This window comes from Lathyrus oleraceus, chromosome 3, assembly GCF_024323335.1.
Source record: "Lathyrus oleraceus cultivar Zhongwan6 chromosome 3, CAAS_Psat_ZW6_1.0, whole genome shotgun sequence".
NCBI lineage: Eukaryota > Viridiplantae > Streptophyta > Magnoliopsida > Fabales > Fabaceae > Lathyrus > Lathyrus oleraceus.
In genome coordinates, this window is record NC_066581.1 from 413,470,994 (window position 1) to 413,615,172 (window position 144,179).

Here is a 144,179-nt window from a genome sequence, read left to right on the forward strand (position 1 = left end):
CTTAATTTATAGGAATCTTGAGCGTGATTCAAGGTTATAGGGGTGATGTACATCACCCCAGCTTCATTTTGGTATAAAGATCGTGTACTTTGGTTGCCTTTTGAATTTCTGCAATTTGGCTGGAAAATCCAAGCTCACCGGAGAAGACGGTGGCTCCGGTGGCTTCATCATCTCCAGATCGATTCCTGGCCGTGTGATCTATTTTCCAGATTCAATCAGGATCCTTACTTGTTATGACTTTTATTTGTTTTCCATGTGAGTGCATTGACCGTGGATCACAATGAGCGTGCACCACTAGATCCTTGGATCTTCCAGCTCAATTAATGAGCTCAGATCCAAGGGCTCTAGTTTTTTGCATTTTCTATTTTCTGGTTTTAATTTCTTTAATTCCAATTATTTTCAAAAATCAATATCTCTTTCATTTTTAATCCAAAAATTATGGGACCAATTGCATTATTTCCCAAATAATTTCTAGTTTCTATTTGTGATTTTTAATAATTTTTATTTTGTCATTTGATATTTTTTTTCTGAATTTTCTCTTTTCTGGTTATTTTTAATTCATTTTAAATAGTTTTTGATATTCAAAAAATGCAAAAATATTTTCCTAACCTATTTGAATGATGATGGATCCATGAAAAATATTCTCATCAATTTTTGAATTGATTTGAGATTTTAGTTCAATTAGGTTATTTTTATTCATTTTTAATTGATAAAAAATAGTTTCTGACATTTAAATATGCTGAAATTTTTTGTCAAACTTTGTTTGACCTTGTTGAACTTGGGATAAATTACTTGGACCTTCCAAGGTTGATTTGAAGTAATTTTGAAGTTTGACCTTTCCATTTATTTTTTAATTCAAGTTTATTTTAAATATTAAAAAATGCCAAAAATAGTTTATTCATTTCTTGACTTCCAATCTTCATCTCACTTCTGTTTTTGATTGTTTGACCTTGACCTTCAATGTTATTGGTCAACATATGAGGATTGCTACATTGTATTTTATTTAATGCACTTTAATTTTGCCATTTCCATTTCTCTTATCCATCTTCTTCTTCATCTTCTTCTTCTTTTCTCCTTGATCAATGAGTTGAAGGTTGATAAGTTAGCATTGGTTAGGGAGATTTAATCTTCCTTGATTCAAATCTATTTCATCTTGATCAATTGATCAACTGACTGGCTTTGCATTAAGGATAGGTTGTCTTCTAAATCATGCAAAAGGCTTAAACTAATACAAGATCAATTCTCATTTTCTTTTTGGCATGGCAAGTTATTGGAACTTGGTTCTCTAATCAAGACTTCTAACATGTGTTGTTGCCTACATTATTATTGACCGGCCTCAGATAGTTGTGACTTCTACATAAGTCCAATTACGATTGCTTAACATAACGCTAAATTTGCCTTATGGCACACTAACCACTAACACTAACTATTGACAATTAACATTTACTTTATGCAATTTACTATTCTTGCACATATTATCCATTTGCGTTTCTCTTTGCTCACTTGAGCACATGTTTATGTTAATGCCATTTGCCTTTTGCTCACTTGAGCACATAATTGTGTATATATTATTGTGCTTGTGTTTTGTTTTGAATGTTGTAGACCAAAATGCAAAGAAATGGACTTAGTTTCTAGGACTTTCCCTATGCAAAGAAATGGAGAATTGAACTTAGATTCTAGGACCTCCCTTATGCAAAATTGGAGTAAAAGGATCTTAATGATGAAGATGGGTTAGAAGAACGAAATCTCTAAACTCACTCTTGTCCATTCTTGATTTACTTCATGAAACTTTTTATGTGTGTGCTTTTGTGCTAGGGAATTCTATGATAGCTTAAATTGGAGGACCATTGCCATGTTCATCCAAGTGGAAGATACAAGACACATTGAGGATCTTTTAAGAGACTTGTTTGATTGCTTATGCTTTGTGGTTGCTTATTCCAAAGGATGAGAGCTACTTGGATCATCAATATGATCTCAAGAGAGGGACTCCATTGTGGTTTTGATTCTTCATCCCTTCTCTTTTTGTTTTACTTAGGACTTAGCCCTTCTTCTTCTTCCCTCCATTCTAACCCAGGCCAAAAATTTTGTGCAAACATCTAACTCTTGTTTTCAACATTAGAAACCTAAGCCTTATGCTTTTGATTTTCAAACTTTCTTTTCATAACACTTATTTTGAATTGAATCTTTAAGTCAACTTTGACCATTTTTATATATACTTCCAATTGGTAAATGTAATCCATTCAAGTATCCTCTTTGTGGTTCCAATGGCCACTTCTTTAATCAAACTTTTTCATAACCTTTAGTTATTAGGTTTGAGTTATCTTCGTGGTAGATGTAATGCTCACTTATATCCTTAGTGATGGACAATGATTCTTCCATGCTTATTATAGGGTTAACCCCTCACTAGCATGTTGAAGCTATCCTCACATGGTGGATTTGTGGTTTGGTTGAGTTATCTCCCTTTGATAGCAAAAGACCTTAAGGCTTTTGGACCCATCAATTCACCAACTTGTTTTGAGATTTTTACCCCGAACTACGAGGTTTTGATCCTAATCTTTAATAAGATGGTACGTAGGCAATGGGTTTATCCATCCAAACAAAATGTAAATGAACTTGTATATTCTCTTCTCATCTCTTCAATCATGTTTGCACAAACAAATTTTTCACAAAACAACAACCTTTGCAACAAGTATGAAAAGGGCTCCCTAGGAGTACCTAGGATGTTTTGGGTGCCTAACACCTTCCCATTGCATAACCAAACCCCTTACCCAAATCCCTGTTTCTTTTACTAGTTTTTGTTAAAACTATTAGGTTTTCGTTCGCTTTCTAACCATTCCTTTGGATAAATAGAAGTGCGGTGGCGACTCGACTTGTATGATTTACCTTGGATTTAGTCAATATCTCTAATGGTAACGAATACCCCGCTACAGAAAAGTGGCGACTCTGCTGGGGATAAATTTGCCTAGTGGGTTTTACCAACTTTTCATGCTTGTTATATTGTATTGTCTTGTGACATATTTTTGTGCGATTTGGGATTACTGTATTGTATGTAATGATTGATTTGCTTGATATTAATTCCTTGTATGCTTGGTGATCTTTGTGAGATGAGTTCTATACCCGGACTCGAGTGTACTTAGGATAGGAGAATGGTGGAGACTTGTTGACTTGTGTGGTGTTATTCCTTAGCTAGTTGACTTGCAAGTCCATTCACTTGGTGGAGGTCATGTTGGGATCAATAATGTCACACAAGTAAGTTGTGGTTAGACATTACTCTTTCCAATATAGACCTTAGAAGCCAAGGACCTTAGTTTACCAAGCCCATCTTGGCCTATTCTTAGGATGTAGTGCGAAAGTCGTTCAAGTGTAAGATTTGATACGATTGTTACGCGATACTACACTCATAAGAGTCTCTGTTGAGAATATTTTTGGAATACGAGTAGTCGTTTCTCCGATAATATCCGAAAGATGGGATGATGACTATGGGAACCTCTTGTAGAACATGTTTGGCAGGTTTAAACCCTAGTACACTCCCTTTGGGTGGTTCTTAACCGAAACTCCATGCTCGTGACTTGCAACAATGATTCATGGTTGATCCGTTCATGTATCCTTAATATCAATGGAACTTGGGTGTTGATAAGGTGTAAACCATAATCCACCAAAATGGATGATTGATGTTAAGGATAACATGATCCATCCCATGACCTTTGTTTGGTGTGCTTTGCTTGATCCTTGAGTGTGATTGTTGCAGTCATGCACCCATTTGCATCCATATCATCAATAATGAAGAAAATTTTCAAGGAACTTAAGGGGTTTATTTGCAAAAATTTCAGACATGGAAAGACAAAGAAGGAATACAAAGAAGTACAGCTTCAGACAACCATATTTGAAAGAGTTGAGGAATCTGACATCCTATGTATTAGATCCTTTGGGTTTCAAAGCTCGTTTTGGGAAGCTTCTTCCTCTTCTAACTACTCAGGTGGATGAAGGGTTGATGAGCGTATTGGTGCAGTTCTATGATCCCTTGTACCGTTGCTTCACGTTTCTGGATTTCCAACTTTTACCTACGCTTGAGGAGTATGCCTATCTTGTGGGTATACCTATTCTAGACCAGTTGTCGTTCAGTGGCTTAGAGAGTATTCCTACTTCTCAAGAGATAGCAGACATGTTGCACATAGATGAATCTCTGGTTGGTGCTCATATGACTACTAAAGGTGGAATTCAAGGTCTCCCTTCTGAGTTCCTCATTGCTCAAGCCACTATCTATGGGAAGGCCATGAGTGAGGATGCCTTTGAAGCCATATTTGTACTTCTCATCTATGGATTGGTATTGTTCCCCAACATCGACAAGTTTGTGGATGTGAACTCTATTAAGATCTTTTCTACTCTTAATCCCGTTCCGACTCTGTTAGGTGATACCTATTTCTCTTTGCAAATGAGGAATGCAAAGGGTGGTGGCGCCATTATGTGCTCTTTGCCTCTGTTGTATAAGTGGTTTATTTCTCACTTACCACAGACGGTCACCTTCAAGGAGAACAAGGGATGTCTACGGTGGCCCACGAGACTTATGTCTCTCACTAATGACGATATCTCTTGGTACAACCGTGTGTATGATGGTGTGCAGATTATCGACTCTTGTGGTGAATTCTCCAATGTACCTCTTCTCGGCACATGTGGTGGGATTAACTACAACCCTGTTTTGGCACGTCGTCAGCTTGGGTTCCCCCTAAAGGATAAGCCTAATAACATTCTGTTAGAGGGTGTGTTCTTTCAGGAGGGTAAAGGTCCCCAAGGCTTGAAGGGCAGAATGGTCCGTGTTTGGCGCAAGATTCATAGGAAAAGAAGGAAAGAGTTGGGTCCTAAGAATTGTGTTGCTATGGAGCCTTACACTGCTTGGGTTAGGAAGAGAGCTTCTGAGTATCTCATGCCTTACGAGTATCCGAGACCTACACCTTTGGTTATGGTTGGGCCTTCAACCCTCCCTAACCAAGGAGTAGAGGAGTTGAGAGACAAAGACCTATCACGCGCCTGGATCCGTGAAAGGGAAGAGTTACTTCAGCAGATTAAGGAGAAGGATGCTTTGATTGAGTTCCTCGAGCATCAAGTTATTGATGATCCTGATGATGCATGGATTTCTCTACTTCCTCAGTCTTCCAAGTTTTGGAAGAGGAAGTATGATCGACTCGCCAAAGAGAAGGCGGATATGGAGGCAGCTGTAACACCTCAAAATTTGCCCTCCTCTCTTGGGACTAGCTTAGCATATTGCATTTCATTTTTGTAGGACATTAAGCATTTGCATTATTGCATATCATGTGAAAATAAACAAGTCATCCTCCTAAGTCTTTCTCAGAAGATAGAGAGGTTAAGAGGTTCAAGCCTGAGGGTCTCCATAAATTGATCACCAACCATCTGAGGGTTTGGGCTTCAATTAGGGTTTTCTTGGTTCTTTAAGGAGGTTGAGCATTATCTTGATTTCAAGGGTACATCATCATCATCATGGTTATGTCATCCTCAAAGGTTTCAGAATTCATGCTCAGGTTCCTTGGGATTAGGGTTTTGACCTCTGGTCAATCCTAATCAGTTGCATTCTTTCAGTCAGGGATCTTTAAGGAGATGAGGTATTTGGTGATGGTGTGGATCAAATGATCATTTTGAAGAGCTTATTAGAGCTAGGGGTTCATTGTGGAGCCAATTCCTCAAGTGGTTGAGGCTTAAGCTGATCAGAGTACTTCTAAGTCATTTGTCAACCAAAAAGTCAACAGAAAGTCAACTGAGGGCTAGGAGGTGGAGAAATGACTTTCAACATCTCATTCATGTTCAAGACAGGCTTATTCATCATGTCAAATGCATATCTTGAAGAATTTGAGGTCAGATCAAAAGTTTCCAAAAATGGAAAGTGACCTGTAATTGAAAGTTTCCAAAAATGGAAAGTTTTTGGTTCAAATTCAACTTGATTGTAAATCATCAAAGAGGCTTCAAATGAATTTTTGTCCAACATGAAAGTTGAAGATCTCTCTCTCCCATTTGCAAAAAGTCTAAGATCATGAATTTATGATGAATGGTTGAGGAGATATGGTCAAATCATTGCCAAGTGTGCTTGAAACTTCAAAATGCCATATCTTTTGACTCATAACTCCAAATTGAGTGCTCATTTTTGACAAATTCTTCTCATGACATGAACTTTCCAAATCATTCATCACATTGCATGAATATCCATCATATGATCATTTGCTATTCCATGCCCATTTTGGAGGGAATTTTGAAAATTTAAAATTGGTGCATCATGGGAAGTTTTTACCATTGCCATTATGTTGGAAAAATGATTTTAAGTGAATTAGATCATGCTTTGGTTACTGTTCACGTTCATTTACTCCATGCACCATGCAATTTTAATTTTTTGGCCAAACACCTTATTTTTGCTAATTCCTAATTAACCTTGATTAATTTTGGTTAGAAGGTGATTAGGACATGATATATATACATAATTGTAACATAATTTGGGAGAATGCTAGATCTAGATCTCAAAATTCTTCTTCCCTCCAATTTTTTCTCTCTACCAAAATTCAAATTTCTTCCACATAGCACATTGATTTTCTTCCATATTCTTGTTCACTGACCCTCATTTAGTGTAGATCAAGCATTGGTTTGGAAGATTCAAGCAGAATTTGTGCATAATTCAAGGAAGAACATGAAGATGGAAAGTGCTATTTGAGCAAGATTTAAGCTTCTCCAAGTCTCAATTTCAACTTCAAACTTCATAACAGTGATATAGGAGTGGATTTACACGCTTGCCAAGCCTTGGATCTGCCACTGCCATTGTTGGATCTTCAAGAGGTCAAAAATTCGAACCTCTTAATTCATGCTTTTATGTGCATATTATTGTAGATCTTTCCACGCTGAAAATTCTGATCTAAATTTCATAAAAAACGGATGATTATTGAGTGAGATATGCTTGATTAAAGTTTGACATGTTAAAATGTTTTTGATCGATTCTCACGATTCATGATGAATTAGCTTTAGATTTTGGTTGATCTGTAACCTACATTGCATGACCTTTCTGATGATATAAAAATTTTAAAATTCTGGAAAAAAAAATCGTGTACTGTTCACCACCGTCTTCATGAAGAAGACGGTGGTTTCCGCCGCTAGCGTCCGCTAGTGGCCGTCGCTGGTCCGTCGCTAGTTTTTGACTAGGGCTTTGAATGAAACAACGTAGTTTTGGCCAGCTAAGTTCCCCTCTCTTCGATTCCGGCTGGGAGCATTTTCCATTTTATTCAATTCTTTTCATTATTTCATGTTCTTTTTCAATTTTTATTTCATTTTTTTCATGATCTTCAAAAAATCATAACTAATTGTATAATGATCCAAATAATTCCAGGTTTTTTTGCTACTTGATCCTTGAAATGTCTAGATTTTTATGATGTTAATTTCTGGAATTGTGCCTGGCTGGATTTTGAATTGTGTTAGACTATGTAAACATGTATACTTTTGTGACATTGCCTTGTTCTTTCCATTGTGAAATGCTTGATATTGATCCAATGGCCATGAAATTTTGCATGATTGTTCCTAACATGTTGATGGATGTTTGAGGCTTGATTGTGCATTTTTCTCATTTGCCATTTCTGTTTTTTGCACATGTTTGTATGGTGTGACAATGTGTGTCACACAATTGGATGTTCAACTTGTGCATTTTCATTTCCATATCAAATGAGCTTCTCTGTTTATGGTTTTTGGTATGATGATTGTATTGGACATGTTGTATGCTCATGAAAATTTCCAGTATTGTTTGAGCCATTTCTGATTTAATGTGCATTTTCTCATCTTGTATGTCCATTTGAATGCATTGAATTTGCCTTTGACTTCCCTTGCTTATTACATGCCCTTGCTTAGTGATTTTGATTTGGTCCTTTTTAGGACATATTCATGAATTTTTAAATATGATTCATGTTGAGTTTTAGATTCTGTTTTGAATTTTTTCTTCACTTTTGACCCTAGGCTTTGCCTTAGGGGTTTGTTCTCACGATTTGAGTTGTGCATTTCAGGTTTCAAAGCAATTAGCCACATTGGTTGATATGAACTCATCACTTGAGATATAAGTTATTTTGGTTGACTAACCTTGCTGTTTTGTAGGTCTTGTGGATGGTGAATCAATTTAGTTTGCTTGCACCTTAGGCCTTGCACCATTGTTGTCTGATGTTTGGTTGTTTGACTGTTATTGATTGCTTGATTTGTCTGAATGTAAATATTGACTGGTTTAGCTTTTCTTACAGGTACTTTAGCCGCTTTAACTCATTATTTGAGTTGCTTTGCTTAGCTTGTGGTTGGCATACCACTTAGGTAACTTCCTTGATCTTCATGTAGTCTGGAAGACCTGTCATGTTATTTTGGCAGGCACCTGTCTGAAGCCCTCCTTAAGAGGCAATGTTTGTGGTTGTTTATCTTTGTGCCCTGTACATTTAAAGACCTCCTAAGTGAAGAGGCATTGGCAGATAAAAGGGATGTGCAATCCATCCCCTGCTACTCGGTTGTGTCATTCATCTTGCTCACACCCTGTGTTGATGCACTTTGAATAAAAACCCAAAATCTTGTTGTGTCAACTCATATGGAATAGAGTTCCACATTCTGGACTCCCACACATTCTTTGATTCAAGCTCACCCAGGCCTGGGTTAAGAGCTAAGAGGCATAACCCTCATCTCCATTTCATCTGCTCACCCTAACTCTCAATGTTAGAGGTTAAGAGCCTGACCATCCTTCCAGTATTTGGCTTGTTTGTCAAGGTCGATATGACCCCTTGACTAAAGCCCAACCTTGCTTGAGCCCCCTTAGTCGTGTATAGTGTGTGATATTTGCTTTTGATGTTTATCTGCTTAGCTTCTCATCTCCTTTCTGTAGGAGTCGTATGACCAACTTTTGAGGAAGTTGACGTACGTAGAGATAGACTTGAGTTGACTCACTGCCTGTGTGAGTCAAACTCTTGTTAGAAACCTCAACCTAGGACTATTGTGGATTACATGATAACTATTAGGCTCGAGTCAGTCTCCCTTTTAGTTTGTCATTCCCCAGTCTCTGGTTAGGATAGAAATTTCTCCCCTGTTAAGGGGAACTACGTCGCCCTGATCCTCATACCAGATGAGGTACGTAGGCAGGAGATCGTGCGAGATCTCTCCGGGCACCCTTTTCTTTTTTGAGTGTGTTTTGATTGACAGCTATTAGGTCCGAGTTCCCGACTCCCTTCTAGTCTGTGTGTTCACCCTTTTTCTTTTTCAACTCTTTTGCTTTGTGTGTGTGTTTGGAGTCTAATGTAAGCCCAGCGATTGGCATTCGGTTTCCCGTTTGTGTGTGTGTTTGGAGTCTGATGTAAGCCCAGCGATTGGCATTCGGTTTCCCATTTGTGTGTGTGTTTGGAGTCTGATGTAAGCCCAGCTATTGGCATTCGGTTTCCCGTTTGTGTGTGTGTTTGGAGTCTGATGTAAGACCAGCCATTGGCAGTCGGTTTCCGTTTGTGAGTTTCTTTTGACGTCTCAGCGTCTTTGCGTGTGTTTTATTTCGGCGTGCGTTAGCTGAACTACGGCAGCTCTGATTCTCATTCCAGATGAGATACGTAGGCATAGGATGCGATATCCTAGCGAGCCCTTTTCCCATTTCCCCGAACTACGTCGACTCTATGATTGTTTCTCACAAACTACGTAGGCCCAAGATGCGATATCCTGCCGAGTCCGCTTCCGTCTTCTTCCATCTGTGTTTTATTCCAGTGTGTGTGCATTCTATTTGAGCAGTTATTCAACAACCTTATTCTATTCTTTTGAGCGTGGATCCCGTCGAGTACGACGAACGTGAGGGGGTGCTAATACCTTCCCCTTGCGTAACCGACTCCCGATCCTTGTAATCTCTGGTCGTAAGACCATTTCCTTTCCAGGTTTACTTCGAGCGTTTCCTTTCCCTTCTTTGGGATAAATAACGCACGGTGGCGGTTCTGTTTGTTTGTCTTTTCCCGCCGGTTGTTTTTCGCGGATGCGACAGCTGGCGACTCTGCTGGGGACTAAAGAGAAGTTGACCTCTTGCTGGTCCATCTTCCCTAAGCGAGTCAATCCTAGCGCTCTCTAGGGTAGTTTTGGTTGCTTTTGCTACTCTATTTATTACATTTATGATTATTACACTGTGATTATTTGCATATATGTTCGCATGCATCATATTATCATTGTGCTGATTCTGTACAGGTTGGTTCCTCTGAGTTGGGGCGGGTGTTCTGAGTGGGGCTAAAACCCAGGCCCGAGTATACACCTAGGATTAGTGTGGTCTCACGTTCCTCACATGTTGGTTGGGCATTTTGTTGCGACATGACATACCACAAGCCGGACGAGGTTCATCTGAGAGAGTCCTTCCGGGTGGAGTATTCCACTTTGGTTGGGTTACCTCTTTTGAGCTATAGACTTCGGTGACCGTTCTTTCCCGGATTTTTGGTTTAGACGATCTTATGAGAGCTGCAGCGGCACACCCAAAAGGGCAAACCCGTTGAGTATCTTGTCCGATTGTCGAGACCATTATCCGCCTTAGGATGACCTAATTAGAATTCACCTGTGAGGGGAGGGTTTGATCTTACAGATGCATATTCTGATGGTGACTTTGATGGTGAATAATGGTTCAGTTATTGATCAGAGTTCTATTTATAAGTCGGATTTATGGATTTATTTCTGAGACGCCGGAGTTCTGTCTGTGGTATTTATCAGTGGGGATCCGTTTATTTCAAGATTCCTTGGGTTGATTCAGATGCTTTTGTTGTTATCCGATCAGTGACTTCCCAGTGATGATGGTGGTATATCCTTCAGTTCCGTTTATTCCGGAACCCCCGAGTTGGATTTGTGATTACTCGTTCCCTCAGATGGTTGTGATCAGTTCAGAGACTGGGAATTCAGTACAGTTGATTTTCAGATGACTTGGAGGATGGCACAGTGCATTGCATTCATGCATCAGCATCATCCACATTTCGCATTCATCTGTATCTAACTCATGTCTATCCATACTCAGGGTACATTCTCGATTGAGATCCCGGTTGAGAGACATCCTGATGTCAGAATATTGTTGTCAAATTATTATCCGTCTCGATGAAACCAGGATCAAAGGACAGAATGTTCCTCATACGGATAAACATTGCATTCATGCGTGAGTCATATTAACCTGTCTTCTGTTTTGCAGGTGTCAGTATTTAACGTGTTTGATTGATACAGGAATCATTGCTCGCGCACGCCGAATCATTCCCTAGCACGTAGCACGTCCACACAGATACCCTACCAGGCGCAACAGACCCCAACTGATGGATACATCCAACGCAGACATTCTCGAACTGAAAGAGAAGATGGGTGAGCTGATCAATGTTATGCAAGGGTTCACCTTGGGGCAAAAGGCGTTGGTTGAGAAAGTGGAGAAGCTTGAGCGGGCTTCTGCTGCCAACAGTGGTAATAATCAGGAGGGTGTTTCCAACCATGGTCTTGGTGGTTCTAGGGACGGTGGTGACCCCGGAAGGAAGACTACGACCGGTGTAGTGATCAACAATGGGGGAGGTTTTGGTTTCACTGTAGGCGGTATACCAGGTCTTATGGGCAATAATCTGAAGGATGATCAGTTTCCTCCTTTCTTTGGGGCTGAGGAGGATAGAGAGGAAGATCAGTTCTCTGTGCTAAACGAACAGTTTGGTCAGTACGGTGTTCCGCCGCCAAACAAGGAAATTCATGTGCTAGCAGAGAAGGTCAAGGCTCTGGAAAGCCATGCTACTCCTGGGGCTATCAATATGGCAAACATGGGGCTGGTTGAGGGGATTGTGATCCCGCAAAAGTTTAAAGTGCCCACGTTTGACAAGTATAATGGGAGTTCTTGCCCGGAAACTCATCTCTAGGCTTTTGTCCGGAAAATATCTGCCTATACAATGGATCAGAAGCTATGGATGTATTTCTTCCTGGACAACTTGTCTGGCGGGTCTCTGGAATTGTATACCAAGCTGAGATCATCGGATATCAAAAGCTGGCAGGATTTGGGGGATGCCTTCTTTAAACAATATCAATTCAATGCTGACATGGCTCCTAGCCGTACCCAATTGTAGGGTATGTCTCAGAAGCCTAATGAGGGGTTTAAAGAATACGCACAAAGGTGGAGGGAGTTGGCTGCCAGAGTTCAACCTCCGCTGGTGGATCGGGAAATGTCTGATCTGTTCATGGGTACCCTGGAGGGGATTTTTGCTGAAAGAATGGTGGGTTGTCCCGTCACTGGCTTTGCAGACATAGCAGTGGCTGGTGAGAGAATCGAAAGTTGGCTGAGAATGGGGAAAATACAGGGAAATGCTCCGTCATCTGGAGTAAAGAAGCCATTTGGGAACGCCAAGTGTGAATTCCATTCTGGTACACCAGGGCATAATATTGAGGGTTGTAGAGCCTTTAAGCATGTTGTCCAAGACTTGGTAGACTCCAAGGCCATCAATTTTGCACCATCTCCGAATGTTAATGCTAATCCCATGCCGGCGCATGGTCAGGTGATGGTGGGTGTAATTGCTGAAGATTCAGGTCACGTCTGTGCGGTGGGTGAAGAGACTGACAGTGACTGCGAGCTCGATGGTTGGATAAAACCATGCGTACCAGGGATGGAAGTCCAAAACTGGAAGGCCGAAAAGATCATCACTGTCACTCATCGTGAAGAGTAATATTTCTGTTTTTCAATTCTGTTTGCATGAAAGCCATACGTTTTGCCCGAAACGTAATGGTCCATTGTAAGGGCCACCTCATGTGTTTCATTTTGCAACATTTTGCATCATTAATGAATGGATGTTTTTGTAGTAAAAGCGGTGCTCCCTGTTTTTCATTTATTTTTGCAGTTTAAAAAAAGAAAAATGGCAATGTTTATTTTCATTTTTCTTCCTTTTGATTTGTCTTGTCCCAACCTCAAAAGCAACGCATGAATCAATATTCATGTAGATGCGACTATTCTTCTGATCTCATTGATAACAATTCGGTTACACCTCTGTATGACTTCGACAATCCGATCTATCATGCCGAAGAAGAAGGCGAAGAAGATTATGATCTGTTGGAAGATTAGCTAGGCTGTTGAGACAAGAGGAGAAGGTGATTCAACCGCACGAGGAGAGAGTGAAATTGTTGATCTGGGCACCGACGAGGTTTGAAAGGAAGTAAAGGTTGGGGCCGCTTCGGAGGCGATTGTCAAGAGCGGAGGTGATGCCATTCGGTCTCAAGAACGCCGATGCCACGCATCAAAGAGCTATGGTGACTTTGTTTCATGATATGATTCATCATGAAATTGAATGCTTTGTTGATAACATGATAGCAAAGTCCCAAACGGAGGAGGGGCATTTGGTGGACCTCGCCAAGTTGTTTGACCGGCTGAGACAATTCAGACTGAGGTTGAATCCGAATAAGTGCGCTTTTGGAGTGCGGTCCGGTAAGTTTGTGAGGCTTATTGTGAATGAAAGAGGAATCGAGGTCGATCCTGCTAAAAAAAAAAAAGAGAAAAGAAGCAATACAAGAAATGCCTGAACCAAGAACAGAAAAATGAGGTTCGTGGTCTCTTAGGTAGATTGAACTGCATTTCACGGTTCATATCTCATCTAACAGCCACGTGGAAACCCACTCAAGCTGTTGAGAAAGAAAAGATCAAACGGTCAGGTGGAATGACGATTGCCATGGGGCATTGAAAAATAAAAGATATTTGCAGGAGTCTCCGATTCTGATGCCTCCTGTGGAGGGATGACCATTAATTCTGTACTTGACGGTCCTCGAGGGGTCTATGGGGTGTGTACCGGGGCAGCATGACGAGTCTGGTCGAAAAGAGCATGCAATTTACCTTAGCAAAAAGTTTACCGACTGTGAAACAAAATATTCACTGCTCCAGAAAACTTGTTGTACTTTGGCATAGGCTGCTCGCCGACTGAGACAGTGTATGCTGGTTCATACCACTTTATGGATTTCCAAGATGGATCTGATCAAGTTCATATTTGAGAAGCCAACATTGACCGGACGGGTTGCGAGATGGCAGAGGATTTTGAATGATTTTGATATACAGTATACCTCTTAAAAAGCAATCAAGGGGAGTGTATTGTCCGAGTACTTCGCCTAGCAACCCATTGAGGATTATCAACCGATGAAGTTTGAATTCCCTGATGAGGACATCATGGTTCTCAAATCAAAGATTGTGAGGAACCGATCCCGGAGGAGGGGCATGGCCCTGAATCCGAACGGATTCTGATGTTTGATGGGGCCGTTGATGAGAATGATAGTGGAGTTGGTGGTGTTTTCGTTATGCCAAAGGCATCCCCACATTCCTTGTGCTGCTAAGCTGACATTTGAATGCACCAACAATGGGGCTGAGTGCGAAGCTTGTGGCCTGGGTATAGAACCTCGGTGCGTCTATTGGGGCAATGCTGTTCTCACTCGTATAGGATGGAAACCGTGCTACCAGTCGAGGTCCAGATTCCGTCAGTGAGAGGATGTAAAATTGGAAAAGGCTGAGTGGATAAGGACTCAGTATGAAGAGTTAAGCCTGATTGAGGAAAAGAGGCTGGTGGCCATTTGTCATGGGCAGTTGCGCCAACAGCGAATGAAGCGGGCTTTTGACCGGAAGGTACGACCTCGGGTATATCATGCAGGCGATATGGAGTTGAAAAAGATACTTCCTCCTCAGAACGATCGTAGGGGCAAGTGGACACCCAATTATGAAGGTCCATTCGTGGTCAAGAAGGTTTTCTCTGGCGGAGCCTTGTTGTTGACGACCATGGATGGCGAAGACTGTCCATCCCCGGTGAACGCGGACGCAGTTAAAAAATACTTCGTATAAAGAGACCCGCTGGACGAAAAGAATACAATAGTCCAGGCAAAAATGGGCATCCCGGCGAACCGAGAAAAAAGGAAAAAGGTTCGGGCAAAAATTAGGGATAAAAATAGAAAAATTGTACACCCGGCAAGTCGAAAACCCCACAAGGGCGGCTTGGGCAAAAAAGGGTATCCCGGTGGACTGAAAACCCAAAAGGGCGGTCCAGGCAAAAGAGGGATTGAAACGAACAACTGCATCCAGCATGATCGTTTACACTTTGGTTATAACACCTGGATAATCCCCGGCAGAGATCGGTCGGAAGCGTCTTGTTCAGAAGGCAGAAAGTGCGGAGAGTCTTGAGGACATATGGGATGTAACCGAGTTGGAACTCGATGAGATCACGGTTTCTCATTGCCATTAGGATAGATTTTTCCTTTTGTGCGCAATTACCTCTTTTCAGGAATTGCTTCCTTTGTATTGCTCAGTTATGAGCCACACTTTTTCAATCAATAAAATGCATATTCAGTCAAATGATTTTGTTTTTGTTTTTCATTACCGCTTTGATTGCAAAAAACATCCAGTTATTTTTTATAAAGAATATTTTCATTTTGAGACATACAGGTCCCTTCCAATGCATGTTTATAAGATTGAAAACTTGAGATCTTATTCGGAAGGTGGAGTGACCCAAGTGTTGAAATTTTGGCACGCTTGGGGCACGTTTTTATCTAACGATCTCTTTTCCAGGTGCTGTTAGATATTCTCACTTACTTGCAGGTTGTGATGTGAAGCCTTTTTGACAAAGGATTCCCGTGGAGTCCAATCAGGGACAAGGGATTGAAGAACGGTAAAAAGACAACGAGAGGCGTGCGACGATCCTGGAGGATTAATCAAGAAGACTCTTCAAAGTTTGAGGACTGGAAAGTTTGTATGAATCCAGGGAGTTCGATCTCCGTGGAGTACGGAGAAGGCGAGAATACAAGGTGATGAATCAGAAAAGTCCAGACGAGTCTGGGAGCTCTCAAAAGTGGAAAGCTGGCATTGGAGTTAGATGGTGAATACCAGGGTTCGACGAGTCGATGGGTGCTCTGTGCCAGACTTTCCTTATTTCCCCAAGAAGAGTCGGGATTGTTACCTCCCCAGCAGATTCAAGGTCTTTGTCTTCCCTAGTAGGGTCGGGATGGTTATCTCGCCAGCAGTTTCGAGATTGTTATTTCCTCAGCAGCCAGGCCTGAAGGTTGCTATTTCCCCAATAGAGGTGTCTGTTGGTAGCTGTTTCCCCCAGCAAGTCGAAGCTTGTTATTTCCCCAGCATGTCGAAGATTTTTGTTTTCCCCGCAGAGTGGTTGGTAGATTCTTCCCCAGCGAAGTCCCCAAACGGATCAGGGTTCAGCGGAGGTCATCCCCGGTGAGGGTGGTCCTTTCCCCAACAGCGGTGCTATTCCCCAGCAGGGTGGAGATCGGAGCGGTATCGAGTTCCTCAATAGAGTGCCTCGAGCTCCCCAGAAGAGTCCCTTTAGGGGATATTTTTTATGCATTCATCATTTAGGAAAGCATAGCATATTGCATACCTAATTGCGTAGCATTTCCATAGTTATGGAGCATTACGCTGAAAACAAAATCATGCATCATCATTGCAAGCATAAGCTAGTCTCAAGCTGTGGTTACCGTTTGAGAATCGGTTTATTTGGTTGGAAGATCAGCCTCAGCATTGCAAGCATCAGCTAGCCTCAAGCCGTGGTTATCGTTTGAGAGTTGGTTTCGCCGGAAGTTTGAAGATGTTACTCTGAGGAGCTTAGCATCGTGACGTTGGGTCAACGGTATTCCCCCCGGTAGTGCGATATTGGAGGAAGATTTCTGTCGTGCGAGATGGAAGTTTGAAGATGTTACTCTGAGGAGTTTAGCATCGTGACGTTGGGTCAACGATATTCCCCAGTAGTGCGATATTGGAGGAAGAATTTCTGTCGTGCGAGATGGAAGTTGGAAGGTGTTACTCTGAGGAGTTCAGCATCGTGATTTTGGATCAACAGCATTCCCCAGTTAGTCCCCGACAAGCGTCTTCCTGGTTTTGACATATGTAGATGTCATCCCTGCGATACCGGTAAGTGTCGTGTCGATCCCCGTAATGTCTCTTTTCTTTGGTGTCAGTAAACATCATTGTTCGATGTCAGTAAACGTCGAATTTCTTCCCAGTCATGGGTAAATGTTTGGTCGAATATCCTCTGATATGTCGCCATTAGAGTGGTGGTTGGTGTTATTTCCGGCATTGCCAACGGAATTATCACAAGAAAATGGAGAACGAGGTCCATTGTTTGTCAACAAGAATACTATGAAGTTGTCGGGGTTCAAATGCGGTGATCCGGGATCATCCGCGCGAAAGAAAATATTTGTTCGGGGTTCAAGAAAAAAAGAAAAAAATCAATCAGAAAGTTTTGGGGTTCAAGAAAAAGCAAAATAAATAAATAATAATAATCCCCAGCGGATGCGGCGTTCAGGCCATGGGTATTCCTGGGTTACCATTTATTTTAGTATCCAGGTCAACATTCTGTTTTGGTGATCAGGCCGACTGTCTCCGTACCAGACGGATTTTTCTTTTGAGATCACATCTTTGCCGATACTGACAGACATTGTTAAATATAATAATCCCCAGCGGAGCGCAAATTGTTCGTCTGTTCTTGGTATTCAATCACTCTTCACCCTGATCATCTGAAAGCCGAGGTTGTTCATATCGACAGGTTCACAGTGGATTGAATAGGGGCAGCTGTAACACCTCAAAATTTGCCCTCCTCTCTTGGGACTAGCTTAGCATATTGCATTTCATTTTTGTAGGACATTAAGCATTTGCATTATTGCATATCATGTGAAAATAAACAAGTCATCCTCCTAAGTGTTGATTCCTTAGGATTGGCAGTAATTTTAGAAAACAAATAATGTAATCATCTCTGTTGTTTTAATATGTTGGGTTGAAGAAATTCAACATCTGGACCAACATGTCATGTACGATGTCACGACATCAGGTCTGTGACATCGCACATGTGTAGGAAACTGAATTAATTAATTCAGTATATTTCATGGGATCAGCAAGGATATCTGGTGAATATCCTAACTCCCTTGTGGAGGTCTTGAAGACTAAATCAGAATATATATAGGCTCTAAATATGGAGATATATATGGAGAGAGTTTAGGAACTTGAAGACCTTGTTTGTAGCAGAATTTTTCTGCTGAAGTTGCAACAGCAAAGAACAAGTCTGCTGCAATTTTCTGAAGGCCCAAATCCAGTTGGGTGATTAGGTTATAAATAGCTGATTGTAATCTAGTCTTTGTAAGCCTCTTAGAATGAATTTTTAGGGGTGTGTGTAAGGTAAGCCTCCCAATCTGTGGGAAGGTTACCATGTGTTTCTCAGTGGTAAACCTGAGAGTGTTTGTTACTCAAAGCCTGTAGGCAAGAGTGATTATGTTCTTGAATGAAGCTGTGAAGCAAGTTCAAGGTGTTTGCACATTACATTGTATTTGTAGTGATAGGAATGGAAACTAGAGGTTTCTATCTAGGAGTTCCTAGGTATAGATTGCATTGGGTAGGGATTAAGTGATGAGTTGTAAACGGGTGAGTTTAACTCTGAATTGATACTACTAATAGTGGATCTTCTTCCTGGCTTGGTAGCCCCCAGATGTAGGTCATGTTGGACTGAACTGGGTTAACAACTTCCTGTGTTTGTTTTCCTTCTGTATGATATAATCATGTCTGCCATAACTAAGCTAGTATTCCAGTCTATTCATCAAGATAATAGCAGACCTGATACATAGCCTTCTGTTGGAATGTCAATCAGAATGTTTTGACATTCATCAACAACAACACATACTGTTTAATAAGCTGTTGATTTCAGTTCAGTATGTAGTGAAGTCTGGAGTTCAAAAGCATAACAGACCTGGCCAAAAGATCATTGTGAAACTGTCAAACTGGATGTCTTGACAGTTCTTCCAGTAAGCTGATACTGAAGTAGAGACTGGTTGGTCTTTTACAGTATAGCAAATTTAGCACAGTCTGTTTTCAGGAACCAAGCAGACTTAGCATATGGTTCTGGACTTGGATGTCAAACGGAATGTTGTGACATTCACTCCTGACTGCGTATGCTACATTGTTGGATGGTTAGTTTTTCTGTTTCAGGATTTTTCTCAGGCTATTCTTCAGGAATCCACCAGCTGATCTAAAATCTAGGAAACTAACAACTAAGCTACAATTAATGAACCTGGCAAATTATCTATTTGTTAGCTCCTTAATAAGTGGAGATTAGTTTAACTTGTTACAACCTTTAATTTAGGAAATACAAGTACATGACCAACAAACTGGAACAATGTAACAGATAATGTCCAAAACAGGATTGAGACATCTTGCTGATATCTGTGTAGGAAAACAACAGAAGTGAATGATAAGGTGCACATAACTAGGTGTCCCTCCATTCTAGGATGACATAGAAGGAGAGGTTATGACACTGTGAAAAGGTGCACATTAGTACAGAGGGTAATAACTGTCTTGCTGTAATAGGTACAATGTTAGATCAGATGTCATGACTTGAAGTAGAACATCTGAATACTGACTACACCAGAATTTCAATTGGTATCAGAGCAGGCATCCTGTTCTGTCTCTGGATGAGATCCATGGGTGATACTTTCTGGTAGCTGGCAAGGAGTTATGTTAGTACTGATGCTGGAACCTGTGTAAGGTTCTGTAATTCCCTGAATGGTCCCTTGAAGTAGGTGGATGGACTGTTCATGACAGGAATGGTGTGTACCTGTCTCTGGAGGTTGGCTATTGGCCTGTGTGTGGGACAGCTGTGCCAGTACTAAATCACATTCAAACCTGGTATGGTCTTGGAGGCCAATCTGGTGAAGTGTGTGTTCATAGGTTGAGTTGTATTATGATTTCCGCTGCATAATACATGGCAAAACTCAAACTCTGATGTAGTTTCCCTTCAAGTGGATGAAAGGCTGCTGTGTTCAAGATCTCATCAGAATCTACTGAAGATGTCAAAGATACTTGAGTCTCCTCAAGTCCACTCATCATGACGTTCTCACTTCAGGATGGTAAGAGTCACTTAATCACAGATTCTCTTACTCTCTTGAGTAGTGTATATGAAGACCTTGAAGACCTTCAAGGAAGGGTTGTTCCAAGGAGGTGGAACCAATGTTCTATGTGATGTTAGAACATGTTGTTCAACAAGTATGCAGCTACTGGTTGAAGAGCAGATGTTTGTAGGGTTCAAACAAAGGGATAATTCTGTTTGGAACCTACTCCTAACCTGGAAGAGGAGACATCTGTGTGTGCTAAGTTGACAAGAGCAGGGTCAACTGGGTGTGTGCTCAAGAAGGTCATCCCTAGATGTTGAGCTGGTTGAGATGTGACTTTGTGCAATCTCCTGCTGTTAGGCATCTTCCTACAGTGTGATCAGGATTGGATAGTTGTTCCCTGAAGTACTATGGTGTGTTGGAAGACAAGTCTCCTGGATGTTAGCAGTCAATAATGGGGTAACCTGATTGTGATATCATTTAAGGGGGTTGGAACCATGAATCTTGGTATTCAAACACCACGTTCAGAAGTGGCAGTTCTTACTAGGAGTGAGAATAAGAAGATTCAGATGTTGGTCGAGGTAATATACTCTGGCAATGCATATCTACTATTGACAGGTGTGGTGTATCTCACTAGTACTTATGGTCAGCTGAAGTCTGATTGGTGTGATTGGAGGAGTTAGTTGCCTCTGGTAAGGGATGGTGGATGTCATATTGAGACATTTGTGTATAATGCATGGATATTGGTGTGGAGTTTCCATGATTGTTAAGCTGAGGGGGAGTTTTGGTTAACCTCCTCACGTTTGGTCAGCCTAGGGTCTGGTTGGCTGTTGACCTGTGTCACATGGGTTCTGGTTGTTGTGTGACACATTTGCAAGGAAGGATTCATCTCTCTCATTCCTAAGGGTGAATCTAATCTGGAAAGAGTCTCAAGACTACTAAGGTGCTTGCAAGCAGAAGATGTTGACACTAGAAGAGTAGTTTCATAGTATTCTTATGGTGGAAGTATCTGAAAGGATAATTGGGAAAGGATTTAAGATCAATGTCTACTTGTGTCAAGTACAAGTATTTAATTGATTATCCTTGGAGCTCAAGATAACGGATGTTCTTAGAGATGTTGGAACATCACTTCTTCAAGACCCTGTGCAGAATCACAGGAAGGATAGCACATTGGCGTATGATCTATCTCTTTGGTGGCAGCAAAAGCATATGATCTCAGAAAAGGTTTCCTGGCAAGAAACACGATTCAGCCTTGGTATGTACAAGAAGAAGAAGACATCATAGTCTTGATGGTGGTTACTTGGATCAGTTTATTTCTGATCTAGGTAAGGAAGTGCATTAGCTTATGCACACTGTGGAGTCAAGAACAAGTGGCAGCATTCTTGACATCATGGAAACAGCCTTGCCTTAGGATGTGGAATCCTTGGTAGAGCTGAAGGGTTAGTTTCTAACTGGTCCTTCTGAAGACTCATACATCAGAGTGTCTGATGTCTTTGGAGAAGAAGCAGGGATTCATCAAGGTGTGAGCTTGGATGACTTAACTGCAAACCTGCAGGATGGAGGTTGTTTACTCAAACTTGGTTCCACAATCAAGTCTATGAGAACATTGAACTCTTGTTCTGTGAAGGGAGGAAGTTCTTTCAAGTGGCAGAAGAAGGAGCTGAATTCAACAGCTAGATGTCAAAACACAATGTTGTGACATTTGGTTCAACATCAGACTCTTAGTTGGTGAAGTGGCACATCAACTTGAGATAGAAAGGTCTACAAGGTTGTAGATTGGATACTTCAAAAGCGTGAAGTTCTAGTCTCACTTGAAAGGTCAGAATTGCTTTGGGAGAAGTCTGATAAACTTGGGGAGGTCAAAAAGCAGCATTTGACCTTTTCATATGAGAATTCATGAAGGAGGTAATCAACCAGTGGCAGTTGGTCTATCTCAGAAGTGAGTTCGAAGAATCAAGATAATCAACATAAGGCAGCTGATTATTCTTGAGGAAAGTCTGAGACAAATTACTTTTGAGCAGAAAAGTATTAAGTTGAAGACAAAAGGAGGTGTTCTCTATTCATCCCTTGGAGCTTGTGGTAGGAGTTCTGAGCCATCTATGGAAGATTATCTCATGAAATGGGATGAAAAGGCATATGTCCCAGTTTATGTCTGGGTTCTTCTTGATCAAGCTGGTGACTCAGTGATATCTGAAGACTATCAGATGGTGTTCCCTGTTATGTGTGAAGGATGTCCTAACGAATGTTAGAACATTTTGTGAAATGACTTTCTGTTCTGGTTAGAAGAGAGATTGACACAGAGTGTGGATGTGTTCAACCAAGAGGGTTGAACAGAGGGTGCGCTCTTGAAGACATGAAGATGAGTCTTATGTTTTCCATTCATCAAGTGGGTTGAGTTCTTTTTGAATCAGGAAGAAGGTGAAGGTCCAACCAAGTTGGATATGTGTGACCTCCAAGAGAGTAGGTTGTCCATGACAGGGGGAGTTGTGCCTTTGTGCTGCAAGCAATCACCAAGCTTGTGGTCTATGTGTTCTCAGATGACTAGGTAGTTATCAGGATGCTGTGATATATGTCAAGGCTGAGTGAGCAGCAGAATGTCTGACCGGATGTCATGACATTGCCCTGGACATTGCTGTTAATTCCTTCTGAATCTTAAAGTCATTAGGAATTATGAGGGTGATGTGGCTAAGTCTGATAAACCAGAATAAGCCTGATGGCTACAGCTGTGTGGTACAGGGGGAGTAACCATCAACAGAAGTGTGAAAAGTTGGCTGTAGCAGTGCTAGGTGTCAAGTCTCTACTGAAGGTATGACAGAGGTCTTGGGAAATGTTGAATACTGGTTGAATGCAGGAATGTTAAGACATTGCGTGCAACATGTCTGACTGCATATATGGAATGGTCTCCATGCACTGGAACGGCTGTTTTGGAAAAGAAACAGTCAAGAGCTATAAAAGGTATTCAAAGATAGTCTGAGATTTTGTTGGTGATTCTCTGACTGTTTCTCAGCAAAAATAAATGCATCTTGACCAAGCATTTATTTCTACCGGAAATTCCTAGGCACGGGCAGGACTATTTAAAGGATGCATGGCCCTCTTCCTCTCACAAGAAAAACACTCCACTCTCAGAATCATGGGGTATATTAAGGTTTGGGCAAGCTGCGCCTGGATCTGGTTTTGTGAAGGGTGCCTTTACAAATGTTTAGCTAAAAAGGGGGAGAGAAATATAGTCCTGGGGTTGAGAATGTACCAGAAGAAAGCCAATTGTGGAGGTGGCAGCAAACAGAAGTTGGCATCAGGCACAAAATCCACCAACTGGGGTTTCCACTTGTGTCTTGTGATCTGAGTTAAGAAGACAGTTGTGCCTTGTGATCTGAGTTACATTGTCTATGTACTCAGCATTACATATTCTTCTGGAAGCTCTCCGGTTAAGGGGAAGGGTTCTGGTACAACTGAGTATTATCCCTCTTCTTCCCCATGTACACCAACTTTGGTGTTTGTGGTGGTGGAGCCAATGAAGGAGATGAAGAGCATTCCCAAATTGGGATGTTTTGTCCAGTGTATTGTTTATTTGTTTTAGCTAAAATTTGCCAAAGGGGGAGATTGTTGATTCCTTAGGATTGGCAGTAATTTTAGAAAACAAATAATGTAATCATCTCTGTTGTTTTAATATGTTGGGTTGAAGAAATTCAACATCTGGACCAACATGTCATGTACGATGTCACGACATCAGGTCTGTGACATCGCACATGTGTAGGAAACTGAATTAATTAATTCAGTATATTTCATGGGATCAGCAAGGATATCTGGTGAATATCCTAACTCCCTTGTGGAGGTCTTGAAGACTAAATCAGAATATATATAGGCTCTAAATATGGAGATATATATGGAGAGAGTTTAGGAACTTGAAGACCTTGTTTGTAGCAGAATTTTTCTGCTGAAGTTGCAACAGCAAAGAACAAGTCTGCTGCAATTTTCTGAAGGCCCAAATCCAGTTGGGTGATTAGGTTATAAATAGATGATTGTAATCTAGTCTTTGTAAGCCTCTTAGAATGAATTTTTAGGGGTGTGTGTAAGGTAAGCCTCCCAATCTGTGGGAAGGTTACCATGTGTTTCTCAGTGGTAAACCTGAGAGTGTTTGTTACTCAAAGCCTGTAGGCAAGAGTGATTATGTTCTTGAATGAAGCTGTGAAGCAAGTTCAAGGTGTTTGCACATTACATTGTATTTGTAGTGATAGGAATGGAAACTGGAGGTTTCTATCTAGGAGTTCCTAGGTATAGATTGCATTGGGTAGGGATTAAGTGATGAGTTGTAAACGGGTGAGTTTAACTCTGAATTGATACTACTAATAGTGGATCTTCTTCCTGGCTTGGTAGCCCCCATATGTAGGTCATGTTGGACTGAACTGGGTTAACAACTTCCTGTGTTTTTTTCCTTCTGTATGATATAATCATGTCTGCCATAACTAAGCTAGTATTCCAGTCTGTTCATCAAGATAATAGCAGACCTGATACATAGCCTTCTGTTGGAATGTCAATCAGAATGTTTTGACATTCATCAACAACAGCACATACTGTTTAATAAGCTGTTGATTTCAGTTCAGTATGTAGTGAAGTCTGGAGTTCAAAAGCATAACAGACCTGGCCAAAAGATCATTGTGAAACTGTCAAACTGGATGTCTTGACAGTTCTTCCAGTAAGCTGATACTGAAGTAGAGACTGGTTGGTCTTTTACAGTACAGCAAATTTAGCACAGTCTGTTTTCAAGAACCAAGCAGACTTAGCATATGGTTCTGGACTTGGATGTCAAACGGAATGTTGTGACATTCACTCCTGACTGCGTATGCTACATTGTTGGATGGTTAGTTTTTCTGTTTCAGGATTTTTCTCAGGCTATTCTTCAGGAATCCACCAGCTGATCTAAAATCTAGGAAACTAACAACTAAGCTACAATTAATGAACCTGGCAAATAATCTATTTGTTAGCTCCTTAATAAGTGGAGATTAGTTTAACTTGTTACAACCTTTAATTTAGGAAATACAAGTACATGACCAACAAACTGGAACAATGTAACAGATAATGTCCAAAATAGGATTGAGACATCTTGCTGATATCTGTGTAGGAAAACAACAGAATTGAATGATAAGGTGCACATAACTAGGTGTCCCTCCATTCTAGGATGACATAGAAGGAGAGGTTGTGACACTGTGAAAAGGTGCACATTAGTACAGAGGGTAATAACTGTCTTGCTGTAATAGGTACAATGTTAGATCAGATGTCATGACTTGAAGTAGAACATCTGAATACTGACTACACCAGAATTTCACTAAGTCTTTCTCAGAAGATAGAGAGGTTAAAAGGTTCAAGCCTGAGGGTCTCCATAAATTGATCACCAACCATCTGAGGGTTTGGGCTTAAATTAGGGTTTTCTTTGTTCTTCAAGGAGGTTGAGCATTATCTTGATTTCGAGGGTACATCATCATCATCATGTTTATGTCATCCTCAAAGGTTTCAGAATTCATGCTCAGGTTCCTTGGGATTAGGGTTTTGACCTCTGGTCAACCCTAATCAGTTGCATTCTTTCAGTCAGGGATCTTTAAGGAGATGAGGTATTTGGTGATGGTGTGGATCACATGATCATTTTGAAGAGCTTATTAGAGCTAGGGGTTCATTTTGGAGCAAATTCCTCAAGTGGTTGAGGCTCAAGCTGATCAGAGCACTTTTAAGTCATCTGTCAACTGAGGGCTAGGAGGTAGAGAAATGAGTTTCAACATCTCATTCATGTTCAAGAGAGGCTTATTCATCATGTCAAATGTATATCTTGAAGAATTTGAGGTCAGATCAAAAGTTTCCAAAAATGGAAAGTGACCTGTAATTGAAAGTTTCCAAAAATGGAAAGTTTTTGGTTCAAATTCAACTTGATTGTACATCATCAAAGAAGCTTCAAATGAAATTTTATCCAACATGAAAGTTGAAGATCTCTCTCTGCCATTTCCAAAAAGTCCAAGATCGTGAATTTATGATGAATGGTTGAGGAGATATGATCAAATCATTGCCAAGTATGCTTGAAACTTCAAAAGGCCATATCTTTTAGCTCATAACTCCAAATTGAGTACTCCTCTTTGCCAAATTCTTCCCATGACATGAAATTTCCAAATCATTCATCACATTGCATGAATTTCCATCATATGATCATTTGCTATTCCATGCCCATTTTGGAGGGAATTTTGAAAATTAAAAATTGGTGCATCATGGGAACTTTTTACCATTGTCATTGTGTTGGAAAAATGATTTTAAGTGAATTAGATCATGCTTTGGTTACTGTTCACGTTCATTTACTCCATGCACCATGCAATTTTCATTTTTTGGCCAAACACCTTATTCTTGCTAATTCCTAATTAACCTTGATTAATTTTGGTTAGAAGGTGATTAGGACATAATATATATACATAATTGTAACAGAATTTGGGAGAATGCTAGATCTAGATCTCAAAATTCTTCTTCCCTCCAATTTTTTCTCTCTACCAAAATTCAAATTTCTTCCACATAGCACATTGATTTTCTTCCATATTCTTGTTCACTGACCCTCATTTAGTGTAGATCAAGCATTGGTTTGGAAGATTCAAGCATAATTTGTGCATAATTCAAGGAAGAACATGAAGATGGAAAGTGTTATTTGAGCAAGATTTAAGCTTCTCCAAGTCTCAATTTCAACTTCAAACTTCATAACAGTGATATAGGAGTGGATTTACACGCTTGCCAAGCCTTGGATCTGCCACTGCCATTGTTGGATCTTCAAGAGGTCAAAAATTCGAACCTCTTAATTCATGATTTTATGTGCATATTATTGTAGATCTTTCCACGCTGAAAATTCTGATCTTAATTTCATAAAAAACAGATGATTATTGAGTGAGATATGCTTGATTAAAGTTTAACATGTTGAAATGTTTTTGATCGATTCTCACGATTCATGATGAATTAGCTTTAGATTTTGGTTGATCTGTAACCTACATTGCATGACCTTTCTGATGATATAAAATTTTAAAATTCTGGAAAAAAAAATCGTGTATTGTTCACCACCGTCTTCATGAAGAAGACGGTGGTTTCCGCCGCTAGCGTCCGCTAGTCGCCGTCGTTGGTCCGTCGCTAGTTTTTGACTAGGGCTTTGAATGAAATGACGTAGTTTTGGCCAGCGAAGTTCCCCTCGCTTCGATTCTGGCTGGGAGCATTTTCCATTTTATTCAATTCTTTTCATTATTTCATGTTCTTTTTCAATTTTTATTTCATTTTTTTCATGATCTTCAAAAAATCATAACTAATTGTAGAATGATCCAAATAATTCCAGGTTTTTTGCTACTTGATCCTTTAAATGTCTAGAATTTTATGATGTTAATTTCTGGAATTGTGCCTGGCTGGATTTTGAATTGTGTTAGACTATGTAAACATGTATACTTTTGTGACATTGCCTTGTTCTTTCCATTGTGAAATGCTTGATATTGATCCAATGGCCATGAAATTTTGCATGATTGTTACTAACATGTTGATAGATGTTTGAGGCTTGATTGTGCATTTTTCTCATTTGCCATTTCTGTTTTATGCACATGTTTGTATGGTGTGACAATGTGTGTCACACAATTGGATGATCAACATGTGCATTTTCATTTCCATATCAAATGAGGTTCTATGTTTATGGTTTTTGGTATGATGATTGTACTGGACATGTTGTATGCTCATGAAAATTTCCAGAATTGTTTGAGCCATTTCTGATTTAATGTGCATTTTCTCATCTTGTATGTCCATTTGAATGCATTGAATTTGCCTTTGACTTCTCTTGCTTATTACATGCCCTTACTTAGTGATTTTGATTTGGTCCTTTTTAGGACATATTCATGATTGTTTAAATATGATTCATGTTGAGTTTTAGATTCTGTTTTGAATTTTTTCTTCACTTTTGACCCTAGGCTTTGCCTTAGGGGTTTGTTCTCATGATTTGAGTTGTGCATTTCAGGTTTCAAAGCAATTAGCCACATTGGTTGATATGATCTCATCACTTGAGATATAAGTTATTTTGGTTGACTAACCTTGATGTTTTGTAGGTCTTGTGGATGGTGAATCAATTTAGTTTGCTTGCACCTTAGGCCTTGCACCATTGTTGTCTGATGTTTGGTCGTTTGACTGTTATTGATTGTTTGATTTGTCTGAATGTAAATATTGACTGGTTTAGCTTTTCTTACAGGTACTTTAGCCGCTTTAACTCATTATTTGAGTTGCTTTGCTTAGATTGTGGTTGGCATACCACTTAGGTAGCTTCCTTGATCTTCATGTAGTCTGGAAGACCTGTCATGTTATTTTGGCAGGCACCTGTCTGAAGCCCTCCTTAAGAGGCAATGTTTGTGGTTGTTTATCTTTGTGCCCTGTACATTTAAAGACCTCCTAAGTGAAGAGGCATTGGCAGATAAATGGGATGTGAAATCCATCCCCTGCTACTCGGTTGGGTCATTCATCTTGCTCACACCCTGTGTTGATGCACTTTGAATAAAAACCCAAAATCTTGTTGTGTCAACTCATGTGGAATAGAGTCCCACATTTTGGACTCCCACACATTCTTTGATTCAAGCTCACCCAGGCCTGGGTTAAGAGCTAGGAGGCATAACCCTCATCTCCATTTCATCTGCTCACCCTAACTCTCAATGTTAGAGGTTAAGAGCCTGACCACCCTTCCAGTATTTGGCTTGTTTGTCAAGGTCGATATGACCCCTTGACTAAAGCCCAACCTTGCTTGAGCCCCCTTGGTCGTGTATAGTGTGTGATATTTGTTTTTGATGTTTATCTGCTTAGCTTCTCATCTCCTTTTTGTAGGAGTCGTATGACCAACTTTTGTGGAAGTTGACGTACATAGAGATAGACTTGAGTTGACTCACTGCCTGTGTGAGTCAAACTCTTGTTAGAAACCTCAACCTAGGACTATTGTGGATTACATGATAACTATTAGGCTCGAGTCAGTCTCCCTTTTAGTTTGTCATTCCCCAGTCTCTGGTTAGGATAGAAATTTCTCCCCTGTTAAGGGGAACTACGTCGCCCTGATCCTCATACCAGATGAGGTACGTAGGCAGGAGATCGTGCGAGATCTCTCCGGGCACCCTTTTCTTTTTTGAGTCTGTTTTGCTTGACAGCTATTAGGTCCGAGTTCCCGACTCCCTTCTAGTCTGTGTGTTCACCCTTTTTCTTTTTCAACTCTTTTGCTTTGTGTGTGTGTTTGGAGTCTGATGTAAGCCCAGCGATTGGCATTCGGTTTCCCGTTTGTGTGTGTGTTTGGAGTCTGATGTAAGCCCAGCGATTGGCATTCGGTTTCCCGTTTGTGTGTGTGTTTGGAGTCTGATGTAAGCCCAGCGAATGGCATTCGGTTTCCCATTTGTGTGTGTGTTTAGAGTCTGATGTAAGCCCAGCAATTGGCATTCGGTTTCCCGTTTGTGTGTGTGTTTAGAGTCTGATGTAAGACCTGCCATTGGCAGTCGGTTTCCGTTTGTGAGGTTCTTTTGACGTCTCAGCGTCTTTGCGTGTGTTTTGTTTCGGCGTGCGTTAGCCGAACTACGGTAGCTCTGATTCTCATTCCAGATGAGATACGTAGGCATAGGATGCGATATCCTAGCGAGCCCTTTTCCCATTTCCCCGAACTACGTCGACTCTGATGATTGTTTCTGACAAACTACGTAGGCCCAAGATGCGATATCCTGCCGAGTCCGCTTCCGTCTTCTTCCATCTGTGTTTTATTCCAGTGTGTGTGCATTCTTTTTGAGCAGTTATTCAGCAACATTATTCTATTCTTTTGAGCGTGGATCCCGTCGAGTACGACGGACGTGAGAGGGTGCTAATACCTTCCCCTTGCGTAACCGACTCCCGATCCTTGTAATCTCTGGTCGTAAGACCATTTCCTTTCCAGGTTTACTTCGAGCGGTTCCTTTCCCTTCTTTGGGATAAATAACGCACAGTGGCGGCTCTGTTTGTTTGTCTTTTCCCGCCAGTTGTTTTTCACGGATGCGACAGCAGCCTACGAGAGGGAGGTGAAGAGACTTCGCGCATCCTATCTTCCTGTGTCCCGAGCTTTAGATGATTGTTTCTAGGGATCCATAGCATGATTAGTTTCCTCTTCTCTTGTATATAATTGACAATGTTGTACTTCTTTTCCCTGATATTATTTGATGAGATATTTCCATATGTGATAAATGTTTAATATTTCAAAAAAAATTTGCAAATAAAACCCTAGAGTTCCTTTGAAATAAAAAACAAATCATATGCACAACTTTGCATGCATCATGTGCATAAGTAGGTTTTGTTCCCGGCTTCTTGTCCTGTGGTCTAACTCTGTGTTCTTCATATATTTTGAAGACAAGCTGACTCACCGGTACTACACCAGAGCCAACATTTCAAGACTGATGGATCATCTAGAGCAAGAGAACCGTGAACTCAAGGAGGAAGTGGCTAGATTGAGTGCTTTGATGGAATCATTCTTGGCTGCCCAGAGCCAGTCTTCTCCGACGCCTTCAACTCCTCCCTAGAGGACAGTCATCTTTGAGATTGTCGCCTTGATTGTGCCTGCAGCCAGTGCACACTTTGCTCCAGCATCTATGCCAGCCGGATTCCCGTGGGGGATGCCTCCCAATTTCATGCCTGAGGGTCCTGCTCCTACCTTTGCTTCTATGCCGGCATCTAGCCCGGTCCTTGCTGTTCCTCCTCCTGTCGTACATACCATGCCTAGAGTAGACGACACCATCTATCATTCTGAGCCGTCTGAGGGCCCAGATGTCTCTGAGAAGATGGACGCTATGAACGATCAATTTCTTGAGCTCCGCAAGGAATTGAAAACTCTTAGAGGAAAGGACCTTTTTGGCAAGTATGCTGCCGAACTTTGTTTAGTTCCCAATGTGAAGATCCCTGTAAAATTCAAGGTCCCTGACTTTGATAAATACAAGGGAAATATTTGTCCTCTCAGCCACCTAGTCATGTACGCCAGGAAGATGTCGACTCAGACCGACAATGATCAATTACTCATCCACTACTTTCAGGACAGTTTGTCCGGTGCCGCTCTGCGTTGGTATATGGGTTTAGACGGTGCATACATCCGATCCTTCAACGACCTTGGCGAGGCCTTCGTCAAGCAGTACAAGTACAATGTGGATATGGCTCCCGATAGGGATCAATTGAGGGCCATGTCCCAGAAGGACAAGGAAACATTTAAAGAATAAGCCCAGAGGTGGCGAGAGTTGGCAACACAGATTGTGCCTCCGCTACAAAAGAAGGAAATGACCAAGATCTTTCTGAAGACCTTGAGTTCATTCTATTATGAGCGGATGATCGCTAGCGCTCCTTCTGACTTCACCGAGATGGTGAATATGGGGATGCGTCTAGAAGAAAGGGTTAGAGAAGGACGTCTAACCAGGGAAGAAGGCTCTTCTGCCAAACGTTATGGGACGTTTCCAAAGAAGAATGATGGAGAGGCACATGCTGTGACCTCCCATGTGAAACCAAGAATACCCTCTGTGAGGAGGAAGACCGTGCGTCCCGCCGGTAACCAGCATCAGGTGGCTCACATAGCACCTGTCTTCAGAGACAATCAACAATATCAGCAACATAGCAATAATCAGCAACCACAGCTGCAATATCAGCAACAACAGCACCGACCGCAACAGCAGGCCTACCATCCTAGAAACAGTAATCAAACCAGCACGAGTTACGAGAGAAAAAGGGTCACTTTCGATCCTATTCCAATTAAGTACGCAAAATCATATCCCTCTTTGATAGAGAGGAAGTTGATTACTCCGAGAGACCCACCGGCTATACCTGCTAACCCCCAGTGGTGGTATAAGCCTTAATTACATTGTGTCTATCATTCCGGTGCTCCCGGACATGACGTGGAAAATTGTTACCCTTTGAAGACCAAGGTTCAAGACCTTGTGAGGTGTGGCATTCTATGTTTCGAGGATGTAGGTCCTAATGTGAAGAAGAACCCATTGCCCGAGCATGGGAAATCTGTCAACATGGTCCAGGGCTGCCCTGGAAAATACAAGGTCAAATATGTCAGTCATATTCGACAGTCTCTTGTCGAAATTCATCATTTGCTATGTGATTACAGTCATTATGAGCACGACCATGATAGATGTCGAGTATGCTCTGTTAATTGATTGGGTTGTCGCCAGGTGCGCAAGGATATTCAGGAAATGCGGGATGAAGGAGTCATTGAGATTCTTCAGAATAGGAATGTTGACGAAGATGAGCCTGAGGTCAACGTAATTTCCCTTGTATTCCGGATGCCCGAGCCTGTTATCATCAAGTATGATGGTAGCAAGCAGAAGGTTTCTCCTGTTCTTATCATTTAGCCTGTCGGTCCAATACCGTATTCTTCTGAAAAAGCAATTCCCTTTCGCTACAACACTGTTGTTGTAGAAGAGGGGAAAGAGGTGTCTTTTCCATCCTCCTTTGTTGTTAATATTGCGGATGTAAGTGGTTTGACCCGCAGCGGTCGTGTGTTTTCAGCATCTCCCAAGCCCCAGGCTAATGTTGATTTTGTTGAACGCCCGATTGGGAATGCTGTGAGCACCCCGAATCCGGCACCTGTTGTTAAGCTCTCATCTACATTGATAACTCCTGCTTCTGCTAGCCCAAGCGGAAATGTGAAAGAAGACTGTGATGAGATGCTGAGGCTCATCAAGAGAAGTGAGTACAATGTTGTAGACCAGCTTCTACAAACGCCATCCAAAATATCAGTATTATCTTTGTTGTTAAATTCAGAACCACACAGAGAGGCTCTGCAGAAGGTTTTGGATGTGGCATATGTAGATCATGATGTCACAATAGAACAATTTCATAGCATTGTTGCAAACATTACTGCTTGTAACAATTTGAGTTTCTATGACTCTGATCTCCCTGAGGAGGGAAGAGACCACAACTTGGCTTTACACATATCTATGAATTGCAAAGGCGACGCCATGTCCAATGTGCTGGTGGACATTGGGTCATCACTGAATGTATTGCCGAAATCCACTCTCTCGAAGATGTCATATCAAGGGCCTCCCATGAGGCAGAGTGGAGTAGTTGTGAAGGCCTTCGATGGGTCGCGTAAAACTGTGATTGGGGAAGTTGATCTCCCGATCAAGATCGAACCAAGTGATTTCCAGATTACCTTCCAAGTTATGGATATTCACCCATCGTATAGTTGTCTCTTAGGCAGACCATGGATTCATGAGGCAGGCGCCGTGACGTCCACCCTACACCAGAAACTGAAATTCGTGAAGAACAAGAAGCTGGTAGTGGTAGGGGGAGAAAAGGATCTCCTGGTTAGCCATTTGTCTTCCTTCTCATATATAGACACTGAAGATGAAGTTGGAACTCCTTTCCAAGCTTTATCTATTGCTGAGCCTATTGAGAAGAGAGCTCATTCATTTGCTTCCTATAGAGATTCAAAGTTGGCCATTGAGTATGGTGCAACTACCGGCTTAGGAAAAATGATTGAGCTAGAAGACAACAAGTCTCAGGCTGTCATAGGTTTTTTCATCTGGGGTGTTCAATGAGAAAGGGTTGTTCAAGAGTGGAGGGTTCATCCACACCAGTCAAGGCGAGGAAGTTGCTGCTGTCTTGGAAGAAGATACAAAGGATTCTAGCAATTTCATTACCCAAGGAGGGGCCTGTAACAATTGGGTCGCTGTGGATATTCCTACAGTTATCCATAAGTCAGCGTAATGATCACTTTGTTTAAAAATCCTTCTCCCATGCCAAAAGGAGAAGTGATGACATTGTTGGCGCATTAATACAATGATATTTTCATTCAATAAATTCATGTTAAATGTTTGTTTTCCCAATTATTTTCCCTTTTCGTTTTTGCATGAAATTGGTGATCACATAAATCCCTAAAAAAAAATCAATCTTTTCATCTGCATAATGATTGCCTTATTTGAATTCTAAAAACTTTGCAGGATCCTTGCTTGTTATGACTTTTATTTGTTTTCCATGTGAGTGCATTGACCGTGGATCACAATGAACGTGCACCTCTCGATCCTTGGATCTGTCAGCTCAATTAATGAGCTCAGATCCAAGGGCTCTCGTTTTTTGCATTTTCTATTTTCTGGTTTTAATTTCTTTAATTCCAATTATTTTCAAAAATCAATATCTCTTTCATTTTTAATCCAAAAATTATGGGACCAATTGCATTATTTCCCAAATAATTTCTAGTTTCTATTTGTGATTTTTAATAATTTTTATTTTGTCATTTGATATTTTTTTGTGAATTTTCTCTTTTCTGGTTATTTTTAATTCATTTTAAATAGTTTTTGATATTCATAAAATGCAAAAATATTTTCCTAACCTATTTGAATGATGATGGATCTATGAAAAATATTCTCATCAATTTTTGAATTGATTTGAGATTTATTTGAGATTTTAGTTCAATTAGGTTATTTTTATTCATTTTTAATTGATAAAAAATAGTTCTGACTTTTAAAAATGCTGAAATTTTTTGTCAAACTTTGTTTGACCTTGTTGAACTTGGGATAAATTACTTGGACCTTCCAAGGTTGATTTGAAGTAATTTTGAAGTTTGACCTTTCCATTTATTTTTTAATTCAAGTTTATTTAAAATATTAAAAAATGCCAAAAATAGTTTATTCATTTCTTGACTTCCAATCTTCATCTCACTTCTGTTTTTGATTGTTTGACCTTGACCTTCAATGTTATTGGTCAACATATGAGGATTGGTACATTGTATTTTATTTAATGCACTTTAATTTTGCCATTTCCATTTCTCTTATCCATCTTCTTCTTCGTCTTCTTCTTCTTTTCTCCTTGATCAATGAGTTGAAGGTTGATAACTTAGCATTGGTTAGGGAGATTTAATCTTCCTTGATTCAAATCTATTTCATCTTGATCAATTGATCAAGTGAATGACTTTGCATTAAGGATAGGTTGTCTTCTAAATCATGCAAAAGGCTTAAACCAATACAATATCAATTCTCATTTTCTTTTTGGCATGGCAAGCTGTTGGAACTTGGTTCTCTAATCAGGACTTCTAACTTATGTTGTTGCCTACATTATTATTGACCGGGCTCAGATAGTTGTGTCTTCTACATAAGTCCAATTACGATTGCTTAACATAGCGCTAAATTTGCCTCATGGCACGCTAACCACTAACACTAACTATTGACAATTAACATTTACTTTATGCAATTTACTTTTATGCAATTTACTATTCTTGCACATATTATCCATTTGCTTTTCTCTTTGCTCACTTGAGCACATGTTTATGTTAATGCCATTTGCCTTTTGCTCACTTGAGCACATAATTGTGTATATATTATTGTGCTTGTGTTTTGTTTTGATTGTTATGGACCAAAATGTAAAGAAATGGACTTAGTTTCAAGGACTTTCCCTATGCAAAGAAATGGAGAATTGGACTTAGATTCTAGGGCCTCCCTTATGCAAAATTGGAGTAAAAGGATCTTAATGATGAAGATGGGTTAGAAGAACCAAATCTCAAAACTCACTCTTGTCCATTCTTGATTTACTTCATGAAACTTTTGATATGTGTGCTTTTGTGCTAGGGAATTCTATGATAGCTTAAATTGGAGGACCATTGCCATGTTCATCCAAGTGGAAGATATAAGACACATTGAGGATCTTTTAAGAGACTTGTTTGATTGCTTATGCTTTGTGGTTGCTTATTCAAAAGGATGGGAGCTACTTGGATCATTAATATGATCTCAAGAGAGGGACTCCATTGTGGTTTTGATTCTTCATCCCTTCTCTTTTTGTTTTACTTAGGACTTAGCCTTTCTTCTTCTTCCCTCCATTCTAACCCAGGCCAAAACTTTTGTGCAAACATCTAACTCTTGTTTTCAACATTAGAAACCTAAGCCTTATGCTTTTGATTTTCAAACTTTCTTTTCATAACACTTATTTTAAATTGAATCTTTAAGTCAACTTTGACCATTTTTGTATATACTTCCAATTGGTAAATGTAATCCATTCAAGTATCCTCTTTGTGGTTACAATGGCCACTTCTTTAATCAAACTTTTTCATAACCTTTAGTTATTAGGTTTGAGTTATCTTCGTGGTAGATGTAATGCTCACCTATATCCTTAGTGATGGACAATGATTCTTCCATGCTTATTATAGGGTTAACCCCTCACTAGCATGTTGAAGCTATCCTCACATGGTGGATTTGTGGTTTGGTTGAGTTTTCTCCCTTTGATAGCAAAAGACCTTAAGGCTTTTGGACCAATCAATTCACCAACTTGTTTTGAGATTTTTACCCCGAACTACGAGGTTTTGATCCTAATCTTTTATAAGATGGTATGTAGGCAATGGGTTTATCCATCCAAACAAAATGTAAATAAACTTTTATATTCTCTTCTCATCTCTTCAATCATGTTTGCACAATTTTTTTTTCACAAAACAATAACCCTTTCAACAAGTATGAAAAGGGCTCCCTAGGAGTACCTAGGATGTTTTGGGTGCCTAACACCTTCCCATTGCATAACCAACCCCCTTACCCAGATCTCTATTTCTTTTTCTAGTTTTTGTTAAAACTATTAGGTTTTTGTTCGCTTTCTAACCATTCCTTTGGATAAATAGAAGTGCGGTGGAGACTCGACTTGTATGATTTACCTTGGATTTAGTCAATATCTCTAATGGTAATGAATACCCCGCTACAGGGTGGCCAATATTGTTCCTGTACTGAAGAAAAATGGAAAAGTCCGCATGTGTGTCGATTATAGAGATTTGAATAAAGCCAGTCCGAAAGATGATTTTCCTCTGCCACACATTAATATGTTGGTAGACAATACTGCTAAATTCAAAGTATTTTCATTTATGGATGGATTTTCCGAATATAATCAGATCAAGATGGCACCCGAAGATATGGAGAATACCACATTCATTACGCCTTGGGGAACATTCTATTATAGAATGATGCCTTTCGATTTAAAGAATGATAGTGCTACTTACCAAAGAGCAATGACTAGTCTTTTTCATGATATGATGCATAAAAAGATTGAAGTATATGTCAATGACATGATTGCTAAATCAATTGATGAAGAGCAACATGTTGAACATTTGTTGAGGTGTTCGTTCTGGTAAGTTGTTGGGCTTTATTATCAGTGTGAAGGGTATTAAAGTTGATCCTGCCAAGGTCAAAGCAATACAAGAGATGCTTGCGCCCAAAACTGAGAAGCAAGTCAGAGGTTTTTTCGGCCGCTTGAATTGTACTTCAAGATTTATTTCACACATAACTACCACATGTGCACCTATAATCAAGCTTCTTTGGAAAGATAAGTCTTGTGATTGGACCAAAGATTGCCAGAAAGCTTTTGACAGTATCAAGGAATATCTGCTTGAACCTCCGATTTTGTCTCCACCTGTTGAAGGAAGACCGTTGATCATGTATTTGATTGTGCTCAAAGATAGTATGGTTTGTGTTCTTGGTCAGCAAGATGAGACTGGAAAGAAAGAATTTGCAATTTAGTACCTCAGTAAGAAGTTCACCGACTGTGAGACTCGGTATTCTATGCTTGAAAAGACTTGTTATGCATTGGCTTGGGCTGCTAAGCGTCTGCGTCAGCATATGTTGTTATCAGAGTATGATATCGAATACCGATCTCAGAAGGGATCAAAGGAAGTACCTTGGCTGACCATTTGTCTCACCAACCGATTAAAGATTACCAGTCAGTGCAGTATGATTTTCCCGATGAAGAGATCTTGTACTTGAAAATGAAAGATTGTGATGAACCATTGCTTGGAGAAGGGCCAGAACCTGGTTCCCGTTGGGGCATGGTATTTGATGGAGCTGTTAATCAATATGGTAATGCTATTGGGGCAGTGGTTATTACTCCTTAAGGTACGTATTTTCCATTTACAGCTAGATTGACTTTCAAGTGTACAAACAATATGGCAAAATATTAAGCTTGTATTATGGGGCTCAAAGAGGCCATTAATCTCAGAATCAAGCATTTAGATGTCTTTGGAGATTCGACTTTGGTTGTCAATCAGATCAAAGGTGAATGGGAGACAAATCAACCCAATTTAATACCATATAAAGATTATGCGAGGAGGATTTCAAATTTCTTTACAAAAGTTGAGTTTCATCATATCCCTCGAGATGAGAACCGGATGGCAGATGCTCTTGCAACATTGGCGTTAATGATTGTAGTGAAGTATTGGAATGAGGTTCCCAATTTGTCTGTGATGCGTCTTGATAGGCCAACTCATGTGTTTGTTGTCGAAGAAGTCAGAGACGAGAAGCCGTGGTATTACGACATCAAATGTTTCCTCCAAAGTCAGATTTACCCGTCCGGGGCATCATTGAAAGATAAGAAGACTTTGAGAAGATTAGCCGAGAATTTCTACTTGAATGGTGATATACTCTACAAGAGAAACTTCGACATGGTTTTGCTCAGATGCGTGGATAGACACGAAGCAGACTTGTTGATGACTGAAGTGCATGAAGGTTCCTTTAGTACTCATTCCAATGGACATGCAATGGGGAAGAAGATGTTGCGAGCAGGTTACTATTGGCTGACAATGGATTCTGACTGTTGCAAGTTTGTGAAGAAATGCCACAAGTGTCAAATATATGCTGATAAGATTCATGTTCCTATGACACTATTGAATGTTACTTCTTCCTCATGGCCCTTCTCCATGTGGGGAATTGATATAATTGGGATGATTGAGCCCAAAGCTTTGAATGGAAATCGTTTCATTTTAGTGGCAATTGATTACTTCACAAAATGGGTTGAAGTGGCATCATATGCAAATGTAACCAAGAAGGTTGTTGTAAGGTTTATCAAGAATCAGATTATATGCCATTATGGTGTGCCAAGTAAGATCATTACTGACAATGGATCGAACTTGAATAATAATATGATGGAAGCTATTTGCAAAGACTTCAAGATTGCACATCATAATTCTTCTCCCTACAGACCGAAGATGAATGGGGCTATTGAAGCTGCGAATAACAACATTAAGAAGATTATTCAGAAGATGGTTGTCACATATAAATATTAGCATGAGATGCTCCCATTTGCTTTACACGGGTATCGTACATCCATCCGCACCTCAACAGGGACAACTCATTTTTCTCTTGTATATGGCATGGAAGCAGTGCTCCCCGTAGAAGTTGAGATTCCTTAATTATGTGTGCTCATGGAAGCCAAGTTGACTGAGGTTGAATGGTGTCAGACCAAATTTGATCAGCTGAATTTGATAGAAGAGAAAAGATTAACTGCCATGTGTCATGGTCAGTTATATCAACAAAGGATGAAGAAAGCTTTTGATAAGAAGGTTAAACCCCGTGTGTTCAGAGAAGGTGACCTTATGCTCTAGAAGATTCTATCTTTCAAACTAGAATCTTACAACTATGGAAGGTGAAGAGTTCACTCGTCCTAGGAATGCAGATGCAGTCAAGAAATACTTCGCCTAAAAAGAAAAGAACAGCTCACTAAGTTGAAAACTCGAAAGGGTGGCTTAGGCAAAAATGAGCGTCTCGGTGGATTGAAAACCCGAAAGGGCGATCCAGGCAAAAATTAGAGACATAAAAACAAAAAGAATTTCCCGATAAGTTGAGTACCCTGCCTTGGGAAACTTATGCAAAAATTAGGGATTATGGCAAGTAACTGCATTCTGCTGATCGTCTAGTGTTGGAAAAACTTTGTTGAGCACAAGGGTTGACGTCGAGTCATCGTCCCCAGCAGCGGTCAAGAGCATAGCGGACATCAAAAGTTGGTAGAAGGATTAAGGATCATTTGTATTCAATGTAACCCTTTTCCATGTAAATTACCATTTTCAACTTTGTAAAAATATATGGAGTCTTGTCATTTACAGATTACCATTCTATTAAATAAAATTGAGCTTTTATCTAATTATTTCTACTCTTATTTACTTCAGCCAATAGTTTTAAATTTTATTATGATCATTTTTGAAATTAAAATCTTTTATCAAAATCATTTTCTTAAACATATAAAAGCAAGATTTTTTTTTTCAAAGCAATTAAAAAGAAGTATCAACAACATTTCAAAGAGCAACAAGTCTTAAGTGTGAAGCATTAAGGGTTCCCAAAGCAGTTAACCCTTCGGGTATCCTTAGCCGAGTTTGTTGACCCGGTTCCCCTACGGAGTTGTGTCTGATCCCCAGTGGAGCTTCGTTTCTTTTTCCAGCTGAGTTGGTTGACTCAATCCCCTGCGGCGTGTTACTTCCCCGACAGAATTTCTGCTTCCCCCGACTGAATTTGTGTATTCCTCAGCAGTTTTGATCCTCAGCAAAGTAATTAGACTCCCAGTAGATCGCGTTGGTTTCTTCACCAGTCGCCATCCGACTTGCTCCTAGTCAGGGTTTCCTCCTGGTTTCTGAGCAGTTACTTGTGTTTATCATATGTATGGTTGTCTCCCATTTTGATATGGTGTTGACCTAAAATTCCCTGTAGATTTGATAAAATTTCTTCTCCTCAGCGGATCTCCTCCTTCCTCAGCTAAAGTTGAGCTTTTGGGTCGTTGATCTCTCTCTCTCTGTTTTCCAGCAGTTTTCTCCCTCTTTTTGTCGATTGACCGTGGATTGCATCGATGATTCAAATTCTTTGCGACACCTTTGTATCCTTTGTGATCTCTTTTTCAGCATAATCATCATATATACATATACACTCATATAATTTCATAACTTCATAATTGCATCATCATATTTGATTTATTTATTTGAGATTCTTATTCTCTGTTATGCTGGTACTTTATCCCCATACAAATTCGGTGTCTATCCTCCCTCAATTGTAGAATGTCAGCCCCTTCGGCAAAAAGACTTTAACCTTTCTCCTTTTCCCGACTGAGTTATTTCCTCGTGGATGATTATTACATCAGCTTCCTCCCTAGTCGATTATATGGATAGAATTGCTCCCCTTGAGTTATATCCTCATTGGGTTGAGTCTTGATTGACCGTTTCTTTCTAGCTCTTGCCTAGATAGATGCTTTGAGTCTCCTAAGAGCTTATTACCCAGTAACTGGTAATATTCTTCTTAGTTTGCAGTTTGTTACTTCTTGCCCAATACACGGCAAAAGTATCCCTGGTTTTCTTGCAATAGAGTCCATAATGGATTCGTTTTTCTTGATTCCCCAGGAAGTATATCCTTGATATGTTCATCCTAATCAGTGACAGATATCTTTCTTTCCCCAGCGTAAGTTTATCCTTGATATGTTCATTCTAACCGATGACATATACTCTCATGTTTGGTATTCTACCCAGTAAAAAGGTAGTTGTAATCCTTATTTTGTTCCCCAGAGAGTTAATCCTTGATATGTTCATCTTAACCGTTGAAGGATTTCCTTCTCCTTGTGGTATTCTACCCAGTAACCGGTAGTTATAAACCCTACTTTCTCCCGCAGAGTTTATCCTTGATATGTTCACTTTAACTAGTGACGAATACTCTCTCTTGGTATTCTATCTAGTAACTGATATATGGAATTCCTATTTTTCTCCTCACAGAGTCTATCCTTGATATGTTCATCCTAACCGGTGACGAATTTTCTCTTTGATGGTATTCTATCCTGCATTCGATAGATGTAATTCCTACTTTTTGTTCAGTTGGTATATCCTTGATATGTCCATCTTAACCGATGACGGGTATCCTCCTTGATATTCCCAAGAAAGTCTATCCTTGATACGTTCATCCTAACCGATGAAGGAATTTCTTCCTTGTTGAGTTTATCCTTGATATGTCCATCCTAACCGATGACGGGTACTCTCACCTTTGGACTTCTGCCCAGTAACTGGTAGTTGTAAATCCTATTGCTCTGCAGTTTTCCCCAGCAAGGATATTCTTACCCAGTAGTCGGTAATGAATACTCCCTCCTGGTGGTTCCCAGTGAGTCATCCTTGATATGTTCATCCTAACCGGTGGCGGATGTCCTCTCTGTCAGATCTTTATTATCTCCTTACCCAGTAACAGGTAGTGGATAATAAATTTCTACTCCTTCTGCGTTGAAGTTTATCTTCCCCAGTCGAGTTGAGCGTGCATTTCCTTAATGAAATCGCTTTTCCTACATGATCCAAGTACTTCAATGTTATCCTGATCTACTCGTATACCCTATAGATGTTTTGTTTCCCTGGCTGAGTCTTTCCATTTTTATGGATATCCTCTTGTCACCCAGCAGTTTTAAGTCGTAGCCTGGCCTACGATTAACTTCTTTTTCCCCCGGAGTCTCTGTCTCCCCAGTGAGTTTACATTCATATCATATGCATCATGAGGTCTCTTAGGGACCAAAATGTTTCTCTCTGTTGTTATTTAAGCCCATTCTACTGAGTCGAGCCGAAGATTTTAACATTCACCTCCTCAGTTAGAATGTCCTCCGCAGCTATAAGACCTCAATTTCGACCCTAAGATCCCTCATGCAATTTCATCATATGCATTAGCAATGAGATCATACCTTGGCATCCTCCTTACCCCTCTTTCATTGGGTTTATTTTGAGAGAGATCACCAAGCACCATGTGATTGTACCATACTTGTATTTTATCATTTTACTAACCAAAATACCAAAAATATGTCTTTGTATTTTCCTAACTCTTTTGTAGGTAGGGCATGATCACCATTGATCTATCAAGTTCATATCTAGGGTTTGAGACCCTCATGACAAAGAGTCCAACCATGAATTGATCCAAGAATGGTTATGAGCATCATGTATGAGTCCCAATGATTCCTACATCTCATATTGATCAAGTTTTCTTCAAGAGTTTGAGGGTGATTTTCCTTGGAAACCCTAGTTTGACTGGGTATCTTGAGTAACTTCTCCAATAAGCTATCTCACCAATTGATCAAATTTTTCAAGGGACACCTCAAAATTCATCATATTATGCATATATGATCTACCATGAGCCAAGAAAGTCAAGAGAATTGAAAGTTAGCAAGTTGGTTGATGGTGGTTGGCCAAATGAACTCATTTGATCAAAAATGGGTCTCCCTAGACCTTATCACCTTCAATTTTCACCATATGAAAAAGATTCCAAGAGAAACGTTACTCTAAATGACATTCCAAACAACTTTCATGTTTAGACCTAGAGCTAGGTTTGCTTGGAAAATCATCTTCTATGTTCAAACATTATAGGTCATTTTGTCTAAACCCTAATTTGAAAGTCAACTTCCCAAGCCCATAACTTGCTCAATTTTTATGAGATGAATGATTTCCAAGTTGAAAAATCAAATTCAAGATGTCTAATTCAACTTTGATGTTTGGGGTGGAAGCCAATTCAACTTTTATGAGCATGTTATATGAGGATACATTATAGGTCATTTTTTATCTATACCGTTGAACAAGTGATTTTTCCAAACTTCAAAAATTCATAACTCTATCATTATAAATCCAAATTACATGGAATTGGTGACCATTTGAAGGTCTTTGAAAGAGATATAACCTTTATGAAGACATGTTTCTCATTTGAAGCTCACATAAAAAGTTAAGTAAGGCGGCATATTGAGATATATGACTTTACACTTAAGAAAATTTTCAGCATGTTGAAATTTCCAAACTTCCACCTCAAAATTCACCATGATCCAAGCTCCAAATGAAAAAGTGTTAAACATCAAACTTGTTCCCCTTGATCCAAGCTTTCCAAAGAACCCAAGTTCAGGCATTTTGGATGAGGTTTGCTAGGGCTGCTCATGGCCTTAACAGAGTTGCATCATTGGAGGAAATCAAATGTACAAACTTCATTTCACATTTCCTTGTGTAAGACCCCAATTTTGACCTTAAGAACCCCCATGCAAATTCATCATACGCATTAGCATTGGGATCATACATTTACATCCTCCTTACCCCTCTTTCATTGGGTTTGTTTTGGGAAAGATCACCAAGCATTATTTGATTGTATCATACTTGTATATTATCATTTTACTAACCAAAATACCAAAAATATGTCTTTGCATTCGCCTAACTCTTTTGTATGTAAGGCATGATCCCATTGATTTATCAAGTTCATATCTAGGGTTTGAGACCCTCATGACAAAGAGCACAACCATGAATTGATTCAATAATGGTTATGAGCATCATATATTAGTTCCATTGATTCCTACATGATATATTGATCAAGTGTTCTTCAAGAGTTTGGAAGTAATTTGCCTTGGAAACCCTAGTTTGACTAGGTATCTTGAGTAACTTTTCCAACAAGCTATCTCACCAATTGATCAAAATTCTCAAGGAACACTTCAAAATTCATCACCTTATGCATATATGATCTACCATGATCCTAGAAAGTCACGATAATTGAAGGTTAGCAAGTTGGTTGATGGTGGTTGGCCAAATGAACTCATCCGATCAAAACTGGGTCTTCTTAGACCCTATCTCCTACAATTTTCACCATATGAAATAGATTCCAAGATAAACATTATTCTAAATGACATTCCAAACAACTTTCATGTTGATACCTAGAGCTAGTTTTGCTTGGAAAGTAATTTTCTTTGTTGAAACATTATAGGTCATTTTGTCTAAACCCTAATTTGAAAGTCAACTTCCCAAGGCCATAGTTTGCTCAATTTTTATGATATGAAAGATTTCAAAGTTGCAAAATAAAATTCAAGAGAAACATTATTCTAAATGACATTAAAAACAACTTTCATGTTGAGACCTAGAGCTAGTTTTTCCTTAAAAATCATTTTCTATGTTGAAGCATTATAGGTCATTTTGTCTAAACCCTAATTTGGAAGTCAACTTCCCAAGGCCATAACTTGCTCAATTTTTATGATATGAAAGATTTACAGGTTTCAAAATCAAATTCAAGATGTCTACTTCATCTTTTATGTTTATAGTGGAAGAAAATTCAACTTTTATGAGCATGTGATATGAGGATACATTATAGGTTATTTTTGACCTATACCATTGAACAAGTGATTTTTCCAAACATAAAAAATGCAGAACTCTATCATTCTAAAACCAAATTACATGAAATTGGTGACTATTATGAAAGTATTTGAAAGAGCTACAACTTTGATGAAGACACTTTTCTCATTTGAAGCTCACATAAAAAGTTAAGCAAGGTGGAATATTGAGATATATGGTTTGACACTTAGAAATCTTTTCAACATGTTGAAATTTCAAAACTTCCACCTCAAAATTCTCCATGTTCTAACCTAAAAAAAAGTGTTGAACATCAAACTTGTTCCCTTGATCCAAGATTTCCAAAGAACCCAAGTTCATGCATTTTGGACAAATATTGATAGGTCTGCGCATGGCTTTAACAGGGTTGCATCATTGGAAAGAATCAAATGTACAAACTTCATTTTAACTCGCCTTTCCATTAAAGCTTCATTCAGACTTCAATTTTAATCATTTTGGACCTTAATGCATTGCATCATGGGCATGTACATGTCCATGCACTCGTTCAATTCACATTGCCAATTTTGGACAAATTTTGAAGTGTGCAAATATCATTCCCTTTGGCTATAAATAAAAGGCTTATGAGCTCATATGAATCAAACCTTGCACGCCAACTTTGCTCCCCAATTCAAACCCTCTCATTCTAAAGGAAAACCTGAGAAATTTGAATTTGAAATTTGAATTTGAATCTCAATTGTTGGAGATTCAAGAACTCCAGGATCCACATCCTTACAACCTCTCCAATCACTTCCTGCTGGCTTCTCAAGTGTGATCAGATCGTGTTTGAAGCAAGCAACATCAAGTTTTGCATAGCATTGAAGGTAATTTTCAGTAAACTTCATCTCTTTGATTCTCTCTCAATTCTACACAGTTTTCTTGGATCTTTGGTTGTCTGAAGTCATACCAATGTAGTCAAGAAGATTGAGTTGCTTAGAGGTCAAATCGAAGCAACTCAGTTGACACACCTCAAAATTCAACTCCTCGTATCATTTTATATATTTGGAGTTAGTTGAAATTGAGGTCATATTCGTGATGTACGCCATTTTTTCTTTCAGATCATATCCTCCTTTTTTATTTTGGTGATGGTTGAGGGTGGACCAGTCCGGTGAGGTCCACCGGAGAAGAAGACCGAAGATACAGCTCCGGCGGTGCGTTGCCATGTCTCCCAGCCATAGGATCCAGTTGAAATATTTTAATCTTGAGCGTACATGTTGATTACCACGCGTGTGATTAGTTGACTCAAGTGCATGCTGGACTGCGCGTGCTCAACCACTTGATATGCCACCTCAATTAATGAAGGAGATCAAGTGGCTCACGTTTTTTTGATATTTTCTGATTTTCTTTTACTCCTTTTATTTTCATTAATTCATATTAATTTTAATATTGATCCAAAAAATACGAGAGTTTCACCAAAAATTCTCAAATAATTTCCTCTTTCATATTTTGAATTAAAATTATTTTTTGGATCATTATTAATATTTTTTATGATTTAATTGATTTTGTGTTTGTTTTTATTTGTTTAAAAATACTTTTAATTCTTTAAAAATTCTGAAATTTTTTCTCCAAGGTCCTTTGACCTTGTTTGACCTATGATAAATCTCATGGCCATTTCTTTGGTGTTTTGATGAGGTTTTAGGAATTTGATAAACCATATTTAATTTAAATGTATTATTTTAGTCTTTTTTAATTTGAATAAATGCCAATTAATTGTGTTGACCAATTGTGATGACTTGTTTGAGTTTGACTCTTGTTGTTGGGCCTTGGTCAAGGTTGATTTGACCTTCTCAAGTTAATATAATTGGATTTAGGGGATTGATGGAATGTACATTCCATCTCCCAAAATGAATGGATGATATTAATTTGGTAAAAGTCCTCCTTTGACCAATTTGAGTTTTGATCCATTCCCCTCCCTCTTCATATCATTCTCATTCTTTATGCATTCATCTCATTTGGCCTATGATATCTTAAATTCCGAAGGCTAGTTGATTGAAAAATCAACATAAGTATGGATGAGATTAGGCCACCTCTTTTACATATTATTTTTGTGTGTGGTAGGTTTCATGAGCATAGTCCATTATACTATGTCTCTAACATGCATTAACACCAAAATTATATTGCCCGGCCTCAAATAGTTGTGATTTCTACATAAGTCCAATTACAATTGCTTAACATAGAGCTAAATTTGTGACACAAAAGGCATAGCATTCTAGTTAGTGAGATTGTAAGTCCCCCCTCTTTTCATGGTAGTGTGTGGTAACTTGGCCTTTTTTCCTTCCTTTGGAAGATGTCTTGGCTCAAGGATCCATGCTTGTGATAAGTGGGTTGAGTGTTCTCCAAAGAATGACTTAAAAATGAAAAGCAAAAGCAAAACAATACTAACTTCTAATTCATTAACAACTAACATTTAATTTCAAGCCATTTTCTTTAATGCCATTTAATTTTTAGTCTATATTCATTTTCCATTATTCATATCATTCTAATTGTTTATGTTAATGCCATTTTCCCTTTGTCCATTTGGACAATATTTTGTGATATATCTTGTTTGTGTATATTTTGTTTGTTTGTGTGGTCTTTGACCATTAATGTACATAATAACAACAAAAATCCTAAAAAACTTTTGTGTGGATTGTTGACTTGATCTTGGACAAATGGACTTAGAATTTAGGCAACATTCCTATGCTAAAGGACTTGGCTAATGCCAACTTTCATGTAACCAAGTGCTTGCAATTTGAAACTTCATTTGATATATCATTCAAGATCCCTTTGAGTTCATCTGCAAAATGATCATTGTGAAGTTGTTATTTGAACCTGTGACTTGTGAATTCATCTGTTACATAGGCTATCTTGAGGAAGATCATGAAGTGGCTAAGCTTGGATGTGGCTATCTTTATTTGATTCCTTTCTCTTCAAGATAATATAATTGTGCATTTGTGTGTTGCTTGATTTTAAATGTCCAAAGGAATCTGGGTTTCTATTGACATTCTTGTCTATTGGATTGCTACCCATTGGTCAGATCTTTTCAACCCTTAAATTTTAATTTTGGGCATAGGATTAGTCTCTTCATCTTCCCCCCATTTCTTAAATTTCAAAATCTCTCCCTGCCTTTTTAAAATCTTCTTTGATTGAACTTGTTTTGCTCTAAACTTTGACCACTTTATAAAAATATAGAAACTTTGGACTTATGCCATTGCATTTTCAAACTTCTTTTCTTAAATCAAATTTGTAAATAAACTTAACTATACTTGACTTAAACTTTCAAAAAACCCAAAAAGAACTAACTCATTCAAACCATTTTCAGGCCTTGCGCCTTTCAAACTTAATTTTTGTTAAAAGCAATGCATCCACTTTGAAATTTGTATCACGAACTATGAGGTTTTGATCCCTTATTTTTATGTTTGTACGTAGGCACAAGTTCGAAGGTCTTGTCAAACACAAAAATATAACTAATGAATTCTTTTCTCATCCCCCCATTCTATTTGTTTGTAAACATCATTTTGTACCAAATACATATGCACACAAAAAGTGCTCCCTAGGAGTACCTAGGACACTTTGTGTGCTAACACCTTCCCTTTGTGTAACCAACCCCCTTACTTGTAATCTCTGACATTCTATTAGTTTGGATTTGAAAACTTCTTACTTTTGGGTTTTGTTCGTACTTTTTCCCCTTTCCCTTGGAAACAATAAAAGCGCGATGGCGACTCTTGTTATTTGATGTCTTGCTTATCCATAGCTTGATGATCATGAATTTACCTATACAAAAATTAAGTGGCGACTCCACTAGGAAGTAGTCTCCGGTGGGTTTAGCCTACTTTTTGTGTGTATATATTTTTATATATGTGATCTTTGTATATATGTGTGTATGATATAATCTGCTTGTTATGCTTCGTGATCTCTGATTGGTGAGATAAGTTCTAACCTGAACTTGAGTTCAATTAAGATAGGAGGATGGTATAGTCATGTTCGACTTGTGTGGAATAGTCCTTAACAAGTTGGCTTGAGATCCATCTGCTCAGTGGAGACTCTTTTGGATTTGGAAATGTCACACAAGTATTTATGGTTAGGCATTACTATCTCTAATTTGGGTCCGAGAAGATGAGGACCGTAGAAGATTTACCCCCCTCTTGGCTTATTTAGGACGTAGTGCGGAGACTGTTCAAGTGTAGACTTGATAACAGTTGTTACGTGATACTACACTCAGACGAGTTTCTCTTGAAAATATTATGGGTCGATGAGTCAGTCATCTTAACCTGTAATATCCGATAGATGGAATTAAGACTCTAGGAACTTTTTAGAACATGATCTACAGGTTTTTATCCTTAGTTCACTCCTTTGTGATGGTTCTTACCCAGACTCCCTGCTCGTGTCTTACAACAAACCCTTGATTCTTGGTTGATCCAATCAAGTCTTGTCAATATCAATGGAACTTAGGTGTTGATAAGGTGTAAACCATAATCCACCAAAATGGATGATTGATCTTGACAATGACTTGATTCATCCCTTGACCTTTGTTTGTTTTCCTTGTGTGTGATCCCTTATTTGTGATTGTTTCATTCATGCATTCATGCGCATCATGACATTCATCACATGAAGATTTCAAGGAACTAAGGTATTATTAGCCAATATTTTTAGACAATGGATTATGGACGAAGGAACACTAAGAAGTACAGTTTCAGATGTCCCGACTTGAAAGAGTTAAGGAAGCAAGCATCTTTTGTATTATATCCCTTGGACTTCAAACAACGCCATGGGAAGCTTCTGTCCATCTTGTCTGTTGATGTGGTTGAAGGACTCTTGAGTGTGCTAGTGCAGTTCTATGATCCTCTATACCGCTGTTTCACTTTCCCAGATTTTCAACTTGTGCCTACATTGGAGGAGTATTCTCATCTTTTGGGGATACTTGTTTCTAGTAGAGTACCCTTTCGTGGATTGGAGGAGATTCCCTAATCTAATCTTATTGTTGAAGCTCTTCACTTGAAGAAGTAAGAGATAGAGGCTCATTGGGTGAAGAAAGCAGGATTGTTTGGGTTGCCATCTGATTTTCTCATCAAGGAAGCTACTGCTTTTGCTCAAGCTGGTAGTGTGGATGTTTTTGAAGCTATCTTTGTGTTTCTCATTTATAGATTAGCTTTGTTCCCTAACATTGACGGTTTTGTTGATGTTAACGCCATTAGACTTTTCTTAATTGGGAATCCTGCGCCTACATTGTTGGGTGATATGTATTTCTCTTTGCATATAAGGAACTCTAAGGGTGGTGGAACTATTGGCTGTTGCATTCCTCTTCTGTACAAGTGGTTTATTTAACACTTGCCTCAGAGACCTACTTTTGTGGAGAACAAACAATGTCTACGGTGGTCTCAGAGAATTATGTCTCCCACTAATGATGATATAGTTTGGTATGATCCTTCTTTGGGAAGTTTGGATATTATTGATAGTTGTGGTGAATTCTCTAATGTGCCTCTCATTGTTACACAAAGAGGAATTAACTATAATCTTGCTTTGGCTCGTCGTCAACTTGGGTTCCCCTTGAGAGACAAACCTAATAACACTTTGTGAGAAGGTCTTTTCTATCAAGAGGGTAAAGATCCCCAACATTTGAAGCAGAAGATTGTGCATGCTTGGTTTAATGTGCATAGGAAGGGAAGATCCGAGCTTGGTCCATGCAACTGTGTAGCTTTGGAAGTTTACACTCTTTGGGTAAAGAAGAGAGCTTTGGAGTTGAAGATGCCTTATCCTTGTGAAAGACCTATGTCTATGGTTGTGGTTGAGCCATTAACTCTCCCTAACCAAGATTGAGAGGAGTTGGAAGACGCACTCATCAAGATGAAGCAAGAGAAGAATATGTGGGAAGAGCGTTTCCGTGCTTTGAGAAAGAAGCATGAAGAGTTGCAGTTGGAGTCTAAGGACAAAGATGCACTTATTGAGCTACTTGAAGACCGAGTGACAAAGAGACAGAGAGAGCCAGAGGTTTCATCTTCTAGCATGCCTCAGCCTTCCATTGCTTGGAAGAAGATTGTTGATCAGCTTGTCCTCGAGAAGACTCTGATGAAGGCTTCTTTTGAGAGCGAGATCCGTCACATTCGAAGGAAGTATGCGCCTTCAGCCAAATCTTCTAATGTTGTTAGGGATCCTTAGGATGACTAGTCTTCTTTTCTCTTGTATTTTTCATTTGGTTTCTGAAATTGCACTCAGTGTAATCCTTCCAATTATATAAATGAAAGGAGATATTTGGTCATATAAAAATTATTTCAATTGTTGATATATATGTATATTTGCAAGTGATATAGTAAGTTCCTTGAAAATAAAAATAAATAAACAAGCATTGCATTTCATGCATCATTTGCATAAGTAGGTTTCTCTTTCGCCAAATGTCTCATTGGTGTTTCTTCTGTGCTTTAGCCAAGCTGACTCATCGGTACAACACCCGCGCCAATCATCTCGGAATTATGGAGCATATAGAGCAAGAGAACAGAGAATTGAAGGACGAGATCGCCCGACTGACTGCCATGATGGAGTCAGTATTGGCTGCTCAGAGCCAAGCTTCTCCAACGCCTACAACTCCTCCTCCTTAGAGGATATTTATTTCAGAGATGGCTACCTCTATCATGCCTGCTTCTACCGCTCATTTCGCGCCTACTATGCCTGCCGGATTCCCGTGGGGAATGCCGCCGAACTTCATGCCTGAAGGCTTTGCGCCTACTTTTTCTTCCATGTCGACATCTAGCCCGATCATGTCTGTGCCACCTCCCGTTATGCACACTTTACGTCGTGTAGAGGACACCATTTATCACTCTGAGCCGTCTGAGGGTCCGGATGTCTATGAGAAAATGGATGAAATGAAGGATCAGTTTCTTGAGTTGCGCAAGGAATTGAAGACGCTAAGGGGTAAGGACTTGTTTGGAAAGAGTGCTGCTGAGTTGGGTTTAGTGCCAAATGTGAAGATCCCGGTGAAGTTCAAAGTGCCTAACTTTGAAAAGTATAAAGGGAACACATGTCCACTAAGTCATCTAGTGATGTATGGTTGCAAGATGTCTACTCAGACTGACAATGATCAACTGTTGATTCACTACTTCTAAGACAGTCTGACCGGTGTTGCGCTCAGATGGTATATGGGGTTGGACAGTGCAAGCATTCACACCTTCAACGACTTGGGAAAGGCTTTTGTCAAGCAGTATAAGTACAACGTGGATATGGCGCCTGATAGAGACCAGTTGAGGTTTATGTCTCAGAATTATAATGAGACATTTAAAAAGTATGCGCTGAGATGGAGGGAACTGGCTGCTCAAATCACTCCTCCCTTTATGGAAAAAGAGATGACAAAGATCATTCTTAAAACTCTAAGTTCATTTTATTATGAACGTATGATTGCTAGTGCCCTAGTGGCTTTACCGAAATGGTAAACATAGGGATGAGGCTTGAGGAAGAAGTTCGAGAAGGACGTTTATCGAAAGAAGAAGTATCGTCGAGTAAGAGATATGGCAACAATTTTGGGAAGAAAAAGGACAATGAAGCGAATGCAATAAGCGGTGGGAGGCAGAGGAGGCCTCAGATCAGAAGGAATCAACCATCCTGTCAACATCACCATCAAGTATCTTCCGTCATTCCAGTTTTCTCTAAAAATCAATCAACACCAGTTCTACAACAACAACGTCAACAACAACAACCACAACAATGAACAAACACCTACAACAACAACAATACCAATAACAATCAGCATCAATAAAACTTTGAGAGGAAGAAGGTATCTTTCGACCCGATTCCTATGTCTTATGCAGAATTGTATCCATCTTTGGTTCTCAAGAACCTAATCCAACCAAGAAACCCGCCACAAAATCTAGAACCACTTCCATGGTGGTACAAGTCTGAGCTTTGTTGTGCTTTTCATCAAGGAGCACCCGGACATGATATCGAGAATTGTTATCCATTCAAGTATGAGGTTCAAAAGCTGATGAAGAGTGGAATGGTGTCCTTTGAGGATCGCGCGCCGAACTTGAAAGCAAATCCACTACCCGCCTATGTAAGTTCTTCTGTGAATATGGTGGATGGTTATCCTGGTGAGTTTAAGGTTTTTGATGTGCGTTTTATCCGAAGATCCTTCGTGCAGATGCATAAGGACACTTGTTTGGTAAGTGATTGTGAGCATGACCACGATGGTTATGCTGTTTGCAGTATTAATTCAAGATGTTGTGAAGTTGTGAAAAGGGATATCCAGCGACTGATGGATGACGGCATGATTCAAATTATTCAATCGCGTCATGTAGATGACGATGTGAATGTCATAGTGCCCATTTTCAAGAAGCCAGAGAGATTGGTAATTCAGTACGACAACAACAACAATAATAATGTCAGCAATAGATCAATATCGCCGTTGGTTATACGGTTAGCGGGCCCAGTCCCGTATTCATTTGATAAAGTTGTGCCGTATTAGTATAATGCTACAATGATAGAAGGTGGTCAAGAGGTCCCGTTGCCTATGACTAGCTCTATAGTGAGCATCGTTGATGTTACCAAGGTGACCCGTAGTGGTCGTGTGTTCGGGTCGATGTTTCGAAAGGATAAAGAAGAATCCATTGTTGGAAAGAAGGTAGAAGTGTATGTTGTGGATCCGATTAGTACTTCAAAGGGTAAGTGTGGTGAATCCAGCAATTTGAAGGCTAATGATGATGATGATGAGGTACTTCAATTGATCAAGAGGAGTGAGTTCAATGTGGTGGAGCAGCTGCTCCAAACCCCCTTAAAAATCTCAGTGTTGTCTCTACTCATGAATTCTGAAGCGCACAGAGAAGCACTGCAACGAGTATTGGAACAAGCTTTTGTAGTACATGATTTTGCAGTGGATCAATTCGATCAAATTGTGGCTAACATCACTTCTTGCAATAATCTTAGCTTCTGTGATGAAGAACTCCCTAAGGAGGGCAGAAATCATAATCTGGCTTTGCACATTTCTATGAATTGCAAAGAGGATGCTTTGTCAAATGTGCTTGTTGACACTAGGTCGTCATTGAATGTGCTGCCAAAGTCAACTCTATCAAAGCTATCGTACCAAGGAGCGCCTGTAAGATATAGCGGTGTAATCGTCAATGCTTTTGACGGTTCGCGCAAAACAGTTATTGGTGAAGTGAACCTTCCAGTTAAGATAGGTTCGAGTGATTTTCAAATTGCTTTTAAGTAATGGATATCCACCCGGCCTGCAGTTGCTTGTTGGGAAGGCCATGGATCCATGAGGTGGAAGCTGTTACCTCCACTTTGCATCAGAAGCTCAAATTTGTGAAGAGTGGAAAGCTTGTGATCGTTGGCGGGGAGAAGGCGCTGTTGGTTAGCCACCTGTCATATTTCTCTTATGTTGAAGCTGAGGATGAGGTTGGAACTCCGTTCCAAGCCTTGTCTATTGCTACTGAGAAGAGAATTGGGGGACCTATGTCCTTGTTGAAAGATGCGTGGAAGAAGGCAACGTTGATCACTGGGGGCGCATGGTAGAGGTCTCTGACAACAAAGGCAAAATCGGTTTGGGGTTCCAGCGAGGTTCATCAACCGTAAGGTCTGAAGATATGCAACTTAGCTTCCGTAGCGGAGGGTTCATTCATGGCAATGAACAACACTTAGCTGTTGTGCTAGAAGATGACGAAGAGGAAGACTGCACCAATTTTGTGACGCATGGAAAGGCTTGTAACAATTGGACTGTTGTTGATGTTACTGTTATTTTGCATCGATCTAAGTAATTGCTTCTATATGTTTTTAAAATCCTTCTCCTATGCCTAAGGGAGAAGCGAACATTGTTGGGCATTTTCAATTGATCATTAATAAAATTAATTCTATTCATCCACATCTATGATGTTTTGTTTTTACTTTTTGCTTTATTCTGAAAATGGTAATCACAAAAAACATAAATAAACTATATAATTGCCCATCTACATAATATTTGGTCATAAACCCACTTCTCTAAAATCAAAATATCAAATCATTATGTAGGTTGGTTTCTAACCCCATTGAACACAATGATCCTTCTCCTTCTCCAAATTTTGAATTCCCTGTATTTGAGGTCGAGGAGGAAAGTGATGAAGAAGTGAGCGATGAATTACCTTGTCTTCTTGAGTAAGATGAAAAGACCATTCAGCCTTCGAAGAGCAGATTAAGTTAGTCAACTTGGGTTCCGAGGAGGATGTGAAGGAAGTCAAGATTGGGTCTCGACTGTGTCCAAATGTCAAGAAGGGGTTGATTGATCTTCTTCGAGAGTATTCAAATGTGTTTTCTTGGTCTTACCAAGACATGCCTGGTTTGGATTCTGAGATTGTGGAGCATAGATTGCTGTTGAAACCAGAATGCCCGCCAGTCAAGCAGAAGTTGAGAAGAACGCATCATGATATGGTTGTGAAGATCAAAGAGGAAGTGCAAAAGAAGATTGATGCCAGTTTCCTTGTAACCGCTGAGTATCTGTAATGGGTGGCCAATATTGTGCCCGTTCTGAAGAAAGATGGAAAAGTCTGCATGTGTGTCGATTATAGAGATTTGAATAAAGCCAATCCGAAAGATGATTTCCCTCTGCCACACATTAATATGTTGGTAGACAATACTGCTAAATTAAAAGTATTTTCATTTATGGATGGATTTTCCCGATATAATGAGATCAAGATGGCACCCGAAGATATGGAGAAGACCATATTCATTACCCCTTGGGGAACTTATCACACTAAAATTTACCGTATTTTCGACTCCGATTTCACATGCATTCTAGTTGTTTTATTATCATTTTGTTGTGTTATTGCTATGTTTTCCTTTGTTTTCAGGTTTTTACTTTAATCGTAGCCCCGATCGAGAAAAGGAGCGAAAAAGAGCCAAAAACCCTAAAAATCAGCATTTTGTACTTATGGCCTACCCAATGGCGGGCGCCACAGACCTTGCCATGACGTGTCCAAGGTTAACTTCCCTCAACTCCCACGTTCTCTACTACATCCACTAAGGCGCCTCACTTTGGCCTTGTGGCGGGCGCCACAAGAAGAAAACAGTTTCCCTCCCATTTTCAAGTTGAAGGGCATCTGAGTCATTTCCATCTTTTTACTTGCTTATAAATAGAAACTCGAATTCACTTTTACAATCATCCAAACTTAGAGCAGAGGCAAACTCAGAGCAACTTTGTTTCACTTAGGCATATATTCAGTATTATAAAGTGGTAATCGCTTCGCATTGGAGTGTTACCACAATTGTGTAATGGAGTCTGTGATAGAGTCTGTAATCGAGTTTGGAGCACTTTGGAAGGAAGTTAATCCTGCCGCCATTTTCATTTCCGCATTGCAATTTATTCAACCCTCCGATTGGAGCAGGTTTTTATTACTTGTCTTTATCTTATTTATTTTCCCGCACTCGCTTTACTTTATTTATTTCTCGCACTCGCTTTACTTTATTTATTTCTCGCACTCGCTTTACTTTATTTATTTCCTCGCACTCGCTTTAAATTATTTATTTTCCGCACTCGCACTACTTTATTTATTTCTCGCACTCGCTTTAAATTATTTATTTTCCGCACTCGCTTTAAATTATTTATTTCCTCGCACTCGCTTTAAATTATTTACTTTCCGCACTCGCACTACTTTTATTTACTTTAATGCACTTTTACTTTACCATGTCTAACTAAATCTACAAGGTTAGAATGTAAGGATCGTAATTAAACCAGTAATCCGTACAATTGTTCGTAGAAACACTTAAGGGCTATTTTAACTTTCAGCTTAAGTTTTCCCGCACTTCAATTCCGTTGGGTAAGATCGAAAGCCGTCCAACGTCTTTTTAAACTTAATTGTTTTTAACTATTTCAAAAAAAGCGAAAGCGCTTTGTTTAGTTCATTAGGAGATTTTAACATTAAGAAGAAAAGGGATTTTAAAACTATTTTCGGACGTGTTTATAAGTTTAGAGTCTGGTTCGTTAGAACCTCTTTTGGTTAAGAAATCCAGGTTATAATACTTTTCAACTTAGTCAAGATACTATATTTCTTAAAAATAGGTTTACTACTCTAACGCAATGCGCGCCTTTTTATAAGTGACAATAAGAGGGTTTGATTAGGGAGTACAACTCAGTTCTGAATACGCGAAAGCGACAGTTCCTGTTAAATTAGTTCTTTTCAAAGTAGGAAGCATTACCCATAAGTAATTCTATTAGCAAGTACTTGGATTATCAATTGATTATGTGAATTACATTCGACCTTGTCTTTTTTAATTAATCTTTATTCAATACTTTACTTTTCCTTGCACACCCTAAAAACACTTATTTTGACTGCCTTTGATAAACACCATAACAATAGATAACGATAGATTGACACTTGGTCTCTGTGGATTCGACAATCTTTTATATTACTCTGACGCGTTCGTATACTTGCGAACATCGCATCAAGATATTGACCGCATCAAGTTTTTGGCGCCGTTGTCGGGGACCAATTTCGTCAAATTTCATTTTCCTGTTGTTATATCGTTTAGACTTAGGATATTTCCCGCCGGTCAATGCGAAGAACTCGCAGCACCGGAAGTTTAAGCTTAGTATACCCTCTGGCGGAACCTGAACGTTACGCTCGCGCACGTTTATTCGTTCATAGAATTAAGAGAGTTATGGGCGAAGATCAAAACCAAAGACGTCTTAAGGACTTCGCTCAACCATCTAATGAAGAACCTAGGTCTAGTATAGTAAACCCAACCATACTAGCTAATAATTTTGAACTTAAACCATCCCTGTTGCAACTAGTGCAACAGAGACAATTCGCGGGTCTTGCTACCAAGAACCCAAACCAACATTTAAAAATATTTCTTCAATTAGCAGACACTTTTAAAACCTATGGAGCTTCTCCTGAGGCAATACGTTTAAGATTATTTCCTTTTTCCCTCAGAGATAAAGCCCTATCATGGTTAGATTCCCTTCCACCCAATTCCATTACGACTTGGGATAACCTTATAAGAGTATTCCTTGCTAGATATTTTCCCCTGAGTAAAATCGCCGTTCTTCGAAGCCATATAACTAGATTTACCCAAAACCAAGGAGAATCGTTGTTCGAGCATGCCCACATCATGGTTTAGAAAATTGGTTAATCATTCAAACCTTCTATAATGGAGTTCATTACAACACAAAGATGACCACCGACGCTGCCGCAGGCGGTGCTCTGATGAACAATCCTTATCCTGAAGCTAGTGCCCTCATTGAAGACATGACTCAAAACCATCAATCATGGGGAGTCGAACAAGCGAAAGTTGAGAAGAAGGAAGCCCAAGGAGGAGTGCATGAACTAAGCTCTATAGATATGATGCAAGCTAAAATGGACGCATTAGCCCTCAAAGTCGAGCATATGTGCATAAACCCGAACACTATAGCCGCAGTTTCTCCGGATTGTGAGATATGTGGAACCCAAGGACACCAATCTGCAGAATGCAGTCTATTAAACGAAACCCACTTTGAGCAAGTAAACTACACCCAAGGGAACCCATACTCGAATACCTATAACCCTGGATGGAGGAATCACCCGAACTTCTCCTATAAAAACAATAACCCTATTCAAAATAATGCATCTCCGAGACCTAGTTATCAAGCCCCTAGCTCAAATCAACCTATGCAACCTGTACCATCAAAGCCGAGCCTCGGGAAAATTATGGAAAATTTTATCACCGCTCAAACCCAACAAAACATAGAGTTCATGAACCAAAACATTCATGTTAACGAATTGATTACTCAATTAGGAACCAAGGTTGACCAAATAGTTACTCATACCAAGATGCTTAAAACCCAGATCTCTCAGGTAGCTTTAAACCAAGCCCCTCAGACTACACCTGTAGGACAGTTCCCTGGACAACCTCAACAAAATCCGAGAGGACAAGCCAATGCCATTACCCTACGAAGTGGGAACGCTTATGATGAGCCACCAAACCCTAGATTGAGTGAACCCGAAACTTCTAAGGAATGTACCAAACCCCCGGACGAAGTAAAGGAACCAGAGGAATCTGAAAACCAGGAAGGTCGAGAAAAAGGAGAAGAACCTAAAGATAAAACTTACGTACCACCCCCGCCATATAAACCACATATACCATATCCGCAAAGACTCAAACAAACCCAGATCAATAAACAGTATCAAAAATTTATTAAAGATATAGAAAAACTTCATGTAGAAATCCCTTTCACAGAAGCCATTACCCAAATACCTTCTTATGCAAAGTTTCTCAAAGACATCCTTACCAACAAACGTAGACTTGACGATCCGAAGCCTTTGGAATGTAATGCTATTTCCGAGGACAAATTAGCAAAGAAAGATAAAGATCCTGGAAAAATCTCCATTCCTTGCCTTTTGGGTAATCATGTCATCGAAAAGCTTTTCTAGACTTAGGAGCTAGTGTGAGCCTAATGCCTTTAGCGGTTTGTGAGAGGTTAAACTTAGGAGAATTACAACCCACTAAGATGTCACTTCAGTTAGCTGATAGATCTGTTAAATATTCGATAGGCATTTTAGAAGATATTCCTGTTAGGATAGGTCAGCTGTTTATCCCTACTGATTTTGTTGTCATGGACATCAAAGAGGACAATGATATACCAATCCTTCTAGGTAGACCATTCTTATCGACTGCAGGAGCCATAATAGATGTCAAGAAAGGAAAGTTGACGTTTGAGGTAGGTGACGAGAAAATAGAATTTATACTTTCGAAATTTCTTATGGCACCTGTGATGGGAGACTCGTGTTATGCCTTAGATATCATTGATGAATGTGTTAGAGAATTAGAACAAAAAGAAATTATAAAAACAATTAAGTTACCATCAACTCTCATAAAGGAAGATGATGACTTTAAGAAACCCTACATCGATGATAACCTTTACGAATGTTTATCCCTTACCCCAGATCCTATGCCATGCCCTAAGAAACCAACCTTAGAACTTAAGGAACTGCCTAAGAACCTGAGATATGAGTTCCTCGATGAAAAGATGAACCGTCCAGTTATAGTTAGTGCTACCTTGAGCCAAAAGGAAACGAACCAACTTTTAGATGTTTTATGAAGATATCCCTCAACCTTAGGATATAATATCTCTGACCTGAAAGGTATAAGCCCATCCGTATGCATGCATCGGATTTCGCTCGAAGAAGATTCAAAACCCTCTAGGGAACATCAGAGAAGAATAAACCATATAATGAGTGATGTTGTTAAAAAGGAAGTTCTTAAGTTACTTGAGGCAGGTATAATCTACCAGATCTCGGATAGTAAGTGGGTGAGCCCTGTGCATGTAGTACCTAAAAAGGGAGGCATCACAGTCGTGCAAAAGGATAAAGGCGAACATGTTGCAAAACATTTAGAAGGAGGATGGCTGATGTGTATAGATTATAGGAAATTAAATAAAGCAACTAGGAAGGATCATTTCCCTTTACCATTTATAGACCAGATGTTGGAGCGTCTAGCCAGACACTCTTACTTCTGTTATCTAGATGGATACTCCGGATTCTTCCAAATACCTATCCACCCCGAAGATCAAGAAAAAACTACCTTTACATGCCCTTATGGAACTTTTGCCTACAGACCAATGTCGTTCGGCCTCTGTAACGCCCCAGCTACCTTCCAATGTTGCATGATGTCCATCTTTGCAGATTACCTAGATGGTATCATGGAAGTGTTTATGGATGATTTCTCGGTTTGCGGATTTGATTTCCACAATTGTCTTGCCAACCTTGAGAAAATCCTGGAGAGATGCGTGGAGGTGAACCTCGTGCTAAATTGGGAAAAATTTCATTTCATGGTGACCGAAGGAATAGTTTTAGGACATATAGTTTCCGAGAAAGGTATAGAGGTAGATAAAGCTAAAATAGAAGTTATAGAAAACCTAAAACCCCCAAAAACAATCAGAGAAGTCCGAAGCTTTCTTGGACACGCTGGATTCTACCGGCGTTTTATTAAGGACTTCTCCAAAATAACTAAACCTTTAACCGGACTTTTAATGAAAGATGCTGAATTCATTTTTGATGATAAATGTAATGACGCATTTAATCTTTTAAAGCAAGCATTAGTATCTGCACCCATTATGAAACCACCTGATTGGTCAGAACCTTTTGAGATAATGTGTGATGCTAGTGATTACGTACTTGGAGTCGTTCTAGGACAAAGGAAAGATAAAAAATTACATGCCATTTATTATGCCAGTAGAACCCTAGATGCTGCCAAACTTAACTACGCAACAACTGAAAAAGAATTACTCGCTGTAGTTTTCGCTATAGACAAATTTAGATCTTATCTAGTAGGAGCAAAAATTATAGTTTACACTGATCATGCTGCCACTCGTTACCTATTAAGTAAAAAAGATGCCAAGCCCAGGTTACTCCGATGGATTCTATTACTACAAGAGTTTGATTTAGACATAAGAGATAAAAAAGGCACTGAAAATGTAGTAGCCGATCACCTTTCTAGGCTGGAACATCTAAAACCTGAACTAGTACCCATAAATGATGATTTCGCCTATGATAGACTGATCGCTAGAGTAGAAACCATTGAAGATAATAACCTAGATCCTTATGAGCAACCCCAAAATTCCTTAGAAATAAGTAACGTACCCTGGTATGCAGATTTCGTTAATTACCTAGCTGCTGATATAGTAACCCCTGATCTTGACTACCACCGCAAGAAGAAAGTCTTCCACGATGTGAGAAACTTCTATTGGGACGAACTGCTCCTTTTCAAAAGGGGTAAAGATGGCATTTTTCGCCGTTGCATTCTAGAAGAAGAGGTAAATAGTATTATCGAGCATTGTCATTCTGCACCTTATGGTGGACATGCGAGCACCTCTAAGACATACGCCAAGATTCTTCAAGTTGGCCTATTCTGGCCTACCATGTGGCGTGATGTCTATGCTTGCATTGTCAAATGTGATAGATGCCAACGCACTGGAAACATTTCAAGACATGATGAAATGCCCTTAAGAAGCATTCAGGAAGTAGAACTCTTTGACGTATGGGGTATAGATTTCATGGGATCTTTTCCACCATTCTTAGGAAATAGGTATATCTTAGTAGCTGTAGACTATGTGTCTAAGTGGATTGAAGCTATAGCTGCACCCACGAACGACACTAGGGTAGTAATCAAACTATTTAAAAACTATATATTCCCTAGATTTGGAACACCACGTTTAGTCATAAGCGATGAAGGATCACACTTTATATCGAGAATATTTGACAAACTTTTAAGAAAATATGGAGTTAGGAATAGAGTAGCAACACCATACCACCCACAAACTAGTGGCCAAGTAGAAGTATCTAATAGGGAGATAAAACAAATCCTAAAGAAAACTGTTTCTATTTCTAGGAGAGACTGGTCTCAGAAGCTTCAAGAAGCGTTATGGGCCTATAGAACCGCTTTCAAAACCCCTATAGGAACTACTCCTTATCAACTAGTTTATGGAAAATCATGTCACTTACCATTCGAATTAGAGCATAAGGCCTATTGGGCCATTAAAACTTTGAATTTAGACTACTTAACCGCTGGAGAAAAGCGTACCCTAGACATTCATAAACTAGAAGAGCTTAGGCAATCTGCCTACGAGAATGCAAAAATATATAAAGAGAGGACAAAAGCCTATCACGACAAAAGAATAGTAAAGAAAAACTTCAATGTAGGCGATTCTGTTCTCCTTTTCAACACTAGGTTACGACTCTTCCCTGGAAAGCTACATTCAAGATGGACTGGTCCTTTCGAAGTATCCAAGATTCTGAGATCCGGAGCCGTAGAAATCAAGAACCAAACCTGTAGCCCATTGATTGTAAATGGACAAAGACTGAAGCTCTACGAAGGAGGAGACATTCCAGCATACTACTTGAGCCACACCCTGATTGATCCACCAATTCCTACTAGTACAGGTGTATAAATTCTAATCGTCAAGCTAATGACGTTAAACAAGCGCTGCGTGGGAGGCAACCCATGGTTTTTCTTTCGTTTTACTTTTTCGCATTTATTTACTTTTATTTTGTATTTTTATTTTATTTCATCGTATTTTGCATTGAGACTAAGATTTGAATGGTTTGTATTTTCAGGATCACTTTCTTAACTTTTACAAGATGCAGAATTTTGATGACATGCATGTGGCCTATAGAGATAATGCTCAGAGGGAGCCCTACATTGCTTTGTATCAGCGCCCTATGGCACCCACACGTTATCCTGATCAGCATTGTATGGAGGCACTGGGTATCGAGCAGAGTATCCGATTCCTTAGCCACCAGCTTCACTGGGACGAGTTTGCTGATGACTTGAGTAACACATATAGGAACCTGACTTTGGAGTTCCTGAGTTCATTCGACTATGACCCATATTCTGGACCAGATGGGTATGCCGCTTTCAGGCTTTTCGGAGTTGAGTATTCCTTCAACCAGAAAGAGTTCGGCGACTTATTGGGTTTCCATACCACTCCTGACGCTATCCCGGAGACACCTATGGGATATTTCCTGGGTAAGGAGGTGGAGAAGTTTTGGAGTGATATATCGGGTGGTGGAAGCCAAGATCCATCTACGCAGCTGTCTCATGTCATACATAACCCAACCTTCAGATACTTTCAAATGTTATTAGCACATTCCTTCCTGGGAAAGCCGGATGAAGAGACACTACTGAGTGAAGAGGAGATCTTCCTATTATTTTGTGCATCCCAGTCTCGCCCAGTAGCATGTGGGAAATTTTTATTATACAGTCTCAGCGGTATCTCCAGATCCACCGAAGGAGTCATCCATGTTGGCGGAATCATCACTCAGATTGATGTTGCTTTAGGTCTGTCTCGCAAGCTGTTACATCTTTGGACCTACTGTGGGTACACTACCATGGACATCGATTTCTGTTTGACCAGAGTATTGATAAGGAGAGCCTCTTTCCACCCATGTCAGTTCCGATTGCTAGTCGACAGCGAGGCTATCCACTACTTCACACTGCCAGACCCTATGATGACCAGAGTGCATGATCCAGCGAATTGGAGTTATGCTCTGGAGGGCCAGGGAGAGACCGTTGAGGAACCGAGATCACCACCCATTGCTGAATAGACGCCTACACCACCATCTCCCAGAATCACTGTTTTCTCTAATAATCTTTCATTGCAGACACCCGACATCCGCACTCAGATTACTGAGTGTCGTAGAGAGATCGCAACGCTTAGACAGGAGGTGGCAGACCTCACTTTACAGATGGGAGTGTCTGATCTCACCCATGCCACTGAAGCCGACTGCCTATATCAGGAGATTGTGGAGCTCAAGCAGGAAATCGCCACGCTCCGTGGATCCACTCAGGAAGATGACATCCCTACTATATGATTTCACCATTCCATCTTATTTTATCGCTCTTTTTTTTTTTTTTTTTCTCGTATTTACATAACTCATTTTATATTATCGCATTTGGAATATTATACATTAGTATTTCTATTTTTACCTATATATGTTTTATGTTTATTTTATTTGCATTTTAATTTTTCAGTTATTTATTTATTTATTTATATTTAATTTCTGTTTTTGTTTTTGTTTCAGTTTCACTTTTTATTTTTGTTTTTACTTTTATAAAATTATGCAAGTCAAAGATACTAGGAGAATCACAAGACAAATGCTATCCAGACCCCTCAAAGCCAAAAGACAAGAGAAGCCCAAACCAAATGACCAAAATCTGGCCCTGCCAGATTTTGCCTTGTGGCGCCCGCCATAGGACCTGTGGCGCCCGCCACAGCATCTGTAAATGGTCGGGGTAAAACCCTTTTCTTCACCATTTTTGCAACTTACAACCTCCCAAACCCATTTTTCCACCTTGGAAAAACATCCTTGAACCCACAAAAAGCTCATACTTTTCTAACCACCACACCACACAAATCATTATTCCACTTTCCATTTTCGATTTCATCCGTCGGATTTTGTAAAAATCCAACCTTTTCACAAACCACTTCATCTTCTTCATCACTTTTCAAGAGCATTCAAATGGAGTTTAGAGGATTCATTCTTCGAGGAGAGAAATCGGGGGATCGACAAAGAAAAATTATTGAACGGTTGCAAAATCGGGAAATCCTCCCGACAAGGTATGTTGACGAAGACTGTCTCTACACTTTAGGTATCTATCATATCATATTTCATTTATTAGATAATTTAGGTTTGCATAATTTCTTTTCCAATAAAGAACCTACCTATGAACGGTTGACAATTGAATTTTTGAGTTCCTTAATTTATATTGTCAACCCTAACACTGTTAGCACAGTTGGTACTGTCAAATTTAGAATGTTTGCTGTTGAATACCAATTCAGTACCGACGAACTAGCCAGCTTGTTAGGAATCCCTCATGGGGAAGGTGCTATTTGTGAGGCCCCTTTGGATTCCGAATGGTCTGTTGAGGTATTTTCCTTCTGGGAGCGTCTATCAAACACTTCCATAAACTCTTTTGAAGGAGTTCTTGCCTCAACTATCCATAACCCGACCATCAGAGTTTTTAGATATCTGTTGGCATGCACTATTTTTGGCCGGGAGAATCCAAATAAGGTTAATGCCAGAGAGCTTCTATTTTTACAAGGAAGCCTCACAAATAGACGTATTAATTCGGGACCTGAACGATGAGATGGCTACCCTAGACCCCTTACCTCCTCGCACAATTAACCTAAAATATCTGAGAGACATGAAATTGTGCCGCTCGAGGAGAGAAGGAGGCTATATGCTTATGGTTCATGGTGTAGCCATCCCGTCTGTTGTTTTACCGTGCACTAGACGTACAGATGTACGAGATGAAAGGAATTGGACCTACGCTTTAGATGCCCCACCTGTTTTAGGTCCTCTTCCTCCTAACATTCCTGATGAGGCGGGACATGACACTGATGATGAATATGATCGGCGAGAGAGATCTCCCGTACCCCATGTGTCCCACCATCAACTCCTGGCTTCTATATTACAGAGGAGATGTGGCGTGACCACATGGCTAGAGAGCAGAGGTGTGACGACCTACTCTCTACCATCCAACAACAAATGGCTGATAACATGTGCTTCATGCAAGATTCGCAGCGGAGGACAAACAGGTCCTATGACACTGTTCTAAAGTCCCTACAAACGATCACAGATGCACAAGCCCGTCAGCAACACCACCACCAGAGACACATGACACTCATTGAAGCCACTCAAGGTTCCATTATAGGTAACCTTCGAGAGGTGAGGACCGCTCAGGATGCCCTGCAGGAGAGGATGGATCAGAGAGACTGTCGTCGTACCCGATCCCGTCATCCACCTCAGGATGGCGAGGGCACTAGTGGTCAGCAATAGGTTGCCAGGTAACTCTTCCCTTATCTTGATTCAAAACATTGGGGACAATGTTCGATTTAAGTGTGGGAGGAGACTCTATCGTCTTTTCTTTATTTGCTTTTCTCGTTTTTCCTTTATCGCTTTTACTTTGCTGTTTTTAGATAGTTTATTTATTGTTATTTCCTTTTAGTTGTTTATTTTGCTTTTTAGTATAATGCATGAGTCTGACGAGTCACCAAATATAGTAGATCTTTAGTACAATCCTACCTCCCCATACCTTTAGCCCCACCGGAATTTTTTTGCAAAAGAAAATAATGTTATTCCAAAAGTTTTCAGGTTTTAAGGACATGTTTTGAGTAAGAACTTTGCGAAACATCAGTATCTGTTTTAGCACCATAGACTTCGTAAATATAGGAATCATTCCCAAAACCCCATATACCAAGGCCTTAATCATCATTTCTGTCTAAGTCCTCAGTAGTTTATCTCAGCAGTCAGCTCCGGCCTACGCATCCTCTACGTAGGGGACCGATGCAAATAAGTGAATGATCCAGAAAAACAAAAAAATAAAAGAAAGCAAAAAGGCAACTCCGGTATAGGTGACCCTCACAAAGTCATTTAAACCAAAGAATTGTAAAAATTTGCTACAAAAAGAAAAAGAAAAAGAAAAACAAAAACTTACCCACTGCTAGTTGGTTCAGAGGTATCTGGCACTGAGCTCGGTAGGGCGGATTACGATCCGATCCCCCAACTACAGTTGGGTCCAATAAAAGGGTTTACACATATTTATGTGCCAGAAATCCCATGCTCAGATCATAATCACTAACAGGCCACTCTACTACGAAGCATGTACGGATAACGGGCTTAATGTGATTGCGCCTGAATGAAAAGGACACAAAAAGAGATGAAGAGGAAGGCCTAGGTATTGTGGGATAATATGGGTTGATTAATATAGGAATGGAGTTTATGTCCGTATTTGCGGATTAGTGTCATCATGATACCCTTAGTTCACTCACTTAGTACCTATCACTGCATCCCGACTTGAACTTAGAATTTTTACCTGAAGCACTCATTTACACAAATTTTCTTTTATGAGCTTTTTAATGTTTTGCTTGAGGACAAGCAAAGGTTTAAGTGTGGGAGAGTTTGATCACACTAAAATTTACCGTATTTTCAACTCCGATTTCACATGCATTCTAGTTGTTTTATTATCATTTTGTTGTGTTATTGCTATATTTTCCTTTGTTTTCAGGTTTTTACTTTAATCGGAGCCCCGATCGAGAAAAGGAGCGAAAAAGAGCCAAAAACCCTAAAAATCAGCATTTTGTACTTATGGCTTACTCAATGGCGGGCGCCACAGACCCTGCCATGACGTGTACAAGCTCAAATTCCCTCAACTTCCACGTTCTCCACTACATCCACTAAGGCGCCTCACTTTGGCCTTGTGGCGGGCGCCATGGCCTTGTGGCGGGCGCCATTGCCTTGTGGCCGGCGCCACAAGAGGAAAACAGTTTCCCTCCCATTTTCAGGTTGAAGGGCATCCAAGTCATTTCCATCTTTTTACTTGCTAATAAATAGAAACTCGAATTCACTTTTACAATCATCCAAACTTAGAGAAGAGGCAAACTCAGAGCAACTTTGTTTCACTTAGGCATATATTCAGTATTATAAAGTGGTAATCGCTTCGCATTGGAGTGTTACCACAATTGTGTAATCGAGTCTGTGATAGAGTCTGTAATCGAGTTTGGAGCACTTTGGAAGGAAGTTATTCCTGCCGCCATTTTCATTTTCGTATTGCAATTTATTCAACCCTCCGATTGGAGCAGGTTTTTATTACTTGTATTTATCTTATTTATTTTCCCGCACTCACTTTACTTTATTTATTTCTCGCACTCGCTTTACTTTATTTATTTCCTCACACTCGCTTTAAATTATTTATTTTCCGCACTCGCACTACTTTATTTATTTCTCGCACTCGCTTTAAATTATTTATTTTCCGCACTCACTTTAAATTATTTATTTCCTCGCACTCGCTTTAAATTATTTACTTTCCGCACTCGCACTACTTTTATTTACTTTAATGCACTTTCACTTTACCATGTCTAACTAAATCTATAAGGTTAGAATGTTAGGATCGTAATTGAACCAGTAATCCGTACAATTGTTCGTAGAAACACTTAAGGGCTATTTTAACTTTCAACTTAAGTTTTCCCGCACTTCAATTCCGTTGGGTAAGATCGAAAGTCGTCCAACGTCTTTTTAAACTTAATTGTTTTTACTATTTCAAAAACAGCGAAAGCGCATTGTTTAGTTCATTAGGAGATTTTAACATTAAGAAAGAGATTTTAAAACTATTTTCGGACGCATTTATAAGTTTAGAGTCTGGTTTGTAAGAACCTCTTTTGGTTAAGAAATCCAGGTTATAATACTTTTCAACTCAGTCAAGATACTATATTTCTTAAAAATAGGTTTACTACTCTAACGCAATGCACGCCTTTTTATAAGTGACAATAAGAGGGTTTGACTAGGGAGTACAACTCGGTTCTGAATACGCGAATGTGACAGTTCCTGTTAAATTAGTTCTTTTCAAAGTAGGAAACATTACCCATAAGTAATTCTATTAGCAAGTACTTGGATTATCAATTGATTATGTGAATTACATTCGACCCTGTCTTTATTAATTAATCTTTATTAAATACTTTACTTTTCCTTGCACACCCTAAAAACACTTATTTTGTCTGCCTTTGATAAACACCATAAAAATAGATAACGATAGATTGACACTTGGTCTCTGTGGATTCGACAATCTTTTATATTACTCTGACGCGTTCGTATACTTGCGAACATCGCATCAAGATATTGACCGCATCAGGAACATTCTATTATAGAGTAATGCCTTTCGATTTAAAGAATGATGGTGCTACTTACCAAAGAGCAATGATTATTCTTTTTCATGATATGATGCATAAAGAGATTGAAGTATATGTCGATGACATGATTGCTAAATAAATTGATGAAGAGGAACATGTTGAACATTTGTTGAAGCTATTCCAGCGTTTGAGGAAGTATAAATTCCGCTTGAATCGCAATAAATGTACTTTTGGTGTTCGTTCTGGTAAGTTCTTGGGCTTTATTGACAGCGAGAAAGGTATTGAAGTTGATCCTGCCAAGGTGAAAGAAATACGAGAGATGCCAGTGCCCAAAACCGAGAAGCAAGTCAGAGGTTTTCTCGTCCGCTTGAATTATATCTCCAGATTCATTTCCCACATGCCTGCCACATGTGCGCCTATATTCAAGCTCCTTTGGAAAGATCAGTCTTGTGATTGGACTGAAGACTGCCAGAAAGCTTTTGACAGTATGAAACAATATTTGCTTGAACCTCCAATTTTGTCTCCACTTGTTGAAGGAAGACCGTTGATCACGTATTTGACTGTGCTTGGTGAGAGTATGGGTTGTGTTCTTGGTCAGCAAGATGAGACTGGAAAGAAAGAATTTGCAATTTACTACCTCAGTAAGAAGTTCACCGATTGTGAGACTCGGTATTCTATGGTTGAGAAGACTTTTTGCGCATTGGCTTGGGTTTCTAAGCGTCTGCGCCAGTATATGTTGAATCATACCACTTGGTTGATATCCAAAATGGAACCGGTCAAGTATATATTTGAGAATCCTGCTTTAATTGGGAGGATTGCCCGTTGGCAGATGTTGTTATCAGAATATGATATCGAATACCAATCTCAGAAAGCGATCAAAGATAGTATCTTGGCTGACCATTTGGCACACCAACCAATTGAAGATTACCAGTTAGTGCAGTATGACTTTCCTGATGAAGAGATCTTGTACTTGAAAATGAAAGATTATGATGAATCATTGCTTGAAGAAGGGCCAAAACCTGGTTCCCGTTGGGGCATGGTATTTAATGGAGCTGTTAATCAATATGGAAATGGCATTGGGGCAGTGATCATTACTTCTCAAGGAAAGCATCTACCATTTACAACTAGATTGACTTTCAAGTGTACAAACAACATGGCAGAATATGAAGCTTGCATTATGGGGCTTGAAGAGGCCATGAATCTCAGAATCAAGTATTTAGATGTCTTCGGAGATTCCGTTTTGGTTATAAATCAAATCAAAGGTGATTGGGAGACAAATCAACCCAGTTTGGTACCGTATAGAGATTATGCGAGGAGGATTTTGACTTTCTTTACAAAGTTTGAGTTTCATCATATCCCTCGAGATAAGAACCGGATGGAAGATACTCTTGCAACATTGGTGTCAATGATTGTAGTGAAGTATTGGAATGAGGTTCCCAATTTGTTGGTGATGTGTCTTGATAGACCAGCTCATGTGTTTGCTGTTGAAGAAGTCAAAGATGAGAAGCCGTGGTACTATGACATCAAGTGTTTCCTCCAAAGTCACATTTACCCATCTGGGGCATCCTTGAAAGATAAGAAGACTTTGAGAAGATTAGCCGGTAATTTCTACTTGAATGGTGATGTATTATCCAAGAGAAACTTTGACATGGTTTTGCTCAGATGCATGGATAGACACGAAGCATACATGTTGATGACTGAAGTGCATGAAGGTTCATTTGGTACTCATTCCAATGGACATGCAATGGCAAAGAAGATGTTACGAGAAGATTACTATTGGCTGACAATGGAATTTGACTGTTGCAAGTTTGTGACGAAATGCCACAAGTGTCAAATATATGCTGATAAGATTCATGTTCCTCCAACACTATTGGATATTATTTCTTCCCCATGGCCCTTCTCCATGTGGGGAATTGATATGATTGGGATGATTAAGCCCAAAGCTTCGAATGGACAAAGTTTCATTTTAGTGGAAATTGACTACTTCACAAAATGGGTTGAAGCGGCATCGTATGCAAATGTAACCAAGCAAGTTGTTGTAAGGTTAATCAAGAATCAGATCATATGCCATTATGGTATGCCAAGCAAGACCATTACTGATAATGGATCAAACTTGAATAATAATATGGTGGAAGCTCTTTGCAAAGACTTCAAGATTGCACACCATAATTCTTCTCCCTACAAACCCAAGATGAATTGGGTTGTTGAAGCTGCATATAAGAACATCAAAAAGATTATTCCGAAGATGGTTGTCACATATAAGGATTGGCATGAGATTCTCCCGTTTGCTTTGCATGGGTATCGCACATCCGTCCTTACTTCAATAGGGGCAACCCCTTTTTCTCTTGTATATGGTATGGAAGCAATGCTCCCAGTAGAGGTTGAGATTCCTTTGTTGTGTGTTCTCATGGAAGCTAAGTTGACTGACGATAAATGGTGTCAGACCAGGTTTGATCAGATGAATTTAATTGAAGAGAAGAGGTTGACTGCCATGTGTCATGGTCAGTTATATCAGCAGAGAATGAAGAAAGGTTTTGATAAGAAGGTCAAACCTCGTGTGTTCAGAGAAGGTGACCTTATGCTTAAGAAGATTCTACCGTTCAAACCAGATTCTAGGGGAAAATGGACTCCTAATTATGAAGGCCCCTATGTTGTTAAGAAAGCCTTTTCGGGCGGTGCTTTGATTCTTACAACTATGGATGGTGAAGAGTTCACTCGTCCTGTGAACGCATATGCAGTCAAGAAATACTTCCCCTAAAAAAAGAAAATAATAACTCGCTAAGTTGAAAACCCGAAAGGGCGGCTTAGGCAAAAAAGAGCGTCTCGAGGGATTGAAAACCCGAAACGGCAATCCAGGCAAAAATTAGAGACATAAAAACATAAAGAATTTCCCGATAAGTTGAGTACCCCACCTTGGGGAAACTTATGCAAAAATTAGGGATCATGGCAAGTAACCAAAGTCTGCTGATCAACCAGTATCGGAAAGACCTTAGTTAAGCACAAGGGTTGACATCGATTCATCATCACAGTAGCGGTCAAGAGCACAATGGATATCAAGAATTGGGAGAAGGATTAAGGATCATTTGTATTCAATGTAACCTTTTTCTATGTAAATTACCATTTTTAACTTTGTAAATAATCTATGGAGTCTTGTCATTTACAGACTACCATCCCATTAAATAAAGTTGAGCTTTTGTCCAATTGTTTCTACTCTTATTTACTTAAGCCAATAGTTTAAATTTTATTATGATCATTTTGGAAATTTAAAATTTTAATAAAAATCATTTTTTCTTAAAACATATAAAAGCAAGAATTTTTCAAAGCAATTAAAATGAAGTATCAAGAATACTTCAAAGAGAAACAAGTCCTTAAGTGCGAAACATCAGAGGTTCCCCAAGCAGTTAACCATTCAAGTATCCCTATTTGTCTGATCCGGTTCCCCTACAAAGTATTTGTTCCTTAATAGAGTTCCGATTCTTTTCCCCAGCCGAGTTGGTTGATTCAGTACCTTGTGGCGTGTTATTTCCCCTGCAGAGTTTCTGTGTTCCCCAACGGAGTTCGTGTTTCTTCAGCAGGGTTGATCTTCAGCAGAGTAAGATGTTCTTCCCCAGTAGATCACGTTGGTTTCTCCACCAGTCATCACCCGACTCGCTCCCAGTCAGAGTTTCCTCCTGGTTTCTGAGCAGCTATTGTGTGATTATCCTCTGCATGGTTGTCTCCGATTTGATATGGTGTTGACCTAAAATTCCCTATAAACTCGATAATGATTCCTCTCCTCACCAGATCTCCTCCCTCGGCTAGATTTGAGCCTTTGGGATGTTGATTTCTCTGTTCTCCAGAAGTTGTCTCCCTCTTTTTGTGGATTGGCCGAGGATTGATTGATGATTCTAATTCTTTGTGACACCTTTGTATCCTTTGTGATCGTTTTGTCAGCATAATCATCATATATATACATATACATATACATTCATATAATTTCATAATTGCATATTTGCATCATCATATCTGATTAACTTGTTGGTTTGAGATTCTCATTCTCTATTATGGCGGTACTTTATCCCCATACGAACCTCAGTGTCTTTCCTCCCTCAATTGTAGAGTGTTATCCCCTTAGGCATAAAGACTTTAATCTTTCTCCTCTTTGCCACTGAGTTATTTCCTCGTGGATGATTATTACTTCAGCTTCCTCCACAATTGATTATCTGGATGGAATTCTCCCATTGAGTTATATCCTCATTGGGTTGAGTCTTGATTGACTGTTTCTTTCTAGCTCTTGTCTAGATAGATGCTTTGAGTCTCCTAAGAGCTTATTACCCAGTAAATGGTAATATTCTTCTTAGTTGGCAATTTGTTACTTCTTGCCCAATACCCGACAAAAGTATCCCAGTTTTCCCAGGAGTAGAATCCCCGGTGGACTCATTTGTTTCTGACTCCCCAGGAAGTATATCCTTGATATGTTCATCCTAACCGGTGACAAATATATTTCTTTCCCCTGCCTGAGTTTATCCTTGATATGTTCATCCTAAGCGATGACACATATTCTCTTCCTTGGTATTCTACCTAGTAAAAAGGTAGTGGCAATCCCTATTTTACTCCCTAGAGAGTTAATCCTTGATATGTTCATCTTAATTGATGACGGATTTCCTTCTCTTTAAGGAATTCTACCCAGTAACCGGTAGTTGTAAACCCTACTTTCTTCCGTAGAGTCTATCCTTGATATGTTAACTTTAATCGGTGATAGATTTTCACTTCGATGGTATTCTATCCAGTAACTGATAGATGTAATTCCTATTTTCTCCCCTCGTGGAGTCTATCCTTGATATGTTCATCTTAACCGGTGACAGATTTTCTCTTTGATGGTCTTCTATCCAACATTCCATAGATGTATTTCCTATTTGTTGTTCAGTTGGTATATCCTTGATATGTTCATCCTAACCGATGACGGGTATCCTCCTTGACAGTCCCAAGCATGTCTATCCTTGATATGTTCATCTTAACCGATGACGGATTTTCTTCCCTGTTGAGTCTATCCTTGATATGCTCATCCTAACCGATGACGGGTATTCTCACCTTTGGTCTTCTGCCCGGTAACTGGTAGTTGTAAATCCTATTGTTCTGTAGTTTTCCCCAACAAGGATATTCTTACCTGGTAGCCGGCAATGAATACTCCCTCTTGGTGGTTCCTAGTGAGTCATCCTTGATATGTTCATCCTAACCGATGACAGATGTCCTCTCTATCAGATCTTTATTATCTCCTCACCTAGTAGCAGGTAGTAGATAATAGATTTCTAATCCTCCTGTGTTGAAGTTTATTTCTTCCACAGTCGAGTTGAGTGCGCGTTTCCTTAGTGAAACCGGTTTTCCTGCATGATTCAAGTACTTCAATTTTATCCTGACTTACTCATATCCCCTGCAGATGTTGCTGTCCCCCGGCTGAGTCTTTTCCATTTTGTATGGAATTCCTCGAGTCCCCCAGCAGTTTTATGTCGTAGCCTGGCCTACGCATAACTCCTTTATCCCCTAGTGTCTCTGTCTCCCTAGTGGGTTTTCCTTACGAAATACATTATACTCCTGCGAACTTTCGGTCTCTCTGATTTCTTTTCCTTTATGGCAATATTTCACCAGAGGGTATTAACTTTTGCATTCATATTATTTGCATCATGAGGTCTCTTAGGGACCAAAATTTGTTTCTATGTTGTTATTTAAGCCCATTTTACTGAGTCGACATGAACATTTTAACCTTCGCCTCCTCAGTTAGAATGTCCTTAAATAGGGGAAGTTGTAAGATCCAATTTTGACCCTAAGATCCCTCAAGCAAATTCATCATATGCATTAGCATTGAGATCATACCTTGGCATCCTCCTTACCCCTTTTTAATTGGGTTTGTTTTAGGAAAGATCACCAAGCATTATGTGATTGTATCATACTTGTATATTATCATTTTACTAACCAAAATACCAAAAATATGTCTTTGCATTTGCCTAACTCTTTTGTAGGTAAGGCATGATCCCAGTGATTTATCAAGTTCATATCTAGGGTTTGAGACCCTCATGACAAAGAGCACAACCATGAATTGATTCAAGAATGGTTATGAGCATCATATATGAGTTTCATTGATTCCTACATGATATATTGATCTAGTGTTCTTCAAGAGTTTGGAAGTAATTTGCCTTGGAAACCCTAGTTTGACTGGGTATCTTGATTAACTTTTCCAACAAGCTATCTCACCAATTGATTAAATTTCTCAAGGGAAACTTCAAAATTCATCATCTTATGCATATATGATCTACCATGAGCCTAGAAAGTCAAAATAATTGAAGGTTAGCAAGTTGGTTGATGGTGGTTGGCCAGATGAATTGATCTGATCAAAACTGGGTCTTCCTAAACCCTATCTCCTACATTTTTCACCATATGAAAATGATTCCAAGAGAAACATTATTTTAAATGACATTAAAAACAACTTTCATGTTGAGACCTAGAGCTAGTTTTTCTTTAAAATTAATACCTTGACATTAAAAACAACTTTCATGTTGATACCTAGAGCTAGTTTTGCTTGGAAAGTAATTTTCTTTGTTGAAACATTATAGGTCATTTTGTCTAAACCCTAATTTGAAAGTCAACTTCCCAAGGCCATAATTTGCTCAATTTTTATGATATGAAAGATTTCAAAGTTGCAAAATCAAATTCAAGAGAAACATTATTCTAAATGACATTAAAAACAACTTTCATGTTGAGACCTAGAGCTAGTTTTTCCTTAAAAATCATTTTCTATGTTGAAGCATTATAGGTCATTTTGTCTAAACCCTAATTTGGAAGTCAACTTCCCAAGGCCATAACTTGCTCAATTTTTATGATATGAAAGATTTACAGGTTTCAAAATCAAATTCAAGATGTCTACTTCATCTTTTATGTTTATAGTGGAAGAAAATTCAACTTTTATGAGCATGTGATATGAGGATACATTATAGGTCATTTTTTACCTATACCATTGAACAAATGATTTTTCCAAACTTCAAAAATGCATAACTCTATCATTCTAAATCCAAATGACATTAAATTGGTGACCATTTTGAAGGTATTTGAAATAGACATAACTTTTATGAATACACTTTTCTCATTTGAAGCTCACATAAAAAGTTAAGCAAGGTGGAATGTTGAAATTTCCAAACTTCCACCTCAAAATTCGCCATGTTCCAAGCTCCAAATGAAAAAGTGTTGAATATCAAACTTGTTCCCCTTGATCCAAGATTTCCAAAGAACCATAGTTCATGCATTTTGGACAAAGATTTCCATGACTGCGCATGGCTTTAACAAAGCTGCATCACTGGAAAGAATCAAATGTACAAACTTCATTTCAACTTTCCTTGCCATTCAAGCTTCATTCCGACTTCAATTTGAATCGTTTTGGACCTTAATGCATTGCATCATGGGCCTGTACATGCCAATGCACTTGTGCCATTCACATTGCCAATTTTGGACAGATTTTGAAGTGTGCAAATATCATTCCCTTTCACTATAAATAGAAGGCTTATGAGCTCATTTGAATCAGACCTTGCATGCCATCGCTGCTCCCCAATTCAAACCCTCTCATTCTAAAGGAAAACCTGAGAAATTTCAATTGGAAATTTGAGTTTGAATCTCAACTGTTGGAGATTCAACAACTCTAGGATCCACAACCTTGCAACCTCTCCAATCACTTCCTGCTAGCTTCTCAAGTGTGATCAGATCGTGTTTGAAGCAAGCAACATCAAGTTCTGCATAGCATTGAAGGTAATTTTCAGAAAAATTCATCTCTTTGATTCTCACTCAATTCTAGTCAATTCTCTTGGATCTTTGTTTGTCTGAAGTCCTACCAATGTAGGCAAGAAGATTGAGTTGCTTAGAGGTCAAATCGAAGCAACTCAGTTGCCACATCTCAAAATTCAACTCCTCATATCTTTTTATATATTTGGAGTTAGTTTAAACTGAGGTCGGATTCATGCTTTACGCCATTTTTTCTTTCAGATCATGTCCTCCTTTTTTATTTTGGTGATGGTTGAGGGTGGACCAGTCTGGTGAGGTCCACCGGAGAAGAAGACCGGAGTTACAACTCCGGCGGTGCGTTGGCACGTCTCCCAGCCATAGGATCCAGTTGAAATGTTTTAATCCTGAGTGTACATGTTGATTACCACGCGTGTGATTAGTTGACTCAAGTGCACGGTGGACTGCGCGCGCTCAGCCGCTTGATCCGCCACCTCAATTAATGAGGGAGATCAAGTGGCTCACATTTTTTTGATATTTTCTGATTTTCTTTTATTCCTTTTATTTTCATTAATTCATATTAATTTTAATATTGATCCAAAAAATATGAGAGTTTCACCAAAATTTTTGAAATAATTTCCTCTATCATATTTTGAATTAAAATTATTTTTTGGATCATTATTAATATTTTTCATGATTTAATTGATTTTGTGTTTGTTTTTAATTGTTTAAAAATAATTTTAATTCTTTAAAAATTCTGATTTTTTTTTTATCGAAGGTCCTTTGACCTTGTTTGACCTATGATAAATCTGATGGCCATTTCTTTGGTGTTTTAATGAGATTTTAGGAATTTGACACACCTTAAAATTCAATTCCTCATATCTTTCTATATATGTGGAGTTAGTTAAAATTGAGGTGATATTCGTGATCTACACCATTTTATCTTTCAGATCATGTCCTTCTTTTTCATTTTTGTTATGTTGATGAAAGAACCAGTCCGGCCAGGGTCATCGGAGAAGATGATAGGCCTTTGGTTCCGACTATGAGCTGGAAGTCTTCGGAGGCATTGGATGGATTTAAAATGTGTTAATCAGGGACGTTGCTTGTAATGACCACGTGTGTGCCGCGTTGACTGCAGTGCACCATGGAATGCGTGCGCTGATCCACTTGATCTGCCACCTCAATTAATGAGGCAAATCAAGTGGTCCACGTTTTTTTGATATTTTCTGATTTTTCTTTTATTCCTTTTATCTTCATTAATTCGTATAAATTTTAATATTGATCCAAAAAATATGAGTGTTTCACCAAAAAATTTCAAATAATTTCCTATATCATATTTTAAATTACAATTATTTTTTGGAACATTATTAATAGTTTTCATGATTTAATTGATTTTGTGATTGTTTTTAATTCTTTAAAAATACTTTTAAATCTTTAAAAATTTTGAATTATTTTTCTCCAAGTTCCTTTGACCTTGTTTGACCTATGATAAATCTCATGGCCATTTCTTTGGTGTTTTGATGAGGTTTTAGGAATTTGACAAACCATATTTAATTTAAATGTATTATTTTAGTATTTTTAATTTGAGTAAATGCCAATTAATTATGTTGACATATTGTGATGACTTGTATAAGTTTGACTCTTGTTGTTGGGCCTTGATCAAGGTTGATTTGACTTTGTCAAGTTAATATCATTGGATTTGGAGGATTGATGGAATGTACATTCCATCTCCCAAAATGAATGGATGATATTAATTTGGTAAAACTCCTCCTCTGACCAATTTGAGTTTTGATCCATTCCCCTCCCTCTTCATCTCATTCCCATTCTTTATACATTCAACTCATTTGGCCTATGATATCTTTAAGTCCTAAAGCTAGTTGATTGTAAAATCAACATAAGTATGGATGTGATTAGGCCACCTCTTTTTCATATCCTTTTTGTGTGTGGTATGTTTCATGAGCATAGTCCATTATACTATGTCTCTAACATGCATTAACACCAAAATTCTATTTCCCGGTCTCAAATAGTTGTGACTTCCACATATGTCCAATTACGATTGCTTAACATAGCGCTAAATTTGTGACACAAAAAGGCATAGCATTCTAGTTAGTGAGATTGTAAGTCTCCCCTCTTTCATGGTATTGTGTGGAAACTTGGCCTTTTCTCCTTCCTTTGGAAGATATCTTGCCTCAAGGATTCATGCTTGTGATAAGTGGGTTGAGTGTTCTCCAAAGAATGACTTAAAAATGAAAAGCAAAAGCAAAACAATACTAACTTCTAACACATTAACAACTAACATTTAATTTCAAGCCATTTACTTTAATGCCATTTAATTTTTAGTCTATATTCATTTGTCATTATTCACACCATTCTAATTGTTTATGTTAATGTCATTTTCCCTTTGTCCATTTGGACCATATTTTCTAATATATCTTGCTTGTGTATATTTTGTTTGTTTGTGTGGTCTTTTACCATGAATCTACATAATAACGACAAAAATCCTAAAAAACTTTTGTGTGGACTGTTGACTTGATCTTGGACAAATGGACTTAGAATTTAGGCAAAATTTCTATGCTAAAGGACTTGGCCAATGCCAACTTTCATGTAACCAAGTGCTTGCAATTTGAAAATTCATCTGATACATCAATCAAGATCCCTTTGAGATCATCTGCAACATGATCACTGTGAAGCTCTTATTTTGAACCTGTGACTTATGGAATTCATATGTTACATAGGCTATCTTGTGGAAGATCATGGAGTGGCTAACTTGGATGTGGCTATATTTATTTGATGCCTTGCTCTTTAAGATAATATAATTTTGCATTTGTTTGTTGCTTGATTCTAAATGTCCAAAGAAATTTGGGTTTCTATTGACATTCTTGTCTAATTGATTGCTACCCATTGTTCAAATCTTTTCAACCATTAACTTTTAATTTTGTGCATAGGATTAGTCTCTTCATCTTCTCCCCATTTCTTAAATTTCAAAATCTTTTCCTCCCTTTTTAAAATCTTCTTTGATTGAACTTGTTTTGTTCTAAACTTTGACCACTTTGCAAAAATATAGAAACTTTGGCCTTATGCCATTGCATTTTCAAACTTCTTTTCTTAAATCAAATTTGTAAATAAACTTAACTATACTTGACTTAAACTTTCAAAAAAACCAAAAAGAACTAACTCATTCTAACCATTTTCAGGCTTTTGTGCTTTTCAAACTTAATTTTTGTTAAAAGCAATGCATCGACTTTGAAATTTATATCACGAACTACGAGGTTTTGATCCCTCATTTTTATGTTGGTACGTAGGCACAAGTCCGAGGGTCTTGCTAACACAAAAATATAATTAATGAATTCTTTTCTCATCCCCCCATTCTATTTGTTTGTAAACATCATTTTTTACCAAATACATAATATGATGCCAGGAACCTGAGATGTCTCTTTCAACTTTTCAGGGAAGTCTTGGAAGGAAAAGTAGTAAAGACAATAATGTTTGCATATTTGTTTTTCCAATCTGAGTAGAGACCTTGAAGGTTCTTAATGACTTCGTCCATCTGAGCCACAATAGCTTCTGCCCTACGGAATTTGTCTTCCCAATAGCTACAATTATTTTTTAACTCTTGGTAGGCTTCATTATAGATTCCATCCTTCAAATTCTTGATTTGCTCATAATCCCTTCCAAGTTTGAATTGTTCATGCAAATAACTTCGGTATATCTTCTCTTTCTCCAACTGCTCGTAGGTTGGATAATCTTTGCATTCCTTGATGGTCTTCCTCAACTCAAGGATCTAGGCTTCATTGTCACTCTGTGCATCCTTCTTCGCTAAGTTGGATAACTCTACAGTCTTCTCCAAGTCTCGAACGACACACCAGGCTTGACCCAACTCATTATTACGACCATTGAGCTCAGAGTTAGCTCCCAAGAGGGCACCATCAACCCTTTATTTCTTCCCTTTACATCCTTGTCTCTTTTCTTGCTGCTTTCAAACATTGCCTTTATTTCCTTGATCTCATCTTCTAAGTCCTCATTTCTTTGCTTGGATCAGTTGAGATGGTCTCGTAGCAGAGTGTTCTCCAATTCAAGCTCCTTGATCTTATCGGTAAGCTTATCAAAATCTTCTTGTAAGATGGGTTCAGGCTCTGGTATTGGAGTGAAGCATAAGGACTCAAAAGAATGTGATTTTTACTATTTGAGCTCTTTCCTTTACCCACTTGACATATGGCTCTTTGAAGATGACATTATTTTTCCCCAACTCTAGACCACTTCTAATGATCTTTGTCCAAGCTTTTCTCACTTTTGTTACAGTAGAGTTGATTGGATCAATGTCATTGATGACAAATGACACCAGGTCTTTATCCTTAGGAGGGACATTCATTGCATGCCCAAACTGTTTCAAGCATAACACGGGGTTATAATTGATGCAACCACGTGTCCCTATCAAAGGTATTAGGAAATCCTCCACACTTGAGAATGATGTTTTTTTCTCTATATGTGCAAGAGAGTGTAGCAAACTTCTGAGGCCATGAGAGACCTTTAGATACAAAATGACCCTTTTGAGGCATATGAGGGTTCATCCATATGTGCAAGAGCGGGGCGCAACAAAGGAAAGTCCCACCTTTCTTCTCATGATGAGTGTGTAAAGTGTGGTAGAAATTTGCCAACAGGAAAGGCACTAGATTTTCAGCTAAGAAAATCTCTACTGCCAAGCGATCTATGAAGTTGTCAATGTTTGGAAATAAGACAATTCCAAAAATCAAGAGTGTCAAGACTTCACCATAGGATTCCCACTTCTCTTCTTTAGCAAACTTCCAAGCATGGCCTTCCAAATACTTCCTTGTAAACCCTTTGGTAACCCCCTTAGATGCCCAATTGTCCACTACTTCATTGGCATCAAGACCTAACACTGAGTCTAACTTGGTCCTAGTAAAGTTTTCTTCCATATTTAGGAAAGGATTATGATCTTTGATAGGTTGATTCAAAATCCTCTCAAACTCTTCCAAGGTGGGTGCTATTTGGAAATCGGGAAAAGTGAAACATCATAAAGGGATATCATAATACTGAGCCAATATGGTGAGAGCTCCAAAGTCCATTTTTTCTATTAATAGGACCATAATATTTCCATTGGCTGCATGGAACTTATTGTGCTTGGTAGGAGTCACCCTAGAACTCAAGGCCTTCACGCTGTCAATCTGAGGTACCTTGTATTAGAATGAGAATGTGTTTTTCCTAGGAGGAGGATTCATGATTACTTTGGCAAATTTTTTATATTCTTACAATGAACACAAGATACTAAGAGCTTTGTTTTGTGGTTTATGATGCATGGATGCATGAACGGATGAATAGATGAAGCTCAAGCATGGCCTCATAAGTCTGAGGTACATAATGGATTATAACAATGATTTCTTTCCAAACAGTGATCTCACTGGGTATGATCTATATTTTTTTAGAAACAGGGACCCCAGGGTAATGGATTCATCTGACTTTTTCCTACTTACGACAAAAGAAAGTCAGTCGACAACTCCATCAAATGAATCTATTCTGGGTCAGGTCTTCATACCGACCCTCGCGAGAAAAGCTTCTTGGTGACCCGCACTACATGACCATTGTCAACGGGTTCTAGACAAAGGTCTCAGAGTCATGGATTCCCTTGATTGTTTGCCACTTATGTCAATTTACATGCCATACGTCAACTATGTCAACAAAATCTATTATGAGTGAGGTCTTCGTACTAACCCTCATGAGAAAAGCTTCTCGGGGACCCGCACTAAGTGGACATTGTTCCTAATTATCCAAAAGTTTAGGGTTCTATAAATGTCCTTAGAGTCAAGGAACATAATGAAAACATGAAAGTTTACGCCAAAAGCATGATGATCGTCAATATCCTCAAAATAATCTACTATAAGCGTGGTTCCGGTATCAACTCTTACGATAAAAGTGTCTCAGTGGTCCATACAACTCAACCTCTCATATATTATGGTTACTCTCTATACTCAGGTAGAGAGTCTTTCCCTAAAGGTTTTCTTGTTTTGTTTTTTCCAATAAAGGTATCCATCCAATCGTAGCACCAAAAGTCATGTAGTAGATAAGGTAATATTAACAGCAATGAAAGAGAATAATAGATAGCAAGATAAAGAAAAAGACAAACACCCAAACATGTGGTAGGAAAACCTAGAATAGGCCTGACTTGCTTACGGAAACCAGAGATTCTGGTTGCAATCCCCATTAATGTCGCCAGCTAGCGCTACACGAAAGATGACTACAACACAGAGTCGCCACCGGATTTTATTTATTCCAAAAGAGGAAAGAGAAAATATCTATAAATCCCCATAAATAAAAAAAATTAGGTCTCGTAACCAAAAAATATGGTTCGGAAGTCGATTGTGTAAGGGGTAGGTATTAGCACCCTTCACATCTATCATACTCGACAGGAACCATCTAAGTTGTCTACACAAATGGGTTTTGTTGTCTAAAGGTTTATTTGCTACAAGGGCGTGAAATTCTGGTATCAGATATGAGATGTAGAAGGTAATGTCACGACCCTAATATCTGAATAACAACTAAAATATAAACAGGATAGTAAATAAAGAAACAATTGAACAAGTGACACAAGCAATTGTTAACCCAGTTCGGTGCAAACTCACATACATCTGGGGGATACCAAGCCAGGAAGGAAATCCACTAAACAAAATTAGTTCAAAGACTCTCAGTAAACAACTTCAAGTTACAGACTTTTCACCTAATCTCTACCCGTGTGACTTCTATCTAAGAACTCTTAGATATGAGACCCTACTCACTCCCCCTCAATAACAGCAGTGATATAAAAACAAATATTACAAAGAAAGAAGACACTCTTCAAGAACAAATACTTGATCTTGCTTAAAAGCTTCAACCAAGTAAACACACACTCGTGCTTCAAATCTTAGAGTGGACAAATTACAACACAAAAGTCAGTCCAATTCAAACATCAATAAGATGAATGAATGGCTCACAATACACAACCTCACACAAGTCTAAAACCCTAAAACTCTCTCACTATTTTGTTCGTTTCTTGTGTGTTAAAGCCAGGTTTTACATGGCCTTTAAATAAAAGCTTTTGAATGGGCCTGGGCATCATAAAACCCTAAATCTATTTTCCTTGTGTATCTTCTTATTAACGACAGCTAATCATCTCTTATTGGAAAATAGATCATTCTGGTTTTAAATCAAATTACTCCTTGAATAGCGCATTCAATCTCCACATAATCACACACAGATTTGCATGAAAAGCGCAATCTTAAGATACATAACATTCAGACTGAATGTTCTGTAAACACATGTCTTAACCTCGGGTCTAACATCTTAGCTAAATCCTGCACAACCATCTTTAAACATCTTGCAGGAAACTGATATCACATGTCAAGACAACACGCATGACAACTTGTGATAACTCTAGGTTTTACCAAAATTGATGCCAACATATAGAACCAACAAACTCCCCCTTTGGAAAATTTTGGCTAAAACATACATCAGATCATACGTTTCACAAGATAACAATCACAGTATCAGTTCAGCAGCAGAAGTAAACATACACACATTACTAGTAAGAAAAGCAGCTAGTAAACACACATGCGCTTGTGCTCACACAGACAGAACACACCACCTCCCCCTTCAGCTAGCACCAATATGCTTTACATAGATAAAACACTTTCCCCTTTTCTCCCTCCTTTGTATCAAACATCCAACATCATATATAGCATCATCTATAGCATCATCTATAACATCATCTATAGCTATAGCTACTTCTCCACCTTTTTATCAAAAAGAGACCAAAGAGACAAAATAAATGTCTATTCAGCCAAAAAACAGAATGTCAAAAGTTAAGGGTTACAGAACCAAGTACATAAACAACTTTAAACAAGCTGAGGTACAAACCAACAAATCCATGGGGGCCAATTAAAACAGCAAAACATCAAAATAGCAGAACATAACTGCCAAAATCGAAGTAATCCATCAAAACAGCACCAAAAATCATCACATCAATAGGGGCCAAATTCAAAGGAGTTAATCAGAGGAGCTTGAGCTTGCAGCTTCATCAGCATCAGAAACAGAATTGCCACTTGTCTCATCATTAGTTGCAGACCTCTCCCTAGAGGTGTGGGCTTTAAATTCCTTAGCATGTTCAATATTCTCACCTTCAGTTTGCTCCAGGCTTGCAATTAGGGCTTCCAACGATTTATTCCTTGCTGTTGCTACCCTTATCCCTTCACCCGGCTTTTTACACGTCTCCTTCAGCTCAACAATAAGTCCAACTTTTGAGGCTGGCTTTTTCATAGCAGATGTCATAACAATGCCTTCGACATGACTGCCTTCAAACAGTTTATAGTGCACTGACAGAGCAAGTTTTCTTCTACTCGGTAGGTGTAAGACCCTAATTTTGACCCTAAGATCCCGCATGGCATCATACCAATGCACATTGCATTTTCCCCAAGGATCAGATCATCTTGTCTCCTTAACCCTAAGGTGGAAACTTTTGTGAGTTGGTTTGAGATCACCAAGCATGCTTGAATTGTATATTATTGCTTTTCTTATTTTGTTTACTAACCAAAAGCACACAAATTTGTCACTAACATCTTTTGTTTGTAGCTTCAGCAATCATGAGACCCAAGGCTCCTAAGCAAGCTTGACAATGGTTCACAAGGCTCTCATTCATCAAATATACCTCCCAAGTATCTTAATTTGTCAATTTGATCAAAGCAAACCAAAGGGTTTAAGGCTTGTTTCCTAAGGAAACCCTAATTCATCTGTTCATCAAGTGTGCCTTGCCCATGAAGCAACCTTAACCCATGATCAAATACAATCAAGGTAAGTTCTTTAATTCATAATTTCATGCATATTTAAGCTTATTTGAGTGTCCTCAATCATCAATTCATCAAGATATGAGGTGTGGACTTGAGAAGTTGATCAGTCAATTCATCTAACTATTTTGAAGTACACTGAGACCTAACTTTTGATGTGTTTGTCAAATGGATATGACCCCAAGATCACAAGTGTTATTATGAACCATATGAACAACTTTCGTGTTCATAAAAAATTGATTTGAAGTTTTTAAGGTCATCATCCATTTCAAAACATTATAGGTCATTTTGACTAAAACCCTAATTTTGGGTCAACTTCCCAAGAACATAACTCATCCATTTTTTATGATTTTGAGGTATGATCAAATGCATTGTAAAGTTTAAGATATCTACTTCAATTTTTATGTTGAACAAATTTTCAAAATCCTAAAAGAAATACATGTGATAAAGCAAAATATTATAGGTCACTTTGGACCAAAGGCATTGAAATGTGAAAAAGTCCAACTTCAAGTGCCCATAACTTCTTCATAAAAAATCCAAATGATGCAAAATTTAAGTCCAAATCGATTGCCTTGAAAATATATACAGCTCTTATGTTGACGGTTTTATCATTTGGAGCTTGCATCATTGAAACACAAGGGCTTGAAGTTTGGCCATTTTTGAAATCATCACATATACATGTTTTGCACCTTACACTTCATGATCATTTTTAGCCAATTTCCAAATGTCAAATGAAGTTTTGGTCAACATAAAAATTAATCCTCATGCCAAATTCTTTCCAACCATTATCCATAAGGCTATGTTTTAGTTTTGGAAATGCCATTTTCGAAGGGGTGAACATATTGTTACAATTTTGGAAACTCATTAAAAATGCATTGCATGAGCTCAGCACACATAATTTGCACGCCTACTTTGATTTCAATTAGCATAAGCCTGCAATTCCAAGTGGAATTGGGCCCTCCATGCGCCTGTACAGGCCCATGCATGGAGGCCTTTTCCATCCATGCACATGAAATGCTCATGCATTCAACTACATTTTGCTATAAATAAGTGCTTCAGGCTTCTCATTTACACAACCTAAGGGTGCCTTACATGCTGCACGAATCATTCCTCAACCATACTCAAAGGAACTTTCAATTTTCTTTCAAAAATTTCAGGTCTAAATTTCAATTTCCTTGATTGATTTTTAGATCTACAGTTCCTAAGCCTTGCTCACCTTGATCTATAGAACACACTGCAAGCTTAAGCATCAAGAGATCATGCTCTCAAGTTCTTCATTTCAGAGCTTCACTTCAGAATTTGTTTTCTTCGAATCTCTTTGTATATAGCATATTTCTTGTTGTTGTTGGGTTCTCTGAAGTCCTCTCCATATAGAAAATCATTTTGTGCTTTGAATTGTTGAAATCCAACAAGTTTCAGTTGAACACCACAAAATTCAAGCTCTGATTCCTCTCTCTATGGAAGGAGGATGTACATCACCGTTCAGTCTCCAAGTTTCAGTTTCAGTTGGTACAGGGCTGATGTACATCACCCCAACTTTCATTTGATACCAGGATCGTGTCATTTGGTGGAGTTTTAATCTCTGCAATTTTTGGTCGGCGCCGGAAAAGACGGGGGTGTACACCACCGTCCTGTCTCCAGATTGAATCATGGTCGTGCATTTTATTTTCCAGATTAGATCTGAGCCACTCAATGTTATGACCTAATTAATGGCAAGGTGTGATTTCATTGACTCCAGTGTTTGGAAGGCGCGCGATCCGTGTGAGTTGCCAACTCATTTAATGAGCTTCATCCAACACTCCACGTTTTTTTGCCATTTTTATTTCTGATTTCAATTTTATTTTATTTCTTTAATTCTTTTTCATTTCTAAAAATCATATCTCCTTCATTATTGGTCCAAAAAATGTGAGACCAATTGCATTTTTCTTCTTTAAATTCTAGTTTCTAAAAATGATTTTTAATATTTTTTATTTTATCATTTGATATTTTTTGAGAATTTTCTCTTATCTGGTTATTTTTAATTCGATTTAAATAGTTTTTTATATTCAAAAAATACAAAAATATTTTTCCAACCTATTTGAATGATGATAGATCTATTAAAAATATTCTCATGAGTTCATTAATTGATTTGAGATTTATTTGAGATTTTAATTCAATTAGGTTATTTTGATGCATTTTTAATTGATTAAAAATAGTTTCTGACTTCTAAAAATGTTGAATTTTTTTTTCAAACTTTGTTTGACCTTGTTGAACTTAGGAAAATTCACTTGGACTTTTCAAAGTTGATTTGAAGTGAATTTGAAGTTTGACCTTTCTTTATTATTTTAATTCAAGTATTATTTTACTTTTGAAAAATACCAAAAATATTTTATTTGTTTCTTGACTCCTAATCCTCATTTTGCTTTTGTTTACTATTGTTTGACCTTGATCTCCTCTATCTTTGGTCAATGCTTGTTGATTATCTCATTTCATTTCCATTAATGCACTTTCTTATTCTTCATCTTCTTCTTCTTCTTCTTCTTCTTCTTCTTTTGATCAATGAGTTAAAAATTGGTGGTTAGCCTTGATACATAGGAGGTTTAACCTTCCTTGATTCAAATCTAATTCATCTTGATCATGGATCAAGTGAATGGCTTTGCATTAAGGATAGGTTGCTTCCTAATCAAGCAAAGAACCTAAATCAATACAAGATCATTTCTCATCTTCTTTTTGGCATGGCAAGTTGTAGGAGCTTGATTCACTAATCAAGATCTCTAAGTACATTATTATTGACCAGCCTCAGATAGTTGTGACTTCTACATAAGTCCAATTACGATTGCTTAACATAGCGCTAAATTGCCTTATGGCACGCTAATACTAACACTAACCATTAACCATTAACATTTAATTCTTGCACTTTACATTTATGTAATTTACTATTCTTGTACATATTATTCATTTGTTTTTGCCCTTTGCTCATTTGAGCACATGTTTATATTAATCCAATTTGCCTTTTGCTCACTTGAGTACATAATTGTGTATATATTATTGTGCTTGTGCTTTTGTTTGATTGTTTTGGACCAAATGAAAAAATGGACAAAAAGGACTTATATTCTAGGACATTCCTTATGCAAAATGGAGTAAAAAGGCCTTAATGTTGAAGATGGATTAGAAGGACCAAATCTCTAAACTCACTCTTGTCCATTCTTGATTTTGCTTCATGGAACCTTTTGATTTGTGTTCTTTTGTGCTAGGGGATTCCTATTTGATCCAAATTGAAGAACCATTATCATGTGCTTCTAAAGTGAAAGATACCAGAGCCATTGGAGGATTTCTAAGAGCTTTTCTTGATTGATTGATTGCTTGAGTATACACTTATTTTCTTGCTTATTCCAAAGGATGATAGCTACTTGGATCATCAATATGATCTCAAGAGAGGAACTCCATTTGTGGTCTTGTTTCTTATCCTTCATCTCTTGTATGCTTAGGACTTAGCAATTATTCTTCTTCCCTCCACTTTAACCCAAGCCAAAACTTTTGTGCAAACATTAACACTTGCTTTCAAACATTAGAAACCTAAGCATTATGCTTTTGATTTTCAAACTTTCTTTTCATAACACTTATTTTGAATAGAATCTTTAAGTCAACTTTGACCATATTTTGTAAATACTTTTCATTGGTAAATATAACTCATTCAAATGTTTTGTGGTTTCAACTTTTCATAACCTTTAGTCATTTGGTTTGAGTTATCCTTGAGGTAGATATAATACTCACCTATATCCTTAATGATGGACAATGAGTCTTCCATGCTTATTATAGGGTTAACCCCTCACTAGCTTGTTGAAGCTATCCTCACATGGTGGATTTGTGGTTTTAGATTGAGTTTTCTCCCTTGGATAACAAAAGACCTTAAGGCTTTTGGGCCAATCAATTCACCAACTTGTTTTGAGATTTTTACCCCGAACTACGAGGTTTTGATCCTAATCTTTTTTAAGATGGTACGTAGGCAGTGGGTTTATCCATTCAAACACAAAATTGTAAATAACTTGTATATTCTCTTCTCATCTCCCCAATCATGTTTGCACAAACAAATTTTCACAAAAATACCAACCTTACAACAAGTGTGAAAAGGGCTCCCTAGGAGTACCTAGGATGTTTTGGGTGCTTAAAACCATCCCATTGCATAACCAACCCCCTTACCCAGATCTATGACATTTTTATTAGTTTTTGATTTGATAAAACTTCTCGGTTTTTGTTCGCTTTCTAACCTTTCCTTTGGATAAATAGAAGTGCGGTGGCGACTCGACTTGTATGGTTTACTTTTGATTTAGTCCATAAATCTAAAGGTAACGAATACCCCACTACAGAAAAGTGGCGACTCTGCTGGGGATTTTTGCCTAGTGGGTTTTGCCTACTTTTCATTTTTGTTGTATTGTATTGTATATTATTTTTGTGACGTATTTTTGTGCAATTTGGGATTATTGTATTGTATGTAATGGTTGAATTGCTTGATATATTAATTTTATGTATGCTTGGTGATCTTTGTGAGATGAGTTCTATACCCAAACTCGAGGACACTTAGGATAGGAGAATGGCATAGTCTTGTCAACTTGTGTGGAGTTATTCCTTAGAAAGTTGACTTGCAAGCCCAATCACTTGGTGGAGGTCATGTTGGGATCAATAATGTCACACGAGTAGTCGTGGTTAGGCATTACTCTTTCCCATATAGACCTTAGAAGCCAAGGACCTTAGTTTACCAAGCCCATCTTGGCCTATTTTTAGAATGTAGTGCGAAAGTCGTTCAAGTGTAAGATTTGATACGATTGTTACGCGATACAACACTCATGAGAGTCTCTCTTGAGAATATTTTTGGAATACGAGTAGTCATTTATCCGATAATATCCGAAATATGGGATGATGACTATGGGAACCTCTTGTAGAACATGTTTGGCAGGTTTAAACCCTAGTACACTCCTTTTGGGTGGTTCTTAACCGAGACTCCATGCTCGTGACTTGCAACAAACCCTTGATTCATGGTTGATCTGTTCTTGTATCCTTAATATCAATGGAACTTGGGTGTTGATAAGGTCTAAACCATAATCCACAAAAATGGATGATTGATATTAAGGATGACTTGATCCATCCCATGACCTTTGTGTGGTGTGCTTTGCTTGATCCTTGAGTGTGATTGTTGCATCCATGCATTCATGCACCCATTTGCATCCATATCATCAATAATGAGAAAAATTTTAAGGAACTTAAGAGGTCTATTTGCAAATTTTCAGATATGGAAAGACAAAGAAGGAATACGAAGAAGTACAGTTTCGGACAACCCGACCTGAAAGAGTTAAGGAATTGGACATTCTATGTATTAGATCCCTTGGATTTCAAGGCTCGTCATGGGAAGCTTCTATCTATTCTGGCTACTCCAGTGGATGAAGGTTTGATGAGTGTATTGGTGCAGTTCTATGATCCCTTGTACCGTTGCTTCACATTTCCGGATTTCCAGCTTTTGCCTACGCTCGAGGAGTATGCCTATCTTGTGGGCATACCTATCCTAGATCAGTTGTCATTCAGTGGCTTAGAGAGGGTTCCTACTTCTCAAGAGATAGTTGATATGTTGCATATAGATGAATCTCTGGTTGGTGCTCATATGACTACCAAAGGTGGAATTTAAGGTCTCCCTTATGAGTTCCTCATTTCTCAAGCTACTTTGTATGGGAAGGCCATGAGTGAGGATGCCTTTGAGGCCATATTTGTACTTCTCATCTATGGGCTAGTGTTATTCCCCAACATCGACAAGTTTATGGATGTGAATGCTATTAGGATTTTCTCTACTCTTAATCCTGTTCCGACTCTGTTGGGTGACACTTACTTTTCTTTGCATATGAGGAATGCAAAGGGTGTTGGTACCATTGTGTGCTGTTTGCCTCTGTTGTACAAGTGGTTTATTTCGCACTTGCCACAGACGGTCGCCTTCAAGGAGAACAAAGGATGTCTACGGTGGTCCACGAGGCTTATGTCTCTCACTAATGATGATATCTTTTGGTACAACCGTGTATATGATGGTGTGCAGATTATCGACTCTTGTGGTAAATTCTACAATGTGCCTCTTCTTGGTACATGTGGTGGGATTAACGACAACCCTATTTTGGCGCGTCGTCAACTTGGGTTTGATGCGTTTTTGCTTTTTGCAAGTATACGAACGCGTCAAAGTAATATAAAAGATTGTCGAATCCACAGAGACCAAGTGTCAATCTATCGTTATCTATTATTATGGTGTTTATCAAAGGCAATCAAATTAGGTGTTTTTAGAGTGTTCAATGAAAAATAAAGTGTTGAATAAGGTTCAATTAATAAAGACAGGGTCGAATGTAATTCATATAATCAATTAATAATCCAAGTACTTGCTAATAAAACTACTTATGGGCAGTGTTTCCTACTTTGAAAAGAACTAATTTAACAGGAACTGTTGCTTTCGCGTATTCAGAACCGAGTTGTACTCCCTAATCAAATCCTCTTATTGTCACTTATAAAAAGGCGCGCATTGCGTTAGAGTAGTAAACCTATTTTTAAGGAATATAGTATCTTGACTAAGTTGAAAAGTATTTTAACCTGGATTTCTTAACCAAAAGAGGTTCTCATGAACCAGACTCTAAACTTATAAACGCGTCCGAAAATAGTTTTAAAATCTCTTTTCTTCTTAAATTAAGACTCCTAATGAACTAAACAAAGCGCTTTCGCTGTTTTTGAAATAGTTAAAAACAATTAAGTTTAAATAGACGTTGGATGGCTTCCGATCTTACCCAACGAAAATTAAGTGCGGGAAAACTTAAGTTGAAAGTTAAAATATCCCTTAAGTGTTTCTACGAACAATTGTACGGATTATCAGTTCAATTATGATCCTTACATTCTAACCTTATAGATTTAGTTAGACTTGGTAAAGTAAAAGTGCATTAATTTAAATAAAAGAAGTGCGAGTGCAGAAAGTAAATAAAAGTAGTGCGAGTGCGGAAAATAAATAATTTAAAGCGGGTGCAAGAAATAAATAAAGTAAAGCGAGTGCGGGAAATAAACAAAAGTAAGGCGAGTGCGGGAAAATAAATAACGTAAAGTGAGTGCGGGAAAATAAATAAAGTAAGGTGAGTGCGGGAAAATAAATAAGATAAAGACAAGTAATAAAAACCTGCTCCAATCGGAGGGTTGAATAAATTACAAAGCGGAAATGAAAATGGCAGCAGGATTAACTTCCTTCCAAAGTGCTCCAAACTTGATTACAGACTCGATCACAGAATTGATTACACAATTGTGGTAACACCTCAATGCGAAGCGATTACCACTTTAAAATACTGAATATATGCCTAAGGGAAACAAAGTTTGCTTCTAAGTTTGCCTCTGCTCTAAGTTTGGATGATTGAAAAAGTGACTTCGAGTTTCTATTTATAAGCAAGAAGCCCCGTTGTATTTCTCAAAAGTAGGGGGTTTGAACTTGTGAGGAATCCTTACTCCCTGAACCAGACCAATATTTGTGACATCAAAGCCTAAGGAATTTTGAGACTCCAAAGATTTGAGCTTCTCAGCAAGCTCATCCATACGGCGAGTGGTCTCGAGGGCCTCGTCGTGCAAAGAAAATTGATCACACTGATAATCTTCAGTAACGGGGCGCCCGTTAATCCGAATTCCTTGATTCACATCGTACCTTCCGCCAATACCATTCCCAACATTCCCTGTGTTGCCAACATTACCCGGGTTTCCATCAGCATTTGCGTTACCCGCGTTACCAGTGTTCACAGGGTTATCAGCGTTCCCAGGGTTACCAGGGTTTCCCTCAGCATTTGGTATCTCCACCTCCGGATCGGGTCTCGGTTGCTCAACCAATTCCCTCAGCTTTTCTTGACCTGCTGCCATACCAATCATCAATGTCATGAACTGATCCATCCTTTCACGCATATCAGCCATCTCTTTCTGTACTTGGTCCATCGCTAGTCGTGGACGGTTTTCCTTTGTCGGGTATCTGTGAACTCGCTTGGGACCAATAACTGCCTGATACAGGGAACAAACATTAGACACTGCGGTGACACTTGTAAAACAGACAAGGGTTAATATGCATGGTATGCGATGCACTGCTTGTTCAGTTTTAAGGCACCCCCGTTTTGAAAGGGAATACCCTGCAAATGAATAAGCATGAGATGTTGGATGCAAATATGCAGAAGATGTTATGCAATGCAAAGGCATGTCAATCAGAATTGATGGATCCGCTTGAACATTTGTCAGGTTGCACTGCCTGGAGAGAAATTCACTGAGGAATATAATACAAGACCAAAACTCTGCTCCAGAAAACCGGGTTGGTTGGAGGTTAAGGTTTCCTGAATTTAGCCCACCCTTCACTGGTGGGTTCTAAGAACAGAAGTTCGTCAGCTTCAGCCCTTCAGTCGCGAATAATACGTTTACCACTAAAGGTTTGGGATTATTACGGGATAAAAAACCTCCACTGACTCCCCTCAACAGGACATCCTAAAGCAAGTTCCCAGTCTCGGGGTCCTCGGATTGATCAGTGAGAATGCACCCACCAGAGCTAACATAATCACGTCTCGGAGGAGAGGCCTCGACTGAGTTCTCGGGAAATGGTCACCAGAGTCGACGATTTCTAAAGGAACACCATGTCGTTACGGAATATCCGTAGGACATAATATATCCAAAAGAAACCTCGTCTGGGTGTGGTTCTTCACGAACGACTTAACGTAGCAACATGCCACGCAAGCCACATGATCATCCACTCTAAAACCTGTGTGTACACTCAAGCCTGGGTAATGGGCTTATCTCTCATAGAACATCCCATCCCAACAAACAAACAAACAGATCCAATAGATACAACAGATGCATGCAAGCAGGTAAGCAAATAAATGTACAAAAGCATGAACACCCAATAAACAAGAAATCACACAAGCTAGGAGGGACTCGCTTAGGGAAGATGGACCAGCAAGAGGTCAACTTCTTAGTCCCCAGCAGAGTCGCCAGCTGTCGCAACCTGAAAAATACAGTGTGCAAAAAAAACAACCGGCGAAAGAAAAAGACAGAAGAGTCGCCACCGTGCGTTATTCATCCCAAAGGAGGGAAAGGAAACGCTCGAAGTAAACCTGAAAAAGGAAAGGACAAGACGGGGTCTCGCAACCAAATCTTGGGTTCGGGAGTCGGTTATGCGAAGGGAAGGTATTAGCACCCCTACGCATCCGTAGTACTCTACGGGATCCACTTTTGTAGTTCTTGTCTAAAGGGTGTGAGTTTATCTTGTGTTGTTTACCAAAAAAAAGGGTTAAATGAAAATGACTCGCGCGGATGTCGCATCCACTGCATACGTATCTCATCTGAATATGAGAATCAGAGTCTTCGTAGCTCGGCTACCTATGGGTTAGGGGTATGTGTGCTCGCTAAGACATCGCGTCTTATGCCTACGTATCTCATCTGGAATGAGAATCAGAGCAAGCCGTAGTTCGGCTAACTACGGGGTTGTGGATTGGGTTTTGGACGAACGACGTCACTACGCAATCTACCGGATGCTCGACTTTTGGAGACTTACTCGCCTGTAGTAGAAGGAGTAAACGTGTGTTATGGAGAAGAAAAATCAATGAAGGGTTTGTTTGCATTGTAGGAACGCGCATGCAAAAGGGTAATGAGGATAAGACCTCATAGCTCTTAACCCTGGACAAAGGAACCTGCATAAAGTAAACACAAAAACATTGCCTCCTATCGAGGTCTTCCAGCTAGGAAAGCAGTAAAATGCGGGAAAAATGTAAAACTACCACGCGGATAAAGATCCGAAGTAACAGCAATTAGAGGAATGGGAAACCCTGAGATCCTTCCAAGCTAACATCATCAAAGAAAGCGGGTCAGTACAGGTAATCAAAATGAACCTCCAGGGGTTATCCCACAAATAAAGTGGGAAAACACGCAACTTATCCCTACAAAAGTCATGTGAGCCCTCACAAAAACTTAACAAAAGGGTTAGTGAAACACCATAAGCATTTTTTTCATGGATAACAGTATGGTTTCAGAAACCTCAAACCCTGTGGCATACACTTCAGAAATCATGTGATTAAACATTCAAGGCATAGGTTTCACCCATTCATAATACATCACACATTTAGAACATTCAAATTGAAGGCGTAAAATAATGGGAATAGGGCAAACCTGATTGGAGAGCTTGATTGAAATTGAGTTGCACCCGTGAGGCCCTTCAGGGTTTGGAGGCTGCTCTGAGTCCTCTGTCAGGTTTCTCTTCGGGTTTTGTCCAGGGTTTTGTTCCAAGGAAACCTCAGGGTATTTTGCTTCTCTTCCTTTTTCTCAAGTGAAGCCTTGGTATTTATAGACTGAATTTCATGGTTTTGTGGGCTCAAATGAGAGAGACCCAAGTCCAAAATTTTTTATTATATTTTATTTATTTTTTTATTATTATTTTTATTTATTTATTTTTTTTGTAAAAAAATTATTATTATTATTATTATTTTTATTTTTTTCGGGTCTAATTTTGATTGACATGATGAAATGCAATATGAAATGCTAAATGAATGCATGAATGAGGAGGGAAAATTTTGGGGTGTTATAGACGGATGTGAGATGCACGCGCATGAAAGGCATGAGTCAACAGCGAAGCATCCAGCATTATTGAAAGTCATAAGATCCAAAGGACACGATTCAATCTGGAAACAAGATCTAACGGTCCAGATTTAAACTGGACATGATGAAGCCACCGGAGCCACCGTCGTCTCCGGTGAGCTTCCAGATTCCGGCCAAAATGCAGAACATCAAAAGGCAACCAAAACGTGCGATCTATACATCAATAGAAAGCTGGGATGATGTACATAATCCCTATACCATCCATTTTCATTCTAGATCTCTATGATTTGAGAAATCAGAAGTTGAAAAATCTGGTGTTCATCATGAACTCAATGAATTGCAAAAATTAAAAGCATAAACATGATGCCTCTATTGAGAGGACTTCAACCAATACAAAACCACAGCCAATAGGTCGAAGGATTAGGAGAATCGAAGAAATACCAGCTGGAGTTCAAGTTTGAGTTCTGGTGATTTGAGCTTGAAACCTTGCTTGCTTTATCAAAACAGAAGTTCAATGAAGTGTATAATGAAGGTCTAGAAGCATTAGATTTATGAATACAACCAGATGAAGCTGAATTCGAGATCTGAAATTTTTTGAGAAAATGCAATTGCTTCTTTAGTGATGGTTGGGGAATGAATTATGCAGCATTTCAGGTTGAATTGGGTGTCCAAAATGGAGGGAATGAAGTCTCTATGTATAGAGGAATTGGCAAGGAAACTGTGAGAGGATCCATGTGCATGAATTTGGATACCCCTATATGGGCTTGCATGATCATGCACAAGGCCCAAAAGTAATCCCAAATACAAGCTAAGTTCAAATGCCAAGGGTTTGGATGTGTAATTTTCTCTGAATTGGCTTGTGCAACAAGATTTCAACATGAATTCCACAATTGAACCTAATCATTCACCTCTTCGAAAATACCATTTAAAAAATCCAAGCATAGACATATGGGTAAAGGTTAGAAAGGTCTTTGTATGAGGAACAAATGTTATGTTGGTAAAAAGTCCATTTGGAATGTGGAAATTTATGAAATTTGAGTTTAAAGTGTGTTGTGCAAAACATGTCAAGGCAAGGTCTCTAAAATTGGCCAACTTTCAAGCCTTTCTGTTTTAATGATGCAAGCTTCATATGAAACAACCTCCAACATCAAAGTTGTGGATATTTTCAAGAAAATCAAAATGGACTTAAATTTTGCATCATTTGGATTTTTGATGAAGAAGTTATGGGCACTTGAAGTTGGACTTTTTTTTACTTTTAATGCCTTTGACACAAAAGGACCTATAATGTCTTGCATTATCACATGTATTTCCGTTGAGATTTTGAAATTTTGTTCAACATAAAATTTGAAGTAGACATCTTAATCTTTCCATTGCATTTGATCCCAGCTCAAAATCATAAACAATGAATGAGTTATATCCTTGGGAAGTTACCCAAAATTAGGGTTTCAGTCAAAAGGACCTCAAATATCTTGGAATGGAATATGGTTTTCCAAGCTTCAAATCAAATTTTGAAGAACATTAAAGTTGTTCATATTGTCCTTAAGAACAGTTTTTCTTTTGGAACCATCTCCATTTGACCAACACATAAAAAGTTAGGTCTCAGTGTATTTCAAAATAGTTAGATGAATTGACTGATCAACTTCTCAAATCCATGACTCATACCTTGATGAATTGATGATTGAGGACACTCAAATAAGTTCAAATATGCATGAAATGAAGAGTTAAAGAACTTCCCTTGATTGTATTTTACTATGGGCTGAGGTTGCTTCATGAGCAAGGCATTGTGGTGCTTTGATCAATTGAGATGCTAGGAAGGCATATTTGATGGATGAGAGCCTTGGGAACCATTACCATGATTGCTTTCATCTTCTCTTGGCCATATCATTACACAAAGGATCTCCTAGATGCTTTTAACCTTGTGATTGCTCAAGCTACAAACAAAAGATGTTAGTGACATATTTTTGTGCTTTTGGTTAGTAAATAAAATGTGAAAAGCAATGATGATACAATTCAAGCATGCCCGGTGATCTCGAACCACTCACAAGGAGTCCCACCCAAAGGTAAAGGAAACTAAGATACTCAATGATCCTTGAGGCTATGCAATGCAATGTTATGATGCTATGAGGGATCTTAGGGATAAAATTGGGGTCTTACAGATGCCCCTATTTAAGGTCATTCTAGCCAGAGAAGTGAAGGTTAAAATCTTTGTCTCGACGAGGTAGAATGGGCTTAAATAATAACAAAGAGACAAATTTTGGTCCCTAAGAGACCTCATGATGCAAATGTATACAAAATGATAACACTCTGTGGGGATATCTGTCCACAAAGGTAAAGACAATCAGGAGACACTGACAATCCACATGAGTGATACATCCCATGGGTCAAAAAAACCTGGGGACTCTTATGGGGATAAGAAAGAAATGCGCGAGCAGGGCACGACTCAAAATTTGGGGAGCAGAATTCCAAAGGGAATAAACCAATGGAAAGACTCGAGCTGACTCGAAGACGCCCGTATTAGGGAATATGCCAATACCGCGAAGCTATCCACAACGGATACTTCGGATAGAAATCCGGACGAAAACAATCCACTAAGGGATCTCGCAGGGAATGTCTAAAAAACTCTCCTGGGGAAGCAGCGAGATGAGGTGTTACCGGTTATTGGGTAACAAGCTCGATGAGACATGTGATCTGAACACCAACATAAGGGTCAGAGATACAACATGCTCGGGAAGAAATGAACATCTAAGACCGGTATAAGGGTGAGAGATATCAAAACTCCGGATCATCTGAGGAAGACCTAAAAGGTATATTTCAACTCAGGGAAATCTGACTCCACGAAGGACAAAAGTCATAATAGGGAGCAGAAAGGGAGGAACACCAAGGATACCGGTTACTGGGCATATAATAGGTGACCAACCAAGGCGTGAATTGGGGAATATTTCCAAGACACGCATCATCCAACAGAGGGATAAAAGCAAACTCGATTATAGGATGGACACTTGACTCCGCAAAGGGAATACGAATCTTACTCAACTGGGGAAGAACAAAAGGCTTCGACCGAAGAGTGCATGAGATATGCTATCTATTACCGTCAGAACGTAGATAATATACTCGCATGGAAGATTATCCACAATCTGTTACTGGGTTAATAAAGGATAAATTGACCGAAAAGAAAAGGTATCGGGATATCGAAACTAGGTATAATGATGACCAATTCAGGAGAGAAACAATCATTACCAACAACAACAGGGTAGATGAAAGATGACTCGCTGGGGATAAATTGCATAAACAGGGCAATTATCCAGGCAAAAGAGTGAATATCAACATCGAATATTGGATGAAGATAACCACCAAGGAGGGGATTACACCTACCGGCTACTGGGTAGGAAACAAGAAAAAGTGACCGTCACCGATTATGATGAACCAAAGGTTAACTCTGCAAAGGGGAGGAAATAGGGTTTACAACTACCGGTATCAGGGTAGAAAACCACAGATTCCGCAGGGGATAAGATGAATGATTACTAATTACTGAGCAATTATTCATTTATACCGCGGGGAAACAAAGGAAACAGCTTCGGGGGGCCAATTTTGGATCAAACCAAAAAGGCAAACTGAATCAAGATTTGTCCTAATGAGGATATAACTCAATAGGGAAACCCATCCCAATATATGTGTTGGGGGGAAACAGAAACAACCACCATCCACGAGGATATAGCTCGGTGGGGAATATGGAAGAAAGGATAGACGCTTTCTGCCTATGGAGCTGACTCTATATGGAGAGATCAAACACACACCTCTGCTAGGGGAGACATGTATCACCAAATAGCAGGAGACAAACAAACAACGATATATGGCAAAGAATGCAACATAAATATCTGAATGTTATAATTATGCATGTATATGCGTGGTTTATGTATGATGAATGCTGACAAACAGACATATCTAACACAAACATGCCCAGGAATCAACCACCCGGTACTACATCTCAGGAGAGAAAGCCAGGATCACCGGAGAGTATCCAGTCTGCTGGGGATCAGAGACAACAATATCTCTGCAGGGGATGAATCATCAGTCTCGGCTGGGGAAAAGAGTTTAATGCACAAGTAGCATCTGCCTCATCAGCCACTCTACTGGGGAATCTGTCCGAGGGACAAAGATATTCTGAGGACCAACCACCAAAAATCGAATCTTCCAGAAAGGACACATCTGCTGAGGAGGAAAGAAACAACTGCTCTGCTGATGGAAAGAGAGGTAAATAACCTCAACAAGCACTCCACTCGGTGGGATAAACCACAACAATGTTCTGGAGGAAGAGGATACAGTCATGTCGGGGATATGAACAAATGTCTTTCCCTGTTGGAGATCATGCCACCCTTGGGAGAGCACTGAGGATCTCTTAAGTATCCTTTTGTCTTTGTGAATGTTCACTTTGTTTTAAAACAATTTATGAAGAAAATTTATTCGTTTAAAACAATGATATTTTCTCAATTAAAACATGCAAAACATTTGTTGAATAGAAACAAATAAGAGTGCAAATAATTGGATAAAGGCTCAAATTTATTTGATGGAATGGTAGTCTGCAAATGGCAAGACTCCATAGATCTTTACAAATATGAAATTGGTGATATATATTGGAAAAGGGCTACATTGAACATAATGACCATTTCTCCACCAATTCTGAATCCGATGTATTTGAAGCTTTGGTTGATGATGAATGAGCGAGAATCTCTGACGGATGATAATTGTCGAACAAAGTCTTATCAAGATGCAGTTACTTGCCAAATCCCTAATTTTTACCTAGATTGCCCCAGGATGAGGTACTCAACCTAGCGGGATACAAATATTCATTTTTTTCATGTCTCTAACTTTTGCCTGGACCGCCCTTTCGGGTTTTCAATCCACCGAGACGCTCATTTTTGCCTAAGTCGCCCTTTCGGGTTTTCAACTTAGCGAGCTATTCTGTTTTTATTTTTAGGCGAAGTATTTCTTGACTGCATCTGAATTCACAGGACGAATGAAATCCTCCCCATCCATAGTTGTAAGTATCAAGGCACCACCTGAAAAGGCTCTCCTAACAACATATGGACCTTCATAGTTTGGAGTCCACTTGCCCCTGGGATCGGGCGCGAATGACAAGACTTTCTTGAGCACAAGATCACCTTATCAGAACACACGAGGCTTGACCTTCGTATCAAAAGCTTTCTTCATTCTCTGCTGATATAACTGACCATGGCACATGGCAGTCAATCTCTTCTCTTCAATTAAATTCAACTGGTCATAACGACTCTGAATCCATTCAGCATCAGTCAACTTGGCTTCCATCAAGACTCTCATTGATGGGATCTCCACCTCTACTGGGAGTACAACCTTCATGCCATAAACAAGAGAGAAAGGGGTTGCCCCTGTTGAAGTACAGACAGATGTACGATATCCATGCAAAGCGAATGGCAGCATCTCATGCCAATCTTTGTACGTAACAACCATCTTCTGGATAATCTTCTTGATATTCTTATTAGCAACTTCAACAGCCTCATTCATCTTTGGTCTGTAAGGAGAAGAATTGTGATGAGTTATTTTGAACTCACTACACAGTTCTTTCATCATCTTATTGTTCAAGTTAGATCCATTATCAGTAATGATCTTATCTGGCACACCATATCGGCATATGAGTTGATTCTTGATAAACTTCACAACTACTTGCCTAGTCACATTCGTGTATGATGCCGCTTCAACCCACTTGGTGAAGTAATCAATTGCTACGAGAATAAATTTGTGTCCATTGGACGCTTTCGGCTCTATCATGCCAATCATGTCAATTCCCCACATGGAGAAAGGCCATGGTGATGAAATCACATTCAGGAGTGTCGGAGGAATATGAATCTTATCCGCGTAAATCTGACACTTGTGGCATTTCTTCACGTATTTGCAGCAGTCAGACTCCATTGTCAGCCAATAGTAGCCTGCTCTCACATCTTTCTAGCCATGGCATGTCCATTGGAATGAGTACCAAATGAACCTTCATGAACTTCAGTCATCAACAAGTCTGCTTCGTGTCTATCCACGCATCTGAACAGAACCATGTCAAAATCTCTCTTGTAAAGCACTTCGCCATTGAGGTAGAAACTGCCTGACAATCTCCTCAAAGTCTTCCTATCTTTCGCAGATGCCCCAGGTGGGTAAACACGGTTCTGAAGGAAACATTTAATGTCATAATACCATGGCTTATCATCTTTCACTTCTTCTACTGCAAATACGTGAGCTGGTCTATCTAAACGCATCACAGTGATATTGGGAACATCATTTCACAACTTTACCACAATCATGGAAGCAAGTGGGGCAAGAGCATCTGCCATCCGTTTCTCATCTCGAGCAATATGACGGAAGTCAACCTCAGTAAAGAACGTTGAAATCCTCCTTGCATAATTCCTATATGGAATAAGACCTGGCTGATTCATCTCCTATTCACCCTTAATCTGATTAACAACGAGGGCCGAATCACCATAAACATCAAGATGCTTGATCCTTAGATCAATGCATTCCTCCAATCCCATAATACAGGCCTCATACTCAGCCATATTATTCGTGCATTTGAAAGTTAGCCTTGCTGTAAAAGGAATATGTGTGCCCTGAGGAGTAATGATTACAGCCATATTATTCGTGCATTTGAAAGTTAGCCTTGCTGTAAAAGGAATATGTGTGCCCTGAGGAGTAATGATTACTGCCCCAATACCATTTCCGTACTTATTTACAGCGCCATCAAACACCATACCCTATCGGGAACCAGGTTCTGGCCCTTCATCGAGTGTAGGTTCATCACAGTCTTTCATTTTCAAATACAAAATTTCCTCATCCGGGAAGTCATACTGAACTGGCTGATAATCTTTGATCGACTGGTGTGCCAAGTGGTCAGCCAGGATACTACCTTTGATAGCTCTTTGAGCTCGATACTCAAAATCATACTCAGATAACATCTGCCAACGGGCAATCCTCCCGGTTAAAGCTGGCTTTTCAAATAAATACTTGATTGGATCCATTCTGGATATCAACCAAGTCGTATGATTTAACATATATTGGCGTAAGCACTTAGCTGCCCAAGCCAGAGCACAGCATGTCTTCTCAAGCATTGAGTATCGAGACTCACAATCAGTGAACTTCTTACTCAAGTAGTATATAACATACTCTTTCTTCCCCGATTCATCCTGTTGACCAAGGACACAACCCATTAAATCTTCAAGAACAGTCAGATACATGATCAATGGTCTTCCTCCTACAGGCGGAGACAGGATCGTTCTGAAGGAGCTTGAATATCGGCGCACATGTGGCTGTCATGTGGGATACGAATCTGGAAATGTAATTCAAGCGGCCAATGAAACCTCGGACTTGCTTCTCAGTTTTGGGCGCAGGCATCCCTTGTATTTATTTGACCGTTGCAGGATCAACTTCAATACCTGTTTCACTGACAACGAAGCCCAATAACTTGCCAGAACATACTCCAAATGTACACTTGTTGGGATTCAGACGAAGCTTATACTTTCTCAAACGCTGAAAAAGCTTCAACAGGTGCTCTACATGTTCAACTTCCGTTCTTGACTTAGCAATCATATCATCAACATATACCTCAATCTCCTTGTGCATCATATCATGAAACAAGGTAGTCATAGCTCGTTGATATGTGGCTCCGACGTTCTTCAAACCGAAGGGCATCACTCGATAACAGAATGATCCCCAAGGTGTGATGAATGTTGTCTTCTCCATATCCTCGGGTGCCATCTTAATCTGATTATATCCGGAAAATCCATCCATAAATGAGAAGACTTTGAATTTAGCTGTATTGTCTACCAACATATCAATATGTGGTAAAGGGAAATCATCTTTCGGACTAGCTTTATTCAAATCTCTATAATCCACACACATCCGGACTTTTCCATCTTTCTGAGGCACGGGCACAATATTGGCCACCCATTGAGGATATGTAGAAGTTGTAACACCCCGATAATAATATAATAATTATTTAAATTAAGTTAATAATATGTTTATTAATTTAATTAGATAATTGAATTATTATTATTATTATTTTGGAATAATAATTATTGGGATAATTATTTATTGGAATAAAATAAGTTGGAATAATAAAAAGTCCCATTTTTGGTAAAAAGGGTTTTGCACGTGAAAAGGAAAACACAGAGAAGCGGTTGAAAGTGGAAAAAGGGCAAAAAGGCAGAGCAAGAGAAGAGGAAAAGCTGGGAGCTCAGAGATTGCTGGATTAACTCAGGTAAGGGGGGTTTATCATCAATTAACGGGTATTATGGGATGATATGTACTGGGTAGTAAGAAACCATTGTTTTACCTCTGATTAGATTGATGCATGATGAATTGTGAACTCTTTGGATGAACGAAATTGGGGTATAATTGAGAAAGAATTCGTAGGAATTAGATGTAAAAGTGTCAAATTTTGTGTAATCGAATAAGATACGAATTGTGTTGAAAATATGAATGATTTCTGTGTAGAAATTGGACTGTGGAAGGTTGGTTTGAGTAGATCTCGTAGCAGAGAAAGCCATTGCAGATCTGAGAGTTCTGGTCTCTGGTCATACGCGTATGGCACTAGGCAATACGCATATGAGATGGCTGGTACGCGTATGGCACTAGGCAATACGCGTATGGATGAGGAAGATGAAGTTTTGAACGTGAAATGGTCTCTGGTGGTACGCGTATGGGGAAGTGATACGCGTAGCATACGCGTATGAGACAGGTGATACGTGTATGGGTTGGGCGAGGAAATGCGCAATACGCGTATGAGAGTGGGCATTACGCGTATGGATTTGGTCAGGCGTGGGCAATACGCGTATGGGCATAGGCAATACGCGTATGGGCAGAATTGTGTATTTTCTGTGCTGTTGTTGTGCAGTTTTGGTTGTTTAGGCTGAGTGTTGTAATTCAGCTGATGTATGACATATTAGGGATCATTTCCCGTGGCTTTGAGTAGTATAGGTATTAGTAGAGTGTACTAATACTGTGGTTGTTGTTTGGCATGATCTGATATGCTTATGTGATAAAATATTGAGGATGTCTGATGATATGCATATCGTTGTGAATATATATATTATGCATGGCATAGCCTTTGGGGCTGTAGCTAATTCCCATGGTGAGGAATTAGTGAGTGAATCAGTGTGGATTTGTTGTTGATGTTTGCATGCTAGATGATTAGTGTGCATAGTCTAGCCTTCGGGGCTGTAGCTAATTCCCATGGTGAGGAATTGGTGAGTGAGTCATTAGATCTCAAATGAGTGGGACTAGTGAGCTTAGTAGCCGTATCTGGATTTGATCGGTGAGCTTGAACTATATGTTCAAGAATAGTCGGTACCGCATGTGTGGAGTCTCATTTCATAATGAATGTATGGCATATAATATGAATGGATGTATTCCAGTATTATATGTGTGTTATGTGTTGTGTTGTTGATGTTGAGTATGGTTGAGATTATACATATGCTATATGTTACTGTTGAATATGGTGTTTGAACGGATATTGCCGTTGCTGAGTGCGTAGTCTGATTAGGGTGAATTGATGTGTTATTTACTTAGCATTACATGTTGTTCTATAATGCTTATTATATTGATTGAGGAACTCACCCTTACATCTATTTTTCAGGTAACGAGCAGTGAGTTGAGTAGAAGCTAGTGCTATGGAGTCTAGTGTCGTCCTTAGTGGGTCATGCTCTGGTAGATGTAACATCGGGAGGGAATGTTTGACTATGTTTTAATTTAGTTGTTGATTCAACTTTACATGTAATGTAGTACATGATTTGAATGTCGATGTTTTGTACCCGCTGCGAATTATGCAAAAGAGTCTTATTTTGATTTAATAAATGAGCATGACAGGATATTTTGATAATTGTTGTGAAATGATTGTGTGACACCCTTCGGGGCATAATTACTCTGATTGATATGTTATTATTTTAATTAAATATTTTGGGGTATTTAGAAGGGTGTTACATTAGTGGTATCAGAGCATAGTCGGTCGAGTCGAGTCATAATTATTCTGTTTCCCCTGTACGGGATAGGTGTTGTGTAACACTATCAGTACTTATTGTTAGTTTATTTGGGTTTTCAGAATAGAGATGGCTGGAAGAGGTAGAGATGATGCTGCGATTGCTGAGGCTCTGGGTATGCTAGCTGGAGTACTTGGAGGAAATCCGAATGTGGTGGGAATGGGAGCTGCTCGTCAGTTGAGTGAGTTCCAGAAGAACAATCCTCCAATGTTCAAGGGAGCATACGATCCAGATGGTGCTCAGAAGTGGTTGAAGGAAATCGAGAGAATCTTCAGAGTGACTGAGTGTGCCGATAACCAGAAGGTCAGGTTCGGTACGCATATGCTATCAGAAGAAGCTGATGATTGGTGGGTTGCTACCCGCACTGAGTTGGAAGCTGCTGGAGATGCTGAGATTACTTGGGCTGTGTTCAGAGAGAGATTTCTGAGGAAGTACTTTCCAGAGGATGTCAGAGGAAAGAAAGAGATAGAGTTCTTGGAATTGAAGCAGGGTAACCGGTCTGTTACTGAGTATGCTGCTAAGTTCACCGAACTGTCAAAGTATTATACTCCCTACAGTGAGGCTACTGGGGAATTTTCCAAATGTGTGAAGTTTGAGAACGGGTTGCGTCCCGAGATCAAGCAGGCGATTGGATATCAGCGGATCAGGGTGTTTTCTGATTTGGTTGACTGTTGCAGGATTTTCGAACAGGATTCCAAGGCTAGAGCAGAGAGCTATCAGCAAAGGGTTGATAGGAAAGGTAAGAATCAGATTGATCGTGGGAAACCGTATGCAGCTGGCAAAGGTTTCCAGAGGCAGAGTGGGATGAAGAGGCCTAGTGGGGGAGACTCTAGTGCTCCTGTTAAGTGTTACCGATGTGGTCGGGCTGGACATCGTGTTCATGAGTGTACCAGTGCTGAGATGAAGTGTTTCAAGTGTGGTAAAGGTGGTCATTTGGCTGCAGAGTGCCGGTTGAAGACTGTAACTTGTTTCAACTGTGGAGAGTTGGGTCATATCAGTCCACAGTGTCCTAAGCCAAAGAAAGAGAATCAGTCAGGAGGCAAGGTTTTTGCTTTATCAGGTTCTGAGACTTCTGCAGATGATCGTTTGATCCGAGGTACGTGTTATATTAATGGCTTTCCTCTTGTAGCTATTATTGACACAGGTGCTACTCATTCTTTTATATCTTTGGATTGTGCTGTGAAACTTAAGTTAGAGATATCTGAGATGCGTGGTAGTATGGTGATTGATACTCCTGCGAAGGGTTCAGTGACTACTACTTCAGTTTGTTTGAATTGTCCTTTGAGTATTTTTGGTAGAGACTTTGGGATAGACCTTGTGTGTCTTCCACTAGTGCAGATTGATGTGATCTTGGGAATGAACTGGTTGGTGTTTAACCGAGTTTCCATCAACTGTTTTGATAAGACTGTGATATTCCCTGAGATTGAAGAAGGAAAGAGTTTGTTTCTATCAGCAAGGCAAGTGAATGAGGAAGTAGCTGGTGGGGCAGAGTTGTTTATGCTGTTAGCAACTTTGGAGGCTAAAGATAAACTGGTGATTGGCAATTTATCAGTGGTGTGTGATTTTCCTGATGTGTTTCCGGAAGAAGTGAATGAATTTCCGCCAGAGCGTGAAGTTGAGTTCTCGATTGATTTGGTACCTGGTACTAGACCGATATCGATGGCTCCATATCGTATGTCTGCTGTTGAGTTAGCTGAACTGAAGAGTCAGTTGGAAGATCTGTTGGATAAGAAGTTTATTCGTCCGAGTGTGTCACCGTGGGGTGCACCAGTGTTATTGGTTAAGAAGAAAGAAGGTACTATGAGGTTGTGTGTGGACTACAGGCAACTGAATAAAGTGATGATCAAGAATCGGTATCCTTTACCGAGGATTGATGATTTAATGGATCAATTGGTTGGTGCTAGTGTGTTCAGCAAAATAGATTTGAGATTTGGGTATCATCAGATACGTGTGAAAACTGAAGATATTCAGAAGACTGCTTTCAGAACAAGGTATGGACATTATGAGTATTCTGTAATGCCTTTTGGTGTGACTAATGCGCCTGGAGTATTTATGGAGTATATGAATAGGATTTTCCATCCGTACCTGGACAAGTTTGTAGTAGTGTTTATTGATGACATTTTGGTGTATTCGAAATCTGAAGAAGAGCATGCTGAGCATTTGAGAGTGGTTTTAGAAGTTCTAAGAGAAAAGAAGTTATTTGCTAAACTGTCTAAGTGTGAATTTTGGTTAGAAGAAGTTAGTTTTCTTGGTCATGTGATTTCAAGAGGTGGTGTTGCTGTTGATCCTTCTAAGATAGAAGCGGTGTCTAAGTGGGAAGCTCCGAAGTCAGTTTCTGAGATAAGGAGTTTTCTTGGACTTGCAGGTTATTATAGGAAATTCATTGAAGGATTTTCCAAGTTGGCGTTACTGTTGACAATGTTGACTAGAAAGGGGCAAGCGTTTGTTTGGGATTCAAAATGTGAAGAAGGTTTCCAAGAGTTAAAGAAAAGGTTGACTACTGCTCCTATTCTGATATTACCGAGTTCGTCGGAATCATTTGAGGTTTACTGTGACGCTTCATTGTTGGGTTTGGGTGGTGTGTTGATGCAGAATAAGCAGGTTATAGCTTATGCTTCGAGACAGCTGAGGGTTCATGAGAGGAACTATCCGACACACGATTTAGAGTTGGCAGCTGTGGTATTTGTTCTGAAGTTATGGAGGCATTATTTGTACGGATCAAGATTTGAGGTTTTCAGTGATCATAAAAGTTTGAAGTATTTGTTTGATCAGAAAGAGCTAAATATGAGACAGAGGAGATGGTTAGAATTTCTGAAGGATTATGATTTTGGTTTGAATTACCATCCGGGTAAAGCAAACGTAGTAGCTGATGCATTGAGTCGGAAATCATTACATATGTCTATGTTAATGGTTAAAGAATTGGATTTAATTGAGCAGTTTAGAGATCTGAGTTTGGTGTGTGAGAGTACTCACAATAGTGTTAAATTGGGAATGTTGAAGTTGACGAGTAATATTTTGGATGAGATCAGAGAGGGTCAGAAATCCGATATGCTTTTGGTTGATAAGTTGACTTTAGTGAATCAAGGTCAAGGTGGTGAATTCAGAGTTGATGAGAATGGTGTTTTGAGATTTGGTAATCGGGTGTGTATTCCGGATGTTACTAAGCTTAAGAAGAGCATTCTTGAAGAAGGACATCGTAGTGGTTTGAGTATTCATCCTGGAGCTACGAAGATGTATCATGATTTGAAAAAGTTATTTTGGTGGCCGGGAATGAAGAAAGAAATTGCGAGTTTTGTTTATTCCTGTTTGACTTGTCAGAAGTCAAAGATTGAGCATCAGAAGCCGTCTGGGCTAATGCAACCGTTGGCTATTCCAGAGTGGAAGTGGGATAGTATCAGTATGGATTTTGTTTCTGGTTTGCCGAGGACAAGTAAGAATTTTGAGGCTATATGGGTAATTGTTGATAGATTGACGAAGTCGGCTCATTTCATTCCGATCAGAATGGATTATCCGTTAGAGAGGCTAGCTGAGTTGTATATTGAGAAGATTGTAAGTTTGCATGGTATTCCGTCGAGTATTGTTTCGGACAGAGATCCTAGATTTACATCGAAATTTTGGGAAGGTTTGCAGAGAGCTTTGGGAACTAAGCTGAGATTGAGTTCTGCATATCATCCGCAGACTGATGGTCAGACTGAGAGGACGATTCAGTCATTAGAGGATCTTTTGAGAGCTTGTGTTTTGGAAAAGGGAGGTGCTTGGGATTGTTATTTGCCATTGATTGAGTTTACCTACAACAATAGTTTTCATACGAGCATTGGTATGGCACCGTTTGAAGCTTTGTATGGTAGGAGATGTCGGACACCTTTATGTTGGTATGAGTCCGGTGAGAGTGCTGTGGTTGGACCGGAGATTGTTCAACAAACGACGGAAAGGATTAAGATGATTCAGGAGAAGATGAGAATTGCTCAGAGTCGTCAGAAGAGTTATCATGATAAGAGGAGGAATTCACTTGAGTTCCAAGAAGGAGATCATGTGTTTCTTCGTGTTACTCCGATAACTGGTGTTGGTCGAGCTTTGAAGTCGAAGAAGTTGACACCTCGTTTTATTGGTCCTTATCAGATTTTGGAGAGGATAGGAGAGGTAGCCTATCGTATCGCTTTACCGCCGTCGCTTGCGAATTTGCATGAGGTTTTTCATGTGTCTCAGTTGAGGAGGTACATTCATGATCCGTCGCATGTAGTCCAAATAGATGATGTACAGGTGAGAGATAACCTGACTGTGGAAACATCACCTATGAGGATCGAGGATCGAGAGTTGAAGCAGTTGCGGGGTAAAGAGATTGCCTTGGTGAAGGTAGCTTGGGGAGGACCAGCAGGTGGCAACGTGACTTGGGAACTGGAGAGTAAGATGAAGGAGTCTTACCCAGAGTTGTTCGCTTGAGGTATGTTTTCGAGGACGAAAACTCTTTTAGTGGGGGAGAGTTGTAACACCCCGATAATAATATAATAATTATTTAAATTAAGTTAATAATATGTTTATTAATTTAATTAGATAATTGAATTATTATTATTATTATTTTGGAATAATAATTATTGGGATAATTATTTATTGGAATAAAATAAGTTGGAATAATAAAAAGTCCCATTTTTGGTAAAAAGGGTTTTGCACGTGAAAAGGAAAACACAGAGAAGCGGTTGAAAGTGGAAAAAGGGCAAAAAGGCAGAGCAAGAGAAGAGGAAAAGCTGGGAGCTCAGAGATTGCTGGATTAACTCAGGTAAGGGGGGTTTATCATCAATTAACGGGTATTATGGGATGATATGTACTGGGTAGTAAGAAACCATTGTTTTACCTCTGATTAGATTGATGCATGATGAATCGTGAACTCTTTGGATGAACGAAATTGGGGTATAATTGAGAAAGAATTCGTAGGAATTAGATGTAAAAGTGTCAAATTTTGTGTAATCGAATAAGATACGAATTGTGTTGAAAATATGAATGATTTCTGTGTAGAAATTGGACTGTGGAAGGTTGGTTTGAGTAGATCTCGTAGCAGAGAAAGCCATTGCAGATCTGAGAGTTCTGGTCTCTGGTCATACGCGTATGGCACTAGGCAATACGCGTATGAGATGGCTGGTACGCGTATGGCACTAGGCAATACGCGTATGGATGAGGAAGATGAAGTTTTGAACGTGAAATGGTCTCTGGTGGTACGCGTATGGGGAAGTGATACGCGTAGCTTACGCGTATGAGACAGGTGATACGCGTATGGGTTGGGCGAGGAAATGCGCAATACGCGTATGAGAGTGGGCATTACGCGTATGGATTTGGTCAGGCGTGGGCAATACGCGTATGGGCATAGGCAATACGCGTATGGGCAGAATTGTGTATTTTCTGTGCTGTTGTTGTGCAGTTTTGGTTGTTTAGGCTGAGTGTTGTAATTCAGCTGATGTATGACATATTAGGGATCATTTCCCGTGGCTTTGAGTAGTATAGGTATTAGTAGAGTGTACTAATACTGTGGTTGTTGTTTGGCATGATCTGATATGCTTATGTGATAAAATATTGAGGATGTCTGATGATATGCATATCGTTGTGAATATATATATTATGCATGGCATAGCCTTTGGGGCTGTAGCTAATTCCCATGGTGAGGAATTAGTGAGTGAATCAGTGTGGATTTGTTGTTGATGTTTGCATGCTAGATGATTAGTGTGCATAGTCTAGCCTTCGGGGCTGTAGCTAATTCCCATGGTGAGGAATTGGTGAGTGAGTCATTAGATCTCAAATGAGTGGGACTAGTGAGCTTAGTAGCCGTATCTGGATTTGATCGGTGAGCTTGAACTATATGTTCAAGAATAGTCGGTACCGCATGTGTGGAGTCTCATTTCATAATGAATGTATGGCATATAATATGAATGGATGTATTCCAGTATTATATGTGTGTTATGTGTTGTGTTGTTGATGTTGAGTATGGTTGAGATTATACATATGCTATATGTTACTGTTGAATATGGTGTTTGAACGGATATTGCCGTTGCTGAGTGCGTAGTCTGATTAGGGTGAATTGATGTGTTATTTACTTAGCATTACATGTTGTTCTATAATGCTTATTATATTGATTGAGGAACTCACCCTTACATCTATTTTTCAGGTAACGAGCAGTGAGTTGAGTAGAAGCTAGTGCTATGGAGTCTAGTGTCGTCCTTAGTGGGTCATGCTCTGGTAGATGTAACATCGGGAGGGAATGTTTGACTATGTTTTAATTTAGTTGTTGATTCAACTTTACATGTAATGTAGTACATGATTTGAATGTCGATGTTTTGTACCCGCTGCGAATTATGCAAAAGAGTCTTATTTTGATTTAATAAATGAGCATGACAGGATATTTTGATAATTGTTGTGAAATGATTGTGTGACACCCTTCGGGGCATAATTACTCTGATTGATATGTTATTATTTTAATTAAATATTTTGGGGTATTTAGAAGGGTGTTACAGAAGTCACCAGAAACCCTACATCAATTTGCTTCTGAACTTCCTCTTTGATCTTTACTGCCATATCGGGATGAGTTCTTCTGAGCTTCTGCTTTATAGGCACGCACTCAGGCTTTAGAGGCAGGAAATCTTACACAATATCAGTATCTAGACCAGGCATGTCTTCATATGACTAGGCGAAGACATCGACGTATTCTCGTAGCAATTCAATCAACCCCTTCTTAACAGATTCTTCCAGGAGTGCCCCAATCTTCACACAATCTTTATACCCCAAGTTGGTTGTTTCCAGATTCTTAAGATGTGGCTGGATGATCTTCTCTTCATGCTCGAGTAGACGGGTGATCTCATCAGGAATCTCTTCAACATCGTCTTCCTCTGCCTCAAATACAGGGAATTCAAAATTGGGAGATGGCGTTGGGTCATTATGTTCAATGAGTTTGATCAACCTGCATAATGATTTTGGATATGAAAAGCTTTCGAATTCGAATAAGGCAAATCATTATGCAGATGAAAAGATTGATTTTATTCTTTTTTAGGGTTTTATGTGATCACCGATTTCATGCAAAAAGCGAAAAGGGAAAATAATTGGAAAAACAAACATTTAACATGAATTTATTGAATGAAAATATCATTGTATTTATGTTGCCAACAATGTCATCACTCCTCCTTTTGGCATGGGAGAAGGGTTTTTAAACAAAGTGATCATTACTTTGACTTGTGGATAACTGTAGGAATATCCACAGCGACCCAATTGTTGCAGATCCCTCCAGGGATGATGAAATTTCTCGAATCCTCTACATCCTCTTCCAAGACAGCAACAGCTTCTTCATCCTGACCAGTGTGGATGAAACCCCCACTCTTGAATAACCCTTGCGTGTTGAAGACCCCAGAAGAAAAGCCAATGCCAGCCCGGGACTTATTGTCTTCTAACTCAATCATTTTTCCCAAACCAGCAATTGCACCACACTCAATGGCCAACTTCACATCTCTATAGGAAGTAAATGAAGGAGTTCTCTTGTCAACAGGCTCAGCTATATATAGAGCTTGGAAAGGAGTTCCAACTTCATCCTCAGCATTTATGTACGAGAAGGAAGACAAGTGGCTAACCAGGAGAGCCTTTTCTCCCCCTACCACCACCAGTTTCTTAGTCTTCACAAATTTCATCTTTTGGTGTAGGGTGGATGTCACGGCGCCCGCCTCGTGAATCCATGGTCTTCCTAAGAGACAGTTGTACGATGGGTGAATATCCATAACCTGGAAGGTAATTTGGAAATCACTGGGTCCAATCTTAATTTGGAGATCAACTTCCCCAATCACAGTTTTACGCGACCCATCGAAAGCTTTCACAACAACTCCACTCTGCCTCATGGGAAGCCCTTGATATGATAGTCTTGAAAGAGTGGACTTTGGCAATACGTTTAGGGATGACCCAATGTCCACCAGCACATTGGACATGGCATCGTCTTTACAGTTCATGGAGATGTGTAATGCCAAGTTGTGGTCTCTTCCCTCCTTAGGGAGATCAGAGTCACAGAAACTCAAATTGTTACAAGCGGTAATGTTTGCAACAATGCTATCGAATTGCTCTATTGTGACATCATGATCTACATATGCCACATCCAAAACTTTCTGCAGAGCCTCTCTATGTGGTTCTTGTAACGGTGTATTCGTGACTTTATGATTTATTGACTAAACCAAAAGCAAAGCATACAAAGATAGAGTCGCCACCGCACTTCTATTTATCCAAAGGAATGGCTAGAAAGCGAACAAAAGCCTAAGAAGTTTTACAAAGAAAACTAATAAAAGAGGTACAGAGATCTGGGTAAGGGGGTAATTATGCAAAGGGAAGGTGTTAGGCACCCAATGCATCCTAGGTACTCCTAGGGAACCTCTTTTCACAACTTGTTGTAAAAATTATTTGTTTATGAAAATATTTATTGTGCAAACATTGATTGAAGGGATGAGAAAAGAATATACAATTTTTATTATTTTTGTGTTTGAATGGATGAAACCCATTGCCTACGTACCTTTCATGAAAGATAAGGATCAAAACGCCGTAGTTCGGCTAAAAGATTTCCAAAAGAAGTAAGTGGATTGATTTTAAACAAAAGCCCTAAGGTCTTTCATTATCAACGGGAGAAAACTCAACCTGAACCAACAATCCACCATGTGAGAACAGCTTCAACACGCTAGTGAGGGGTTAACCCTATAATAAGCATGGAAGTCTTACAATTCAATCACTAAGGACAAAAGGTGAGATTCACATCAACCACTAAGATAATTCTGATCTATAGCTAATGCATGAAAACTTATCAAGAAGTGGACAAGGGCCACAAAAGCAATTGAGTGAGTGAAATTAACTAATTATGAGTATTCATAAAAATGGTCAAAGTTGACATTAGATTCAATTCAGAATAAGTATTGTGAAAATGAAGTTTGAAAATCAGAGGCTTAAGGCCTAGGTTTCTAATTTGAAAAACAGATGAAAATGTTTGCACAAAGTTTTCTGGTTTGGGTTACAAACGCAAGTGGAGGTTGTAAGGAAACAAAAGGTGGGGATGAGGAGTAAAACTTCATTAGGAGTTCCTCTCTTGAGACCATATGTAGATGATCCAAGTGGTTCCTTTGGAATTATGCAACAAGCACAAAGCAAAGTAAATGAGCAAGGTTCAAAAGAGAAAACAAAAGCTGGAAATGGATTGCCAATAAATGGTCTTAGATCCAACTCCACAAAGCAACATAGGAAACAGATAGCCAATCAATGGTCTTACATCTAACTCCTGAACAAAGAGAGGGAAACAGGTTGCCAATCAATGGTTTTACACCTAACTCCACAAGGTAAAATAGAAAAGGATATGGAGTGCCAATAAATGGTCTTATGTCCATCTCCACAAAATGATCATAGGAAACAGATAGCCAATCAATGGTCTTATGTCTGACTCCACAAAACAAAACAAGATAGGAAACAGATAGCCAATCAATGGTCTTACACCTGACTCCTCAAAACAAAACAACATAGGAAATGGAGTGCCAATAAATGGTCTTATGTCCAGCTCCTACCAGATCATAGGAAACAAATGCCAATAGCTGGACTTACAATTGACTCCTCAATGGACAAAACAAAATGTCATGAAGTATGAACAATGATCATGAAATGATATATAATTAATGCTCAAAGATGAAAACAATGCACAGAGGCACACACAAACAATTATGCACAGATGGACAAATAAGCAAACAAGCAGTCAATTATCACACACTATACACAACCAAGGGGCTCAAGCAAGGTTGGGCTTTAGTCAAGGGGTCATATCGACCTTGACAAACAAGCCAAATACTAGAATGGGTGGTCAGGCTCTTAACCTCTAACATTGAGAGTTAGGGTGAGCAGATGAAAATGGGAGATGAGGGTTATGCCTCATAGCTCTTAACCCGGGCCGGGGTGAGCTTGAATCAAAGAATGTGTGGGAGTCCAGAATGAGGAACTCTATTCCACAATGACTGACTCTATGTACAAGATTTTGGGTTTTCATTTAAAATGCATCAACACACAGTGTGAGCAAGATGAATGAATCAACTGAATAGCAGGGGATGGATTGCACATCCCTTTTATCTACCAATTGCCTCTTAAGAGGACTTAACCTGCTTGACACAAATATAAACAATCAAATACATGGCCTCTTAAGGAGGGCTTCAGACAGGTGCCTGCAAAAAACAGCAGGTCTTCCAGACTACATGGAGAAAAGAAGTTACCTAAGTGGTATGCCAACCACAAGCAAAGCAAAGCAACTCAAATAATGAGTTAAAGCGGCTAAAGTACCTGTAAGAAAAGCTAAACCAGTAAATATTTACATTCAGACAAATCAAACAATCAACAACAGTCAGACAACAAATCATCAGACAACAATGGTGCAAGGCATAAGATGCAAGCAAACTAAACAGATTCACCATCCAAAAGACCTACAAAACAGCAAGGTTAGTCAACCAAAATAACTTGTATCTCAAGTGATGAGATCATATCAACCAATGTGGCTAATTGCTTGAAACCTGAAATGCAAAGCTCAAATTGTGAGTTCAAACCCCTAGGGCAAAGCCTAGGGTCAAAAGTGAAGCTAAAAGCCAAAACAGAAGCTAAAACTCCACATAAAGTTCATTTAATCAATCATGAACATGTCCTAAAAAGGACCAAATCAAAATCATTAAGCAAATCCATTTCATGTGCAAGAGAAGGCAAAGACAAGCAAGAGGTGCATACAATTGATCATCAAGAATGAAAATTCCACATCAAAACAGAAATCACTTAAACAATTCTGGAAATTTTTAAGAGCATTTAACACATTAAACACAATCATGATACCAAAAATCAAAATCACCAGAGTTCAAATGACATGGATACAAAAATGCAGAAGCTAGACATCCAATTGTGTGACACAAATTGTCACACCTAAAGTACATGTGTCCCAAACAGTGAAGGAAATAGCAAAAAATGCCAAATAAAATCACATAAATCCATCAACATGTTAAGAATCATCATGCAAAATTTCATGGCATTTGGATCATGTATGAGCATTTTATAAAAGAAAGAATGGAGCAATGACACAAATGCATACATGTTCACATAATCAGCCACAGTTCAAAATCCAGAAATGGTAAAATCATAAAATCAAAACCATAAAATTCTAGACATTCATATGAACAAGTAGCAAAAAACCTGGAATTAATTGGATCATTTATCAATTTGATATGAATTTCCAAAGTTGGCATAAAAATTTGAATTAAAATGAACAATGCATATGGAATTATGGATGGAAAGGTAATTGAATTGGTAATTTGAAAAAGTGGCTTCAGGCAGAATCGAAGCATGTACATGATTAAAACAAGGCGCTCAACACAAATAATCCAGAAATGCTGGCGCCAGGATTCGAAGGGAAGCGCGTCCTAAAACGCTGTAGTTTCATTTAACTCGTTGGCATCCAACTCAGCGGTTAAGGCAATGCGTGGCATGGTCAGCGAAACAAGGTCCAATCATTATGCTAGCATGGCGCACGCGTGGACCTGGATGTGGAAAAACCCTAGCGCCAGCAACATAAGTTGCAGACGGCGGCGGCTAGGAGGAAACAACCGTCTTCCTCGCGAAGACGGCGGAGAATAGGAATCACGTGAATTTTTTTTCTTCTAGAATTACGAAAATTTTACATCAAATCAAAGCTCATGCAACGTACATCATAGATCAATCAATAACTAAACCTAATTCATCACCAATCATGAGAATCAAGCAAAATAAGTTTGATGCACAAAACTTTAATCAAGCATATCTCAGTCATTTCTCATCCATTTTTCATGAAACTTAGATCAGAATTATCAGCAAGAGAAGGTCTACTTAAACATGTTAATGGATTGAAGAATTATGAGATTCGAAAACTTAACCTCTTGAAGAGCAGTTGCTGAAAACGCACGATTCAAGGCTTCAAATGATTCAATTCAACTCCTGAGATCATAACTTGAAGCTTTGTGCAATAATTGAGGCTTGGCACGTCCTAGATCCAGCTCAATTCATCACCTCCATCTTCATGTTCTTGAGATTCAAGTGCTTTATTATGGCTCGAATTCTTCAAACAAAAGTTGGATCCACACTCAATCAAGCTCACTGATCATGATTCTTCAATAAAATAAAGGTGCTATGTGGAAGAAATTGAAATTGAAATTGAGAGAAAAATTTGGTGTGAGATGAAAACTAGATCTAAAAAATGGTGAATCCTCTACAATTCTGTTAGGATTTAGTTTATATACCATGTGCTAATCATCTCCTAATCAAAATTAAACATGGTTTAGTTGAGATTAAGCAAGATAAGGTGTATGGCAAAAAATTGAAAATTGGAGGTGCATGGCAAATGCATGCGTGAACCGTACCCAATGTAAGCTCAAATGCACTTAAAATCATTTTATCAACACAATGGCAATGGAAATTAGTTCATGTAATGCACCATTTTTAAATTTTCAAATTTCCCTCCAGAATGGGCATGAAATAGCAAATGATCATGTGATAATATTTTATGCAATGTGATGAATGGTTTGGAAACTACATGTCATGATAAGAAATATGAAAAAAGGAGCACTCATTTTGGAGTTATGAATCAAAAGTTATGGCCTTTTGAAGTTCCATGCACACTTGGAATTGATTGGATCATATCTTCTCAACCATTCATCAGATGCTCATGATCTTGGACTTTTTGGAAATGGGAGAGAGAGATATTCAACTTTCATGTTGGACAAAAATTCATTTGAAGCTTTTTTTATGTTGGAAAGTTGAGTTGAAGTTGGTCTAAAACTTTCCATTTTTGGAAACTTGAAATTATAGGTCACTTTCCATTTTGGGAAACTTTTGACTTGACCTCAAATTCTTCAATGTTAATGTTTGACATGATGAATAAGCATTGTTGGAACATGAATGGGATGAAGAAACTTAATTTCCCAATTCAAAAATCACAGTTGACTTTTCAGTTGACTGGCATAGGCCTTTAGATGACCTGAAAATATTCTGATGAACTTGGGCCTCAACCACTAGGGGAATTGGTTCCTTAATGAACCTATAGCTCACATAAGCTCAAAATAATGATCACATGATCCATATCTCAAGGAAAACCTCATCTCTTGCACAAAGGATTCACTTGAATGCCTTGACCTGTTGACTGCTTAAGCTGCAAGTAACAAAGGTTAATGACATATTTTTGTACATTTTTGGTTAGTGATTAAGAGAAAAGCAATGATATACAAATGCAAGCAATGCTTGGTGATCAAGAACCACTCTCAAGAAAGATCCCACCCACAGGGAAAGAAGCAAGGTGTCCAATGATCCTTGAGGCAATGCAATGTTATGATATGATGCCATGAGGGATCTTAGGGACAAAATTGGCGTATTACAGTTCTGAATTCAGAAGTAATGATAACACGGATATCTTGGATGGCGTTTGTAGAAGCTGGTCTACAACATTGTACTCACTCTTCTTGATGAGCCTCATCATCTCATCGCAGTCTTCTTTCACATTGCCGCTAGGGCCAACAGAAGTAGGAGTTTTCAGTACAGAGGAGGGTTTAACAGCAAGTGCCGGATTCGGAGAATTCACCGCATTCCCAATCGGGTGTTCAACAAAATCAACATTAGTTTGAGGCTTTGGTGGTGCTGAAAACACACGACCGTTGCGGGTCAAACCACTTACATCTGCAATATTAACTATAGAGGAGGATGGTAAGGACACTTCTTTCCCATCTTCCACAGCAACAGCGTTGTAACGAAAGGGGATTGCTTTTTCAGAAGAATACGGTACTGGACCGGGAGGCTTAATGATAAGAACAGGAGAAACCTTCTGCTTGCTACCATCATACTTAATGGTAACAGGTTCGGGCATCCAAAATACTGGGGAAATCACGTTGACCTCAGGTTCATCTTCATCAACATTCCTATTTTGAAGGATTTCAATGACCCCTTCGTCCAGTATTTCTTGAAGATCTTTGCGCACTTGGTGACAACCCAATCGGTTAACAGGGCATATTCGGCATCTATCATGATCGTGCTCATAGTGACTGTACTCGTATAGCAAATGATGCAACTCGACCAGAGATTGTCGGATATGACTGACATATTTGACCTTATATTTGCCAGGGCAGCCCTGGACCATGTTGACAGATTTCCCATGCTCGGGCAATGGGTTCTTCTTCACGTTAAGACCTACGTCCTCAAAATATAGAATGCCACACCTCACAAGGTCTTGAACCTTGGTCTTCAAAGGATAGCAATTCTCCACGTCGTGGCCGGGAGCACCAGAATGGTAAACACAGTGTTATTCGGGCTTATACCACCACTGAGGGTTAGCAGGTATAGCCGGTGGGTCTCTCAGAGTAATCAGCTTCCTCTCTATCAAAGAGGGATATAATTCTGCGTACGTCATCGGAATAGGATCAAAAGTGACCCTTTTCCTCTCGTAACTAGTGCTGGATTGATTATTGTTCCGAGGCTGGTAGGCCAGCTGTTGCGGACGGTGCTGTTGCTGATATTGCTGAGGTGGTTGCTGATTGTTGTTATGTTGATTGTCTATGAACACAGGTGCTATATGAGCCACCTGGTGCTGGTTACTGGCGGGACGCACAGTCTTCCTCCTCACAGAGGGTCTTCTTGGTTTTACATGGGAGGTCACAGCATGTGTCTCTCCATCTTTCTTCTTCACAAACGCCCCATAGCGCTTGGCAGAAGAGCCTTCCTCTCTTGTTAGACGTCCTTCTCTAACCCCTTCTTCTAAACGCATCCCCATATTCACCATCTCGGTGAAGTCAGAAGGAGCGCTAGCAATCATCCGCTCGTAATAGAATGAACTCAAGGTCTTCAGAAAGATCTTGGTCATTTCCTTCTCTTCTAGCGGAGGCACGATCTGTGCTGCCACCTCTCGCCACCTCTGGGCATACTATTTGAATGTTTCCTTGTCCTTCTGGGAGATGGCCCTCAATTGATCCCTATCGGGAGCCATATCCACATTGTATTTATATTGCTTAACGAAGGCCTCGCTAAGATCATTGAAGGATCGGATGCTCGCACTGTCTAACCCCATGTACCATCTAAGGGCAGCACCGGACAAACTGTCCTGAAAGTAGTGGATGAGCAACTGGTTGTTATCAGTCTGAGTAGACATCTTCCTGGCATACATGACCAGGTGGCTAAGAGGACATGTATTTCCTTTGTATTTTTCAAAGTCAGGGACCTTGAACTTCACGGGAATCTTCACGTTTGGAACTAAGCAGAGATCGGTAGTAGACTTGCCAAAAAGATCCTTTCCTCTAAGAGTCTTCAATTCCTTGCGAAGCTCAAGAAATTGATCATTCATAGCGTCCATCTTCTCATAGACATCTGGGCCCTCAGACGACTCAGAATGATAGATGGTGTCGTCTACCCTAGGCATTGATTGCACGACGGGAGGAGGAACAGCAAGGACCGGGCTAGATGTCGGCATAGAAGCAAAAGTTGGAGCAGGACCCTCAGGCATGAAATTAGGAGGCATCCCCCACGGAAACCCAGTTGGCATGGCTGTAGGAGCAAAGTGTGCACTGGCTGCAGGCACAGTTGAGGAGACAATCTCAGAGATGACTGTTCTCTGGGGAGGAGTTAAGGGCGTCGGAGAAGACTGACTCTGGGCAGCCAAGAATGATTCCATCAAAGCGCTCAGTCTGGCCACTTCCTCTTTGAGTTCACGGTTCTCTTGCTCTAGTTGATCCATCAGTCTTGAAGTGTTGGCTCTAGTGTAGTACCGGTGAGTCAGCTTGTCTTCAAAATAAATGAAGAACACAGAGTTAGACCACAGGACAAGAAGCCGGAAACCAAAACCTGCTTATTCACATGATGCATGCAATGCTTGTGCACATGATTTGTTTTTATATTTCAAAGGAACTCTAGGGTTTTACTTGCAAAATTTTGGAATCATTTAATATCTCATAAAATAATATCAGGGAAAAGAAGTACAACATTGTCAATCATGTACAAGAGGAAAGGAAAATAATCATCCTATGGATCCCTAGAAACAATCATCTAATGCTCGGGACAAAGGAAGATAAGATGCATGAAGCCTCTTCACCTCTCTCTCGTAGGCTGCCTCCATATCCGCCTTCTCCTTGGCGAGTCGGTCGTACTTCCTCTTCCAAAACTTGGAAGACTGAGGAAGTAGAGAAGTCCATGCATCATCAGGATCATCAATAACTTGATGCTCGAGGAACTCTATCAAAGCGTCCTTCTCCTTAATCTGCTGAAGCAACTCTTCCCTTTCCCGGATCCAGGCACGTGATCGGTCTTCGTCTCTCAACTCCTCTACTCCTTGGTTTGGGAGGGTTGAAGGCCCATCCATACCCGTAGGAGTAGGTCTCGGATACTCGTAAGGCATGAGATACTCATAAGCTCTCTTCCTTACCCAAACAGTATAAGGCTCCATGGCAACATAATTCTTAGGACCCAACTCCTTCCTTCCTTTCTTATGAATCTTGCGCCAAGCGCGGACCATCCTAACTTTCAAGCCTTGGGGATCTTTACCCTATTGAAAGAACACACCCTCTAACAGAATGTTATTAGGTTTATCCTTTAGGGGGAACCCAAGTTGTCGACGTGCTAACACAGGGTTGTAGTTAATCCCACCGCACGTACCAAGAAGAGGCACATTGGAGAATTCACCACAAGAGTCGATAATCTGCACACCATCATACACACGGTTGTACCAAGAGATATCATCATTAGTGAGAGACATAAGTCTCGTGGACCACCGTAGACATCCCCTGTTCTCCTTGAAAGCGACCGTCTGAGGTAAGTGAGAAATAAACCACTTATACAACAGAGGCAAACAACATACAATGGCGCCACCACCCTTTGCATTCCTCATATGCAAAGAGAAATAGGCATCACCCAATAGAGTAGGAACGGGATTAAGAGTAGAAAAGATCCTAATAGCGTTCACATCCACAAACTTGTCTATATTGGGGAACAACACTAACCCATAGATGAGGAGTACAAATATGGCTTCAAAGGCATCCTCACTCATGGCCTTCCCATAGATAGTAGCTTGAGCAATGAGGAACTCAGAAGGGAGACCTTGAATTCCACCTTTGGTAGTCATATGAGCACCAACCAGAGATTCATCTATGTGCAATATGTCTGCTATCTCTTAAGAAGTAGGAACATTCTCCAAGCCACTGAACATCAACTGATCCAGGATAGGTATACCCACAAGATAAGCATACTCCTCAAGGGTAGGAAAAAGCTGAAAGTCTGGAAACGTGAAACAACGGTACAAGGGATCATAAAACTGCACCAATACACTCATCAATCCTTCGTCCACCTGAGTAGTCAGAAGAGGAAGAAGCTTCCCAAAACGAGCTTTGAAACCCAAGGGATCTAGTACATAGGATGTCAGATTCCTTAACTCTCTCAAATCTGGTTGTCTGACGCTGTACTTCTTTGTATTCCTTCTTTGTCTTTCCATGTCTGAAAATTTTGCAAATAAATCCCTTAAGTTCCTTGAAAATTTTCTTCATTATAGATGATATGGATGCAAATGGGTGCATGAATGCATGGATGCAACAATCACACTCAAGGATCAAGCAAAGCACACCAAACAAAGGTCATGGGATGGATCATATTATCCTTAATATCAATCATCCATTTTGGTGGATTATGTTATACACCTTATCGACACCCAAGTTCCATTGATATTAAGGATATATGAACGAATCAACCATGAATCAAGGGTTTGTTGCAAGTCACGAGCATGGAGACTTGGTTAAGAACCACCCAAAGGGAATGTACTAGGGTTTAAACCTGCCAAACATGTTCTACAAGAGGTTCCCATAGTCATCATCCCATCTTTCAGATATTATTAGAGAAACGACTACTCGTATTCCAAAAATATTCCCAAGAGAGACTCTTATGAGTGTAGTATCGTGTAACAATCGTATCAAATCTTACATTTGAACGACTTTCGCACTACATCCTAAAAATAGGCCAAGATGGGCTTGGAAAACTAAGGTCCTTGGCTTCTAAGGTCTATATTATGTGACATTATTGATCCCAACATGACCTCCACCAAGTGAATGGGCTTGCAAATCAACTTGCTAAGGAATAACTCCACACAAGTCAACAAGACTACGCCATTCTCCTATCCTAAGGGCACTCGAGTTCGGGTATAAAACTCATCCTACAAAGATCACCAAGCATATAAGGAATTAATATCAAGCAAATCGATCATTACATACAATACAGTAATCCCAAATTGCACAAAAAATATGTCACAAAACAATACAATACAACAAGCATGAAAAGTTGGTAAAACCCACTAGGCAAATAGTCCCCAGCAGAGTCGCCACTTTTCTATAGCGGCGTATTCGTTACCATTAGAGATATTGACTAAATCCAAGGTAAATCATACAAGTCGAGTCGCCACCTCACTTCTATTTATCCAAAGGAATGGTTAGAAAGCGAACAAAAACCTAATAGTTTTAACAAAAACTAGTAAAAGAAACAGAGATCTGGATAAGGGGGTTGGTTATACAATGGGAAAGTGTTAGGCACCCAAAACATCCTAGGTACTCCTAGGGAGCCCTTTTCATACTTGTGAAGGTGGTTGTTTTGTAAAAATTTGTTTGTGAAAACATGATTGAAGAGATGAGAAGAGAATGTACAAGTTATTTACATTTGTCTTTGGATGGATGAACCCATTGCCTACGTACCGTCTTATAAAAAGATTAGGATCAAAACCTCGTAGTTCGGGGTAAAAATCTCAAAACAAGTTGGTAAATTGATTGGTCCAAAAGCCTTAAGGTCTTTTGTTATCAAAGGGAGAAAACTCAACCAGACCACAAATCCACCATGTGAGGATAACTTCAACATGCTAGTGAGGGGTTAACCCTATAATAAGCATGGAAGACTCATTGTCCATCACTAAGGATATAGGTGAGTATTACATCTACCACCAAGATAACTCAAACCTAATAGCTAAAGGTTATGAAAAGTTGATTAAGAAAGTGGCCATTGGAACCACAAAAGCACATTTGAATGGGTTATATTTACCAATTAGAAGCATATACAAAAATGCTCAAAGTTGACTTAAAGGTTCAATTCAAAGTAAGTATTATGAAAAGAAAGTTTGAAAATCAAAAGCATAAGGCTTAGGTTTCTAATGTTGGAAATAGTTGAATGTTTGCACAAAAAGTTTTGGCTTGGGTTAGAGTGGAGAGAAGAAGAAGAATGGCTAAGTCCTAAGTAAAGCAAAAAGGTGGGGGAATAAGAAAGGAAACCACACTAGGAGTTCCTCTCTTGAAATCATATTGATGATCCAAGTAGCTCCCATCCTTTGGAATAAAGCAACCACAAAGTATAAGCAACCAAACAAGTCTCACAAGAGATCCTCAATGTATCTTGTATCTTCCACTTAGATGAACATGGAAATGGTCCTCCAATTAAGCTCAAGTGGCAACTCCTAGCATAAAATCACACACATCAAAAGTTCCATGAAGTAAAATAAGAATGGACAAGAGAGAGTTAGAGATTTGGTTCTTCTAATCCATCTTCAACATTAAGATCCTTTCACTCCAATTTTTCATAAGGAATGTCCTAGAAACTAAGTCCAATTCTCCATTTCTTTGCATAGGGAAAGTCCTAGAGACTAAGTTCATTTCTTTGCATTTTGGTCCAAAACAATCAAAACAAAACACAAGCACAATAATATATACACAATTATGTGCTCAAGTGAGCAAAAGGCAAATGATATTAACATAAACATGTGCCCAAATGGGCAAAGGGAAAAACAAATGGATAATATGTGCAAGAATAGTAAATTGCATTAAAGTAAATTGCATAAAGTAAATTGCATAAAGTAAATGTTAATTGTCAATAGTTAGTGTTAGTAGTTAGTGTGCCATAAGGCAAATTTAGCGTTATGTTATGCAATCGTAATTGGACTTATGTAGAAGTCATAACTATCTGAGGCCGGTCAATAATAATGTAGGCAACAAACACAAGTTAGGAGTCTTGATTAGTGAACCAAGTCCCAACAACTTGCCATGCCAAAAAGGAGAAGAGAATTGATCTTGTATTGGTCTAAGCCTTTTGCATGATTTAAAAGACAACCTATCCTTAATGCAAAGCCATTCATTTGATCAAATGATCAAGGTGAATTAGATTTGAATCAAGGAAGGTTAAATCCCTCAAATCAATGCTAACTTATCAACCTTCAACTCATTGATCAAAAAGAAAAAGAAGAAGAAGAAGAAGAAGGAGATGGATAAGAGAAAAGGAAATGACAAAATGGTAAAAGAAATATAAATGTATAAAATGGAAGATCATGTACCAATCCTCATATGTTGACCAATAACATTGAAGGTTAAGGTCAAACAATCAAAAATAGAAGTGAGATGAAGATTGGAAGTCAAGAAAAGAATAAAATATTTTTGGCATTTTTTAATATTAAGAATAAAGTTGAATTAAAATAAATGGAAAGGTCCAAACTTCAAAATCACTTCAAATCAACCTTGAAAGGTCCAAGTGATTTATCCTAAGTTCGACAAGGTCAAACAAGGTTTGACAAAAAATTTCAGCATTTTTAAAAGTCAGAAACTATATTAATCAATTAAAAATGAATAAAAATAACCTAATTGAACTAAAATCTCAAATAAATCTCAAATCAATTCAAAAATTGATGAGAATATTTTTCATAGATCCATCATCATTCAAATAGGTTAGGAAAATATTTTTGTATTTTTTGAATATCAAAAACTATTTAAAATGAATTAAAAAATAACCAGAAAAGAGAAAATTCACAAAAAATATCAAATGATAAAATAAAAAATATTAAAAATCAGAAATAGAAACTAGAAATTATTTGGGACATAATGCAATTGGTCCCATATTTTTTGGATTAAAAATGAGAGAGATGTGATTTTTTGAAATAAAAGGAATTTAAGAAAATAAAAACAGAAATTCAGAAAATGGAAAAAACCACAAGCGTCTAATCAAGTCTCATTAATTGACGTGGCTGATCAGACGGATGTGAGATGCGCGCGCATGAAAGGCATGAGTCAACAGCGAAGCATCCATCATTATTGAAAGTCATATGGTCCAAAGGACACGATTCAATCTGGAAACAAGATCAAACGATCCAGATTTAAACTGGGCATGATGAAGCCACCGGAGCCACCGTTTTTTCCGATGAGCTTCCAGATTCCGGCCAAAATGCAGAACTTCAAAAGGCAACCAAAACGTGTGATCTATACATCAATAGAAAGCTGGGATGATGTACATCATCCCTATACCATCCATTTTCATTCTAGATCTCTATGATTTGAGAAATCAGAAGTCGAAAAATCTGGTGTTCATCATGAACTCAATGAATTGCAAAAATTAAAAGCATAAACATGATGCCTCTATTGAGAGGACTTCAGCCAACACAAAACCACAGCCAATAGGTCGAAGGATTAGGAGAATCGAAGAAAATACCAGCTGGAGTTCAAGTTTAAGTTCTGGTGATTTGAGCTTGAAACCTTGCTTGCTTTATCAAAACAAAAGTTCAATGAAGTGTATAACGATGGTCTAGAAGCATTAGATCTATGAATAAAACCAGATGAAGCTGAATTCGAGATCTGAAATTTTTTGAGAAAATGCAATTGCTTCTTTAGTGATGGTTGGGGAATGAATTCTGCAGCATTTCAAGTTGAATTGGGTGTCCAAAATGGAGGGAATTAAGTCTCTATTTATAGAGGAATTGGCAAGGAAAGTGTGAGAGGATCCGTGTGCATGAATTTGGATACCACTTGCATGGGCTTGCATGATCATGCACAAGGCCCAAAAGTAATGCCAAATGCAAGCTTAGTTCAAATGCCAAGGGTTTGGATGTGTAATTTGTTCTGAATTGGCTTGTGCAACAAGATTTCAACATGAATTCCACAATTGAACCTAATCATTCACCTCTTTGAAAATACCATTTAAAAAATCCAAGCATAGGAATATGAGTAATGGTTGGAAAGGTCTTTGTATGAGGAACAAATGTTATGTTGGTCAAAAGACCATTTGGAATGTGGAAATTTATGAAATTTGAGTTTAAAGTGTGATGTGCAAAACATGTCAAGGCAAGGTTTCTAAAATTGGCCAACTTTTAAGCCCTTATGTTTTGATGATGCAAGCTTAAAATGAAAACACCTCCAACATCAAAGTTGTAGGTCGTTTCAAGACAATCAAAATGCACTTAAATTTTGCATCATTTGGATTTTTGATGAAGACGTTATGGGCACTTGAAGTTGGACTTTTTTTTTACTTTTATTGCCTCTGACACAAAAGGACCTATAATGTCTTGCATTATCACATGTATTTCCTTTGCGATTTTGAAATTTTGTCAACATAACATTTGAATTAGACATCTTAAGATTTCCAATTCATTTTATCCCACCTCAAAATCATAAAAAATGAATGAGTTATGTCCTTGGGAAGTTGACCCAAAATTAGGGTTTCAGTCAAAATGACCTATAATGTCTTGGAATGGCAGATGGTTTTCCAAGCTTCAAATAAAATTTTGATGAACATGAAAGTTGTTCATATTGTCCTTAAAAACATTATTTATTTTTGAACTATCTCCATTTGACCAACACATAAAAAGTTAGGTCTCAGTGTATTTCAAAATAGTCAGATGAATTGACTGATCAACTTCTCAAATCCATGACTCATACCTTGATGAATTGATGATTGAGGACACTCAAATAAGTTCAAATATGCATGAAATAAAGAGTTAAAGAACTTCCCTTGATTTTATTTTACTATGGGCTGAGGTTGCTTCATGAGCAAGGCATTGTGGTGTACAGATGGATTAGGGTTTCTTTGAAGAACAAGGCCTCAAACCGGACTTGCTTTGATCAAAATGATGAATTGAGATGCTAGGAAGGCATATTTGATGGATGAGAGCCCTGGGAACCATTAACATGCTTGCTTTCATCTTCTCTTGGCCATATCATTACACAAAGGATCTCCTAGAAGCTTTTGACCTTGTGATTGCTCAAGCTACAAACAAAAGATGTTAGTGACATATTTTTGTGCTTTTGGTTAGTAAATAAAATGTGAAAAGAAATGATGATACAATTCAAGCATGCCTGGTGATAACAAACCATTCACAAGGAGTCCCACCCAAAGGTAAAGGGAACTAAGATATTCAATGATCCTTGAGGCTATGCAATGCAATGTTATGATGCTATGAGGGATATTAGGGACAAAATTGGGGTCTTACAGTAGGTCCCAACATTAAGAAGAACCCATTGCCCGAGCATGGGAAATATGCTTTCAACATGGTCCAGGGCTGCCCTGGTAAATATAAGGTCAAATATGTCATCCATATTCGACAATCATTGGTCAAGATGCACAGACTATTGTGTGAATACAGTCACTATGAGCACGACCATGACAAATGTCGAGTTTGCACTATCAATCAAAGGGGATGTCGCCAAGTTCGTAAAAACACCCAAGAAATGCTGGATGAAGGTGTAATTGAAATACTTCAGAATTGCGATGTTGATGATGATGAAGTCAATGTGATATCTCCAGTATTTCGGATCCCAGAGTCTGTTGTCATCCAATATGATGGTAGCAAACATAAGGCTTCTTTCTCTTTGATTATTAAACCAACTGGCCCTGTGCCATACTCTTCTGATAAAGCTGTCCCCTATCGTTACAAAGTTGTGGCATTGGAAGATGGGAAGGAGGTGCCCCTGCCCTCTACTTCTGTTGTTAATATTGCCGATGTCAGCGGCCTGACCCGTAGCGGTCATGTTTTCTCGGCTCCGCGGAAACCCCAGGCTGGCGTCCGAAGGGCTGATGATGCTGATTGGGTTGTGCGCCCGATTGGGAATGTTGTTATTGCTCCGAATCCGACACTTATTGCTAGTAAACCTGCCACTGTTGTAAGAACCCCTGTCTCTGCTGGCTAGCATGGCACCATGAAAGAAGATTGTGATGAGATGTTAAGGCTCGTCAAAAGGAGTGAATACAACATTGTAGATCAGCTTCTACAAACGCCATCAAAGATCTCTATGCTATCTTTGTTAATGAATTCAGAACCACACCGTGAAGCTTTGCAATAGGTGTTGGATGTGGCGTATCTAGATCATGACGTCACAATAGAACAATTCGATAGTATTTTTGCAAACATTACCGCTTGTAATAATCTGAGCTTTTGTGATGCTGATCTCCATGAGGAAGGAAGAGACCATAATTTGGCACTTCACATATCTATGAGCTGCAAGGATGATGCCATGTCTAATGTGCTGGTCGACACTGGATCATCACTGAATGTGTTGCCAAAATCCACTTTGGCTATATTGTCATACCAGGGGCCTCCCCTGAGGCAGAGTGGAGTGGTGGTAAAAGATTTTCATGGATCACGCAAAACGGTGATTGGAGAGGTTGAACTCCCAGTCAAGATTGGACCAAGTGATTTCCAAATCACTTTTCAGGTCATGGATATCCACCCATCATATAGTTGTCAGTTGGGAAGACAATGGATTCATGAGGCAGGCGCCGTGACATCCACCCTACACCAGAAATTGAAATTTGTCAAGAACAAAAAGCTGGTGGTGGTAGGGGGAGAGAAGGCTCTCCTTGTTAGCCATTTGTCTTCCTTTTCTTACATAGATGCTGAGGATGAAGTTGGAATGCCATTCCAAGCTTTATCTATTGTTGAGCCTAATAAGAAAGGAACTTATTCATTTGCGTCCTACAATGATGCTATGTTGGCCATTGAGCATGACACAACTACCAGTTTAGGACAAATGATCAAGCTAGATGACAACAAATCCCGGGCTGGCATAGGGTATTCTTCTGGCGCTTTCAACAAGCATGGGTTGTTTCAGAGTGGTGGGTTCATCCACACTGTTCAAAACGAGGAAGTTGCTGCTATTATGGAAGAGGATACAAAGGAAGATTCTGGCAACTTTGTCATCCCTGGAGGGGTCTGCAATAACTGGGTCGCTATTGATGTTCCAACAGTTGTCCATAAGTCAACGTAATGTTCATTTTGTTTAAAGAACCCTCCTCCCATGCCAAAAGGATGAGTGATGACATTGTTGGCTCATAAATACAGTGATATTTTCATTCAATAAATTCATGATTAAATGTTTGTTTTTCCAATTATTTTCACTTTTTGCTTTTTTGCATAAAATTGGTGATCACATAAAACCTTAAAAAATAGAATAAAATCAATCTTTTTCATCTGCATTATGATTTGCCTTGTTTGAATTCTAAAATGTCTTTATATCCAAAATCATTATGCAGGTTGATCAAACCCATTGAACATAATTGTCCAACACCATCTCCCAACTTTGAGTTCCCTATATTTGAGGCTGAAGAAGATGATGTTGAAGAGATTCCTGACGAGATTACCCTCTACTTGAGCGCGAAGAGAAGATCATTCAGCCACATCTTGAGAATCTGGAAACAATCAACTTGGGGTCTGAGGATTGTGTGCGAGAAGTGAAGATTGGGGCACTCCTTGAAGAATCTGTTAAGAAGGGGTTGATTGAATTGCTACGAGAATACGTCGACGTCTTTGCCTGGTCATATGAAGACATGCCTGGTCTAGATACTGATATCGTGCAACATTTCCTGCCTTTGAAGCCTGGGTGTGTGCCTGTGAAGCAGTAGCTCAGAAGGACTCATCCTGATATGGAAGTGACGATAAAAGAAGAAGTTCATAAGCAAATTGATGTGGGGTTTCTAGTGACTTCTACATATCCTCAATGGGTGGCCAATATTGTGCCCGTGCCTAAAAAAGATGGAAAAGTCCGAATGTGTGTGGACTAGAGAGACTTGAATAAAGCTAGTCCAAAAGATGATTTTCCTCTACCACACATTGATATGGTGGTAGACAATATAGTTAAATTCAATGTCTTCTCATTTATGGACGGATTTTCCGGATATAATCAGATTAAAATGGCACCCGAGGATATGGAGAAGACAACATTCATCACACCTTGGGGAACATTCTGTTATCGAGTGATGCCCGTCGGTTTGAAGAACGCCGGAGCCACGTATCAACGAGCTATGACTACCTTGTTTCACGATATGATGCACAAGGAGATTGAGGTATATGTTGGTGATATGATTGGAAAGTCGAGAACGGAAGTTGAACATGTTGAGCACTTGTTGAAGCTTTTTCAGCGTTTGAGGAAGTATAAGCTTCGTCTGAATCCTAACAAGTGTACATTTGGGGTCTATTCCGACAAGTTATTGGGCTTTATTGTCAGTGAGAGAGGTATTGAGGTTGATCATGCAAAGGTCAAAGCAATACAAGAGATGCCTGCACCCAAAACTGAGAAGCAAGTCTGAGGTTTTCTTGGCCACTTGAATTATATTTCCAGATTTATATCCCACATGACTGCCACATGCGCGCTGATATTCAAGCTCCTCTGGAAGGATCAGCGTCATGATTGGACCGAGGATTGCCAAAAGGCCTTTGACAGTATTAAAGAGTATCTGTCCGAGCCTCTGATTCTTTCTCCGCCTGTGGAAGAGAGACCATTGATTATGTATCTGACAGTTCTTGAAGACTCAATGGGTTGTGTCCTTGGTAAGCAAGATGAATCAGGGAAGAAAGAATATACCATCTACTGTCTGAGTAAGAAGTTCACCGATTGTGAGTCTTAATACTCAATGCTTGAGAAGACATGATGTGATTTGGCTTGGGCTGCTAAGCGCTTACGCCAGTATATGTTGAATCATACGACTTGGCTGATATCCAAAATGGATCCAATCTAGTATATCTTTGAGAAGCCTGCTTTAACTGGGAGGATTTCCCGTTGGCAGATGTTGTTGTCTGAGTATGATATTCAGTATCGAGCTCAGAAGGCTATTAAAGGTAGTATCTTGGCTGATCACTTGGCACATCAACCAATTGAGGATTATCAGTCAATTCAGTAGGACTTCCCAGACGAGGAGATTCTGTATTTGAAAATGAAAGATTACGATGAGCCTACGCTCGACGAAGGGCCAGAGCCTGGTTCCCGGTGGAGCATGGTATTTGATGGCGCTGTAAATGAATATCGAAATGGTATTGGGGCAGTGATTATTACTCCTCAGGGCACACATTTTCCTTTTACAACAAGACTAACTTTCAAATGCACGAATAATATGGCGGAGTATGAGGCCTGTATCATGGGATTAGAAGAATGTATTAATCTTAGGATCAAACATCTTGATGTTTATGGTGATTCGGCCCTTGTTGTTAATCAGATTAAGGGTGAATGGGAGACGAATCAACCTGGCCTCATCCCATATAGAGACTATGCGAGGAGGATTTCAAGATTCTTTACTGAGGTTGACTTCCATCATATTCCTCGAGATGAGAATCGGATGGCAGATACGCTTGCTACACTTGCTTCGGTGATTGTGGTAAGACTCTGAAATGAGGTTCCCAATATCACTGTGATGCGCTTGGATAGACCAGCTCATGTATTTGCAGTTGAAGAAGGAAAGGATGATAAGCCATGGTATCATGATATCAAATGTTTTCTCCAAAGTCAGATTTACCCGCCTGGGGCATCTGTGAAAGATAGAAAGGCTCTGAGGAGATTCTCTGGCAGTTTCTACCTCAATGGCGACGTGCTTTATAAGAGGATCTTTGACATGGTTCTGCTCAGATGCGTGAATAGACCCGAAGCAGACCTGTTGATGACGGAAGTCCATGAGGGTTCATTTGGTACTCATTCCAATGGACATGCCATGGCTAGGAAGATGTTGAGAGCAGGCTACTATTGGCTGACAATGGAGTCTGATTGCTGCAAATATGTGAAGAAATGCCACAAGTGTCAGATTTATGCGAATAAGATTCATATTCCCCCGACACTTCTGAATGTGATTTCATCACCATGGCCTTTCTCCATGTGGGGAATTGACATGATTGGCATGATAGAGTCGAAAGCGTCCAACGGTCACAGGTTTATTCTCGTAGCAATTGATTACTTCACCAAGTGGGTTGAAGCGGCATCATACGCGAACGTAACTAGGCAAGTGGTTGTGAAGTTTATCAAGAATCAACTCATATGTCGTTATGGTGTGCCAGACAAGATCATTACTGATAATGGATCTAACTTGAACAACAAGATGATGAAAGAGCTGTGTAGCGAGTTCAATATAGCACATCATAATTCTTCTCCTTATAGACCCAAGATGAATGGGACTGTAGAAGCTGCTAATAAGAATATCAAGAAGATTGTCCAGAAGATGGTTGTTACGTACAAAGATTGGCATGAGATGCTGCCATTTGCTTTGCATGGATACCGTACATCTGTCCGCACTTCAACAGGGGCAACCCCTTTCTCCCTTGTATATGGCATGAAGGCCGTACTCCCAATAGAGGTGGAGATCCTATCAATGAGAGTCTTGATGGAAGCCAAGTTGACTGAGGCTGAATGGGTTCAGAGTCGTTATAACCAATTGAATCTGATAGAAGAGAAGAGATTGACTGCCATGTGCCATTGTCAGTTATATTAGCAGAGGATGAAGAAAGCCTTTGATAAGAGGGTCAATCCTCGTTTGTTTCGAGAAGGTGACCTCGTGCTCAAGAAAGTTTTGTCTTTCGCGTCCGATTCCAGGGGCAAGGGGACTCCAAACTATGAAGGTCAATATGTTGTTAAGAGAGTCTTTTCAGGCGGTGTTTTGATACTTACAACTATGGATGGGGAGGATTTCACTCGTCCTGTGAATTCAGATGCAGTCAAGGAGTACTTCGCCTAAAATAAAAATAGAATAACTCGCTAAGTTGAAAACCCGAAAGGGAGGCTTAGGCAAAAATGAGCGTCTCAGTGGATTGAAAACACGAAAGGGCGATCCAGGCAAAAGTTAGAGACATAAAAAAATTTAATATGTATCCCGCTAGATTGAGTACCTCACCCTGGGGCAATCTAGGCAAAAATTAGGGATTTGGCAAGTAACTGCATCCTGACAAGACTTTGTTTTTCAAGTGTCATCTATCAAAGATTCTCGCTCAGTCACCGTCAATTGAAGCTTCAAATACATTGGATTCAGAGTTGGTGGAGAAATGGTCATTATGTTCAATGTATCCCTTTTCCAATATATATCACCAATTTCAAATTTGTAAAGATCCATTGAGTCTTGCCATTTGCAGACTACCATTCCATCAAATAAATTTGAGCCTTTATCCAATTCTTTGCACTCTTATTTGTTCCTGTTCAACAAATATTTTGCATGTTTTAATTGATAAATATCATTGTTTTAAATAAATAAAATTTTCATAATTTGTTTTAGACAAAGTGAACATTCACAACGATAAAAAGGATACTTGGGACGTCTTCAGTGCTCTCCCAAGGATGGTATGATCTCCAAAAGGGTAAGACATTTGTTCATATTCCTAGCTTACATGTATCCTCTTTATTATCTTTCATGTTGTCTCCTCCGTGAGTACAGAAGAAGATTATGCATTACCAAATCCCCGGAAAGTTTGGGAGTCTGGTCCTAATCTTTTAGCTCCCCAGTGGGGCTGGATTTAGCATTTGTGTTATCAGTTATATGGTTGTCATCCCTTGCGTGGATTGACCTAAAATCCCTTATAGATTGATAAATTGAATATGCTTAATCTTTTCGAAGAAGTTGGTTTTCCCTCACTTCAAGTTAGAAATCTCTCCGCCAGGGTGAACAGGAAATCCCCAGCATGAGCGGAATTATCATCAAGTTTAGTTTGTAGCTTTTCCCTTTGCGGAGTTCTCTACTTTGATCTCTAACAAATTCGCTCCTCGACCATCCTCAGCAGGGTTGATCCCACTTTTATTCCCCAGTATGGTCACCGGTAGGGAAACCCCAGTAGATTGCATACGGGTAACCCTAGGTTCAGTCATCAACAGTGTTTCCCTAGTGGAATTGTCTGATCAGAGCCCGTTTGTTGTTTCCTCCCGAGCAGAGTGGTTGATGAAGATGTTTATCTTTCCATCCTCAACGGGGTAGTGTTCCCGTCTCCTCGGCAGAGATGATTACTCCAGCAGTGCAAGGAATTTGTAGGTTTTGGAACTTTTGATTGGAGGTTATTCCCCACAGAGTTTCATTTCTCTCTTTGATAATTTCCCCAGTAGAGTTGCTTCTACGGTGGATTTTATCCATGTGTAGATTCCTCAACCGAGACTTTGCTTGATTTTAGAATGGCGTGGGAACTTCTAAGGAAGACGTGTTGATTCCTTTCCACTAGAGTAATTGGTTCTCCTTTCCCTGCAGAGATCTTTGTTTCCTGGTATCGGTTGCCCCCATCAGATGGGATGTTCTCCAGTGGGCCTAGCTTTCTATTTTGAGACGTAGTACCGAATGTTTGTCCATTGATTCTTGGATTTGGTTGTGTTAGATATGTCTGTTTGTCATCATTCATCATACATAAACCACGCATATATGCATAATCTTAACATGCAGATATTCATGCTGCATCCTTTTCCATATATCTTTGTTTGTTGTCTCCTGCTATTTGGTGATACATGTTTCCCCAAGCAGATGTTTGTGTCTGATCTCTCCATATAGAGTCAGCCCCATAAGCAGAAAGTGTCTATCCTTTCTTCCATACTCCCCACTGAGTTGTGTCCTCGTGGATGATTATTATTTCAGTTTCCTCCCAAAACGTGTATTGGGATGGAATTTCTCCCCGGAGTTATATCCTTATTGGGTTGAGTCTTGTTTCATTGTGTCTCTCTAGTTTGTTCCTAGATTGACTGCTCTTGTTAATTCCCCTGCACTTCCCCCGCAGTTTATACGAATGATTGCTCAAGTAACCAGTAATTGTCCATCTTTTCCCTGGTGGAGTCAGTGGCCTTCTACCCAGTAGCTGGTGGTTGTAAGTCCTATTTATGTGGTTTTCTACCCTCATACCGGTAGTTGTAAACCCCATTTTATCCCCTTGCAGTGTTAACCTTATTTTGTTCATCCTAACCGATGGCGGTTACTCTTCTGTGGTTTTCTACCCAGTATTGGTAGATGTAATCCCCTCTTTGACGGTTATCTTTATCCAATATTCGGTATCAATATTCCTTCACCGGTGATATAGCTCTCGGGTGATTTCTCTGACAAAGAGATTTATCCCTAGCGAGTTATCCTTTATTTACCCTTGTTTGGTAATGATTTTTTCTCCCTTTGATCGGTCATCATTTTATACCTAGTATTCGGTATCCCGATGTCCTTTCTTTTCGGTCGATTTATCCTTTATTAACCCAGTAACCGGTTGTGGATAATCTTCCATGCGAGTATATTATCTATGTTCTGACGGTAATAGATAATATATCTCATGCGCTCTTCGGTCGAAGTCTTTTGTTCTTCCCCAGTCGAGTAAGATTCGTATTTTCCTTATGGAACCGAATGTCCATCATGTAATCGAGTGTGCCTTTTCAGCCCTTCTTTCGGATGATGAGTGTCTTGGAAGTATTCCCTAATTCACGCTTGGTTGGTCACCTATTATATGCCCAGTAACCGGTATCCCTGGTGTTCCTTCCTTCTGCTCCCTATTATGACTTTTTGTCCCCTGTGGAGTCAGATTTCCTGAGTCGAAATATACCTTTTTAGGTCTTCCTCAGATGATTTTGGATGATTGATATCTCTCACCCTTATACCGGTCTTAGATATTCATTCTCCCCGAGCGTGTTGTTCTCTCACCCTCATATCGGTGTTTCGATCACATGTCTCCTTGAGATTATTACCCAGTAACCGGTAATACCTCATTCTGTTGTTTCCTCAGTTGAGTCCTCTTTGGACATCCCCAGCGAAGTCCCTTAGTGGATTTTCCCCATCTGAGTCCGAATTTTCATCTAAAGTATCCTTTACAGATAGTTTTGTTGTATTGGCATATTGCCCAATACATGCATCTTTGAGTCAGCTCGAGTCTGTCCATTGATTTATTTTCGTGGAATCCCTCTCGTGTCTCTCAGCAAGTTTTTAGTCGTGACCTGCTCACGCATTTTATTACCTTTCTATTCCCCATAAGAGTCCTTAGAGTCTTTGTCCCTTGGAGTGTATTAATCATTAGATTTTTAGTTTCTTTTGATTTCTTCTCCCTTTGGGGACATATATCCCCACAAAGTATTACCCTTGTGCATACATACATTTGCATCATGAGGTCTCTTAGGGACCAAAATTCGTGTCTTTGTTATTATTTAATCCCATTCTACCTCGTCGAGACGAAGATTTTAACCTTCACTTCTCTAGCTAGAATGACCTTAAATAGGGGCATCTGTAATACCATAATTTTGTCCCTAAGATCCCTCATGGCATCATATCATTGCACATTGCATTTTCCCCAAGGATCACAACATCTTGGCTCCTTAACCCTAGGGTGGGAACTTTTGTGAGTTGGTTTAAGATTAACAAGCATGCTTGAAATGTATATTATTGCTTTTCTTATTTTGTTTACTAACCAAAAGCACAAAAATATGTCACTAACATCTTTTGTTTGTAGCTTGAGCAATCATGAGACCCAAGGCTCCTAGGTGGCCCTATGCTCATTAATGTGACCAGTTGAAGGTGAAAGCAAGCATGACAATGGTTCATAAGGCTCTCATTCATCAAATATACCTCCCAAGTATCTCAATTTGTCAATTTGATCAAAGCAAACCAAAGGGTTTGAGGCTTAATTCCCAAGGAAACCCTAATTCATCTGTTCATCAACTTTGTCTTACCCATGAAGCAACCTTAACCCATGATCAAATAAAATCAAGGTAAGTTCTTTAATTCATCATTTCATGCATATTTGAGCTTATTTGAGTATCCTCAATCATCAATTCATCAAGATATGAGGTGTGGACTTGAGAAGTTGATCGGTCAATTCATCTGACTATTTTGAAGTACACTGAGACCTAACTTTTGATGTGTTTGTCAAATGGAGATGACCCCAAGAGAAAAAATGTTCTTACGAATCATATGAACAACTTTCATGTTCATAAAAAATTTATTTGAAGCATGTAAGGTCATCATCCATTTCAAAACATTATACGTCATTTTGACTGAAACCCTAATTTTGGGTCAACTTCCCAAGAACATAACTCATTCATTTTTCATGATTTTGAGGTGGGATAAAATGAATTGGAAATTTTAAGATATCTACTTTAATTGTTATGTTGAACAAATTTTAAAAATCCTAAACGAAATACATGTGATAATGCAAAACATTATAGGTCCCTTTGGACCAAAGGCATTGAAATGTGAAAAAGTCCAACTTCAAGTGCCCATAACTTCTTCATAAAAAACACAAATGATGCAAAATTTAAGTCCAAATTGATTGTCTTGAAAAGATATACAGCTCTGATGTTGATGGTTTTGTCATTTGGAGCTTACATCAATGAAACACAAGGGCTTGAAGTTTGGCCATTTTTGAAATCATCACATATACATGTTTTGCACCTTACACTTCATGATCATTTTTCACCAATTTCCAAATGTCAAATGAAGTTTTTGTAAACATAACAATTAATCCTCATGCCAAAATATTTCCAACCATTACCCATAAGGCTATGTTTCAGTTTTGGAAATGCCATTTTCGAAGGGGTGAACATATTGGTACAATTTTGGAAACTCATTAAAAATGCATTGCATGAGCTCAGCACACATAATTTGCACGTCCACTTTGATTTCATTTAGCATAAGCCTGCAATTCCAAGTGGAATTGGGCCCTCCATGCGCCTGTACAGGCCCAGGCATGGAGGCCCTTTCCATCCATGCACATGAAATGCTCATGCATTCAGCTACATTTTGCTATAAATAAGTGCTTCAGGCTTCTCATTTACACAACCTAAGGGCGCCTTACATGCTGCACGAATCATTCCTCAACCATACTCAAAGGAACTTTCAATTTTCTTTCAAAAATTTCAGATCTAAATTTCAATTTCCTTGATTGATTTTTAGATCTATAGTTCCTAAGCCTTGCTCACCTTGATCTATAGAACACATTACAAGCTTAAGCATCAGGAGATCGTGCTCTCAAGTTCTTCTTTTCAGAGGTTTACTTCAGAATTTGTTTTCTTCGAATCTCTTTGTATATAGCATATTTCTTGTTGTTGCTGGGTTGTCTGGAGTCCTCTCCATAGAGGCAATCATTTTGTGCTTTGAATTGTTGAAATCCAACAAGTTTCAGTTGAACACCATAAAATTCAAGCTTTGATTCCTCTCTCTATGGAAGCCTAGAGCAGAATTGGTTCGTACAGGGGTGATGTATATCACCTCAACTTTCATTTGATACCAGGATCGTGTCATTTAGTTGAGTTTTAATCTCTGCAATTTTTTGCCGGAGCTGGAAGTTGGCCGGAGAAGACGGTGGTGTACACCACCGTCCAGTCTCCAGATTGAATCATTGTTGTGCATTTTATTTTTCAGATTAGATCTGAGCCACTCAATGTTATAACCTAATTAATGGCAAGGTGTGATTGCATTGACTATAGTGTTTGGTAGGCGCGCATGTGTGATCTGTGTGATTTGCCAACTCATTTAATGAGCTTCATCCAACGCTCCACGTTTTTTTGCCATTTTTATTTCTGATTTCAATTTCTTTTTATTTCTTTAATTCTTTTTCATTTTAAAAAATCATATCTCCTTCATTATTGGTCCAAAAAATGTGAGACCAATTGCATTTTTCTTCTTTTAAATTCTAGTTTCTAAAAATGATTTTTAATATTTTTTATTTTATCATTTGATATTTTTTATGAATTTTCTCTTTTCTGGTTATTTTTAATTCACTTTAAATAGTTTTTGATATTCAAAAAATACAAAAATATTTTGCCAACCTATTTGAATGATGATAGATCTATGAAAAATATTCTCGTCAATTCATTAATTGATTTGAGATTTATTTGAGATTTTAATTCAATTAGGTTATTTTTATGCATTTTTAATTGATTAAAAATAGTTTCTGACTTCTAAAAATGCTGAGATTTTTTGTCAAACTTTGTTTGACCTTGTTGAACTTAGGATAATTCACTTGGACTTTTCAAAGTTGATTTGAAGTGAATTTGATGTTTGACCTTTCTTTATTATTTTAATTCAAGTATTATTTTACTTTTCAAAAATACCAAAAATATTTTATTTGTTTCTTGACTCCTAATCCTCATTTTGCTTCTATTTACTATTGTTTGACCTTGATCTCCTCTATCTTTGGTCAATGCTTGTTGATTATCTCATTTCATTTCCATTAATGCACTTTATTATTCTTCATCTTCTTCTTCTTCTTCTTCTTCTTTTTCTTTTTTTGATCAATGAGTTAAATATTGGTGGTTAGCCTTGATACATGAGAGGTTTAACCTTCCTTGATTCATATCTAATTCATCTTGAACATGGATCAAGTGAATGGCTTTGCATCAAGGATAGGTTGCGTCCTAATCAAACAAAGAACCTAAATCAATACAAGATCATTTCTCATCTTCTTCTTGGCATGGCAAGTTGTAGGAGCTTGATTTACTAATCAAGATCTCTAACTTGTGTTGTTGCCTACATTATTATTGACTGGCCTCAGATAGTTGTGACTTCTACATAAGTCCAATTACGATTGCTTAACATAGCGCTAAATTTCCTTATGGCACACTAATACTAAAACTAACCATTAACCATTAACATTTAATTCTTGCACTTTACATTTATGCAATTTACTATTCTTGTACATATTATTCATTTGCTTTTCCCCTTTGCACATTTGAGCACATGTTTATGTTAATGCAATTTGCCTTTTGCTCACTTGAGCACATAATTGTGTATATATTATTGTGCTTGTGCTTTTGTTTGATTGTTGTGGACCAAATGCAAAAATGGACAAAAAGGACTTAGATTCTAGGACATTCCCTATGCAAAATGGAGTAAAAAGGCATTAATATTGAAGATGGATTAGAAGGACCAAATCTCTAAACTCACTCTTGTCCATTCTTGATTTTGCTTCATGAAACCTTTTGATGTGTGTTATTCTGTGCTAGAGGATTCCTATTTGATCCAAATTGAAGAACCAATGGCATGTGCTTCTAAAGTGAAAGATACAAGAGCCATTGGAGGATTTCTAAGAGCTTTGCTTGATTGATTGATTGCTTGAGTATACACTTATTTTCTTGCTTATTCCAAAGGATGGGAGCTACTTGGATCATCAATATGATCTCAAGAGAGGAACTCCATTTGTGGTCTTGTTTCTTACCCTTCATCTCTTGTATGCTTAGGACTTAGCCATTCTTCTTCTTCCCTCCACTCTAACCCAAGCCAAAACTTTTGTGCAAATATTAACACTTGCTTTCAAACATTAGAAACCTAAGCATTATTCTTTTGATTTTCAAACTTTCTTTTCATAACACTTATTTTGAATAGAACCTTTAAGTCAACTTTGACCATATTTTGTAAATACTTTTCATTGGTAAATATAACTCATTCAAATATTTTGTGGTTTCAATGGCCACTTTTATCAAAAACTTTTCATAACCTTTAGGCATTAGGTTTGAGTTATCCTTGAGGTAGATATAATACTCACCTATATCTTTAGTGATGGACAATGAGTCTTCCATGCTTATTATAGGGTTAACCCCTCACTAGCATGTTGAAGCTATCCTCACATGGTGGATTTGTGGTTTTAGGTTGAGTTGTCTCCCTTGGATAACAAAAGACCTTAAGGCTTTTAGACCAATCAATTCACCAACTTGTTTTGAGATTTTTACCCCGAACTACGAGGTTTTGATCATAATCTTTTTTATGGTACTGTAAGACCCCAATTTTGACCCTAAGATCCCTCATGGCATCATAACATTGCATTTGCATTGCCTCAAGGATCTTTAGCATCTTGGTTCCCTTTGCCTTTGGGTGGGACTCCTTGTGATTGGTTTGAGATCACCAAGTATGCTTGAATTATACATCATTATTTCTCTTACTTTTGTTTACTAACCAAAAGCACAAAAATGTGTCACTAACATCTTTTGTTTAAAGCTTGAGTATCATCCAAGACACTTTGTGGTTCTATTTAGATGATCAGTCAACACAAGGGAATGGCTTGAGATACTTCCAGCAGGTTCAAATGGGGTTTATTCGCCAGTCAAAACGTTAATCTTGAAGGAGCAAAAGTTTGTTCATGATTTATCATGCTCGCTAGGCGACAAGAATGGGTCGCCTAGCGAGTCCCAAGAAAAGTCACCAAAATCACCTACGCTCAGAGGAATTTCTTGAACTGTCATGCTCGCTAGGCGAAGCCCACGTGTTTAAAAAAAAAAGAGAGAACAAAAAAAAATAAAAACGAAAAACGAAAATAAATAAATAAATAAATAAATACATAAATAAATAAATAAAATATAACAGAAAATTTTTGGACTTGGGCCTCTCTCATTTGAGCCCACAGGTCCACAAAAATCAAGTTATAAATTCAGAGTTTCAGTGAAACAAAAAAAATTATATTCCTATTACCCTGGCAGGGAAAAAGATAGTGACAGAAGAGCTAACAGAGTTGAGAGCAACCTCTAGAAACTGAAGGGAACTCATCGGCAAAGAACCAATTCCCTCTCATATAAACCCTAAGAGTGCTTTGCAAACCCAACCGGGCAATTCAATTTCATTCGATCTCTCCAGTCAGGTTTGCCTTATTCCCATTACTTTATGCTTCTAATTTGAATGCTCTGAGTGTATAAGGTATTATGGGTGAATTTGATACCCTTTTGATGCATGTGTTTGACAAGAGGTTTAGGCCTCCTACCCTTGGTTGCTTTTTGTGAGCTTTTTATGAATTTTAATGGCATGATTCATGTGGTTACATTTTGATTTGGGGGCAACTCTTGATTACCCTATCCTGTTTGCTCTAACCTGTTTTGTGTTTGTTATGGAATTGTTTTCTCCTAATTCCGTCATATTACTCTAACCTGTTTGTTGAGTTTTTGTGAGGGCTCACATACTCTTGCAGGGATAGCTTGCTTGGTGTTCCACTTTATTTGTGGGGTACCACCTGGAGGTCTATTCCGATTACCTGTACTGACTCACTTTCTTTGATGGTGTTTAGCTTGGAAGAGTCTTTGGGTTTCTTATTTATCTAATTGTTGTTACTTCGGATCTTTATCCATACGGTAGATCTCTCGATCCCTTTATTTTTCCCGCATGTTACC